Below are 144179 nucleotides of genomic sequence, written 5' to 3' on the forward strand. Positions count from 1 at the left end.
TGAATAAGACGGGGCTTAAATTAGTGTGTGTTAGAGATGATCTAAGTTTTATTAACGAAATTCAGGTCATAACCTTAAATTCATTTGCAACTTATTGTGTCAAAACCCTCTATTGCAAATGTTGTTTTTTTTTCACATGCAACAGTATCTTGTTCGGTCCTAGTGAATCAGCAAAACATATGGTGGAACTCTTTATCAGACTCATTCAATGTTCACCTAGAAGCTGAACTACATGTATTCGGTCTACCAGAAGATGAACATACTTCTTGGACGACCAACACTTATCCTGTCTGAAGGGGAGGAGATTGAGTTTGAAAAATTCAGTGCTCAAATGTTGTCACATCCAGTGCACTCTACAACAAGCTGCAAGCAAGAATTTGTCAACGAAGAGTCCAACCCCCTTGTCTGGCTAACCTTTACTATAAAATCGTGTTCTATAATAAGTGTTATTTTCTGCTTGTTGCATTTTTTGGTATTTTTTCTTTCGTATTTTAATTATTTAAGGGAGCCGACTGGGGTTTATTGTGTGAAAACTACTATAGAGAAACTCTTTAATTTTATTCCATATATACCTTACATTGACTTAAGTATATATGCCAAGTTTAGTGAAAATCTACTGTCTGGTAATTTTGTAGGGACCATCTCAAAATACAGGTACATTTACTATAGGATTATACATGTATAGGGAAATACCATTTTTTCGCACTTCGGAGCAAATTATACAAATGCTACTATAGACTTTTTGCCATATTATATTATTTGATGGGTAATACTATATTGTACATTTTATGCAAGAAACACAAAATTCTACCTTCTGGTTTTCAGAGGGAACATCTCAAAATGCATGATATATTCCTGTTTTTCTGGAGTACAACAAAACATGACCTGTAGATACCACAGATTTACATAAAAAATGATAAAAATGATTGTGAAATTCTCAATTTACTATGCTTAAAATTTCAAGAGCATCTATTTTATAAGTAAATATGCCTTATTTTACTATGCTGCGCGAAGTATTGCGCAATGAAAACCCCAGTCGGCCCCCTTAAAACGCAGAGGGGGGGGGGGTCTCTCTTTATAGCGTGATTAATTTATAATTTATTATGGTGCAATTGCCTTGCTAAAAAATCTCTGTTACAGAGAAAATCAAAGATGAATGAAACGAGTTATATTTGAAATGATAAATTTACTGGAAATTTTAAATTAAAATGTACACATTATGAATATAAAATGGAATCTGTAAAAAAAATGTTCTTGGGGAACTGAAATCTTGCTGACTTCGCCTCGGGAAATAGGCTTGCTCTTAGGAGTACATGTATATCTTAATACTATTGTCGTCTTAAATGATTGATTAAAGGGAACATTAAGTATATTCGAATATGATAATGAAAATATCCGCAAATGCTTTTGTTCAACCTCCTCTTTTTCAAGAAGTGTGATTGCACTGGTCTGTAAAATTATTTCAAAGTCCTTGCAAGTAATCTATACTTCTATTTTAATGATGTGCACTGTTTACGCCTCAAAAACACGTGGAATTTATGGAAATGCTGTTTATAATCTTGTAAGTCGTACCTCAGCGTTGGACGCTACGTCCGTCCTGCAAAATGTAGGTTTTAGACTTGTAAGACAAACCTTACCGTGTGTACCGGCCTTTAGACTTGTAAGACAAACCTTACCGTGTGTACCGGCCCTAACATCGACTACTACCGACACACGTTCCTGGGATAATTTTTTTTTTAAAGAAGACAAATTTGGAGTAATATTAAATTCAAATCCGTAAATAATAACTCCAATTTTTAATTAAAAAGTTTTAAAACTAAAGTTTTACAAATAAAAACATATCAAAGGGAGGTTGTATTGAAATAGGTCGGCCAAATGGCTGGGGGTGGAGTGGGGGGATGTATATCGAGTCATATGTTTTGGAGGGTGCGTATCATTACCGCTACATTTTCAAAATTTTCATCACTGCTGCATACTCATTACCACTACAAAAAAGATAACATAACCGCTACATTACCTCTACATTGCCTCGTTCATTAGCCAGCGGTTTTTTTATGTACATATTGATTAAAAGTACAACAAACACGTGTATAAGACCTTTTTTTCTGCTCACCACGAGGGAAGTGAATATTAGACTTTGAGCAGATTTTTTTTCACTTTTTTTATATAAAATCTATTTTATGTAATAAAACATTTTAGAAATATTAAAACAGAGAAATTGTTCACGGATAAAACACACAGTCTTCACAGAATTGATAGATCTTTGAAGGCCATTTGCTTGACGTAGGCCTACTGCTGTCTGGAAATCTCGTCATTTTCTTTGAATTTCGTTGATGAAAGGTATGAAATATACATGTATCGAAAATTATTAAAATTAAACAGCAATTCACATAACTTGTCGTGTTGACGTGCTACACGCACTTTTGAAGAACTTCTTGAGACTATTGTTACAGATACAGTACACTCCGGATACAAAGTAAAACAGGTGCCAGGGACGAACAATTTTGATCCGTCATTATACCGCATAAACGAAAAAAGTGACTTCTTTGATTTTAGTATCCATGGACATCATATTATATAAATACTGCATGTATATAGTTATATAAATGTTACCCTCTACTACATGAAGTATTTATTATATCATTCTATATTATATTATTCTGAATGTTTTATACAAATACAAATAAAGATGAAGCGCTCGCGCATAGATTGTGTGTGTGTGTGTGGGGGAGGGGGATATCATCCGTCCTCAAGCAATGTTGATTGTTGTTAAATTCTATCTGGAAGGCGCAGTTTCATCATTCAGAGGATAACGGTGTTTTTTAACAAATGTTTCTCGACGAATCAAATTCCAGTAATTTACATGAAAGTATAATACACCAAAGTAACGATGTTGTATTTCAGGGCCCTCAGATACTCACTCTTGCTAAAAACTATAGTAATTATATAGGACAACGCTACTGGACTAACAAGCTCACTTCATAAGGCCACAGTAAATTAATGCTTTGTTTTACGTCTCCGGGCGAGCAGTTTTTTCCTGAATATTAAAATCCAGTAAAACTGAAAACAGAACTTCCCAGAAATACAAATAAATTGAGAAGTAATACTTCCTTTAAAGAGAAGTGACTGATGCTATCAAAACAAAGGATGCATTAATTAGTTTTAAGCTCTACTTTTCGATTTTATGTGATAGAAAGATCTTATGCAATGGTAGTGTCCGTCATTTGTAAGTCTGGACTTTCCACTGTCTGATCTACTTGTATTTTTTCAAATTGCTTCTCCTCTTACAGTTTTGCCCGATTTAAATAAAACTTGGAATACAAGTAGAGTACGCTAAGATACACTCAGTTCTTTGTTTCACTTTTTTATTTCAGTTAATGGTGTTGCCATGGTCACAAAAAAAAAGAATTCCTCTGAAGTTCAAAAATGCAATACGATTGTGATACATATATTATAGGTATAACACCATGATTGCCTGACGTCACGTGCATCAGTCAGTATAAGGATTAATATTTCAAGGATCCGAAACTAAGCGATCATTCTTAATGAACTAGATTTTGTGCAAGCTGATTTACATTGGAATTTGTTACCTGCATTTAAACAAATACAGTTTGCAGGAGAAAGAATCATATACCTGATGCAAAATAATGATGTGTTTAAACCCTTCAGTTTTTTGCATGCACATGTTTATTCTTTGCGTTTCTTTGTACGGACATGTCCGTATAACATTTTTTCTGCGTTTCTAAACTACTGGATCAGTCCGTTTGCCTTCTACGAAAGGGATGACACAATCATTTCGCGCCAAAAGTCACGTAAATTATCTTCGCACCTTTTTCTTGGGTTGTTCTATTGAATGGGTGTGATAACTTCTATGGAAATAAGTAAATTATAAATGTTCATTCTTTTAACACGATTCTTAAGCTCCAGATTTTTTATTAACAGTAAATTTTATCTCATTTTTTAAGAGAACACATTGTACATGTATATGGACAGGCAACACTAAAGCAATGGATTTGCTGATTATTCTTACTATTTATCCTATATGTGGACTAGTCTAATCATAAACAAACTCCCTCCACCTAGTAATGGGACATCCCTTCTTGATTCAGTCTGTTTTCCACCTAGCCTTTCTTTTCAGTATATCATTTATTAATAATGTACGTTACAAGGTTAAGTTTTTAAGAAAGCTTAGAAAGTCAGCGAGTAGCATATTATTTCATGCTTTGTGATGAACAAGCATTTCCTTTTAATACAGTGACAAGAGTGTAGGTCAGTGCCCTTAGAGGAATGGGCTTCACTCCACGACATCATGATCTGCACTGGTTTTCATTTCATAAAAAACAGGTTATTATAATTATGAGAAAGCCTAGGTCCTGAAATCGGTTGAAAAGAAAAACTTAACAATTTCAAAACTGTATATAAAGATGTATTTTAAACTCAATTATAATACATGTACACGTATATGGTAAGAACATCACCGCCTGAGTTTTGTCCGGGGGGGGGGGGGGGGGGGGGTGTTATTAGTATCTTGTTTTGTGCTAGCACCAAAGTGTACAGGTCATTTAGTTTGATTTCTAGAGCAGCATTGAAGCATTTTTGTCTCAAGCACTTCAAGACAACTTTCCCAGTTAAAACTGTTCATAATTTACTTCATCGTCGAGTGTGCATGAGGCGCGCTCTCTAGTAAGAGAGTACATGTAATATGAATTTCTTAAGAATCATCTATTTTTCCCAGAATTATCAGTGGGGGATCCAGGAATTTCATAACGAGAGGGCGCAGTAGAAGACAGGGGGTCTGGGGGCTGTATTGAAACCCCAGTGGGTCCAGGGCAAAGCTCTGATGGGGGTTCGGGGGCGAAGCTCCCGGAAGCTGACGAATTCTTACAAATAAGAGGTGTTTTTTCCTTGATTTTAGCCTAATGAACATATAAGTTCTACATACAAAAAATTCAAACGAGGGGTGGGGTGGGGGGCGCACGCCAGGCGCGCCGGTGCTGGATCCGCCTTTGATTATAATCTACGCTACGCTAATAAATGACCAAATAGTGGCATGTCTTAGATATTCGTTAATCTGTTGTATTTGGTTATGACATTTGAGAAAGTCAATTGTACATCTTGTGTAATGAAGTATCGCAACTATGTCACTCCTTGATGACGGAAAAATCTTGCATATACGTTCCATAGATATTGATTGATTAGTCAGGCAAGCTTTTTGAAAAGCTATTACTTGTACACATTAAAATTGCACTACTCAACGTTGTAGTGGTTATCTACATCGATAAAATTTCTTAGATACCACTGGGTTATGATCTTGATGAATGCATTCTATAGAACACATTGTCAAAGAGGAAGGACAACAATTTAATACCCAGTCTTCAGATAATGCGTTCATTCGTTGAACTTTATGCTTTTTTTTTGAGGGGGCGGGGGGGGGGGGGGGCACTGAAACTCGTGCTTAATTATCTTTTTTTTTTTCTTCAAATTTTCATTTTGAATAAATAATTAATGAATTATTAATAGGGAATAAAATCAAGACACTTCAACTCCTGTAGCATGAAAATTGAATTTAGTGAAAAGAGGTTTTGTGGATTTATGAACTCCGCAATGTGCTCTCCACAGAAGAAAGAAATAATCAAGATAAATTGGTTTCTTAAGTATTTCCAAAATTTCTTTAATGGGGTGTGCTCCAAAGCCCTGATTCAATCACACCTGTATCCAACCTTATTAATAATATATTATTTTTCTTAACCCCTTCCATCAATATCATGCAAAGCGGGAATTATGAAAAAAGGGGAGGATTCTCATATAAGTACCCAAAACGTGGAGCGGGGGAGGGGGTGCATAACATTTTCACTGATTCTTTTGTTGAACGTAGGACGGTAGCAGGGAGAGTGTGGCTAATTTTGGTCAAAATTTGAGGCATGTTACCGGATATTGTTACCGGATATTGCATATGCAAACAAAGAATTTTTTAAGCTTGGTTACAAGTTCTAAAAAACTTTTGACCGACACAATCAAACATACATATATATTTGATAAAATGAATACGAATTTACTTAATTGATTCATTTATGTAATGAGAATATTTTAGCACATTAAAGAATACGGGCTAGGCTAGTGGATCAAATAATAAAATAATAAAATAGACTGAGATTTGAAATATAAATAGTGAATAAAGCCTATCTCTTTACATATTTTCAAATTTGATTTTAAAAAAAAGATGAAAAAGTGATTGCAAAATAAAAAACCACCTGACCAGAAGGCCCACTTTAATCTTAACAAATAATTTCATTAATAAGGCAACTAATTCTGAACAATATTTGCATATATAATATACTGTTACATAGATAGTGTGTCATGTACAACCAAGTACAAATTCAAATTACTTATTAAATAGGTAAAACCCTTTATAAAAACTTCAAAGGGAAAACTGGACCTTTATGACTATAGGCTTAATTCATCTTTTTCCATTAAAATCATTTATTATTTTAAAAAAATCAAACTCGCTGTGTTTCTTCAGAATAGGGTGTACTTTTATGTTCCTAAAATTATAAGAATGAAATCTAATACACTGAAGATGCCAAAGCCAAAATGCTTGCCTGAGTCATTTTGTGTCTATTGCTCTTAAAGAGATTATTTTTAAAGATTTTTCCCCTCCATATTCCCATGAAAAATGTTGACACCTATATACATGTAAAATTTAACCCCTAATTTTAGTCCTTTTCTAATCCAAATGTCCATAATTTAAACAAAATTAAATACCGACACATAGATACATGCAAAATGAAAACCCTACTTTTAGCCCTTTCCTAACCCCAATGTTTATAATTTTAAGAAACTAAATCTATATGATGTTGTAATGTTGGCATATGAATTTGCTTTATAAATGTCACCCTGCTAATTATCACTTATACATATTTTCAGGCAAAACTTTTTAAAACCCCACTGCAGCTCTATCCTCGCCTTATGGGCAATGAAAAAAACTTGAATCTATGCTCATTAAGAAAACTCTTGGATAACATTTGTCTTATATGATCAAGTTGTTCTTAATTGTTCTTAAGGTATTCAATGTATAATGACCATATTCTGTACCTAATAAATGAATGGTCCAGTGTTTTTAATCAAATTAGCATTTTGAAGATGTTATCAAATAAAAGTACACCACCAAAGGAATTTACAAAATTTTGATTATTGTCCAATTAATTGCACCTTGAATATTATATTGAAGTCTATGGGCAGCGCATGTTTTGTTTAGATATTCAAAAAGGTAATTTGAACCTCATACAAATCCCTTGTGAAAATATGCATAAACTCTCTCTTTATTGAAATATGAAATAAAATAAGTCATCTACCACAGATATATTGACAAAATTTAAATTTTCTTCTTTGCATCAAGGGCAGATAACTCTTGAAAATGTTTACGGTGCAAAATGGTCATGCAGTTTCTAATATGTTATCAGTCATGTGAATTTGGTCCATTTTACTTTCATCATTAATATCTAGCAATACATATTTAACTAGTTTAAAATAATTCAAAATTGCTCAATATTCCTTCATTATACATTGAATACCTTAAAATAACAGATTTTTAATGACATTATCCCATTTTTCATATTTCTTCATTATCTCCCCTTGAAAAAAGATGCAGCACCTTTATTTGAATAAGCTTTATTCCTTTTAAGCAGAGATACATTGTACCAAATGTGGTTTACATTGACCAAATGTTAGAAAAAAAAAAGAAAATGTTAAAAGTTAATGGAGGACAAACAGTCAAAACATAAATGTTGCATTGTTGGATACCAGAGACTTCTTTTTATCAGAGTTGTGCAATTGAGCCTTTGGATCAGGTGAGCTAAATTCCATATCCATGTTTAGCTATGGACCTCACTGTTTAAACAGGTGTGCTATATCTTCTTGAAGTAATTTACACCATATACAAATGTTATTTTTAAGGCAACTCACTTCAATTTATTAATACTGGTACAATTTAGAAGATCTGAATTCCACTGGCAACTGTCAAAGGCAATCTAGTCTCACTTATAGATGAATCAGAATGTTTTTAAATGTACTTTTAAAGCTTTAATTCAATTGTCACAGCAGAATTTGTTTAACTTCCAAGAAATATTTTTCGAACTGGCTGGCTCTCTCAGTTGGACATTCAAGCACTCAAAATGGCTGCATGATTATTTTTTCTGATGAACACTAGGAATTTTCTTTTGTCCTGGTTTTCTTCTTTAGCCCACCATCTTGCATGCATCTATATTGAAATTAAATTTAAATGATCATTTAATAATGCATGTTTAAAAAAACACTTCAAATCATCAAATCCTTCCTGCATATATATATATATATATATATATATATATATATATATATAAAACAGTGTATTATTTGAATTTGGAATTATTCGCAAATGTACATGTAATCTGGTTCCCCTTAAAAATTAGAAAGGCTATAATTCTGTCATAAATCAACAAAGTGGAATGAAATGCAAACTTGATCTGTAACTTAATTATCAAGGTACACACACATGTACTAAAAATCAGCTAAATACACATGTACACTGTATCTGCGGGTGTTTAGTATGCTGGCATATTTCTGCCCTCTACAAGCAAGATAAATTATGTTAACATGAAACATAATTATGTAGACATGCGATTTATCTATGTCAACATGCAAAATAATTATTTTAACATGCGAGATAAATATGTAGACATGCGACTTATTTATGTCAACATTCAAGATGATTATGTAGATATGCAACTTATTTATCTCAACATGCAAGATAATAATGTTAACATGCAGCTTATATTTTTCAACATGCGACTTATGTATGTCAACATGCGAGTTATATTTTACATGCAAGATGATTATGTTAACATGCAACTTATTTATGTCAACATGTGACTTATTCATGTCAACATGCAACTTATTTATGTCAACATGCGAGTTATATTTAAACATGCAAAATAATTATGTCAACATATGCATGCAAGATAATAAGTTGCATGTCAACAAACATATCTCACATATTGACATAATAAATTAACTTGCATGTCAACATAATTATCTTGCATGTTGACATAAATAAGTTGCATGTTAACATTAATTATCTTGCATGTTGACATAAATAAGTCGCATGTCTACATAATTATCTTGAATGTTAACATAAATTAGTCGCATGTCAACATAATTCTGTTACATCTTGCTTGTATGATGTCATATAATGGCGTGCATAAGTAAAGTTTAAAATTAGATTCTCTTGAGAAGTTGGAAACTTGCAGGTAACATAATTATTTTGCATGTTGGCATAAATAAGTTGCATATCTACATAATTATGTTGCATGTAAACATAATTTATCTTGCATGTAGGGGGCAGAAATATGCCACCAATGCCCATAGTTTAGAAAAAAAATCCAGAAAACCAAGTGATAAAGACTGACAGACAGACTGAAAGACAGATAAAGGGGAAACCTGTAGTCCCCTTCGGTTTCACTGGTAGGGTACTAAAATAATTACATATGGTGTACATGTACAAATATTTTGGAGACTCTCTGGAACAGTAGTATATTCATTAATTTTAAAATGAACATCATGAAAATATTGATCTTAGTACATGTACATGATGTGTCATAATAGAACATGCTAACTAAATAAATTAAAAGGAAAATCCCACTTTTCAGAGCACGGTTTTAATAAAACAAAAAGTGTGGAAAACCAAATGGGACAGACTGACAGACAGTCAAGGAGAAAATCTATAGTTCTCTCCAGTTTAAATGACATGGGACTATTAAAATAAGAAGTTTACACCCCCTCAAATGTTAAACATATTAAAAGACCCTTCTTTTTTGGATTGAGATTTTTTTTTTTTTTTTTTTTGAAAAGTGATATTCTTACATTTGGTGATCCAAACAGAATTATAAAATTTAAAACTAGATTTACATAAAATTTTAATGAATAATGAGTAGAGAAAACATTTTTTAAACATTAGAAATTTTAATCTATCCATTTTAGCAAATATTTTTCATCACTCGAATCATTCTTGCTATGGCAGATTAAATTTGAAGAAAATAATTATTAGATGTGTAGGTTGCAGGGGCTTTTGAATTAAAAAAATATTGTGTATAGGAAGTCTTAACATACAAATATTAGCTGTACATATATACATTAAATATTATACAATTATTGCTGGTTTTTGAGGTCAATACGATGATTTAGACACCTGAAGAGTACAGTATTCACATAGCCCGAATAATTGTTTTATTATATGATTAAATGACACATACTCATTAAGCAATCCATGCCATCTTACTTGTTCACATCTATTGAAGTACTACCTGAACATAATGAGAGAAACAGGGTTAAAAAACAACCAGTTTTATCACATGTATTTTGGAATTTTTATGCCCCGCCATGAATATGGCCGGGGCATATAGTGTTTGTCATGTCCGTCTTCCGTCCCTCCGTCCTTCCGTCCTTCTGTCCTTCCGTCTGTCCTTCCGTCACACTTTGCGTTTAGCTCTGTTCAAAGCTCAGTTTCAAAGAAACTATGCAAGATATTTTTATCAAACTTCATATGCTGATAGATATTGATGAGAGCTATGCAACTGCATCAACTTTTTTTGTTGACCTTGACCTTTCTTTTGACCTTGACCTCACTTTTCTTAAATTAGTGTTTAGCTCAGTTTTAAAGATACCATTCAAGATAGTGTTATCAAACTTCAAATGCTGATACATACTGATGAGAACTATTCAACTGCATCAACATCTTTTGACCTTGACCTTTCCTTTGACCTTGACCTCACTTTTCTTAAATTAGTGTTTAGCTCAGTTTTAAAGATACCATTCAAGATAGTGTTATCAAACTTCAAATGCTGATACATACTGATGTAAGCTATTCAACTGCATCAACATTTTTTGACCTTGACTTTTCTTTTGACCTTGACCTCACTTTTCTTAAATTAGTGTTTAGCTCAGTTTTAAAGATACCATGCAAGATAGTGTTATCAAACATCAAATGCTGATACATACTGATGAGAACTATTCAACTGCATCAACATGTTTTGACCTTGACCTTTCCTTTGACCTTGACCTCACTTTTTTAAATTAGAGTTTAGCTCAGTTTTAAAGAAACCGTTCATAATATTTTTATCAAACTTCATATGCTGATACATACTGATGTAACCTTTTCAACTGCATCAACAATTTTTGACCTTGACCTTTCCTTTGACCTTGACCTCACTTTTCTTAAATTAGTGTCAAACTTTATATGCTGATACATACTGATGTAAGCTATTCAACTGCATCAATATTTTTTAACCTTGACCTTTCCTTTGACCTTGACCTCACTTTTCTCAATTTGTGTTAAAATATTGCATTACTAATATACCCTCTGCGGGGCATTCATGTCCTATGGACATATTTCTAGTTAATTCTAGTTTAGGGTCAATGTAGAGGAAATAAATGTCAGGCACATATATAGGATTGATTTTGAAAATGGGGGCATTAGAAGGGGAAAAAATGACAACTTACCTGAAAACAAACTTTTGACTAGCTCCCCCCCCCCCCCCCCCCCCCAAAAAGGAAAAGAATTCTCCCAACTCAAAATTTTATTTCGTGGGATATAAAGATCCATAAACGAGGGGAGTGGGGCTTTCATTGAAATTTTTTATACTTAAAATTTAAAATAAAACTTTACATTCTCAAAAGGTGGGGAGAGAGCGGCAGTCCTCCTGCAACCCACCACTCCCACCCCTCACCCAAGAATCTATGTGCCTTTAATGTTATGTTCATATGAGTGGAAGTCAGGTGCAAGTGAAATAACTTTCCAAAACTATTTGCATCAATTTGGAATTTCCCTATCTATTTTTGGTCAAATGTAGAATAAATAATTCCTTATATTGACCTGAAAGGTCACGTGCAGGTCAATATAACGTAGTATTTTTCCAACATTGTTGGATCTCAGCCAATCAGAGAGATGGGAATTATTCAATCATATAATAAATAAATATATATATATATTACCGTATATACTAGCCTATAAGTTGGTTCGCATATAAGTCGGTTGTATTTTTTAAGCTTTTATTAGAGGGATTGACCATGTTGACCGTCTAAAATATCAGTCTTTTTATAACTCGCCTATAAGTCGGACAAAGAGTTTTGGTCCAAATTACAACTCCCAAAAAACCGACTTATAGGCGAGTATATACAGTATATATACACTGTACTGTAGAAAGCCTGTCCACTGCTACAATTCATTCACCATTTTTTAATAAATATGTTGTCAACTTACATGACTTAGTGTCTTCAACTTATCCCTCTTATCAGTTAAACTTACATAATTAACATGATTAGCCATGTTATCTGACACATTTGCTTTCAACAGATTTTATCATAATCTAAAAATATCTCATGATTTTATTGCAATTATAAATTCATAAAATTTATATGTCCTTATTTGTCGCACATAGTCTCTTAATTAGGGGTGTTTGTTATACATGGACCAGTATATGGAGATAACTTTCAACTGAAGTTGGTTACCAGTTAAAGGCAATCTTAATTATCTTTACTTTCTTGGTTGTCAATTTAAAAATCAGAAAAGAATTCAAGTCATCTTAATTTAAGTACGACTTCACTGTACTTTACAAAATGTAAACTTTTTTTTTTGAGATATAGAATTTTGGATTACCATGATTACTGATTCTATAAACATGATAAATTATATTTATATAAACAAACCTTATCATAATGATTGAAGAACACATTTATTCTTATTAATAACAATTTTACAGTGGAAACTTCAAGGAATTTTTTTTTTAATATTCTATAGAACACATAGAACAAAAGTAAAAAAAATTAAGTGATATGCATCAATATATATCATAAACATGATAAAACACAAGTCAAAATATTGTGACAGTCATGATTAAATTTTTTTGCATTTTGATACTCATCCCTACTTTTAATTAAATGAATATTTACTCTACACTTTGTGTAAGTTTTGAATGGGAAAGCATTTATGAGATTAGACTCAAAGCAAAGCTAGTGGGCTAACAACAAAACAAGAGGCCCATGGGCAACAACACTCACCTATCAGTCACTTTGGCCCTGCTGTTCTGCCACAGATTTTTCCCCCAATATACATGTATTCCTAATGGCTATGTAAAATTTTGATCGTCTTTTGTGGCCCAACCCTATATATAGGGGCCATCATTTAATAAAAAATGAATCTACGCTACCAGAGGATGCTTCTTACATTATTATGTTTCATCGTGGCTTTAATGTTCTTGAGAAGAATTAAGCATTTTAAAGATTTATCCAATGTAATCCCTATTGTGGCCCCACCCTACCCCCAGGGGCCATGATCTGAACAATTTAAAACCTACACTACCTAAGAAAGCTTTCACCTATTTTCATCTTTTCTAGTCCAGTATTTCTTGAGAAGAAGATATTTAAAATTTTTCCTATATATTTCAATGTAAAGTTTTGATTCCCTGTTGTGGCCCTATCCTACCCCCAGGGGACATGTTTTGAACAATTTACAATCTACACTACCTCGATCAGGAAGCTTTCAACTAAATTTCATCTTTACTAGTCCAGTAGTCTTGAGAAGAAGAATTTTAAAGATGTTTTTCCTATAATATTTTCAATGTTAAACATCCATTCCCTATTGTGGCCCCACCCTACTCCCGGGGACCATGATCTGAACAATTTATAATCTAATCTTCCTTAAGAAGCATTTATATGAGTATCAGCGTTTCTGCCACAGTGGTTCTTGAGAAGAAGATATCTGAAGATTTTCCCTATATATTTCATTGTAAAATTTTCATCCCCTAATTTGTGGCCCCATCATGCCCTGTGGGGGCAAGATTTGAATAATTTACAATCTACACTACCTCAGGAAGCTCACTGGCTCATTGCTTCTTGAAAGAATATGTTTCAATGGCCCCACCCTATTTTTGCATTTCTTGATTATCTCCCCTTGGAAGGAAACTTGGCCCTTCATTTTAAAATTTAGAATCCCCTTCACCCAGGAATGCTTTGTACCAACTTTGCTTAATATTGGCCCAGTGCTTCTTGAGAAGAAGTTGAAAACATGTGAAAAGTTTACAGATGGACGGACAGACACTGGACAATATGTGATCTAACTTGAACTTTCAGCTCAGGCAGTCTATGCAAAAGTCACTGGACCGTCGGTTTTTACCAGTAAAATTTGGTTCGGGTCGGTAAAAAAATTCAGGATACAGGACCAAATGTCCAATGAAAAAATAAGGCCTAAAAATCTTAATTTACATGTTCATATGGTCTTATTTTCCACACATATCCTTTATTCGATCCATTTAGCAGTAATGCATGATTGATTTTAATCTATATCAACCCTGTCATGATCGGTTATTTCTAATTCGAATTTCCTCTGTCATGGAATATAGATCTATAGATAGGTCATACGTAGATTCTGTTGGGAGAAATTATTTTCATTACTAAACAAGGTTAACTATTATGAGTTACTTCAGGAAATAAATAAATATATTTTAAAGTGCATTTCAAGTTTTAGAAAAAAATCTTTGACACTGTATATTTCCTTTAAATGTGTCAAATAACCAGAAAAAGAGAAAATTGTATGCATTTGTCATATGTACTACCTTTTGAAAAGGAAACATTAATAAGTTTTTCCTTTCAATAAAATCATTTTTTTTAATAATCTCAACTCTGGATCTATTTAATTTAACAGTAAGAACCCCCCCCCCCTTTTCAATCTCTGTATCATAATGATGTATGAATTTAAAGAAAAAGGTCGGTCTGGTAAGTAAATGCTTGGTCTGGTAAAATATATATTTTTACCAGACCGTATGTCCTGTAAAAATTTTAGACTTTCGCATAGACTGCTCAGGTGAGCTAAAACTGGAAAAAGGGTGGGAAGGGGGGTGTTAATTCATACATGCACCTTGTCCATTAGCTTTCACGAAAATTAAAAATATATGTACATGTATTTTTAAAAAAATCAATGTGAGAAGCTACATCAGGGTTTGAAATAATAACAGTCGCCCACTCGCAATTTGCGACTAATGTTCCATATGGGCGACTTAAAATTACGTTCAAGTTGCCCACATGGCGATTAGAAAATTTACGATAATAAATATTTGTTTTTCAATTTTGTCCGAATGTTTTGTTTTTTTCTCTTGAAAAATTTCATAATCAGTAAAGTGCTTTATCAGTCAGGGGTGAGACTGAAATCCGTCATATTTAAAAATGATTAATAATTGTCATTTTTTCTAACTACATAATGTACGTGTTTTTATTATTTTTGTAAATATGACTTGTTTTCATCATATTTCCATTCCCAAGTGAATTTTTCCAACCCACTTACTACAGTAATAAGATATAGTACCCTATCCTGCCATAGACCCATGTGTAGAGAAACATCTTGGCAAACAACTGAAACCAAAATAAATTACTGCGCCCCGTAAAACTAAGGAGATAATTAAGTGCGCCCAGACCTAACAATTTGATAAAAAATGATGAAATACAGTCATATTTATTTTTAAAAGTAACTCTATATTTTAAAATAAACTCCAAATAGTTATGACTGTTTTTCATCATTATTCTACAAAATGATGAATTTTAGTCATTATTAAAACTCAAGTTTATGACTAGAAATCATCATTTTTAAAAATGATGATTTTCAGTCTCACCCCTGACTGTTTATGATTACCCGTAAGAAGTACTTATACATAAAGCGTCTAAGTGATTGTGTCAGGCACAATGTGACATCGACGGGTCAATAAGCCCAAGAAACCAAAAAGTTCTGTTGTTATTTGTGAATGAAAACGTGCCATGTGCTCTATATATGATATTGAATGATCATATCAATCTTCATAAACAGAAGAGTTCCACTTCAAATTTAGATAAGTCGTGCATAATGTTACAACGGATAGAAAAGAAACACAAAACACATGATAAAAAAGAAAAGAAAAATGGGGTTATTGTTTTTTATATTCAATAGAAGGTGTGATAATCTGTGGGTGAATAAATTTTGATGTGGGCCCCAGAATTGAGGTTCAGTAGCCCACATTGCTATCAAAGATTACAAGTTAGTTTAAAACCCTGTACATGTAAAAATTAGTTAAAATTAAATGGTAGTAATTAAAATTGCTAGGTCATTAACAATCAAGATAATTGATATAAATGTTTAATTCACTTACCAACAATGAGATCCAAGTTCAAGGAGCCATATTTCCAATGGTTGATTCTTTGTCATCAAAACTCCTAAAATCCGTCTTAGTCTTAACTCGCACATCTTCCTTAAATTTTTGAGAATCATGATTTTTGTTAATTTTGTCAGTTCAACAGTATTTCCTGACTTAATGGAAGTCTGAAAAAAGTCCTGAGGATTACACTCTACTATTCTTTTTTTTCACACTCCCATGGAATTTATTCTGATTTGTCATATTTGGTTTCTCACAATCCTTAAATCTTTCTATTGTGGCTATACATGCTTCCTTTAAACTTGGTTGATATCATGTGTTCTATGATCCACCACAAGCTGTAGAACAGACGTCCTTCTTCTTACAGGGTTTGTTGATAAGAAATGTTCATAACTAAAAAGATAAAGTGATTCCCATCTATTAGAATGTTGCAGACCTTTAATGAAATATCAAGATTACAAACAGTATTTAAGCTCAAAGGTGCATTGAAACATTACTAATTGTGAGCATTGCAAACATAGATCTCTAAAACATCAGAGGTGGGATGAGTTGTCATGGAGGAATAAGCATCCCCTGTCAACTAGTTACACCTGCTGTGAGCTCCTTGTCATAATAGGGTGAAATGGATAAATCTGTAGACAATTCAGTATGAAAATAATGGCCTAACAATTTCTGTATGAAAAACATCAATCAGTAAACATTTGACTTATCTGTACAGTAGACTGTATTTGTTAACAAGGTCATTGTATCAAACACAGAATTTGCAAAATGTTCAACCTGTATCATCAACTTATTTGCCAATAGCTTGCCTCATTTTAGTAATTGTTTGTACTAGGTACACATGCTCTTGTCCTTTGAATCAAATGGGAGTCATAAACTCCATATGAAGGTGATAATGCTACATAAGTAAGGGAAGTTAATAATAGAAAAATTAAAGATGTGTTTATCATAAAATTTAGTTGTTACTTTGCCATTAATGTCTTTGTCTAGTAAAATATTCAAATATGAAACAGATGTATATGCCTCTGTGGTGTCTTTAATTTTGAGTTCAAAGAGATAATTACATGTGAATGAAAAAAAAAATTAAATATAATGAATAGTGATCAATCTCAAAAAATGTATAAACATTACAAATCTGTGAAGTGCCTTGCAAAAACAAGGACCCCCTGGAAATCCCAGAGGTGGGATCAGGTGTCTAGGAGGAGTAAGCATCCTCTGTTGACCGGTCACACCTGAATAAGTTAATGTAGGAATAAAAATGAATAATTACTGTCCATTGATAAAGCATCATCAATATGTCATTATACATGATATATCTAATCATGTACCGTTAGTATATATAGGACAGGAAATACAAAATATAGTTATTTATAAAACAGTGTACAGTGCTACTGTATATTGTGGTATATTGCCAGCTTTTGTCCAAGGCAGATTTTGGCATTATAGCGAGGGTGGCAATATAACGAATTCTGCCATAAATTACAATTCAGTGGGTAATCAAAGCAAAATAAATAGTTTATGTAATTCATTTCAGTTACAGTCTGTTAATGTCATGCTTGTGCACATACGTATAAGGGAAGCTCTCGTTTCTTTTTGAAAAAGAAGTCATTATTTTTTTAGTTTACAATATTTTTACTGAAAAGAAACAAAATGTCAGAATATTGAACACCTGTCAATTCCCTGCTCTTTCGCCATGCTCTAAGAATATAATAACCTGATAACAAAGATGTCAGTAGCCGTTATAGCCTCTCGGTATTAAAAAAGTTTTGAGAATTATTATTAATCTCATCTGAATCGAAAGTAGATTTTTTTCACAGTCTCAAGAATTTCTGAATCAGTTAAAAAGTTTGGTTGGTAAAGTGTCATGACGAATGGCAAGTCACGTGTCAGAATACGTCAACCTGTTGTAATAAACATGCATTCTTATGTTTGCTGGTACCTGTGTACTTCTCTTCCGATTCTGTTTTGATATTTATCAATCATCCCAATCTGTGCCCAACAATTTATGAAAAATTCAGGGGTAACAGAATCCTTAATATTTTCACGTGCGGAATTATAGTAGTTTAAAAATAGAGGTGGGATTTCCTTTTGATCGATAGAATGGCTTCTTAATCTAAGGGGACACAAATGAATATTTGCATTTATTATGGTTTGGGGCATTATCCATGATAAGCAATAATCGGCGATTTACAATCAAATAGATCGAATATTGATCAATCAATTTTTTTTTCTCGTAATCCAAATTTATACGCTTTCTCTTGCCTGACGTTTCCATTACTGTGATGAAATAATTCTTCTTTCTTATAAAAACACGCCAAAGACAATGCTAATTTTGAGTTTTATTCACCAATTATTTTTAATTTAGCTGAATTCCTTGTCCAGCCCGTTACGCTTCACCGCAACCACTGTCAAAGCACGGGTGTGTTGTCCAAATTACCGACCCGCTCTAGGTAATTGGCATTGTTCTCGAGGGTTTTCCTTATATAATTTGACCTTTTGTTTCCTAAAACCAGTGGCGGATGGCAATAAGCAGGGGTGGCAATATAACGGGTGTATTAACAAAAGGGAGAAATCTATTCTTCGAGAATTCTTGGCAATAAGCGAGGGTGGCAATATAACGGAGGGCAATATACCAAGGTAGCACTGTATTTTCAACTTCAGCTAGGTCATCATATTAAAAAAAAATCATATATTTCCAAACATTGAGGAGTTTCATTGTATTTAATCTTGTAAATAATGTATCTGACCAGCAACATATGGCATGTGGCTTAATTGTGCTATTACGCATGCATCAAAATTTATTTCTAATTATAGCTTTCCTTAGTGTGCACACGGCCTTAATGCAAAGAAATTTGATGCGCAGTAAATTAATTTGAATTAACTTATTTGCATTAAATTGTCCATGTGAATGTGGTTCAAATTTAATCTGTATTAACTTACGTTTAATTCGAATTAAACCCTCCTTGTGAAGACGACATTAAATGTACATATCTCATACTGTACACCCTCATCAAAGCTTCACAACCAGATAATACATATTCTTGTCAGCTGTCAAGATCACATTCGCATGATTAAAATGAAAGTGAATGTGAAGTTGAATACCGATCCCGATTAGAATGAAGACAATTAAAGGACTGTTAAGGACCCTCTATACACTAAATCAAAAATGTTTTTAGTCCAAGATAAATAAATTGAACACTTTATTTGCATGTGTTATCTCACTCAAGTAAACAATGTGTAGAGATTTCTGTTCATCAATACTTTAATGTCTTTGAATATTTTTCTTAGGGTGTAAACATGCCATGTACCCTATGTTGAACATGTTGAAATTCAAGAAAATGAAGTAGATCTGATAAGCTCATTATTTATACCTTTATACAATATGATTTTTTTATTCAATTGTTAAGAATGCTTGTATTAACTAAAATTCAGTAACAGACTGCTAGGATTTCAATTTATCAAATTTGATTTAGACCCCAGGGCGAATTAGTCTCTATCTCCATAAAAATACCATAAAATCAGAGCTCTTTGGTGTGCAGTATATACTAGAGTGTAATTGATTTGTATGAGAAAACTGAAATTAAAATAATCATGGAGGGTAAAAAAATTGGGGGGGGGGGGGTTACAATCTTTCTGATTTCTTCTAATTCCATCAAAAAATATATACAGAGAGCTTAATTTATGCAATCTAAGTAATTATAATACACAGATGATAACATTTCTTGCTCATTTGAAATTACATATACATTTGTAATATTCTTAGCACACCGACTTGTTCACTATCAACAAAATGTTTTCCTTTTAAATTAAATTTTAATAATCTGGTTAAGTGGTACATTCTAACAGATACTCTTTATCAACAAACTTCTCTTAACATAATTGATCACTCAGGTTTACAGCGCCTGCCAGTCAATCGATATCAAACATTAATTAATAGAGTCCGGCCTCTAAAAGATTATGAGGCCCCTTATATTTTTTGTTGTATTGTCAAAATGTCTTTTATTGTCTTATTTAGTATTTTTAATACACTTACAAACAACTTGTTCCTTAGACACTAAATAATGATTAAATAACTTGAGTTTGGTCTGAATTTACTGTGCTTTTCCAGTCACTGCACTTAAAAATACTATTTTTGCAGCATCTACTGTAAGTTTTACTCGCATTAAGGTGTTGATTATATACATGTACTGTAGAAGCACAAATTTTCGTGGGCATAAAATTTTGTTATTTCTTATGTTATCTGAGAAGGTTTTGTAGGCATTAAATTTCATTGTTATGAATGTAACCCTACTCATTATATGGAAATGTAATATTTCATGTGGGATTAACAACGAACAAATGACAAAATAAAGGAATATTTCTGATTTAAAAGCATATATTGTGTGTATATATATACACTGTATAGCCCTGGCCTTGGGGAACTGGAATCTTGCTCCCTCCCTCAATGATATACTTTAACTGTATAATAACATAATTGTATTCTCTGCAGTTGGAAAATCTTTTCATTAATTTTTCTTTTTAAATCCCTCAATAAAAAAAAAATCTCTTCATTTTGAATTTCAGTGGTTGCATTATACCCCAATAAATACATGTATAGTGTGTACCCCTCCTTCTTTGTTTTTTGTTTTTTTTTTCTGAAAATAGAAGTGTGCACACCATAAAAGAGAATTTATAGTAGTTCGTATTTGTCTAATATATTAACACATTACATATGGAATACCCCGATGACAACAATGGCCAATGGTGTAGTATTAATTATCTGTCCTGTTTATTATGGAAAATAGCTAAATAATGAAAATTATCAGTATGACTGTCAGTTGCAAACATCTTTTTTTTCCCATTTAAATAATTTTATTTTACTTTTTATCTGGACTACATGTATCATTGGTGAAGTTCTTTGTCTTTTAAACTGAACCTTTAATTTTTTTTTTTTTATACTGGCACAATTAGCTGATAACATACAGACTTAATTTTAAATTTATTGATCCTCCCAAATATTTTCCGGTCTTGGGCCAACAGACTGTCATTAAGGTAAATAAATATGTAAAACACTGATTCATGTTTGTAGTATATTGAAATAATGCAGGAAAACATGTACAGATCATGTTGATACACAAACACATCATCATGAACTCCGATCATCAGAACTTCAGGTAGTTTTGTTTTTTTTCTGACATGTAGGTTTTCACTATTAAATGAATATTATATAATTGCATTCATACCATAAACTTCTCTCTGCTGTGTTCTGAGAATCCATGAACATTGGTAATTTCTGATCCGAAACCAATGAATCTACCTGAAATGTATTATAATATTATGCAGTTTTAAAACATAAATTCCATGATAAATAAATAGGAAAATATATTCTTTAATTACTGTAACTTAGTAGAAGTCGCATCATTTTCATGAATCATCACAGCTATATATACATAATTTCTCTCAAAACTGTCCCAATGCAATAATGAGTGCATAACAATAGAATGACAAGTATCAATCTTTAAATTCACATACTTTGAAAACTTTGTACATTAAAATTAGGGCATGGCACTGTCTAAATGCACAGCATGTCTTTGACATTAATATCAACTTATATAGCTGTACTATACCCTCAAGTTGCCAGGGCTAGAAGACCACGTTGAAGCAGGGACCTATACATGCTTAACAGTTATATCTATGTCCCTGGGAGAAGTAAACAGCTACCCCCCCCCTTTCATCGTTTAAATTATTTCTAATATTTACGCCTCAGTTGTACATGTGTTTTTTTAGTTGACAGCTTAATATGTAGACAATATTAACAATGCTTTTAGCAGCCCACGTACCTATATATAACCCAGGCAGACTGAACGTTTCCCCGGCCCATAACACATGTTGTGACCGACTCTACTTTCGTTTTTAATATGAAACCTTCGAACTTGACATGACACATAAACAAGACGCGAAACGCAAGAAAACATTTAAAATTTCTAACAATATATTTTGCTACACATTTCAAAAGATCAACGTTGATTCAATAAAAATCGAAATATTAGATGCACGTACATGCAGAAATAGTTTCTCTCCGCGAGTACAACATATGCCAATATGGAATGTGTTTACCTTCCCAGAGACATAGATATAGAGAAGATTTCTTTATGTTTTCACTAACATTAATAATAATAACTTTTAGTTTAATGGTTTTAACCATTTATACTGCAATCAATTGAATCATGCAACGATGCATATTGTAAGAATACAGCATATACATGTATACATATCGTAGGAAAATTATTGAGTAAACAATAATGCCGTAATGTCATAATGGACACATATCTTTACTCATTTATTCATAGGCCATATTTAATACATGTACATAAAATTTATTTATTTACAGATTTTGTACTTACCTTTTACAAAGTTTACTTCGTCCTCATGTACATTCATGACTAAGTGTGAAACGGGTACTGTATTATGATGTCATTTACGACGTCATTTGATGTAGCGAGCATGCGCACTCGCAATGTGTGTAAGTCTCGCCGAGAAGAAAAAATGATGGATCGGTGGTCATCTTATACACACTCATTACACAGATCTCATGCATCCGGTCAAATTAACACTTCATTTTTTTGAAATGGGATGCATCCTAGGACATTTTCTAGTTGATTTATGACAAAATCCAACTGAACACCACCATTTCGTGTTCATTTGGATTTTTCCGTGTTCATTTAAACGTGTGCCGTCTAAAGCACGTGTCCAATTGACAGGGTTTACAAACACACTGTGTGTGTGGGGGGGGGGGGGGGGCTTGTCAGATAATTTTTGAAAGTTGCCCACAGGCACTTGTTTCGATAATAAATTTTTTACACATAGCATAATAATAACACTATGGGTGAAACAATTTATTACAGAAACAAGTGCCTGTGAAGTTGCCCCCCACTTTTGGTCAGTTTATATGTTTTTTGGAGGGGATGTCAGATTTTTGGGGGAAGTCCCCCCATTTTGAAACCGTTGCTAGGGGCATGAAATATATATAGAGAGAGAGAGATTAATTTTAAAAGGTATAGTGAAAGGAAGTCATCTGTCACTTTTCTTCTTGATACCTTCACATTCCATTCTCTTGACAAAATACATCCTTTCCGACGGAAAATGAATAACTAGTGGAACGAGTTGATGATAGAAAGGCCTATAGTCACGTGGATGTCATGTGATCGCCCTGTGAACAATCAAAATGGACGCCCATGATAGAAAATGGGACTAAAATCTGTAATCGGGATTTCCCCCTTAAATATATATCTGAATTTCTAAATTAACTCAAAAAATGGAAAGACGTCCACTGCTTGGTGCCAGTGATGACGACAACTGTTCTGATGACCACGAGGATAGCGTTGAGAAGAATTTAACATTGTCTGAAAAAGAAATTGATGCAATTGTCACTGCAACAACAAAACAGGTTTAGCACTTAACAAAGTTAGTCTGAACTTATCAAAAATACGCCATATATGACTTTAAACTTTTGAGAAATTAGAGCAGAACAATTTTTCTTTCCCATGGTATGGGTATTTTACCACCAGAAGAGGATTAAGCCACCATTTGGTGGGCTGTGTCGAACCTGGAAATTCCTCCCCGACTCTAACCCATGGCCATGCTTTTATATGTTGACATGTCAAAATATGAAAGCAGGGGTTATAGTCAGAGGAATTTAGGAATAATGTTACCTGTAACTTCAACAAGATTCTTTTCTTGTCTAGACTTAGTATGACCTCATTATGTTCTTGTAATTGGACTAGAGTTAATTCAGAAATGCAGAGAGGGTCTTATACACCCCTTAAATGTTGAGTTGTATGGAATTTTAATGGTAAAGAAGCATTAAAATGATTCTGTACCTATAAAAAATTAGCTTATTTCTTTCAATACACAGTATATGTACCAATGTACCAGTTTGTAAGTAAACTTTTTTCCAGAATTTTACAAAGAGTCTTGCCTTATCCATAGCAGCATGTGTGTGTGGATCTTCTTTTATGTTGGGCTACAACACAGGAGTAGTCAATACCCCAGCAGCTGTAAGTTAACAATTTGTAGTATTGTAGTGCATTATTGCTAATAACTATGGCTGTTGAAAGACTGTAGAGGTGGTTTTAGATTACTCTTCCATTGATATTATGATTTACTAACAGTTTCAAATTAGAAATCTTTTACCATTCTTTTGATTTAGATGTCAAAGTAGAACTGTATATCTCTTCCATTTGATGTAGGTATTAAAAGATTTCTACAATGCAAGTTACCACAAGAGGTATGGAAATGATAATATAACAAGTACAACTGAATTCAACTTGACCTCCACTGGGTACCTCTCTCCCACAGAACTCTCAATCCTTTGGGCAACTACTGTGTCTATATTTGCATTTGGAGGGATGATTGGGGGGCTCAGTGCGGGATATTGGTGTAATAAGTATGGAAGGTATAATTTTTTTTTTTAATCCAATTAATGAAAATATTTTGGTGCTTTAAAGTTTAATAAGTATCTTTGCAGCTTTGCAAAAATCTACTTACCAGTAAAAATGTAAGAACTTCTTATATTAATATTTCAGGAAAGGGGCACTGTTGAGAAACAATCTTCTTCACTTGGTGGCTGCAGGGCTGATGTTCTCATTTCGTTATGTTTACTCCTTTGAAATGATGATAGCTGGTCGTTTATTGGTTGGCATATGTGCAGGTATTAGATTGTTTGTGTCTTGACAAAATTAAATCAAATCAAGATTGATTTGAGTAGAATAAGATTTTTTACTTTTTTTCATGTTGTTTGTATGAGCTTTTAGAATTGAGTTTAAGAAATCCACTTTAATAATGTGTAAATGTTTTGTTTTTTTTTTCCAAAAGTTCTATTAGAAGAATAACTTAAATACCTACAACCTATGATGATTTATTTCAATATTCTTTCATATTTAGTTGTTACAACTTCATTGATGATCATTGCAATAACATTTAAAACAAATTTTAAAACTTTATGAAAAATATTTTCAGGGATAAATTCTGGAGCAGCCCCTTTATACCTTTCAGAGATAGCCCCCACTTCTCTGAGGGGGTTTGCTGGGGTCTTCAATCAGCTGGCTATAACCTCAGGGGTACTGGTTGCTCAGATTCTGGGGCTGGATGTTGTCCTGGGGACCAAAGATCTATTTCATTATGTCTTAGGTAATTATTAGAAGTTGCTCTAGTGCAATTTACATGCACTGTTAAACTTTGATATTGGACGAATCTATAAAGATGACTAGAAGATGTATGTTTGAAGCATTATTTCGAAGTAGGTTAATTGGGTAGATTATTTAAGATAATTTATACAGCAATGTATCAATCTTACCAAAGGTGCCACAGTCATTCCAGTAGCCGTAATGTTGTGCTTGTTACCATGGTGCCCAGAATCTCCTCGCTTCCTGATGCTTGTGATGAAAGATGAAGATGAAGCTGAAAAAGGTTTACATAGTGTAAAATGAATAGTTAATATTGTGATTTATTAAGTTAGCCATTTCATCACTGAAATAAGAGACTACTTCAGAACTATGTATATACGTGCATTAACAATTCTGATGCTTTTTTTTGTTATGCTCTCACCTGACTGAAAGCAAGTTTGTGGTTATATAGACAATATAAATCTTTATTGTAACTACAGCTCTGATCTGGCTGAGAGCCACAGATGATGTTGGGGAGGAGTTAGAAGAGATGAGAAGTGAAGGAGAGAAACAAAAAAGAATGCCAAAGGTTAGAATGCAATAACTAATCATAGAAATTCCATTAATTTTATAATGTAGTAGATGTATTAGTGGATGACATTGAGTCCATTAATGATATATTTGTATCACTTTTATCATTAGTGGCTAAATTTTTACTTGCATTGTGTTAGACTTAACTATCAGATGATATTGTTATCCAATAATGATGTAATTCATGTCATTAGCAAAATCTTATAGCAGACACTGTATTTTTTAGTGGATAACATGGTGCTGGATAATAATTGATGAATGCATATAATCCACTAATGATAAATTATAGTATTAGTGGGTTTTTTTTAAATATTTGGTTAATAGCGGTTACTACAAATGTGGTAGTGTGTTATTAATGGCTTCCTACTAGCTTGGGTTGGTGGGTTAACCCTTTAGCTCAATCAGTAGAGCACTGAACTGGCATGCCAAAGGTCTGGGGTTCAATCCCAAGCAGAGGCACATACATGACTCTGTTACATTTGGCCAACGTTGGGACCCGGTTTTCTCTGGCAGATGAAAATGGTTGTCCCAAGAACTTCTCCCCACAGGTAGGGGCACTCCTTAATAGATGAGGACACCTCTTTCTCTGGAAGGTGACAATGTGATAGTGTGTTATTATGGCTTCCTACTAGTTTGGGTTGGTGGGTTATCCCTTTAGTTCAACCAGCAGAGCACTGGACTGGCATGCAATGGTCCAGGGTTCAATCCCAAGCACAGGCACATACATGCACATGTCTCTGTTACAATACCCCTACCCCTTTTCCCCCTTGTTAATTGGGATACACTCACATCAAGTCCGTGTTAAGGTCATCTGTTATGTGAAAATGTTGCTGCAATGTTTTATCTTAATTATTGTAATTTAGTTTGTGAACCAAGCAAATTTAGATTCTACAGTAAAATGAATATGGATATAGCAAATTTACAGATAAAGCAAAGTTTTGGGAAATCCCAAAATTCTTCACAATTCTTTGTAAAATGTTATGGTTAGAATGAACACAGATATGAAAAATTTACAGATATATGTCCCACAGAGGTTAAAATTAATGAAATTTACATCTTTTATAACAAATTTTTGAGATCTCAAAATTCAAAATATTGAACTGACATTATTTTTTGTAAGTATTTATATTTGAAATTCAATTCATCTGAAAATTTTCATGCTCCAAGGTAAGTTTTGTATTTAATACTTCCTGAACATATTTGATAGTCATACTTGAAGGAAAACATGTATATTGTGAATTCGCTATATATATTTTAATGAATCAGAGATATAATGAAGTATAATCACACGTCCCCAGGATGTCGCTATAATCAAGTTTTACTGTAATTTATTAATTTTTTTTTTTTTGTATTATGATTTTCAGTTTACATTTATGGATTTATTCCGTGACAAATTTCTCAGGGATCCACTGACAATCAGTGTAGTTTTACAGCTCACTCAACAGTTCAGTGGCATTAATGCTGTAAGTTTTCATTAATACTGTAAGTTTTCATTGATGCTTTAAGTTTCTGTTGTGAAATATGCATACATATAAACAGTAATTAAGTATTGTTTAAGATATTTTCCAAAGGTATCCATTTATGTTCACAATTGTAAACATGAATGGAAGAAAAGTGATCAAGCATAATTATAATTATAGATAGTTTTCATATGACGTATTTTCTCTCCGAGTTATTTCCCTTGGCCGCCATCTTGGTGGTCAACCTAGTAATTTTTCCTCTTTGTCTTACCAAGTCTAAGAGGGTGTAGCAGAAATATTTGGGGAAAGATCTTTATAGAATAAAAATGATGAAATAAAGGAGGCTTTCACAAATGTATATTTTTCAGAAAAACAATGCTTCCTACCCCACAATGGCCGTATAAAAAGTTAAAGTTGGTTGAATAATGAAGGAATATGAGCATGTTGACCTCCAATATGGCGGCCAACGGGAAATAACTCTTGCTAATTTGGGCCTACTGAAAACTATCTATTGAAAATTTATGGGTCATTTTTCTTCCATTTTTATTTTATTTAATTATGAGGGGCATGTTCTTAGCTATGCTGCTTTTTGCCAATATTTCAATTAGTTCCTACCTTGGATGTCCCAAACACTATTGAAATCTGTTTTATATTATGAAAATGACACATTTGATTTGTTTCTGAAACATCCTTTTGTTTTTCTTAGGTGATATATTACTCCACAGAAATTTTTCAAACAGCTGGGCTAAGCATACATGAAGCAGAATATGCTACCTTAGCAACAGGAGGGGTCAATGTGGCCATGACCTTTGTCTCTGCTTTCATTATGGATAAGGCTGGAAGACGTAGACTTCTATTAATAGGTGTTGGGGGATTATTTATATTCAGTTCCATTTTGGCACTTTCACTTATACTTATCAAAGTAAGTTTTTACTTACCTATACATTTATAACTTATCTTGTAAGAATATAGTAATTTACTATTAAATGCATGAATGTTTATATTTTCAAAGTGTGTATACTAGATACTGGTATTAAACATAGTTTTTAATAATTGTTTACATGAATATGTGTATTTATACAATGTGCATACTCTTTATATTTATGTAAACTTCTACTTGAAGGATGTAGGAATTTCTTGGATGTCCTATGTTGCCATAGTAGCTGTGATATGTTATATTGTCTCCTTTGCTTCTGGACCAGGTCAGTTGAAATGAAATCACCCTCTCTCTCTCTCTCTCTCTCTCTCTCTCTGTTGGAATGTTGGAAGTTTGACTACTGGTGGATCGGATAACTAAGATAAACAGAATTTTGTATGAAGATTATCCCCCTTAACACAAGCTGTTCATTTTGTGAATGAGTAAAAGATCAGATTATAGGTTGATGACCTTCAATTGTTTATAATGCAAGTATCCTGATACTAAATACTTAAGTAGACATCATTATACAGTATTTATGGAACGCCAGGACTGTCTTATATGAGGATTAAACATTATATGCAGTGTTCTCTTCATTATATGTGATACTATTTTAATTATATGAAGTAGATTTTACAGTATATCGTGTGCAACTTCCATTATATACAGTACTTCTTTCATTATATGATGTAGATATGTCATTTTATTATGTACATCTATCATTATATGAGGTGTTTTTATCATTATATGAAGTGCTTTTAACATTATATGCGGTAGATCTAACATTATATGCAGTGAACACACCAATATATTATGTACTTCTCACATTATATACAGTATATTCATCATTATATGTAGTATTTCTTTTATTATGATGATGCTGATCGTTAAATATTATGTCCGGTCCCGTTAGCATTCCGTGCGGTAGATTTTGCATTTCGTTATGATGTAGACACAGTATTATATGCGGTGCTTTCTTCTTTATGTGTATGATCTTTCGGAAGCTACCTTTCGGAACCCCCCTTGTTAGATCTAGAAAGTTCTACCTTTTTTCGTTCTTAGATATGAAAATTCTTAATGATTTTGGGTAATCTTTAATAATTGGTAATCAACCACACGTCAGCCAAAGCATCGCGGAATAATCACATACCACACAATATTTATCCCTATATTAAAGGAATTTCGAAGTCATATCAATACTTCAGTAGTTTACAAAGAGAGAGAGAGAGAGAGAGAGAGAGAGAGATGCACTTATTACAATGTATTACTGAAATAATTTTATTGTTCCATAGTATTAATTGTTAAACTATGGCGTATAAAAAAATTGCTGAAATTGTCTTTAGTTAAATACTATGTGAATGTTATGTAATGTATCAGGAAAAGATAAACGATTTTCAGAACAGAAAATGTTTTGAGTCGTGGGTTGTACTTCAAGATTTTACTTCTAAAAAAATATGTGGTAAAATTACCCAGTAATACAATATATATATATATATATATATATATATATATATATATATATATATATATATATATATATATATATATATATATATATATATATATATATATACATGTAAAGCACCCTCTACGAAATAAAATGAGAGATAAAAGGGTAATTTACATTGTGAAAAATTAGCACATCCCACCCCTAAAAAACAAACAAATAAGTAAACACATGTAGTGTTTTCTATAAGCCGTTGTTAAAGCCCTGCGTACTCGAAGGCGTAGGAATGCAGTTAGTTTTTTCAGGGGCGTCGGCAAAGGGGCGGCGATCGCCGCCCCGATAATTTTGAAAAAACACACACACACACACTCACACACACACACCCAACAAAAAAAAATGAAATGAAAAATGAAAGAAAAATAAATGAGAAAAACAAAATTACAACATTTGTAATGGCAATATCTGTGGTCAATGGAGCGGAGAAGTGTGAAAGCTATTGTTTACACAAACGCAAATTGGGATGTACGTGTACGTGTATAATTATATACCTGTACCTGGCGTTTGTAAACAATAAGCATTGTATCCATCGCTCTACGTGCAAGTTTGCTACAATTCTTCACCGCGTAATTCTTCACCAGGCCGACAGCTAGCAACGTTTTTGGAAATTCTATTTTTGGGGCGTGGGGACTCTCTAAATTGCCGGATTTTTTTTCTTTTCAATTCTTTTGGAATTTACCCGATTTCGACCTGACAGCAACAGAAAGTGTGTATGAAAGGAGGGGACAGCAGCGTCTAAGTTAGTGAATTTCTACATATCCAAACTTAAGCCAAAAAAAACCTATTCTCAGAAAAAGTGGAGAAATTGGTAAAAAAAAAAAAAAAATTAGAGCACCCCTTCCTGACACCTTCCCCTCGCGTGTAACAGGCCTGTTCATTGTCTAATGAATTGGTCTATCGATGTTTGGAAATCTTTGATGAATCGAAGTTGTAAGCTATTAAAATTAAAGCAATATACTAAAATACTGCGTAACAAATACTATTTAAAACAACTTCAGATGATTTTTTTTAATGTCATACACATTTCTGAATTTCAAAAATGTGTGGGGGGGGGGGATTATGAAGGATTAATCACCCTGTTCATTTTAAATTTAATAACTATGCATTCTTTCGCGAGTAACAATAAATATTATACAATAATAGAAAATTATATGTATTTTAATCTTTACCTAATAAACCTTTCAAAGTTCTTTCTATGCCGTTTCGGAAAAAAAAAAAACACTAGCGCCTGGCTAATTAAAAATATTTTGGTTTTTTTAATCTATAGTGCATATTACGAAAGCCTATTAGGATCAAACTACAGTAAAATATTTGAAAGGCGTTATAACGCGAAAAAAGGCGTAATAACACCTTTCCAAAAGGCGTTATAACGCGAAAAAAGGCGTTATTACGCCTTTCCAAAAGGCGTTATTACGCCTTTCCAAAAGGCGTTATTACGCCTTTCCAAAAGGCGTTATTACACCTTTCCAAAAGGCGTTATTACGCCTTTAAAAAAGGCGTTATTACGCCTTTCCAAAAGGCGTTATTACGCCTTTTAAAAAGGCGTTATTACGCCTTTCTTAAAGGCTTTATTACGCCTTTCCAAAAGGCGTTTTTACGCTTTTTCAAAAGGCGTTATTACGCTTTTTAAAGGGGTTATTACGCCTTTTTAAAAGGCATTAATACGCCTTTCAAAAAGGCGTTTTATGCCTGTTGAAGGGCCATTATTATGTCTTTGACAGGCCCGTGCTTTTAAAGGGGGGGGGGGGGGTCCCATAAAATTGACAAGCAAACAAAAAAACAAGAACCCCCCCCCCCCCCCCCCCCCCCCGAAAAAAATAAACTGCCTTTACTTGAGGGGAAACTTTTTCTAATTTTTCGTTAAAACTTTTTTTAAATGCACTGACTTGCCCGAGTTTAACCATACTGCAACAAAATGTTAAGGGACCAAGCAATCAATTAATGATTTTTTATATTTAAACTATAGCAAGACTATTCTCCCAAAAAGTGGGGTGGGGACCCCCCCCCCCCCACTCACATTCGTACTACCGGCCTGTTTGAAAAGGAGTTGTATCCTAAAATGGAAAGGCGTTATTTTAATATAGTAAATATATGAAAGATTGAACCAAAGCCATCTTTATTTATGCAATATTTAGATTATAGTTTTAATATTATAAATTATAGTATTTTCTATATTCCTGCACATCTCGCAGACAGTTGTTTGCATTTTGCATGCATATTAAGGACGTTCGATCCTGAGCTTTTGAGCAGATTTTGGTCTTGAGCTTTATTTCTAAAATTCTGCATTATTTTTAAGTTCTAACATTAAATCTGGATTCTACAATGCAAATTATACTATATCCAATGAAAAAACCGCAATTAAATTCCATTCAAATAGGATTAAGCCAGGAACTATATTTTGTGGCGGAAGGTTTTTTAGAAGAAAATGATCATTTTTTCCCTTTTGAAATATATACAGTACTGTTAAGTTTAGATTCCTATTTTTCCATGCTGGTTGCACACAGAGCTATTTTGTGCATTGAAATGTTTAATGCTGGTTCTAAAATATTAATTAAATCAGTTTTTTGTGATTTCTATCATCATATTGTGACAAATAAAGAAAATATATTCTGAAACTCCAGGAAAAAATTGAGCCAATTTTATCATAAAATTAACAGTTTTTTAGTAATATCTAAAAAATAACATCATAGACCTCCACTTCTGATTTTCTTTTCTGAATATATAAGATAACTCTGATCAATCTACTTAAATTCAGCAAAAGTTTAAGACTTAAGGTTAAGAAAGTTTAAAATATTTTTCTTGCTTGTTAAATTTTTAATGCCCGAAAAATGACATTTGTGAGTGCAGAAAGGTCAAATAATTGATTATGGGAAGCAATTTGAAATTATTTTTTTTTGGTCACAATTTTAATGTGTCTTTTTAAAGAGAGAATAATAGCATACTTTGGCCCATGATTTATTTGGATAAAAAATATTGGAGGGAAAACGTCGAAGATGTTATTTTTGATTAAGACACAAATTCAGTGCAAAAAGGTCATTTTAAATGTACTGTAGCGCCAAAAGAAGCATATTGACTCCCATTTTTTGTTTTGATTTTTAATTAAGCTATGTGTGTAGAAACTAAAAATATACATGTACTTGACAAAAAAAGTTTAAGACTTTAAATATCAGGATCCAACGTCGTTAAGAGAAGTCAACACTCTACTTTTGAAAATCCAGGATATAGGCAGAACCAGCTTTGGGCTTTGCTAGCCACGTATTAAAAATTCATGTCAAATTTGAAATATTTTTCTTTCCTCTAGGTAAAAAACAGGCAAAGTATTTGCATAGGTATAATGAGCAATTAGCCTTCAACAAAATCTCTGAAATCCATACACCTTGGTAGAAGCGTCTGGCATCAGAGAAGGACTAAGTTGGTTTAACACTGAAAATATTTTACACATTTAAAAATCTTTTTTCCTAGAAATCTAATTATAATCAGTCCCCAGGGTGGGCTAAGTAAGTCATGTATTGAAAAAAAGAGGCGTAATAACGCCTTTTTAAAAGGCGTAATAACGCTTTTTGGAAAGGCGTAATAACGCCTTTTAGAAAGGCGTAATAACGCCTTTTAGAAAGGCGTAATAACGCCTTTTTTCGCGTTATAACGCCTTTTAAAAAGGCGTTATAACGCCTTTTAAATTTTTTTTTTACCGTAGTTTGATCCTAATAGGCTTTCGTAGCATATAACTTAATTCACATAGAACATTTTTTTTTTGGTTGCATGTTTAATTGTTCTTTATTAATCAGAAAATAAGAATATCAAGATTTTGGCTGAAGTTTATTTTAGTTGGTTAGGACCCCCCCCTTTCGATCCCGTTCGCCTCCCCAATGTCAAATTCTTGCCGACGCCCCTGTTTTTTTAATTATCTTTTTTGACATTGATTGTCCTATATATGATATGAATCTTTTTGAAAGTCTTATTGTTCACAAAAAAGAAAAAAAATGCCTCAAATTTTTTTCCACTCCCAAAATATTTCTATCAACCCCCCCCCCCCCCCTCGTTACTTCATACCATGAAATAGAATGGATTTTATTTTACTCTATTACCCTATACTTCATATCTTTAAAAAAACATTCTAACCTGTTCACGGAGCATTAATTGTTATATACGCATGCTTTTATTGTACTGAATTCAACAGGAAAGGTCGGAGTTCTCAAGGTACCGAATTTTTAACAGAGAGTTCCGAAAGGTAGCTTCCGAAAGATCATACACATAAAGAAGAAAGCACCGCATATAATACTGTGTCTACATCATAACGAAATGCAAAATCTACCGCACGGAATGCTAACGGGACCGGACATAATATTTAACGATCAGCATCATCATAATAAAAGAAATACTACATATATTGATGAATATACTGTATATAATGTGAGAAGTACATAATATATTGGTGTGTTCACTGCATATAATGTTAGATCTACCGCATATAATGTTAAAAGCACTTCATATAATGATAAAAACACCTCATATAATGATAGATGTACATATTATAATGACATATCTACATCATATAATGAAAGAAGTACTGTATATAATGGAAGTTGCACACGATATACTGTAAAAACTACTTCATATAATTAAAATAATACCACATATAATGAAGAGAACACTGCATATAATGTTTAATCCTCATATAAGACAGTCCCGGCATTCCATAAGTATTAAATATAAATTGTATATAATGATCATACAAGACATCTATATATACATACAAACATTCATATAAATAGTGTAGATTATCCAAACCAGGATACAGAATGCCCATTGTATAAGATTATGAAGTATTCTGTCACCCTTAGCCAGAAAAATTACTCTGTTGCACAGAGTTATTTGACTTGTTTATATTTCGTATCAGAAACTTTAAAATAAGATTTATATTAAGTATTCATTCATACAAGATTATTTATCTGCATCTGTTGACAACATTGTGATGAAATTTCAATTTCAGCAGTAATCGCTAACAAAATAATTTTATTTGGAGATAAGAGTTAAATCATCCCTGCACTATATTTTAACTCATCATTAATCAATGATGTTGATGATTTTTATTCCCCTGTAATCAAAGATTTGGGGACATAAAGTTTTTTCTCTGTTTCGTCTGTCTGTCTGTTTGTCTGCCAAAACTTTAACCTTGCCCATAACTTTTGATTGGCTGGAGATGTATTCCTTGGGATAAGACCTTCCCTTGGTTACCAGCAGTTGTGACCTTTTGTCTTTGACCTTGGAGTATGACTTACTTTAGAAAAATTTTAACCTTGGGCATGACTTTTGAATGGTTGATGATAGAGCTTTCAAATTTCATCGTTTTCCTTGTGACAAGACCTTCCCTTGGGCATCATTTATTTAGACCCTTGACCTTGGAGTTTGACTTATTTTTGAAAAATTTTAACCTTGGCCATAACTTTTGAATGGTTGGTGCTAGGGCTTTCATATTATTGTGACAAGACTTTCCCTTTGGTACCAACAGTTTTGACCTTTTGTATTTGACCTTGGAGTGTACAACATACTTTTGAAAAACTTTAACCTTGGCCATGACTTTTGAATTGTTGGTGCTAGGGCTTTCATACTCAGCATTTGTTTTCCTCGCGACAAGACCTCCCCTTGGGAATCATTTATTTTTGACCATGACCTTGCATGGAGTTTGACTTACTTTTGAAAAACTTTAACCTTGGCCATAACTTTTGAATGGTTGGTGCTTGGGCTTTCATATTTCACAAGTGTATTCCTTGTAACAAGACCTTTCTCTGTTTTCCAATATTTTTATCTCTTGATTTTGGAGTTTGACCTGCATTTGAGAAATTTTAACCTTCGTCTTGATCTGCCGTACGGGGACATCAGTGTCACAAACACATCTTGTTTTTTTCTTTAAATAAATTTATAGTTATGAATATGTACAATCAGACCTATTTTGACAGGTTCTATTCCCTGGTTTATGGTGGCGGAGATTTTTTCTCAGGGTCCGCGATCAGCAGCAGTCTCTGTGTCCACCATGGTTAACTGGTTCTCCAACTTCACAGTTGGACTGGTATTTCCTATATTGAATGTTAGTATTTTCTGCTGTTATCTCCCATCTCCACTAAAATGAATATTATTTCATATGCTTAAATGTAATTGTTATTAATATATTAAGTATATAATTAGCTTAAAAATCTTGTAAATTATAAGGAAAAAGTTTAAGAGTGAAATAATTATACCCCGCTCCAAAGGAGGGGGGGTATACTGTTTTACCCTTGTGTGTCTGTCTGTCTGTCCGTCTGTCTGTCTAGCTGTCCATCTGTCTGTCCGTAACAAATTTTGGTCGCAGTTTTCTCAGCAATTACTCATCGCTGATGCTTGAAATTTTTGCACACTCTTTGTTTGGGCATGCCATATGGTGGGATTCATTTTTGTTAGAATCCAACCTCAACTTCCTGTTTATCCGTGTGTCTGTCCGTACCATACATAACAAATTTTAGTCGCAGTTTTCTCAGCAACTATTCATCGCAGATGCTTGAAATTTAAGCACACTCTTTGTTTAGGCATGCCATATGATGGGATTCATTTTTGTTAGAATCCAACCTCAACTTCCTGTTTATCCATGTGTCTGTCCGTACCATACATAACAAATTTTGGTCACAGTTTTCTCAGCAACTATTCATCGCAGATGCTTGAAATTTAAGCACACTCTTTGTTTAGGCATGCCATATGGTGGGATTTATTTTTGTGAGAATCCGACGTCAACTTCCTGTTTATCCGTTTGTCTGTCCGTACCATACATAACAAATTTTGGTCGCAGTATTCTCAGCAATTACTCATCGCTGATGCTTGAAATTTTAGCACACTCTTTGTTTAGGCATGCCATATGGTGGGATTCATTTTTGTGAGAATCCGACGTCAACTTCCTGTTTATTCATGCGTTTGTCCATACCATACATAACAAATTTTAATCGCAGTTTTCTCGGCAACTATTCATCGCAGATGCTTGAAATTTAAGCACACTCTTTGTTTAGGCATGCCATATGGTGGGATTCATTTTTGTGAGAATCCGACGTCAACTTCTTGTTTATCCATGCGTCTCTCCGTACCATACATTATAAATTTTGGTTGCAGATTTCTCCTTTTTGCAGATGCTTGAAAGTTTATTGCACTCATTGTTTATGCATGTCATATGGTGGGATTCATTTTTGTATGAATCTGATGTCAACTTCTTGTTTATCCCTGTGTCCATCCAAAAAAAAAATTGTGCATTCACATCAGAGCAGGGGTATTATTAGTGAGCATTGGCTCACAGACTTCTTGTTTAAGGTGTCGTTTAAATGTATAATTAGATTAAAAGTAATGGAGGCCAAATTTACTCCCACTTGCTTTTACTGTAATCTTACATTGCCTTTTGTTTGTTTTGTAGGAGTTGCTGATCCATCAATATTCCTTCCTCCCATTTGTGGTGCTACTGTTTGTTTTCTTAATCTTCATTTACAGAAGAGTTCCAGAAACAAAAGGAAAAACAATTGAAGAAATATCATTATTATTTATTAAGCCTGAAATGGTTGAATATGAGAAGATTATTCAAAAGGATTCTGGCCTTCCAGACTATACCAGATTACAAAATAAAGACTCCTCAGATGATTCATAAAACATTTATCATTTTTTAAATCTTGTCAATTTTACACCTTGATAAATATAAGTGAAATTCAGATTTTATATTATTGTAATTATAAATCTTATTATGTTATTAGACAAGAAAACTCTTTTTTTACATTTTGTGACTGTTGATGGATATTTTGTGTTGATCTCAGGTGTACATGCATGTTTTAATGCAGTGTGAAAAAATTTCCATGCATGATTTAAAATTTGTACTCCACTTTATTTAAATCATGTACACTGTAATATGTTTTGGGGGGTTTGAATATATGTGAAAAAATTCCCAATTCCAATGTACAAATCCAAATTTGTTGAACTTCCATTACAAGATACTAACTGCTACCTACGGACAGAGTATCAGTGTATTTTTGTAACTTTATTTTACAATAAAGATGGATTACAGTGAACATTAATGGCATAGAAATGTAATTTTTTTTTTTGGGGGGGGGGGGGGGTAAAGTTGTTTGATTATGTATATCTGTCAAATTCATAAGACTGGATGTTTCAATGCAGAATAATTTTAATATTTTTAACATGAAGAGTAAAAATATTATGAAATGACATATTTTATATGTGATGAATCCAAGAGAGTGTGAATGGAGATTTCTATTCCAATAAAAAAAAAATCTCTTGATTATTTTAATCACTGTTAAATTGCAAGCAAAGATAATGGTTGATAAATGTTTCTTTTGAATTTGAAAAGGAATCTACATTTTACCTAGATCCATGGTCTTGAACATGAAATTAACATCCATAGGACATTTCGTTCTACTGTCACATTGCTTTACACTATTATCCACTTGTGACCTTTTCAAATATGTTTGTTCAATTCTATTGTACTCTACAGCAATACCCATAGGTATTTTTGATATCTGTTATCCATATATGTGTACTTGTACATTGCAATAACGTATTGATGCATTTAACAAATTATTTACCCATCTTTAAAGTTGTGAAATCAGAAAGCCAAAAATTTAGTTATATCACTATTAATATTTAAGGTTCAACATAATAATATACATTCCTCTGTTAACTTGTATAAAAAATTGCTTTAATTTAATGATTTTCTGAAAGAATTCTAATTTCATTAGTAAAATGCACACAATTTCAGCCAACCTTCAGGGCAAAATTTGAAAATTGTCTTTTAAGGAGACAATTGTAGAAAGGATCCAAGTGAGAGTTATGTCCCTTGTCAGAGGATCAATGAACCTTAAGCTTTAAATAAACATTCCAGGGAATTGGTATAGAATGACATTGTTCACCACATTTAGTGCATTTTGTCCTTTTCTACTAAAAATTGCATTTAAAGCTAATGTGATATTCTGCATATGTAGTGTATTTTTGGTGAAAATGTACAATATTTGGGGTTTGATAGGTAGATAAATTGAACATGATTTAAGTTTTTTGGTGGGCATATAGACAGGTTGTCTTTATCTAAAAGTGGCATTATACTCGCAAAATAATTGTTATTTTTCAATTATAAATAACCAGTATTTATTTCATTGATTTATAAACTGTTTCCTTTGGTATGTGTATTGTATTTAAGTTATATTTTGCTCAGAATCATATGAATATAAAGCATTCAATTTGTCTTATATTAGGTATAATTGGTGATTTTGGGGCTTGGATGTTTTGCAAAACTAGTTGCTTGGTCATATATATGCATTGTATTTTGCCATCAGAAGTTTTTCATATGATCCAGAAAATGTGTGATTACAGTACTACTACATGTACTACTAACAATAATCAATTCATAATAAAGCTCTGAACTACAAAGTGAAACATCACCATAAAAAAAAACCTCCCTCCCAAAAGCTGTGGCAAGATTGTGCCACTTTGTTAATATGTTAAAAATGAATCAGCAGTGTTTTTATTTAAAAATGTAGAATATTTTGTGCAATATGTTTTAAATAAAAGTAAACAGAAAATCAAGATGTCTTCAGATGTATATTTCTTGTGAAAGATGATGAAGGAGGAGATAACTTGTGAATAGATTCATACATGCTGAATTGAACCATTATTTACAAATCATAAATTTAATTCAGAGATTCAGAAACAGCTGACGTTACATTGTGTTTGATACTTATATGGATGTTGGTCAGTGTACTCGGACAAACAGGTGATAAGTATATATAATGGGGTCACCTTCTTCCTGGGGATGAAGTGGGTATTGCACGTACTTACATGACTTGTTTACAAGGAGATTTGCTTAAAACTGGGACTCTCGTGACTTCAGATTTGTGGAATTTAATTCATAAATTTCATGTAAACAAGATATTGACTTAGACTGGTCTTTATTCTTATACATGTAAAATGTTTTGTGAAGTTTGTGACATATTGGTATACATCCTTGAGTTACTGAAAGATGTCCACTTTTTAACTTAGCAAATAAATTTAATTCCTACAACAACAACAACAACAACCCTCCCCCGTCCCATCAACATCCCTTCCACACCATCTTTAATATTGTAATTTTATTCTCATACATATAAAATGGGACCTTTGCGGTAATCTGGTAATGGTTGGTTTAGAAAACGGAAGTCGTGTATCGCAGTGGGCGTTAGCACGATAAAGACCCACGAGCCATGCCATACATTGGTCAGGTATAGTTGGCAAGCGAGGTCTTACATGAGTTAAAAATTCTAGAATCATATGCCAATCAATTAAATGGGCAAACATTTATGGCTATAAATACTAGCCGCATAATTACGGTTCACTGAAACTAGTTTTAGCTAAACCATATTTTATTTGAAAATGACAAGCAGAAGTACAGAAAATCAAAAAGGATTCGGAAACAAGTTTTAAAAACTAGATTTGGTTTGCCAAGCTTAGCGACGTATACTAAGGGCCAGTCTGCACTGTGCAATGAAAATGTAAATTTTAGTAGCAGTAAAGATCTAGAACTTTATAGTGTACAACTTTTCTTTTAAATATCTTTATGGAAATTATACAAAATATTATGCAAATAGAAAGAGTTTTATTGCGAAGAATGGTTAACTTTGACTTAGAATTGTTACAAATAATTCTGACACTGTCTTTATTTCCTCTTCCAAAACCAGCGTATCGCGAAGAACCACATTACTTTAGTACTTTTAGCCTATTTCATCTCGTTTTAGTAAATTGCCAAATTTTAGTTTAAGTAGCACAACCAAAAATATGATATTCTAGTTAGAGTTTTCTGGAAATTTGAAACTGGATATGAAACTCTTGTTTTCGAGTTCTTAAATCGCGATTTCGGAAAAAATAAAAACAAACAAACAAACATCATAAGTGTAGTACGTGTTGCAGTAAATTTAGTTTTCTGGGAAAACTTTCTTTAAATTTAATCTTAAGACGAAATTACATTATAATAAACTATAGTTTTTATACAGAAAAAAAACAACAACATGGACAACGATGCTCCCTGCTCCTCTTTCAAAAATGTTGTGCACAAATCCCCAACCCCCTCCAGTGACTACACCTTTATTTAATATTGAAAAAAATATTTTGCACATTTTTGCAAAAATGTGTCATAATGCATATTTAGTCATAAATCTCGAGAAAGAATGGCGGAGTTTTTTTAAAGTAAGTTTTAACAAGCAAGTTATTATAATAATGTAGTTTTAACCAAATGCAAAATGCTTGCTTGGTTTCAAATCTGAACGAAAATTTTAACGAAGAAAAAATATTTTTTAAGTATTGACTGTTGTTTATTTGTTGATAGAAAAGATTGATGCTGTAAGAAATGAGGATGAATTTCTCGCCATTCAGGATGCGTTTGTAACCTGCCCTAACACTTGTCACGTTGTACAGGACGTATCAAAAATTTTTAATTTTAGTTGCATGATAATTCCTTTTTGAACAGTTGAAATTCTTAAAAATACTCCAATCAAGAGAGGAAAAAATGCATTGAAGCTTCATTGAAAATCATAGTACATTAATATGAAAATAATGAAATCAATTATAGGTCTCCCTATTAATGTGAATTTTGATTTCGTCTATCAGTCGTCAATATGACGCACTTTTGATGTAACCTGTATACATGCATATAAATATATGAAGTATTAAGATGTCATGATTGATTGAAATTGTGATCTATAATTAATATGGATACTTTTTTCTTTTCGAGTCTTGCCCTTCTTGTGCAGGTAACTACAGTTCTGATTTGAATTATAACCATCTGTTTTTCACTTTTTTATTGAAAACTTTGCACATTTATGTATCCTTGTTTAATTAAGGTTTAAATATGAATGGATAGTTCAAATCCATTAAATTGATAGTAGTTTTAGAAGGTTTTGAGTGAATGACGACGTTATGACATATTTCATTATTTTGTGTTCGTTTTGATTATTTTGCCTCTGTTTCTGTAACTTATAGTAAATGAAACTAATTTCGACCTATTTTGCCTTGAGAAATTACAGGATACCTTTATACAGATTAACCCACTTACGTGAACTTTACAGTCATAGATTTTAGACATCGCTATGCATGTAATCAGAAATCATTATATTTTATTTTTATTTCAAAAAAAGTACAAATAAATAAACAAATCCTAAACAAGTATGCACATTTTCCTTTTTTTCACTGTTGAATATAAAGTTGTTACCAAAATATATTTAGTACACCGCAATGAATTGTCACAGACCACGGATTATTTATTTAATATCAACTTTGAAATTTAAAAAAATCGGTTTCCAAACGCATTTCAAATATGAATAAATTCTGAATCTGATAAAATGCAAGTGTATCTAATTTGAGGTACAATCCCCCCCCCCCCCCGCCCCAAAAAAATCTACATGCATGGGAGTAAAGTTTATGCATAAACGCAAAATAAAATACAATGTATATGTACCTTGTTGTATTGTTCACAAACATTTCAAGTGACATGTCTTGTAAATTTGTATATAAATCAATGGAGAAAAACCCCAGCCAAAATTGTGGTTATTTTGAAAATTTGTAATATTTAAAGCACCAGATTACCTGGGAAGAAAGGAAGATTACAGATTGCAACTTCGCATAAGTATAATAAATAAGCTTGAGAAATACACTACTGCAGAAATTCATTCAGGTATGAATATTATTTACAACAGGTTCAATGCGATAGTAAAATGTGGATGTCCAGTACGTTTCACTTGTTCATCGAAATGGTGTCATACGGGGGGGGGGGGGGGAGGAGGAGGGGAGGGGTGTTATTCGAGGTCTTTCGATAGTATTTTATTGAAATATTTCTTTACCTACTTGCTCGTATAATACAGGTACCCCAAAGTACATGTACGTTTCGAAATAAGTGATTTTCTTGAGTAAGTAATTTTTTTACGAACCTGAACCAAATTTTACTTACTCACGTCATATTGTCTAAAGTATGTAAAAATACGGGTCATATAACTTCAAATTTTGTTAAATTATTATCAGAAAGAAAAATTACGCTAGAGGGGTTGGGAACTTGGGAGGGGGAGCTAGTCATTTCTCTCTCATTTTTTTTAAATTCAATTAAAGTTTTTTAAGGTCTACCTGATTTCAAACATCGGAACACAAATACTTTAGTAATTTCAAAATTAGAAAAAGAATGTTAAATATAGTCTCCATGAAATGAAATGTGTTAAAGATGATGATTCGTGAACAAGGAGTTCTCGGCACATGCTTGTACACTGTTTACGTTCATCATGCAATGTTTTAATTTTTCTAGCTTCTGAATCTAATGCCCATAAATGGAGATAGTGTAGTGATATTGTTATGAAGAAAAGACAGGAAAATCTTTGATTATAGACAACATACTATAATAATGTCGGATATGCATGTGGTTCTTAAAACAATGTACACGGTATCTGTGTCATGTCTGCTTCACTTACACGTACTTAACACGTGAATCCATTTAACAGCGGCGAAATAAAACAATCATAATATTTTATGGTCTAAAAAGAAAGAAGTTTGACAAAAGCACTATTTCATGACTTAAATTACTAGTATACAGACCACAGGTCTTTACTACTGGAAAGGGGGGGGGGGAGGGGGTAACGGGTAATTTAGCATGGAAATAACACTGACACCAGTTTTTGTTGCAGTAAGATCGAACCCTCCATGTTATGATACTCAAATATTTTTTTTATCCCCACCCCCTAACCTAAATAGGTTTTCAAGTTTAAACAGTATCAGTTTTCATCTTGTAATTTTTATTTTATTTTATTTTGTTTCATTTATTTAATATTAGTATTAATTATTATTATCATTAACTTTTTTTCTCAACCCCCCTCCCTCCTTGAAAAACAATGCCGTGCTTGGACCAGTTTTACTACCAACGATATATAAGATGTCGTCATCATAACCATAGTGTATCTTACTATCTCGAACTGCAATACGTAAAATATGTTACAGCAAACAGGAATCATACGCACACACTATGATGTTGAATGTGGTACGAAATAAGTGATTTACACGTCAAAGGCTAATTCGGTTCCTTTCCTACTGAAGATATTAATACCTCCCAGTCTTTTAAGTAGTGAACATTTTGATTCTTAACATATTATATTACCTATGAGGAATTTGAAATTGATGTACTGGTCTTCGGAGAAGCTATAGATTCGTAGCAAGGCCTACCGTTAGTGACACATACAGTAAAAAAGTTGTAGAGCAACATTAAACCAAAATCATATTATTATGTTCCCCAAACAAAAAACAAGTTTGGAAGGATATTGATTTTACTCTGTTTCTTAACTGGTGCTCCTTTAACAACTTGTCAAAACTGACTTTTATTGCACTTGACCAATGCAATGAGTATTTGAAAGAAAAGAGTTTGTTTGACACGTTTGTTTTTAAATTACATTAATATAAACTTTTGCTTATTTTATATCAAAAGAAAGTCAGGAGGTGAATAAGGGGGGGGGGGGGGGGGGGGGTAAGGAAGAGAGCGTGTTTTGAAGTTTGAGATATAGACACTGCTCATGTATATTGGAGATATAAATTTGCTTAGAAATACCCTTTATGTATCAATAAACATTTCACTACCACCAAAAGATGATTTTTAAAATGATAAATCTTTTTTTTTTTATTTTTTGCTGTAGGTAATAAGTCACGTGACAACATCACCTATTGATAAATTGATCACAAACGCTGCAGTTGAAAGTGAGTAGATTTTGTTTTGTTTTTAAATTGATATTACAAATGAAAAATGTAACCAGAACCTTCTATTTTTGACAACTATGTCAGTAACTGATCACCTACAGTAATATTCTCATTAGTTAATCGTTCATATTTATAAACAAACGGTAAAAATTGACATTTTCCCTCTTGTTTCAGCTACTTCTTTTGACATTGTTGCGAATGCAAGCACAAAGACCCTCCGTTTGGAGCTTGATATTTTAGTCGATCTGGACGACTATGTGGACACACAAAAAAAAATGTGAGTGTTTGTTACAGTAAAGTAGGTCATCACAGTAAAGTAGGTCATCACAATAAAGTAGGTCTTATATATTCAGGGGAACGGAGTCGCTTCTTTTACATTTTTGCCAAAATCTTAAATTGTAAATGAATTGGCGGATATAGAAGAAGAGAGGACATGATATGGTTTAGAATCCAAACTAGACCAAAAAAACATCAAAGATCAATTATACAGGAACTAACAAAAGCGAAACAAAATCATTCCTCAGTACATGCTTAATTAATGTTTCCTAAACATCTTGTTCCACTGTTTTCAGCATTTTAGAAAGTGGAAGAAGAAAGAAAAGGAAAGCGACTAGAAACACGAGAAAACGCTGGCCAAATAAAGTGATTCCTTACATCATCACAAATGATTTCAGTAAGAAGTTCGCAATACTGTACGTGTAAATAAATTTGCATATTCAAAATTTAACGCAATCACTGGGTATGGATTTGTTGGCGAAATCATGAATTAGCGTTATACATGTCCGTGGCGTATATTGTATTCATAAATAATTCCTTAGCGGTATTCATGAATTAGCGCATTGTTGTCTGCGCCAAAGCCGCTAAAATATGAAGCCCGCTTTTTTAAGTACACATACAGCATCTGCATGTAAATATATATTAGATTTTGCATCCTCGAACACCGATAACATAATATTTATTTCTGTAAGAGAGGTTTGTCTTTTAAATTCTTCTGAATAACTTTTACTGGAAAACAAAACATTTTTATATATAAAAGATAAAAAGCTGGTGTATGAAAAAAAAAACAGCTCAAGAAGGTATGGACAATTGTAATTTGCTGGTTAAAATTTCATTCATTTTTCGGCTAGTAATTGCTGCATTCACATATTCATGAAATGAAACAAAATTATGAAATTAAAATCTTGCCTGTAGAAAACACTACACAATAATGAACTTTCTTGTTTTATACATAAAAAGTACCAGTACCTGAATGTTCTTATGAATCTTATTGAATATCTTTAGCAAGTATGAAATGTTGATGCCCTTAATTGTGTTGCCTCCAAGACTTCGATATCTGTAATTTTGTTTTAGGTGCTGCGGATAGGATACAAATTAAAGCTGCCGTGGACGAATGGAACAAATACACATGTCTGACCATCAGGGAAGCCACGCCCTCTGACGTCAACAAAGTCCGATTCCAGAACGGAAATGGGTATATTGAATTCGTAATTTTTAGACAAAGTAAGATGAGAATGCTTATATAAAGTGTTCGATGATAAATATACAGAACTATAAAGGACGAATACTGATACACTTTCTAAAAAAAGTGTTTTGCTACCAAATACAGTGTATGAACCCGGTATACGTGTAATAAATTCTGTACAGGAGTTTTTTAATATTAATTGTCATATTTCAGGTGTTCGTCTTATATTGGTATGGTTAAAGGAGAACAGGAACTAAATCTAGGAAGGAACTGCCGAGTTGTAAGTCATTTGATGTTCTAAGAGGAATATCTGTATGGGGGGGGGGGGGGGGTAAGGTGTTGAGTACTCAATTATTGCTAATTACTGTGGAAGAACACCGAAGCAGTAAAATGATATATTCAATAGTCATATTGTGATGGAAATCCAAGCAGTAAATTATTGTTCTAGAGTATTGTTACTGAAAACAGTGTTTGCTGTTTATTTATTTGATTGTTGAAGGTATTATGAAATATGGAGATAACGAATAGTAATCAAGCTCAAAAGTCCATTGCAACAATACAAATCGGGAGCAGAGCAAACACGGAACTCTAAAAGACATCAGGGGGGATCATGGGCCATGGAGGAGTAATTATCCCCTGTCGACCGGTCACACCCGTCGGGCAAACGGAAAAATCCGTAGACAATTCAGTGTTTAAATAATGGCCTAACAATTAGTATGAAAAACGTAAGTCAGCATTCGACTTAATGATAGATTGTATTTGCTGACAAGATCATTGTATCGACCATAAAACTTGCGAATTGATGACTTTAAACAAGACTTTTGGTATCCTTGTTTCATCAACTTGTTTGTCAATAGCTTGTCTCGTTTTAGAAATTGTTTGTACGTGGAGAATGCTCTTGTGTATCGAATCAATTGTGAGATATAAACCATATATGCAGGTGATAAGGATAAATTGCCACATAAGTAAGGGGAGTTGACGATAGAAAAGTTGAAGTCATCAAGTTTATCATATAGTTTGGTTGTTAAGTTACCACTTTAGTCTTTTTCTAGTAAATTAACGTAGGTCGCGGGTTTGCTGACGTCATTAAAACTGGGTACGCAATTTATATGGTTTGGGCGACTTTCTTGTGCACATTTGATTATGACGTCACACTGAAAAAGAAATTTCAGTACATCATTATCTAGCTGTAACTTTTGTTGGAATTGGTATTTTATTGTTATATTATTTAAGGCACAACTTATCACAAATAATGAAGGCTTTTTACGATTTGAATAGTCGATACAATATTTAGATATAACTTTTGTTGGAAATGGTACTTTAGTGTAGTATTATTTATAGAACAAACTGAAGTTATCAAATATAATGAAGGGTTATTACGATTCGAATCCAACATTGGAAGTATTAGAAAGCGTTTCATTATGTGTTACCAATCGCATCCCGGAGAGCTCGGAAAGGTCTGCGAAATTGCGATTGATTAGATATCACATGGTATCGCGACACGATATGGGCACAAGTTTCAACTGACCTCTTTTCCTTTGAACGTATTTGAATTAACAGTTTGTTTAATTAATAAAGAAATCATTATATAAACAATCGTAAATTCACCTATTACATTAAAAGTTTAATCTTTATTTTTAAAAGGACATTTTAAAAATATATTTAAAGGTTTATCACAAATCAAAAACTGTTAAGGTACTATGAAACATAAACTAATATATTTTTTGAGCGACACTGACCTCCTGTAAGTAAACACAGGCACTTGGGATATGGATTCCCCCTTTCCACTTTTTTTTCTCTTTAAATCTGGGGTCGAGTCACCTTTTCCCTATTTTTGTATTCTAATACCGACAATTAACCCTTAGGCCGTAGAGATGCCCTTAGATGCGGGTGATTTAATCGAAATATTTACTAATCGGGGGCACATGCATGGAAATTAAATGGAAGTATGAAACGGAAGAAGAATGTGTAAAAAAAAAAAATATTGATGTCTGCATATTTCATGTTTTCTTATGCTTTAGATAAAAAATCATGCGAAGTTTAAGTTTAAGAAGTGAGTTAAACGACGAGAAAATCTCTCTTTTTATGTATCAGTCGAAAACGATAAATTTAAAAACAGCTTAAAGAGACAAAGGGGTTACATTATTGATAACATATAGTACATATTAGAATTCAAAAATAGGAAAACGGTGACTCGACCCCAGATTTAAAAAGAAAAAAAATGAAAGGGAGCATTTTTATGTATCAGTTGAAAACGATATATTTAAAAGCAGCTTATAGAGACAAAAGGGTTACATTATTGATAACATATAGTACATATTAGAATTCAAAAATAAGAAAACGGCGACTCGACCCCAGATTTAAAAAAAAATGGAAGGGGGGGGGGGGGCGGTCAATACCCCAAGTGCCTGTGTAAGTAACGGCTAACAATGTTGTTATCTAAGGATTATATTCGCTACTTTGCAACATTGCAACGGATTTTATTCGCTACTTTGCTTTCCATGTCCAACCAGTCGAATTAATGTTATATACATTGAAAGTCTTTTGACCCCCCCCCCCCCCAAAAAAAAACTGCCTGTTGATTACGTCAGATAAAATTAATTTTTAGATTCTCGTCCCATTTACCCCTCTGAAAATGTCTCGTTCGTTTTTGTTTTTTTTTAATTCTTATACGTATAATCATAAAATCAAGTTCAGATTTTTTTGAGTTATCCCCTGTCTGTATGTAAAAATAAATAAAAACATTTTTTCAATATATGCTGAAAATAAAATGTATTTACCCGGGACGATATTTGGCGGAAACTCATTCATTAAAAAGTTATCGTAGCTATGAGCGCATTGGTGAATGTTTTAAATAAAAACATTTCATATGTATACTTGAATAAGAGGATAACCGTTTTCCGCCAGCACGCTGAAAAAATACACAGCCAAATGTAGGATACTTATCTACGAAAAATAAAATAAAATAAAACATAACAAAAAGAAAAGAAACGGTAAGTAAGCAACGCATAAAGAAAATACATTGAAAGAAAGAAACTAAAGGGCTGATTGTCGTTTTACGTCCCTTGAGATAATTTTTACTAATATGAGACGTACAAAGAATATAAGATGAGATACATGTCTAATAATCATTTCATTGCTATTGAATTATTATGTTACGATTCTTGGGTCATATGAAAGCAGATAGAATTGACTTAAAAATATTTTAATTTGTTTTTCTGCTCTGTATACCGGATCGATATTCACGACGTCAAGCGTGACGTCGCGATATTTTATGACGTAGTTCTTAAAAATGTTAAATTTTGCGATATAAAAGCAATTATCTGCATTTAAATTACGAAAAAACAAACCCGAAGACATATTAATTTTTTCACATAGATTTATTTCAAATCAATTCTATTTTAAGATACCAAAGGGGGGGGGGGCAATTTCGTCTGCACCATTTTAAAGTTAATGATATTTTTTGAAAATAAATCTTGCCTGAAAACGAGCCGAAATCGACGTTTTTCCTATATAATTCAATACAATAACGTCGAAAATGTTACTACAACAATGGCATCTTTGGGATTTAATTACATAAAAACGATGCAGACGAATTTTATAAAATTTTCAGAGAATGTAAAACAAAGGTAGAGGAATCATATAACTAATTTTCATGGTATGTTTTCGGACACTTTTAAAAGGCCTGCAAACCCGCGACCTACGTTAAATAACCAAATATGTGACGGGAGTGTCAGACTCTGTGGTATTTTTTTTTTTATTTCAAGTTCACTGGGATAGATCGAGTCGACATATGAATGGAATTAACTATTGTTAATTGATAATTCGTCGATATACATCTAAATGTCAAGTTGAAGACCACAGCAAGTGTCTTCTTCCTCTATTGTTTGCTAAGTAAAGTAAGTTACTTGTCAGTTGACAGATCAGTAAGCTACAGATTATTTACTAAGACAAGTTATTCATCATTAAAAAGTTAATATAAATACATGTAAGTTACTATTGTTTGTCAGTTTACTGATCAGTATGTTACTGACTATTTGCAGAGACGTAATTTATTTATTATTAAAGTTATCACTGTTTGCTAAGTGTAGTAAGTTACTGAATAGATTATTTGCTGAGAGTAAGTTCAGGGTTCTCATTAACGCAAGAATCTGCGTCCTAGACGCAGCAAAATTACTTGGGACGCAAGGTTTTTAAAAACGATGCGTCCGCGGACTCGTGATCGGGCGCGTCCTCGTTAGCGAGAAAATTCGGGTGGTTTCGAAAACGGGGAATTCTGATTTAGGATTTGTCAAAGAAATATTTAATCGAAACCTTCCAGTAACTATCATAAAGTTTATCCAAGAAACAACTTTTCTTTTACTTATTTCTCTTTTTTTTAAACAGGGATTGATCATAAGATAGTTCATGTTTATTAGTCCGTAGTCATAGGCCTAATAGTGTCGTATGCCAAACTCCGACAGCTGTAAACTTTTTTAAAAAAAAAATTGAATCTTGAGTGTTATCTACATGTAGAAACCATAATTACTGCTTGTATACACAATGCGGCTTGATTATCTCGTGAATTTCGCCCAGTGCAACTACCGACAGGATTAGTTACGCCTCATTGAACATGACACCTGTGATTGTATACAGTCAACTTCTGGGTACTAATTGATTATGCAACAGTTAAACACCAAGTTATTTGTATGGCAATTGATTACGCGTGTATTTTAAAATATGGCTTGAATGCATTACCAGTTTATATACTTGAATATGTTAATATTGCGTAAACAAACTGATAAAATGATAAAGATTTTTATTGATGTTTGGATGGAAGGATACTGCAATAATTTAGTTGGGACTCAACATAATTTTTCTGGGACGCATCAAATTTAGCTGGGACGCAACCTTCTCAGAAATCTTGAGTCCTGGGACTCAAGGTAGCAAAATCCTAGTGAGAACCCTGTAAGTTATTCATGGTTATTTACGATTAAGGAGGAAAAGCCCTCTCCTGTGAAATATCATAGATAATGCACTGTTTCCCTTGTAAAGTCCATCTTCAGTAAAGTTTTGACTCAAGCCCTAAAGAATTATAATACAACTTTCAAAATGAATCGTTTGGACAAAATAGAACATGAAAATTGATTTACAATCCTACTTTCCTTGTTTTAAGAAAAGAGTGATTGTCCACGAGCTTGGCCATGCAATCGGATTCCAGCACGAACAATCCAGACCGGACAGGGACGCCTTTGTAGAAATCGTTAAGGAGAACGTCCCGGAAGCGTTGGCTTATAACTTTGACAGACTTCCGGTAACCAAAGTTGATGATTACAACGTGGATTACGATTATAGAAGCATAATGCACTATAGTTCAAAGGTGTGTTTTGTGTGGCGATGATTACTTTCAGAGCATTGATTTCAAATGATGCTATTCATGTTCTTGTTCAAAATATGCTATAAAAATGCGTAAAAATCATTCTTTATAAATAAGTTTCTATATTAATGTCGATAAGGTACTTACTGTGTTTCGATTCTAATATACAGGCTTTCTCGACCAATGGAATGATAACCGTCAGGACTAAAGACCCAGAATACCAGAATATCATTGGGAACGCCCCTGGCCTAAGCTTCCGAGATATCAAACTGGCAAATCGAATGTACCATTGTAATGGTAAAAAAAATATACTTATCATCTCTTAAGAACTACCACAATGTTAGTTAATTGTGGTCCGTGCATTCTGTATTTTCCGAGGTTATGAAAAGCTTAATTGCAAATCAGCAAGTTCTATTGAAATGTTTTTAAGATGCCAATAAATTTGCAAGTAACCTCTAAAGTTCCGGAAATACTTATCTCTTTTGCATATGTGCGAAATATTGTCCTGTTTACACGGAGAGTTTAATTCACAGTAAATTAATGCGAAGTAAAATGATGCGAATCAAACTAAAGCGAATTAAATTGCGTTCACATGACAGCTAATGCGAAGTAAACTAATGCGAATTATAATTTTATTTCTACAACAAGCTGTTACGACGTCATTTACAAATCACGTCATAGTGTGCAGAGCAGATATACGTTTGACATAATGCCATAGTGTCTGTATACATTTTAGTGATTAACGTAATTTTCCTATGTTTTCCACTCAAAAATAGTAGAAGTACCCATATCTGACCACCGACATGTGGCCATTCGGCAAACCTCGGCTGATTCCGTCACCTTCATCAAACCTCGGCTGTACGAGGAAACTTGATATGCGTCTCCGCTTAACATTTGTGATCAGACTGCCTGTTTACCGCTTAGGGAAAACGTAACGCTTTGAAAACGATAATAAACATGCATTTGATATACGATAAAAATTTTCAAAAGCATTTAGGTAACACTAAGAATAACACTTACCAAGAAAAATGCACTTAGTATCTTAACATAATCACATGTTTGTTAACGGATCGAATTCAGCACACTGTGCACGTGTATATGTAGGGCGCAGCCATATTGAGTATAAAGTAGCTCCGGTTCAATGGAGGTTTACATGATACAGCCGAGGTTTGATGAGGTACGAATCGGCCGAGGTGTGCCGAGTGCTTCATCAAACTATAGCTCCGGTTCAATGGAGGTTTACATGATACAGCCGAGGTTTGATGAGGTACGAATCGGCCGAGGTGTGCCGAGTGACATGTGGCATGTGACTTAATTCTGCCCTTACGCATGCGTCAAAATTTAATTCGAATTAGCTTCGCTTAGCGTTCCCACGGAGCTAATGCGAAGTAATTTAATGCGCAGTAAACTAATTCAAATTAAATCTAATTCGCATTAAATTCTCCGTGTGAACGCGGTTCAAATTTAATTCCCAGTAACTTATGTTTAATTCGAATTAACTCTCCGTGTGAACAGGGCAATAATTTAACATCCCATTTAAGAAGGAAAATACGATTTGTAGAGAGTTACGCGCCATTTACACCCATTTATCAACCATTTTACCTTTTACTTTTCATTACTTTTTCCCAGTCAATTGTTCTGTGGTGCAGTGTCCTGGCAGAGGTTTCCAGGCCCGCGACTGTAAGTGTTATTGTCCTTCTGGAGATTCCTCTAACCCACTTAAGGAATGTGACGACACAGACAAAGTCACTGACAAACCAATTGTGACATCAACTCTGGCTCCCACACCGGTCACAGAAACACCTGTCTCCGGTAATTAGTTAAATCCGTAGGAAAATATGCAGAAACTTTTGAAAATATACGTTTTATTTATTTCAAAATAAATTTCTATTCAGTTTTGAATTGTTTTATGAAAAAATATAACCAGTGATTTGAATCCAAAAACTTAATTACAAAGTATATGACCTTTTTCACTTTCTGAAATTTTTTTCAGTATATTTAATTTCGAACAATCAAAACCAAACCATTTTGACTTGAATTTATTGGTTTGCAATATGTATAAGGTCACTCAAAATGCCAAACCGGCATTGTTCAAGAACTTTTTGGAAAGCACTCGTATTGTGATTCAATATGTTAAATCGTAGAATACACTAGCATAAATAAAAACTTTTATAAAACAATTAAAAACAGCTTTGGTGTTTATTCAAATGTAATTTTCATATAACATTTATTTGGTGACAGATAGCTGTAAGAACGGACATAACTATTGTGATTTCTGGGCCAGAAGAGGACACTGCGATTCCTCCCCCGGCTTTATGAATCTCTACTGTAAAAAGGCTTGTGGCAGATGTACAGCAGGTAAATACACCTTTTTCAACAAATTTCAGGTATATATATGCAATGAAAAATTTAACAATTAGTCTTAAAGATGTCATTGAAATTAGTGTGTGTGTATGTTTCGTTTTTCATCTTTCTATCAGCAATGCATTTTGAATTAACAAAGAAAACGTGATTCTAAAATCAGATACAGATTCTTGTGAGGATGTTGGACAACACTGTAATTTCTGGAAGACGCAGGGCTACTGTTCCATGAATATGATGCCGTATATGCAAAGAAGTTGTCGTAAAACTTGTGGATACTGCACATCTGAGGAAGGTTAGTGGTGTCTATTCATGAAATGTCTCATAATTCAGAATTTTTTATTTATTTATTTATTTATTTATTTATTTATTTACTTTTTTTCCCTTTCGTTGGCTGTTTATACTGCGTCTTTAACCGCCTTCTATTATTGCAATTTCAGGTAATGGTGAAGGCGTTGCTGAACCATTAAACGCAGGAACTGATATTACAGCCAAGATGCCTTTTGTCATTATTTTGACTGTTGTGCAAATATTCATAGCTAAAATTCTCTGACACAAAAATGAATGCTCAAAGATTTTTTCCTTTGAAGAAAAAAAGGACAAGTTCTGGTGTTTATTAAAGAAGAGATTGACCACTTCAAAAAATAAAAAAACAAGGTGTGGATGACATTTTAAGACATCCTCCACCTTTCATGCATCCCCAAGTTAACCAGAGTATATGAGATTCTTATATTTTATTTTTGTTTGCATTATTCTATCAGACTGATGTTTTAATGTAGATACGATTTAACATCAGTTATATCCGTCTTCTTCCCAGATGTATTAGTCAGTGGTCATTTGCAGGATGGAAAAAGCAAAGTGTTTGACTTTTGGGTCCTTTCGCTGTTTTTTTTGTAATGTTTTAGATTTGTAAATAATCTCCCGGTGACATAGCTTGTAACACAGAGACAAGAAAAACGCTGAGTTTTGCCATGCTGCTTTCGTTCAGACTAAATCTGTGATAATTTAAAATGTGATTGTTTGAATTTGTTTCCATCAATTAAAAAAATAACAGTTTTCACGTCTGTATTGTTTTTTTTAGGAGCATCGCGCACACACACACACACACACACACAGTGCTGCTGAATTTTAATGCCATGCAGGTAAAATTTTTAAAAATTAGTATTTTATACCGTTTAATATTTATCATAACAATTATATACAAAGGTATAACAATAAGTTTTATAATCATTCGATTTTATTTTGGGACGAAACTGTTTTTCTCGTCGCTGTCGTCTTTGTTCTCTTCATTAGACTCGTCATTCTCTATCTCTCTTGAGTCCTCTTTTTCATGTGAGTCTTCCTTTGATTCTCTGTGGATTTCATAGTGCTCTGATGAGAAGGAATGATCATCTTTGTCGTGAGATGATTCATACTCGTGGTCTCCATGTTCTAATGAATCCTTGTGTTCTTCATGTTCATTCTCTCTGGAGACTTGTTCCTCATGTGAATTATCTTCAATTTCATGCGAAACAGAGCCGTGTGAATTGTCTTGCTCAATTTCATGTGAATCATCTACTTCACTTGATACATATTCATGTGAATTATCTTCGTCTGATGCATGCCCATATGAATTATCTTCTACTTCTGATGAATATTCATGTGAATCATCTTCAACCTTCTCTGACGCGTATTCATGTGAATCATCTTCAAACTCCTCTGATGCATATTCATGTGAATCATCTTCAACCTCCTCTGACGCATATTCATGTGAATTATCTTCTGATGACATATATTCATGTGAATTATCTTCAGAGTCTTCTGATGCATGGTTTATTTCAAGTATTAAGTTCTTATTCATTTCGTTGGAGTCGTATAATTCATGTGAGATATTATCCGACTCTCGCGAATCCTTATCCGTCTCACTCGAATGATCAAACTTTTCTGAAATAGGTACAACATGTATGTGGGGTATATGTCCTCTGTGTGCATCATCATTTACCCTCTCTAGAGAATCATCTGTTTCATCGTATATTTCGTCGCTGTGTTCATAATGATCATCTTCATAGTCGTCATTGATTTCCCGCGAGTCATTTTCCTCGGTCTCCTTTGAATTTTCGAAGGAATCTCTGTGTTCTACTTCTTTAGATTCTGGGTGTTCGAAGGAGTCTTGTCTTTCTTCAGACACATCATCAGATTCGTCGGAATCTACATACGCTTTCACGATGGCATCCTTCTGGTGAACCTTTCTTTGCCTTTTGACCTTGACTTTCTCAGCTCTTGGATGGTGATTGCCTGAAGGGTTTAAACACGGTTCAATTGAAACCTTGGCCTATTTTTTTTATACAAAGACAATAATATTTGCTGATGAAGTTATTTTGTAATGATCGTAAGTAATTAATATACACATGTATATCTTACTTGTTAAATGCCTCACTTCAAACACCCAGGCATCTGTGGTTCGAAATTCTCTGAAACTAACAACGCCATCACCTAAAAAAGAATTTATAATTAATTTTTTTTAAATCTTTATACACTGTACATAGGCCTTTAAGTATTAACACATGTCTGCATTCACACCATTAAGTTTTATATGTAATATTTACATCCACTGAATATTTTCTCCTTTATTTCCAAAGAAAACCATTGCCGTTTATCAGTTCATGAACAACACTAGGCATATCACCTGTACAGATTTCTTGATCAGTGGCTGTTCCATCAATGAAACGTACTATGACGTACATATCAATAATACAATAATTAATCTTTTTAATCCTACTTTAAATGATAATTTATACAAATATAAATATAAACAATAAAATGTCTTTCTTTGGTTGTTAGTACGGGAATTAATGTCGCAGCTATTGCAGAAAAAAATTAACATAACCCGCTTACGCGGGTTATGTATTTTTTCTGCAACAGCTGCGACATTTATTCCCGAACTAACAACCAGAGAAAGCATTTTATTGTTTAAATACCTGTAATATCTTCTTTTTTTTTTAATTTCCTTCCTAACAGCTTTTCCTCGAATATCGATAAATTCTGTTCATAATATTCATGGCAAGCCAACTTACCATTTTTGTCGGCAGCGCGGAATGCAACTTTGACGTGGAGATCACGTGGGTTGTGTCCTAGAGTTCTAGCAAATTCATTGAGAGATATAAGCCCGTCTTCGTTGACGTCGTAGAATGATAGACTTCGAGGTAGTGGGGTTATATGCACGTTTCCATCTGTGTCTGCCTATATAAAAAAAAAAACAAATCAGAAAATTAGAATATTTATTTATATGGTGTAATTTAGAGTCGCATCTAACCAAATTATGTTTATTTATATATTTTGGATTATGGATAGCCATCTACATTTAAATTACTAATTGTAAATGACAGGGAAAACTTTTTATGCTTTCAAGTTTTGAAAATTAAATGGTAGAATATACATAAGCTAAAAAAAAATCAATGAAACATGCAGCAGAATTTTATCTTATAATTTCAGTAAAATACCAGCATTTTTAGTGACTGTTTTCCTGTGTATGCATTGGTGCATACATGTCTCAGGATAAATGCACAAGTAAAATCTGAATCAAATCCGGTGTATTTTCGGCAAACTCGGGGAGTAACCACGTGGCAATGTCCCGAAATTAAATCTCTTAGAGACATTTTTAAATCCCATTTCGAAGCAGAGGCCACAAGAATTTGAAACAAGAAAATGATACACAATTTGCAGACTTTTGGCAACATGGTCTAGATCTTGTAAGAGTGATGAGGTGATTTTGGGGTATATTTATATATATTGGTCTTAAGTGACCGTGGGCGATAGACATTATGTAACTGTCGTGGTCATGAAAGTGCTTGCGCTCCGACACCATCAATTTGCCTTTGTTAAACATGCTTCTGATGACATTTATATGTAATGGGAATGTCCTTTAACTCATTCTTACGTGTCGCGTAATCAGGCACAATTGTCAAAACATTAGGATCCATAACGAAGTTCCTTAATAATCTTTATAGATATTTATTGTACAAATCTTTGTAAGGATTCCATTATAAAGGGGAGAATTTCCTTATTAACATACATAAAGTGTATGATAATTTTATTGCCGTTTATTGGATAAAATAACACTGTACTTTAATATTTATACACTCTGCATACATTTGCATATATAAATTCAGAAAGTGATCGCATTGGTGATCTTGACGAATTTCATTAGTCATAGAGTGGTATTCACTTCACTTTTATTATTTTGAACTTTTCTTACTTTGTCATTGTAAGTAGTTAAAAATGAGACAACACTTTTTTAGAAAGTAAAAAGTTTTTGTGCAAAGTGAAACAAGCGTATTCAGAAGCACTACTCCGTTCAAAGCGGAATATTTTTTATATAATAAAATCAGATATTTATTATTATTATTATTATTATTTTAATTATTTAGTATTAACTTATTATTATTTATTTATTATTTTTATTATTATTTCAATATTTTATTCTATTCTTTTTTTTTTATAATTTTTTTTCTTTATTCTTTTTGTTTTGGTGGGACATCAAAATGCACACTTTTCATCCCCCGACCCCGAAAAATTATATTCGAATTCACCATGAAAACTACTATTCATTTATTTATCTTTTCTTTAATTCTGTTGATAATTTTGAGGTATAATATGGAAAGCTAAATTCAAATATGATTCAAAATATATCGCATATGTGTGCACACTCGTTATTCTTTATGCAGTTACCATACAGATACATATACCATTTTTCAAATATTTCTCTTTTCCATTGTTGCAAATTTTCAAAATCTCTCAAAAAAATTGAGTCCTTCATAATAGATTCATCAACAATTAACATAAATGAGTTACGATATTGTATTTATAAGAATTATTTTACAGTATCCGTAGATTGAAAGACCATATTTATCCACCAATTCAAGTACATTCCACAATATAATATGAAGGAAATCTTTCAACCCCCCCCCCCCAACCCCCCTCGAAGACCAATAAATTACTTTTGTAGTCATTCGAAAAATCAGAGAAGATTTTTCCCGAAAAATTCCAGCAGCCCAATGGTGTCTAAATGCTTTGTAAATTGAATACCAGTAGGATGTAGAACATGACAGCTGACTTGTAGATATATCAATGTGTATCACGATTTTTCACACCTGTATACATTGTTCAATGATTGAGATAGCCCCGATTTTAATCAGAGACGGGTTTATGACCGCGGTTTCTTGGATTTCTAAATTATTTCTAAGTCCTCAGAATCAGAATAAGTAAATTTTATTTTAAAACAAATTTTATTTTTAAAACAACAAACACAAGCGATGTAGAGCCTTTGACCGACAATCCTACTTCCAAAGACTTCCATGTAATAGAGAGCAAACCAATGTTGATATAATTTACCCTAAATCAGAACTCGTTGTGTATTAGCCTTATCATTCTTCACGGAATGTGCTCTTGTATAACAGTTTATAATAGTAGTTAAGTGTCATTTTAGATATTTATTTAAGTATTTGGAAAGGTTCTCAAATAACTATCACCTCAGCTCCGGATTATGAGAATTACACAGTACACGTCTACACATATATACTGCTCTCAAAACTCTACAACGTATCTCACCAAGGTTCACTATTTTGAAAATCAAAATGTACTTCTGGCAAACCAATAAACAGGGTAAAATAATTAAAAAAAAAAAACAGAAAAAAAAGAAACAAATACGATGCCACTTACATTTTGCGTAAAATAATTTCAATTCTGTAATACACTTCACATTTTCAAAACTCATACAGATAGGAAACATTAAAAAGAATGCATACATGTATCTTCTTCTGCAAGTTCATTACCATTCCTATAGATATTACTCTCATTTATACCGATGATGCACAACGGGTGATAACTCTAAGTAAGAGGCCAAACTTGACAATATCACAATAGACGAAAATGAAATTATGGATATTATCGAAATTTTAGATTCTAAAAAAGCCTCCGGTCCCGACAATTTTAGTCATATTTTAATAAAAGAAATAAGTAATGAAATTGCAATCCCTCTAAAAATTCTGTTCAATAAATCTCTGAAAACTGGGAAATTTCCATGTGTTTGGAAACGTGCTAATGTTATTCCTGTCTTTAAAAAGGGAGAGAAATCAAACCCATCAAACTACAGACCAATTTCCTTGTTGAGTTGTATGGGGAAAATCTTTGAAAGAGTAATGTTTAAATACATCTATAACCATTTAGTATCACATAAACTGTTATATAACCTACAAGCTGGATTTATGCGTAGACATTCAACAATCACCCAGTTAAAAGAAATTTATCATATCATTTGTATTGCTTTAGACAATAAAGAAGTCACCTGCTTTGCTTTTTGTGATATCAGTAGGGATGGGTATCGGCAGAAATTTCGTATCGTAATATATCACGATTTTCCCCCCAAAATATCACGATAAATCTTGATATTTTTAAACAAAATTTTTACTATTATTTCAAATGAATTTCCATAATATTTCTTTAAAATATGCTATAAAACACACCTTTACTTTTTAAATTTTTATTTATTTAATATAAAGCATGTTTGGATGCAGTTGTTTAAAGTTGCATTATGAGTCAAAACCATGTATTTCTTTTAAGAAAAGTGTATCAAAAAACAAAAGATTTCTGTGAAATATAAATATAGCGAAGTTTTGACAACTCAACTGCACTGTAAAGCAAGAAAAAAACTGCGAAATATAAGTGCCGGAAAAACAAATGTTGTATCTATCGCTTTGTTTTTATCGTCAATGTGAAAAATGTCAAGGTCACGCGTCCTTTTATTTTTAGCGTGAAAGTTGTAAACAACATTGAATTGGGACAAGCAGAAGTAAGGAATAAGTTATGATCATCTTTTTTGAAGATTGTATCAAAATTCTCAGTCATCCGACATTTATATCTATGAAATTGAATCCATGGTAAATTCTTCCAACTTTTCAGCGCATGCGTACAATAAAGAGGAAGAAGTGAAGCAATATTTTTGTGATGGGTTATACAAAGATTTTTTTTAGTTTTATTTTTCTCCATTAAATTAGATTTTTTAGGTTCTGAAACCTGTAATTTTCTGAAACCTAATACCTTCAAGAACTGAACAAAATTTGCATGTGTCATGCAAAAATTCTACTGTTGTCAATTTTCCCGTTTGTCCGTCACAGTGTCACTTTAATTTAATTGTTTTCAACATTTTTTACACTTCCTGTAATTGCCATTCAACAGTTTGAACAAATAAATGAATAATTTCCGGAATCTATAGTTATGTACCAAATACCGGTATTTTAGTATACGTATCACGATACGTATCACGCAATAAAAAATCGCGATATACCGGTATACCGATAAAATCGCACATCCCTAGATATCAGTAAGGCAATCGATACGGTTTGGTTGAAAGGCTTAAAATACAAATTAGAAAAATTCGGGTTTGTGGGTGAAGTTCTTGCTTGGTTAAATGATTATCTTACTGGTCGATCACAGCAGGTCAAAATCAAATCATCAAGTTCTTCAGTGGGAAGAACGAAAGCAGGAGTTCCCCAAGGTTCTGTTCTTGGGCCTTTACTTTTTTTAGTATATATAAATGACCTACCATGTGGACTCTCAGGTCTCTCTAGACTATTTGCAGATGACACATCTGTGTCAAACACACCTAAAAACTTGAAGGACTTAGAAAAACTTACTAACCATGATCTAGAAAAAATTAACCAATGGTCAAAAAACTGGCTTGTAAAATTTAATTCTGAAAAAACCAAAATATTAATATTTGGCAGTAGTGAAGATGAAGTATCCAAACTAAGCTTTAAGTTTAACAGTCAAGAAATCATTCCATCTTCTACTCCCTGTCATCTTGGACTTACGTTTTCGAATTCTGGGAAATGGACAAACCACATTGATAATATTATTATAAAGGCTTCAAAAGAAATTGCAGTTCTTAGAAAATTGAAATTATCTTTAAATCGTGATTTCTTAACAAAGATGTATACTACATTTATTAGGCCCTTATTTGAATATGCATCAGAAGTATGGGATAATATTTCTGCAGCTGACTGTGAAAGGCTAGAGAAACTTCAATTAGAAGCTGCACATATTGTAACTGGACTTCCTAATTACTCCCCCCGTAACTCTTCATATTATGAAACAGGATGGGAAACACTTGCTTATAGACGAGAAAAGAGAAAGTTATGTCTAATGTTTAAAATAAAACATGGTCTCGCGCCAGACTATTTATCGAATCTATTACCTCCTGAAGTCTCAGAAATAACCCAGTATGATTTACGAAATTGTAATAATATTGTTATACCCAAATGTAGAACGAACTTATTAAAAATTCCTTCTTTCCATCTACAATATCATTATGGAACGCCTTGCCCTCTGAAATCAGAAACCTTGAAACTGTAAATGCTTTCAAAAAATATTTTTCTTTTGGTGAAAAGAAAATAAACTCAATTTTAACTAGAATGAGACACAATTTTAGTCTCCTTAAGTCAGACCTGTTCAAAGTCAGGCTTTCAGATAACATTGTTCTTGTGGATATACCAATGAAAACACTGAACACTTTTTTTTGTATTGTAAGAATTATGCTGAAATAAGATTAGAATTATTTCACACTATAAGAAATAACAAAGGAACAATAGACCTTGACACAATTCTATTTGGGGACTCAAACTTGGGACAACAAAATAATATGAACATAGTTAAAGCCGTACACAAATATATTAAAAAATCGAAAAGATTTTTATGAATACCCAGCGTAACCATTCTGTATCTATTACAACCCCTTTCCTTTCTTTCTTTGCACCCCCCACCCTTTTCATATTTCCTTGCACTTTTTTGTATTGTACATTTGTTGGTTGTACATCACGTGTATATGTATATGTCATTTTGTTTGTGTTGGAGAGGACAATTCTAAGTTGGTAAAACTTGTGTCCAATCCTACTGATTATGTTTCAATAAAATATGTTTAAATACAAAATACTCTAAGTAAACAATCACTCAAAAACTGATGACAACAAAATTAATGATTTTCTTATTTATTTCAAAATATATTAATAGCCATTCACTTATGTACATTTTCTTTAATCTTTCTTAAAAGAATCTCTAATAAATCACACAACATGCTGTGTTCACAACATCACAAAATCTTAATTTCAAAGCACCAACAATGGAGGCAGGGGGGCATGTTGTAAAGAGACATAATTCAATAAAGTTAGGGGGAGGGGCTAAAACTAAGATGCAGAGGTATTCAACTGGATTTTTTTCCAAATCAAAATAATATGTACATCAGATCACAACTATAATTAAAATCAAGATAATGTACATCTGATCATAAACATCTATAATGAAAAATCCAAATAATGTACATACAATAAAAAAAATCCTCTACAATGTACAAACAGCAAGATTCACAACAGGTTACAGGTGTGAGCAACTTCTGACTGTATAAACAGGTAGATATTATAAATAGGCATGTGACTTGAGAATTGACATTGAACTCGAAGCTGGAATGGACAGGTTGAATGGAAGACACAAATAATTGATGCGTAGAAAAATTTAAAAATGCAAACATTAACACACAAAGATGAGGACATGTACCAAAACCCATTTTTACAATAAACTGCACTCTTTAGCAAAAAATATGGGCATGAATGTGATAACATATATGGCACTTTTCATCAATTTACATAAACATAAAATGTTCCCATAAAGTGTAAATGTAGTTATAAGAATTAAGTTACAAAATAACAAGGAAATGAGTGTTATTTTTTCATTAAAATAAATTTTCTGTACTTTATAATGACTATGGGGTAAGTAATCTTTAAAAAAAAAAAATATACTAAAATATTCAATTTGAAAAGTAGAAACATTCCATTTGTCTCAAATGCATAAAACATTAAATTTCTATGGATGGTCCCAAAAGTCTGATTACCATTGGTACCACTTTTTATCATTTTCAGTGGTCTTTTAGTGAGAGACATTTACACCACATGCACTGAACCTTTAAATTAAGAAAAAAAAGTTAGTTTTATTGAATCAAAATATTGCGAAAGTCAATATTATTGTAAATACAGAAAGAACTGTATACAGTAAAGGCATATTCCTGCCCCATTATAGTCCAATTTTGAATATCTCTTGAATGTGCACACTTGCATAGATTGTATTAAAAATATGGATTATAAAATTATATAATGAATTGGAAAAATAATAAATTGTATTTTTGACTCTATGATGTCAAAAACTACTAGTATTGTGATTTCCTATTATTTCTTAAAAAAGACAAAATGCACAGTTTGTTCAATTTTGACTACAGTATTTATGGAATGCAAACTTGCTCAGGTACTTCTATTCTCATATTTCATTGATATTATAATTTTACGCATAATATCAAAAGATCGAGTCCAAGCAGATCTGTGCTTTAATTTTCCAATCAAAATTTTGATAAAAATACTGTTTTTCTTCCAAAATCATTGAGAGTTAGGACATAAATGTTCTGGTACATCGTTTTCATGATGTCTTAACTGACTTATGATGTCATGGTTGATAAAAATATTTATCACTTTGAATTCTGGATATATCTCCCGGATTTAGAATTTTACAACAAAGTTTAATTTTTTAATTTTTGGAGCAGGTGCTGGACAGAACATAGTCCTTTGCCACATTTGAAACTAGGCTACAAGTGATATAACTCTATCATACTAAAAATTGCATGAGAAAAATTTCAATACAGCAAAATTGCTTTCCTTAATAAATATGTCTTACCAGAAATAATTTTACTGCTTCTTAATAGAAGAAACAGAACAATATGCAATAAAATACTAATCCAGTACATGTTTTTAAAACAATCTGTCACAATTTCTGTGCCTCAATAATTTATTCATTTAAATTCTTCAATCACAGAAATTTTCAGTGTAAAATTAGATTTTTCCATTAAGTCAGCAAGTTTCTAAATAAAAATGAGTATTAAATGAAAGGGTGGAAAACTTCACTTCTACACAAAATGCTAAGTAACCAGCTACAAGTACTTTGAGAGAACATGGTTCTACAATCAATAGCTACAAAGTCTTGCACCTCAGAAAAAATGTACAATCTCGGTAAAAATAAATAAAAAAGACACAATAAAAAAAAAATAGGGAAAGTAGTTGACTGATCCCTTAGAACATTAAAGTGACTAAGTAGTAAGTAACTTCTCATGATATAATCTGCAAAAATCAATGCAAATGTATGATGACAATATAATAAAATGTTAGCACAGCTAAAACTTGGGTGTAAATATAAATAGATTTGCAGAAGGACTAGTGTTGAGTTTTTGATACAGTGCCTGAATACAGTAAACTCACCAGTGTAAAAATAAGTACATTTTGGGGTCACTAAAATGTACAAATAAAAAAAATGTAATGAATAAATCAAAAATTTACATGTCTTGACCTATCAAAGTACCATCACATCAAAATAAACATTAATTCCAAGTACACCATACCACATGCATACTGGTACAATGTGCACTTCAAGAGCATCATGCATAAATTAACAAATACTCTAAGATAAATAAGTAGAGAAAAGATATGTACAGTTTTGGACTATTTAAGCTAATTCCTGCTTAGCAAGGGCCAGCTCATCACTATCAATGACTACTCTCAGTTTAATCTGATGGACAGCTAAATCCTCCAGAATATCACTGGTCACCAGAATTGACTCGAACACTCTCAAAAGACTGCCATCTTCCAAGTTAACACACACATCTGTCACCTGTTTAGGAGTCATACAAATATTGCACACAACCAGAGAGTCATCCATGTCAACATGAAGAACCAGAGTTCCCCTCTTCTGTTCAAAGTACTTAATGATGGACATATTCATGGCACTGGTCAGAGATTTATAGAATCTTTTGACAAGTTTCTCAAAAGTTGGTCCTCTGTGTTTCCACTTCAGACAGTGTTCCACAGGTTTTTCAGTCTGAAGAGTAAGATTCAGATTTTCCCTCTTTCGTTTCTGATCAATGTTTACGTGATTTTCTGTGTGGTTTCCTAGATTTTCCTTGTTGGTAGAATCAAACTGTTCAACCTTCTCTGTATTATGGTTGAGTGAATTTTTCCTGTTTTGCACATTTTCTACACTTCCAATCTTATTAAATACATGACTATCCTTCAGTACATTAATGGCTTCTGTGGAAAGTGTGTACGAAATGAAACTTGTTCTACTGCTGGACCTAATGATGGTTGGACCTTCATGTCGTAAATTCTTCGGTAGTTCACTCCCTTTAGGAGGTTTCACAGGAGAAGGTGACCTGGTGACCTCCTTTTTTACTTCATATTTCAGCTTTCTTTTGGCAGGAATAGATTTCTTTTTTGCCTTTGTTCTTCTGCAGAAACACCAACAAGATGGCATCTCTTCGTCACTCTCATCATAAGCATATTCCTTGATCTTCCAGCCCCTTGAGGACCACTCCTCTCCGATCATTGTCATATTCTCATAGGATTTGTGGGCCCTCCTTGGGGTGAGGACAGGAATGACCCCCTCCTTTTTCTTCCTATCCTTTTCTGGGGTATCTCCCATTTTTTCCTCCATGTCATCTCCCTCCTCCCACACAGGGAACAGCCCAAAAATTCTGTCAACCTCCACATTGATTGTGACTTGTCCTATAATCACAAAGAAATTCACAGTTATTAATGTAAAAAATTTAAAGTAAAAAATTAAAATTTTGTTGTTTTTTTTTTTAATTTAAATACTGAACTACAAGTTTAATTACTTCCAAATTCATTTCCATTAATTGCCAACTGAATGATCTGCTATGCAATAAAAAAGCCCTCCCCCTATCTTTCACAATCCATGTCATGACCCTGTAACCTTGGTGACATGACTTTTAAACAAGGTGAATATTTACCTTAAGATCATAGGCAAAATTATCTTAATTCATTCCAATCTGAAGTTTAAGGTATAGCTCAAGTACTTTTTTGTTACAGAAAAACAGGCCAGAGGAAGGGAGGAGGGGATCATTAAATCATCATTTTATCCTAACTTTAAGCCACATTACTGAGGGAGAAATATGTTAACTACAGGTTAATTAAATTAAGATTTGACAGCATCTTCATTCAATTATGTATCAAAAATGTATCAAGGCACCCAAAAAAGGAGAGTTTATTTTACAATTACACAATTATAAAACCTCAAGAATGCTTCTTCTGAAATGATGCTTTTTCTTAAATGAATAAAATGAATATTCGGCTGAAATTCTATGGTACTTTTCAAAGTACAGGAAAATTTTATTATGTGGTTACAATAAACAAGGAACAAAATACACAATAGTTAACTGAATTTAACTTCTACATCTAAATCTTGAATAAGTATGGATGTCATTGATCAGTTGTAGTGTAAAGGTAATCTTGGTTTGTAGGGCAATGATTAGTTTTATCAGACACAATACAAATGACTCATCAGGGGTCATCAATAAATTGGTATAAATCAAATCTTACACCTGTAGCTGATTACACATACAACAAATCTAATTCACTGTATGTATGACCTTTTACTTTAAGACCGGTACAAGATGATAAAAAAAAAGCTCCACATTTTCTTACATGTCCAAGAACGTAAGCTTTTTATGCATATCTATTATAAAGGCAAGCAATCAAACAAATGTATAATCAGACATAAAATCTTGAAGTTTACAAAAACTGATACGGTATTTAAAAAAAATGGTCCTTATTAAGCAGATCCTTAAAATTACACCCATATCAATCATTGCCTAACTATCAATAATGATCATGTAAACATGACTTTCTATACAGGATGTCACAATAATGAATACATAAACAGATTTATGGTGATCATTATAACTGACCCTGTCTGTCCTACACCATCACCTGTAAAAATCAGTGTTCTCAGTCAGACACACTGATCAGTGTCACAACACTACAACATTTAACTATTAAGCTGGCACACAAAATCTTTTGAAGTATTGAAGTTCCTTTATATTTATATAATTGATAAATTTCAAAACATCACTGAGATAAGTGAATATGAGATTTATATCACACATATCAGTATTAAGGTGGATCTACACTTCCTTAACAGTTAACTTCCTTAAGATACCCACCTTTGTATCTGTCCTTGCCAAGGTACCCTGAAATGAAACGTAAACACAATCAATAAATGTACTGCCTTGTGTTGATATAGCTTTTAGTTCACGACCTGTTAGTTTCTTTTGAATATTACATGACAAATTAAAAGCAAACAGGTTTGATAATGCATATTTTAGAAATTCTAAAGAAAATTGCTTTCTTTTCATCATATTTCAGACACTTTTTGTGTAAGTGACAAGAACATTATTTTGAAAGGACTTCGAAAGGCTTTAACTACACACTGTTTAAACAAACATAAAACTCTCTCCTTGTAAAGAGTGTAAAATTTCTTTTCTCATAGTGCCTTTTAGTTAAAGGTTTCAAACTACAGAAACAGTTTCAAAGAACTGAAATACAATCCTACTCCACAGCGAAAATGTTGTTACATGTCAAATTTTTAAGTACACATGTAACTATTCATAATATGAATTCTTATTTATTTGAACTGCTAGCTTTTTTCTACCTGAACCATAAATAGGTTTGATTCTGGAGTCCTCATCTAGGGAACTGGCCAAGTGAAGCTGACCAGATTGCCGTAATGCATTAATAAACAAGGCCACAGCTGAACTCCCTGTTCCCTCCACCAATTGTAACAGGGCTGTGTTTCTCTGTACTTTAGTCTTGCCATTCTCTATTTTCTCTTTCCCCTCCTGGTCCAACACACCATGTTGGATCAGGTAGTCGTAGATAGCTTCAGCATCTAGGGATTCTATTAGATCCTCTCTCTCAGTCAGAGATAATCTTTGCATATTACAATCAGGATGTCTGGGGGATTCTCAGCCTGTGAGCTCACAACTGGCATCCTGTGTCAACCTACAAAATAAAATCTTTATAATATACACATAATTACAAAGTAACAACAAAGATATCTGCAAGTATGCTGTAAAGACTTCAAAGTAATTTATGTATGCCCTATAACCACTTCAAAGAATCTCTCTAGCTGTAAACAGTAACCAATACATGCATTGGCATAAAAAAAGTTTGCAAATATAAAAAGGACCAGCTACTGGCTATTACTAAATCAATCCCTGAAAACTGTTGCATTTACAAAAAGTCATTTACCTTTGTAAGTTCAGATGGAATATTACACGAATATTTCACGTAAGAATATATTCCTTATTCAGATAGCTAAATACTTCTTATATGTAAATTTTGTCCTAATTTTCTATAAATATCTGGGAGAGTTTGGAACATTTAAAATTCTTTGTGATATTAACTATGCTTTACTTACCAACTACAGGATTAAGTACCTGTTCTGATATGTGATCAAGTCTTTAAATTCAGCAAACACACAAATAAAATTAATGTCACAATAATGCCATAATCAAATATATATATATATATATATACAGGTTAGGAATAAGTATGTCCAAACCTGCAGTTAAACACAGGGTACATTTAATCTTGTACAAATGTTTACTTTATCACATGAATGTTATTGTACTTGCAAAGCCATTATGAACTGATAAAGCTTTAATATTGAAAGAAATTAAAGTACAAGTGCCTATCAAAAAGCTTCATCGATCAATGCAGATGCAATTCAAAAATCACACTTTTTCAAACATCATAAAAATTATCCTTTCTCCAGAATTCAAGATAACAACAGTTTATTGCTGGTAATATGAGTTCGAATATGAAAACATACAGGCCTAAACATAAATGTCAAAAATTTTATCCTCGCTGCTTTTATCTAATCCAAACATCCCAGAATCCAGTCTGCAAACAGCAAGGTGTTGCTTATAAAGACAGAAAATTCAGTAATACTATCAGAGCCTAACAAAACTAAAGACTAAAAAAAAAACCACACAAAAACCTGACATAATCCAAGAATCTTGAATGATTTTCTTATAACAATTCATTTGTACATAGATCTATTTGAGCTTTCAGTGTTGTGTACACTATCGGTATAAAGTTCTTTGTCACCGAATGATTTGAATATTATATATAAAGTGCAGGGGTGAATCCAGGATTTTTTTCGGTGGGGTGGGGTGGGGTGGGAGGGGCACATCAACTGTAACAAATGTCAATCAGAATTTTTTAACAAGGAAAAAAAAATCCCAAATCTGAAGGGAAAAAAAAATCATTTTTCGTAAAAGGGGGGGGGGGGGGGGGGGGAGACTTTCTATGTCAATTTTCTTCAGATATTTGACTCTCCTTACCGTTTTCAAAGGCCAAAGGGATCCTTGCTTCTTAGATGTCTAAGGTTATTTTTCCATTACTTTTACATACTGTGAAAATTCCAGGGGGGGGGGGTCAACCCCCCCCCCCCCCCCCATATCCACCCATGCACTATACATAAATTCAACTAAAAACTACTATTTTAACATGTTAAAAATTACAAGAAATGAACAAGCTAAAAACAACTATGGTCACTAGAGGCTAAAAACTGACTGATGGTTAATACATGTAATACAGGGGTACTATTTAGCAAATTTATAAATTGTGGTTATTTTTTCTTCTTTTTTTTACCCTCAAGGTATCACTTACACTTCTGTAAATGTAATGAACTACATGACAGGTAACATATGCTTTTTATCAAATGTTCATAAAGATCTCATTACACAAAATAAACATGAAAACATGTTGATGACAGAGAGAAATCTTTACACCTGCATGAAAACACATGAAAAACTTGTTATGACAACCTAGCTCACATACCATAGCAAAGAGAAATGCCTGGATCTGGGAGCAGAAGGCTTACTTCTACTGGTCTGACAGACAGAAATTCCACAATATACACTCACTGACTCAAATGTGTGATTCCTCCACTGATAAATATTAATATTTGACAGGAACTTATCAACAGATCATTTGCAATCCTCATTCATCAAACCAGAGAGTTGGACCACCATTAATATTCAGATACATGTTTCAACTGTCGATAGAGCATAAACAGCTGCAAAATGGGTTGCATGAGGATGCACATTCTTAGATTTTCTCAATTTACCCTGGTCAATGCACTTGGAACTTTCCTATGACTTATGATAGCAATTTTTCATGTGAAGGCCTACAGAGATGAAAGCAGTCACTTCAAATACATTTTATTGTACTTCTGTGTATATCACTGAGTACACATGCATCAGAAGATAAACAGAATTTACCATAGGTTTTCATTACAAAACAAAAAATCACAGTTGAACTGACACAATAATTCAATACACAATACTCAACAGGGGCTGACAAATAGATTTTTTAAGTACTTGCCTATGGGCGAGTACATGGTCAAAATTCACTTGCCCTACCTGAATTTTTACTTGCCCCACCATAAACTATGAAAATAGGAAGACAAAAAATGATTATTACAAGTGCTCATTTCCACTTAAAACTAAAACTTGTTATTTTTTTTCATGAAAAAGTCACTTGCCCTCGGGCAAGTGGTTAATAAAAATTCACTTGCCCATCCCTAAAATTCACTAGTCCCAGGCGTCGGGCAATGGAATTTGTCTGCCCCTGCTCAATGAGTTTTGAAAACTGTGAAGTTTTATTCCATGACTATAGGATACCGAGAAATAACGTTTGAAAAAGAGAAGTCTACTGCAAGATGGCAATGCAATGAATATATATACCTCCAAAATATATACACAATACAGTTCAAAGGAACCAACCTATTTAATACTGCTTTTCTCTCCATGAAAAGGCATTCATATGAGATAATATTCACAGTTAGGATATAAGGTTGCAGTTAAGCCATCAATTTAAATCTCATTATGACATTTTGACAATACCCTTGGCAGTGGAACAGGAGATTAAAGTAGGTGTCAACATAAAATGTATAAATCCACATCAATGTCAGGAATCTGACCAGCAAATTAGATCAAAGGACAAATACCCCTGGCTATTAGGGGCTTTTTCTGAATAACACACCAATGCACTGAGTGTATTTAATCATAATGAAAGGGGGTATACATCTGTATGCAAGATCATGAAAAATAATTCTCAAGTGGTTTTTAAAATAAGGTTTTTCTGTGTATAAGAACACAAAGTCCATAGTTCCTTGTCATTCATCTGCTGTCAATAAGAAATTAAACACAGATTGTGGCCTATGACTTCCTCCCTTATTTCTGTTATGTGTTCCAAATTGTTTTAAACAAAATTCCTGACATTTAACAAATTGTCGTGTAAGATAACACACCATAACCATCAGCTTGAGAAACATTTGGTATGCATCACTTACACTGCTACACCGAAATGGGCACCATGACTTCTAACCAAGGCGGAATATTTTCCCTGGAAATACATCTTACTATTATCTCTTTGTACAAGAATAATAGAACCTGCATCAGATAAAAGTCTGACAGCAGGCGGGATGAAATATACGGCATGTTTGTAACATGCCTGCAGAAAAAAAAGCGTATCAGTGCAGTATAGATACTGACTACAGCATTGTCTAATCAATACACAAGTCTGATGAGATCACAGGCAAATTAAGGTTTACAAACAAAGTTACATGAACATTAGATTTCCCCCTGGCTTCTGTACAGATAAAAACCCCTCCTTCTGCCTGTGTAGCTGAACTGAACCATGCACCCTGGAGCCAGGAACAGATGCTATCTAAAGGCCAATCACTTTACTACCATCTTCCAACAAAATACTTCAATTTTTCTCAAAATGCCCAACTTTTAGACAGATATTATGACAGATGGGTTCATGTTTATGCATTCATTAACTGTGGTATTTTGAGTGTTTCAAGAAAATAATTAATGTGGTATTTTCCATCATTAGCTGTTACTTCTAACATGTGTCATCATTACCAAAGAAAACTCTTCTTGTTAAGAAGTATTCCACCTGACTTAAATTGATATCTGTTCATTTCACCCTATTGTAACCTCAGAGATAATCTTTTAAAGCTATCTAACCTAGCTTAAATTAAGTTTATCAAATCACATTATCATTAAGAATTACACCCTCCTAAGTTTCTAATCTTCTGTTCCTCCAAAAGAAGATTAATGATTCAAATGAATGAGAGATACAGCTTATCCTTAGGATATTAAATTATTGACAGTTTCACACCTGTTAACCATTTAATGCATTAATCTACTAAATTTAAAGTCTCTTCTTGCCCACAAAAAAATGAAGTTAACCTTGGACACAATTCTTTAGTACATATATTGGTAATCTAAAAGGACCCTACTGCATATCTTTGGTTTGACCACTAAAAAAGAAACTCACCAACTGGAACCTGCACAACTCTTCCATAGCTGTGTTCTATGGAAAATGCTTGCATGTCAATGCCTGGGCTTTCTGCCACTAAATGCAGAATTCAGGCCCATTAAGAAGACATGTAACAAAATCAATACCTGGTCGTATCTCGAGAATGCTGTGCCTGACATTCACGTAAACAAATGTGATTTCAAACACCAAATATTATCTCCATCTATACCACACCACACCGAAAACCAATTCCTTGAAATATTGATAAGGCATTACATAACACAATACTAAAAACTTTAACAGATCTTGGTTTTTTCTTAGCATCTGCGGCATGAAGAAATATTTGCCATCATTAATATTTACAAAAATGATGCAGTGAGTTTCAAAATTCAATGTTGAAATGATAAATCATCATTTTTTCCAACCAAAAATTTGCTTTCAAGCATGTTGCACTTTACAAAAATGAGCAATTTATGTAAATGAACAATTTCTGAACCACATAATAATCGTCCCAAGTTCTTTTTGCGATTTGCAGTTAACAAATATGATAATTTTTATCTTCATTATTGGCAACACAATGTCTTCAATAGATTATCTTAGTATGTCTTACATATTGAAATGCCTTGTATCCCAATCTGAACTAATCAACACCCCCTCCACCCTTTCAAAAAAAATCACAATGCTTAACATGTTGCAAAGGTAAAATGAAACACATCTTTGTCTGTTTTATTTCATTGTGTTGGCATATGTTTTTAACAATGTTTTTCCCCTGTACTGTAGTGGTTCACTCAAAGGATGATCTACAATTTGCAAATTCACAAAACTTATTCTTCTTATCGGGGTTCTTATTAGAGGATACAAGTTTTGCACAATGTATGCCAGAAAATAATCAATCAACATATAAATGAAGTATTTAGTTATTTTCTCTGCAAAGCATTGTCATCTTTCATTTCCGGTTGCTGTACATTTAAAAAGAATTTTAATAGTTTTAATATAAAACTCCTAATATTCTTTATTAAATATTTTGCCCTAAATTAAAGGTACAAAAATGAATACACTTGCATAATTTTATATGAAGTTTTTTTCTGCCTTTCATTTTTTTAAAGACTTTTCTCAGAGGCTAAAAATAGAATCTGAATGTTCCTCATGAAAACTGGGAAAAATAGACATATATATTCATTTTTAGCTAAGAAATAAGTTCGAACATGTGCATACTATTACCTTTTGTCAAACATGACATATAGGCCCAGTGGGCCGGGTGTTTAAGTTAAACTTCCATTTATTTTTGTGTGTATATATGAAACACATGTCACTATAATAAATAAATTACATACTTACTTACTTACATGACTTTGCATAGCACAAATAAACTAAGAGAACTCAAAGGAAACTACCTGCATGTAAACCCACCTTTTTCTAACCATAACCTGCTTTAATAAGCTCACACCTATTGACCTTAACACTGATAAGATCGAGCTCAAACTCTAAGCAATTCCTGCTAAAGCTTCTTGCTGAAGCACAGAGCCTAAGCCCACTACATGTATTTCCTAACGATTCTGGAAATACTTTATGGAAACACTGCATCAAACAGACATATATGGGTGGCAAATTAAATCTCCATCTGATTTTTTAGGAAGATGTATCATTTCAATTTGTGCATGTACTACCTTTGTACATACATTAATCATTTATTGCCGAGAAAATATGTGTGGAGAGCCCCTATTAAAAATATAATATTTTTTTTAATTCAAATGCATTAATCAGACTTTAACCTATTAATATTTTCTGCATTTGTCTTGAGTTGATGTCTCCTACCCTCTTATTTAAAGAGAGGGGTATTCAATTTTATTTTTAATAATTCAAATAGATGACCGTGTTCTGCTGAATTCAGATCTTTTAAAAATTGTATATAAACGCTAACTTAAAGAATATGAAAGCAAATCACATATATCATATGCACTGATTCGATACTAAAATGAGAATCCACAGGAGTTACTAGTCATTGCCTGAGTCAGTGGTGCATTTAGATCGATAACGACGCATCTCTGACAAATAATGCATCTGATGTTGAAATTTGCATATTATAAATTAATTCACCTTTTCCCTAATTTGATTTGTACTTACCTTCCTATTTTAAAACATCGACAGATTCCAGGCATCAGCCTGATCTGGAGGAGATCGTATGTTGACATGTATTTTCGTTCTCATGGCCAATTTTGTTCCAAGGAATATGATTGGTGGAATATTATCTGATCTTGTTAAGTTGTACATAAAATTGCTCGTCTTATAATGGCAAATTTTTAACAAGATTAATTAATATTAGCTCGTTAAAAAAAAAATCCCAATTAAATAACTTATAATTTTTAAAAATAAATCTTTTGTTTACCTAAAATAGTAGACAAAAATTGAAGAGAAAATGTTATTCATTACAAAAACTTTTTTTTTATTTTAATATTTCAATATACATGTATTATGTTTGAAAATGAAAAAACAAGTCACCTGGAATTTCAATAACATTTTTTATTTACAATTCCAGAATTTAGCACAACTTGTTTCACATAGATGATACTGACAGAACAACTCAAATGAAAAAAAAGAAAAAAAAAAAGATGTGTTTGTGAACCCGATTGATGCCCCCATATGGCAGCTATCTTAATTAAGACATTTAAGTGTATATGTGTACCAAGTCATATTGAAATTAAACCAAAACTATAGGAAGAGTAGCCTTTTAAGAATTTCAAAGAAATTTCTATTTTTATTAACCATATCATGGCAAACCGTTTGTCAAAATCAAAAACCGATAAAACTAATTATATATATTTTGGTATTGTCTACTTGTATACTAAGTCAAATTGAAATTGGACAAAACTGTAAGAGTATCATTTTGAAAAATTGTTTGGACAGATGGACAGACAGACAGCTAGACAGATGGATAGACGATGGGCACCTTACTAATCCAAAAGCTCTTCTGCTCTCTGACCAGCAGAGTTAAAAATAACGAACTATGTCATTTACCTAATGGACAGTAGATATCTGGGAATTTGATCATTTTCAGAAAGTATGAAATAATCTCTCATAACAGTTGTCATAAATATACAGTCAAACCTTGTTTTCTCGAACTTGATGGGACCAAGAATATACTTTGAGATATCCGAGGATTCGAGATGTCCAGGGTAATATACTTAAGGAATAATTGGGATTTCCAAATCACTTAGACATATCCATGGTATTGGAGATATCAGCGTTCAGGATACCGAAGTTCAATTGTACTGTTCTATATCCTTCTAAGCAGTGCATTTTGTTGTTATTTCAGTTTTGAGACTTTAGAGTAAGCCTACAAATTACATCAAACTTACATTCAAATTTATGGTAAATCGTATTACCTCTCTATAAATTTTGAATACATTGGGTATAATACCCAACTCAGTATGACACAGCAGCATCTTTCATTTAGTCGCTGTTATAATCAGCTTCAGAAAGGGCCTTCTGATCATGATTAAAAGTCAAGTTTACATACCTAATTAATTAAAAAACCTCTGTAGAATGTAACTATATCATTTGCTTATTACATTAAATGTGAAATATTTGAAAGAAGCCTTCTTACAAAGATTTCCCTTTTAGCTTATTGAAAACTGCAACATTTCTGATACTTTGTTTGCTGCACACAGAGGTAACTTGGTAGTTGTCAATCAATTCATATTATTTTACGATTAATTTCATTAATAAGTATAATTAGATATGTAATTAGAATGTTGATAATAGTGGCATAAGACCTCAATTTTCTCCAAATAACATCTTTTTAAAGAAAGTTATAACAACTTAATAATATAAAAATGCATTTATTGGTAAATAACATCAAGAACTATACAGGGGAATTCTTTTTTGTCTCAAACAGAATCTCAATCTTAACAAATTGTGTTAGGAATGACTTTGCTGAAATTACTGATACATGCACCAAATATCTGATAAACATGTCAACACTATTCATTATACTTTCCCAGATACACATTTCATTTTATTAAGTCATCATGTATAGCACTGAAAGAAAAAGCTGCTGGCACCATTCTCCATGTCTGCTGATCCTGCCAACAGGTTCAAGTCTCAAGAACTTAAATATCACATTTATACATAAACTTGCATCCTCTTTTGGGAGATTTGTACATATGCACCCCATGAAAAAGGTGCCTAAATGAATATCATGATTTTTCACTGTTAAAAGATGATGAAAGTTTTTCTCTATTGATGACTTCTATTATTTTGCTGCGTTCCTCTTTGATAAAGCTGCTGCCAGGTCAGTTTGGAGTGCCTCTTGTTTTTTCATATCTCCTAGGGGAACAAATGAGCGTAGGCCATACACTATGTCGCGTGTTTTTCCAAAGTAAATCTCATTTAATGTGTTTCTAATTTTGTTTTCCATGTCCTGCAATAAAAACAAAATAATGAAATGCACAAAAGCAACAATTTGATACATTTCTTTTATACATAATCAAATAATGGTCTGAGAAATCTCCTCATTTAATACTTTTGGGAAATACTGTTACATCTTCAGGCCATTCCTAGTGTTTTGTTTTTGAGGTATGAAATTTGAGAAAAACACACAAAAATATCCAGACTTATAAAAATTTGTATCAATTTTAAAACTACGGGGATAGACATATAATTTTCATATAAGATTCTTTTATATTTTGAGGTCAAACAATGAAATTAGTATATACTTAGTTATTTTTGTTACAATATTAATAAAATTCTCAAATGATCATAATAAATGTTGTCATTATAGTTGTGGGTTTTTTTTATTGATCTGTGTTTATCTTCCTGATAAAAAGATTTTCATTTTTCGGTGGACACTAAACAGAAAAACAAGAGGCCCATGGGCCACATCGCTCACCTGAGCACATTGGCTAGGCAAAAGCACAATCAGTTCAGTATTGAAAAGACCGGGGGGGGGGGGGGGGGGGGGGGGGGGGGGCTTGAATTTTAAACTACCTGATGATGCTTCCATGTCAATATAACAAATGGCTTTGTTGTACTTGAGAAGATTTTTTAAAAAAAATTCCCATATATTCCTTTGTAAAAATTTGATCCATCATTGTGGCTCCTCCCTATCCCAGGGGTTATCATTTGAACAAACTTGAATCTACACTACCTGAGGATGCTTCCATATCAATATGACTAAACATAGCTTTTCTGTTCTTGAGAAGAAATATTTTTTCTATATGTTCTTATGTAAAACTTTCCATCCCCCATTGGGCCCTATCCTACCCCTGGGGGGGTCATCATTTGAACAAAATTGAATCTACACTACTTGAGGATGCTTCCATATCAATATGACTAAACATAGCTTTTTGTTCTTCAGAAGAAGATATTTTCCTTTATATTTCTATGTAAAACTTTGATCGTCCATTGTGGCCCCGCCCTACCCCTGGGGGTCATGGTTTGAACAAACTTGAATCTACACTACCTGAGGATGCTTCCATATAAATATGACTCATCATGGCTTGCTGTTCTAGAGAAGAAGATTTTTAAAGATTTTTCCTATATATTTCTATGTAAAACTTTGATCCTCCATTGCGGCCCAGCTCTACCCCCGGGGGTCATGGTTTGAACAAACTTGAATCTACACTACCTCAGGATGCTTCCATATAAATATGCCTCATCATGGCTTTGCTGTTCTTGAGAAGAAGATTTTTAAAGATTTTTCCTATATATTTCTATGTAAAACTTTGATCCTCCATTGTGGCCCCGCCCTACCCCTGGGGGTCATGATTTGAACAAACTTGAATCTACACTACCTCAGGATGCTTCCATATAAATATGACTCATCATGGCTTGGCTGTTCTTGAGAAGAAGATTTTTAAAGATTTTTCCTATATATTTCTATGTAAAACTTTGATCCTCCATTGTGGCCCCGCCCTACCCCTGGGGGTCATGATTTGAACAAAATTGAATCTACACTACCTGAGGATGCTTCCATATAAATATGACCAATCATGGCTTGGCTGTTCTTGAGAAGAAGATTTTTAAAGATTTTTCCTATATATTTCTATGTAAAACTTTGATCCTCCATTGCAGCCCCGCCCTACCCCCGGGTGTCACGATTTGAACAAATTTGAATCTACACTAACTCAGGATGCTTCCATATAAATATGACCAATCATGGCTTTGCTGTTCTTGAGAAGAAGATTTTTAAAGATTTTTCCTATATATTTCTATGTAAAACTTTGATCCTCCATTGTGGCCCCGCCCTACCCCTGGGGGTCATGATTTGAACAAACTTGAATCTACACTACCTCAGGATGCTTTCATATAAATATGACTCATCATGGCTTTGCTGTTCTTGAGAAGAAGATTTTTAAAGATTTTTCCTATATATTTCTATGTAAAACTTTGATCCTCCATTGCAGGCCCGCCCTACCCCCGGGGGTCATGATTTGAACAAACTTGAATGTACACTACCTAAGGATGCTTCCACATGAGTTTCATATTTCCTGGCCCTATGGTTCTTGAGAAGAAGATTTTTAAATGATGCCATTATTTTTTCAGTAATTCCTAATTATCTCCCCTTGAAAGAGGGCGTGGCCCTTCATTTGAAAAAAACTTGAATCCCCTTTACCCAAGGATACTTTGTGGTAAGTTTGGTTGAAATTGGCCCAGTGGTTCTTGAGAAGAAGTCGAAAATGTGAAAAGTTTACAGACAGACAGACAGACGGACAGACAGACGGACGCCGGACAAAATGTGATCAGAAAAGCTCACTTGAGCTTTCAGCTCAGGTGAGCTAAAAATTTGGAATGGCTCAAGTGCAAGTAAAAAATTCCAAGAAATGTTTTCATATATTTATATTCTTACTTTATGATATCACTTCACATATTAAACAACTATGTCAATGAAGACAACGTTAATTATGTGCAAAGGGAGATAACTTTGCTATCCTTTTACTGTGCTACTCCAGCAAATTCAGTTAAAATTTGTTCAGATAATGTTTTGAATCTTGATCTGAAAGCAATGTATCTTCTCACCTCTATCATTCTTCCAATATTGACAATATGAGGAGCAGCATCACTGACGGTGGCATCGTGTTCCACCTGACGCGTCAGGCTTCCTCCGAGGTTCATAACTCCCGAGGCATCCTTCGTGGTCTGCAGCCATAACATCACAGTGGATGTTAGTTTATAATGGGCACTTCTCCCACTTGATTTCTCCTGTATAGGAAAAAATATCACAAATTGAAATATCATCCAATTTGAATGAAGTTACCTAAAATCTTTAACAATTTAATACCTTCCATTACCCTCTAGCTAAGTAATTTCACAATGTTCAAACTCAAGAATTCATTTCTATCATTTTAACCATCCTCTTTCTACAAATTGAATACAAAGTCCACACATTGAAAGGTACATTAAGCTGTTGCATTCATGTGTTGAAAGATACCCAAACAGAACATTCAACAGACAACTCAAATACTGATATCTTTTTCTTTCTTTTCTGTAAAGACAAAGAAATCTCCATCGGGACATCTTGCCTTCCACAATCCATACTGAACCTGTGAAGCTTTTGTTACCAACCTGAACTTCAACAACATGAATTGAATCCCAACAGCCCTTAATTTTCTTGGATCCATCTCCTGCTTTTTTGATTAATATAACTCCTGCAAAGCCATGATCTAGATCCCAGAGGTATACTGATGAAACCCCTCCTTCAAAGTACCTGAGACAACCAAAAAAAAAAAATCATCCTGAGTCTTCCTTCAAGTGCCATGTTGTAAATATATTATTATAGCCAAACTTTTTCTAACACCAAGTTGGGGCATTTCAGAAAGTTTGAAATTTAAAATGTATGGCATTAATATATCACATTTTTTACAATTTACAAAAAATGTTTTTAAAAAAAACACTTAACTTATATATCTTAGCTTATAAATCCATATTTCCAGAATAATATATGAATTACATCGTATAGCGGGTTTCTTTAGCGGGTGTAAAATTTGGCGTTTTGCTTGCTCAAAGGTATGCTAATAATTTTGGCGGAACTTTTTTTGGTGGACAGAGTGTTCTGTGACATTGCAAAAGAGAGGAAATTCATCTTTTAGATAAGTTTCAGTACATTTAATATATGTTTGAATACCGACTTAAACAAAAGTTTGAGTAAATAAAACACCAGATGAAAGTTATTTTGCTTATACAATAGACTAATCAAAGTTATTTAAAAGATTTTCCTTGTATTTAGTAGTGATAAAGAAGAGTGCAAATTTGGCGATTAAAATTTTAGCAGCTTCCTACAAAACCACTAAAATAAGCCAAAGTTAGCACCCCGCTGAAAATACCCGCTATACGTTTTTTTTTTTTTTTTTTTTTTTTTTTTCTCAGAAATATGGCAGATGCCTACATTTCCCTATACTGATCAAAGGCAGTGTTGGCATCAATCTCCAGTTTCCGTAACCTGTCTGAAGGCAGGGTACCATCATCCAAAGGTGGATCATAGGAATTACTCCAGGGGGACCTAAAATGAAAATAGAAAAACTGAAAAATAAAAACTAATCTTATAAATGTATATATATATATATATATATATATATATATATATATATATATATATATATATATATATATATATATATATATATATATATATATATATATTGCACGACCTAGAGAAACGCAAACTCTATCAACCCGAAAGCAACTGGGAACCTGCACCGGGCAAATGCGTAGCCCTTGAGTCAATTAATCACTCAATACCGATTTACTTTGTCCATAAAAAAAAAGATCTATATGAAATACTTTACAAAGAACAATTACTCCCAGTTCTGGTCCTTGTTCACAGTTTATAATGTTTGACCTTACCTGTATGAATCTCCATCTCTGTTATAGTCACATAATAAATAATCTTTTCCTAGCTGTTTGTCTCTAGCAATCTTCAGAGGTTGATCAACTGATGAAAGTAAATCTTCACAAAGATTTGGAACCTGTAAGAAATAGAAGATTTGTTGGTAGCAAGAGAAGCAAATGCTGCTTTTTTAGTGAGCTCTACAGAGTATTGCAAGGTAAGGTAGGAGAAAAAAAAAATATTAACAGCTCAAAGAATGTTATGCAAACACAAGGACATGCAATACTTTATAAAGTCTAGGCTTATCAACAACACTCTTCAACTGAATTTAGGACACTCTAAACACTGCAAACTAAAGAATTATAACATTCCATGGTACTTTTATGCAGTTGCAGTGATCTACCCTTTGATTAAAAATTGGACGTAAAAACTAAAACCTAATAATGTACTCAGTTTGAAATCAATTTCAGTAATATAAACTTTACTGGACAAAGATGACTTTATTTTATTTGATAAATAAATTATATTGCTGTTGAAAAGTAAGGCTTAAAAAATTACCAGTATGTTTGTTTCCTTTACATTCCCAAAAAATCAAGGGTCAGTAGGTCGTGATTTTTTTTTAAGCTAATGAATAATGGGATTAAACATACCCTGACTGAATTAACCAAGTGTGATATTTACAGTGGACACCTAACATAGCTGTCTAGCGGCAGAAAACGAACTTCAAAAAGTTGTGGAGAAAAATCTAATTTATCTTGAAGTTACAATAATGATTACCCTTTATATTTAAGGTAAATGTTGACTAGGTTGACATATTTTATATCTCAAATAAAGCTACAATTAACATTTCTTGTATAAATTAAATCAGCTGATCGATCAAACAGATTTGGCAGGAAAAAAAATCCACTCAAGGGTAATTTGAATGGGTCTGTCGGGTAACAGGAAACAAACATAATTTTTTTAGGCCTATTAATGAATTAAATCCTTGTTTAAAAAATGTAACAACAGGAATCAGGAATATTTACGAATTTCCTGCTGCAAACTATCTATGTAATCTCCCAACCGAAAAGTGGACTAAGAGACCCAATTTAATTTTAACACAGTTTTTTGTAAGTCAAGGTCTTACTAGATCAATCAAATCTGTCAGATTCTTTTCTATCTGTTGAGGTGGAAGTCTCCTCATCAAATCTAATGCACAATCCAGCTGCTGTTCGGACTACAAAATATATAATAAATATAAAATGTCAAGTTAACTTATGCTTATTCATGCAAAAATATCATATAATCAGTAACTTTTTAAAATTACTATTTATATGACCAAATATGGGCATACATGATGACCATACAGGAAATAAACTGGAGAACTGAATGACATACTTTAGATTCATAAGAATACCAAGTCTTTATGCAATGCTTACATAAATTATTATGAAAATTGCCAAATTGGATTTTTACCCCCTCAAATCCCCCAACTTCCTATTCTGCTTTCATTATCAAAGAAAAAAGGGCGTTTTATGTCTCTACCATCAACTTTTTGATAACATTACTGATAACACTTTACATCATTGCAAAAATAACATTGTCATCAAAATTGAATTTAATAAAAAATCTTAGATAAAGTTTAAAGAAAACAAACCATGTTGATTCCTGTTAAAGCCGGACAAGTTAAAGTTCAGGAAGAAATCGATTTAAGATCTCCGCAAACTTCCGGAGAGGAGGTTAGAATGTTATACTTTGCATTATCCAATGAAGTGCAGCGTTTCGTCAGCTTCATGACATAAATTTCCCGCTATAAATAAAAATGCGTTTTCTCATGAACACGATTTAACACTATCTGATGAATAAATCTTCATAAAATGAAATTTATTCAAATCTTTTATATAAGATATTAATTGTTTTAAGTGTGAGCATTAGTTAAATAGGAAAAATGCATTTTTAACGTCAAAAATAAAAGTTTTTAAATGATGCTCTGTAATCACGTGACTTCCGGTTTAAGTTGTAAACATGGAGGAACTGAGTAAGCAGTGAGGAATTACAGTGTGATTGAACCGCTCAAAACTTGACCCATTTAATATCAAACTTAAGTATGTGTTTACATTAGTTACTGGTTTAACTGTTTCAATTTATTTAAACACTGCATGTAATCGTCAAGACATTTAAATGCTAGAACTGATGTGGATCAGTACAAGGGCATCAAGTGTTTGAAGATGTCTTTGACAGAAGCTAGACTGAAAATTGACGTACTGTCATTTATTCTACTATTTTAAGTGCATTAGAACAAAGAAAATGTTTTTTATTTTAAAAAATAAGATCTTTAATTGACTTTGGAATGTGTTTAAATTGGCTCTTGATATATACTTTGTAGAGAGTTAATAGGGTGTGGTATGGATTATCAGTCCTGTGTTTACAAAGAATAATGTTGCTATTTTCATAAGTAATATGTCAAATAAAACCGTTAAAATGAGCGCAGTTTCATTTTTATAATAATTTTTAATCAATGACTCAATCAGGGTTTGACATTAACTTTTACGAGTACTAGATCAGTTCGGCTACTTCCCATAATTTTTACTAGCCCTGACTGTAAAATCACCAGCCCTGACCAAACCTGCTAATTTAATTCTTATAATCACTAATTATAATAAGGTAATTTTGAAATCATCTCTAGCGCGTGTCAAGAATTTGATAGACAAGCCAATTGAGTGTTTTCATCAAGACATGAGAATATCGTAAGCTTTAAAGATAATTCAACAAACTTTAGTAAAATTTTTATCTTAAATATTTATTTAATAATTTTATTACAGAATATATTTTTTCAGACTATTTATACAATATTGATACTGAACGATGCTTGTTTCTACCACAACTCGTCTATTACAGCCGTGGCTGTATTTTCATGACCAATCTCTAAACGTGAGAAAAAGTACAGTACAATCTGCTTGCATGAAATGAAATATGGGTGTGATTGACGGGAAAATATATTACTTTTACAAAATTATAAGCTCTTACTATTTTTTAATTAATGTGTGTGTTTGGGGGGGGGGGGAGGAAGGGTCGATGCACACTTCAGGTGCCTGTGTCTAAAATAGTGATTGTGTCATACAGGGATTTTTTTTTCTTTACCATGTTGAATTATCTTTAAAGCTTACGATATTCTCATGTCTTGATGAACACATGTATTTACAATCAGACAAATAAGTAAATTTCTTAAAAAGTTTTTTGAATATTTATTTGGAAGACTGAAATGGAATTTAACAGTTGTTTTATCAACACGACCAACTAGTCTAGTTCATGTACATTTTACATGTCCGGACCACTCATTTACTAGACTGGGTTGGTCAGATGTGCCTTAGTGTCAAACCCTGCCTATAATTTTTTTTTTGCAACTCTCTCTACATCTCAGAAATGTTGCCCTGCATGCTTGTAATGACGTTATAATGTTCATTATATTCCTGTAGCCTGCATTTACTGCATCTTGAAATTCTTTCTTTTTTTTTTTTAATAATATTTATGATTGATAAAGAAATATTCAAATACTATCTACACTCCCTTTGCATTGATATTGAGATGTTTAACTTCTCAGATTTTTCAAAATCATTAATACCTGAGCCATTTAAGTGATGAAAATATGATGTCGCATGCAAAATCATTTAGTGAGGATGCAAGTGATTGATTTGTGGCATGAAAATTGCATCAAATCCTTGTTTATACCGGTAACTTTTTTCAAGCAAGTTGTTGCTATATGCTTAAGCCACCATGTTTCTATGCACTGCAAAGGATTATTGGGAGTTTAGAAGTTTTCACATGGACTCATAAAAATTTCTTTGAACAATGTGTAGATTCAATCCTGAATTTCCTCCATTCTTACAGGTTGTCATTATAGAGCTCACACCATGCTGGAGAACTCGATCTGTAGTATATCCAGCAGTATTAGATTGTGTAAAAATCATGGCATTCAAAAATTATTATTTAGTGTTGTATTTTGAGGGAAAACCCAAAGACCTATAAAATTGAGTTTTGATTTACATGTTACAATCTAATATAAAAATTACACATACCAGAATGATGGTAATTTTATTTTATGAAATTTTATTAAATATAACCAGAATAAACCACATGATATTTGGGCAATCGATCAAGGGCAAAGGAGGATTGAGGATGAATGGAATATCTCTCTTCTGTTTGATATTCTTTTCTCTGTTCCACATGTAATATGTTTATGCTATTGCTCTAGATTTAGATAAACTGTACTTTAGCGTAAACTCCATTTAAGGCCCTCATAAAAAGGTATATAGTTCTTTGTAACCAAAGTTTGGAAATGAATTCAGGTAGACCATCACTGGGGAAAATTTGGGGGGGGGGGGGGGGGTGTAGACTAAGATGTTGATTTTGCAATACATGTTTACCTGTATGTTGTCAAAATCCTGGGTAAGTGGGAAGACACGCATTCTGCATGCCATAGACAACATTGCTAACCTTTCTTTACTGGTACAATATAATTTAACAAAGACAAGATCATTTCTAGTTTTTTATTCACTTGTACCAAATAACAGTACATGTATTGTATTCAATGCAAATAAACTATTCCAAGTAAAATAGTCTTTTTAATGAGGATAATAAGCCTACCTACCTACCCACTATAAAAATTATGGGTTGACAACTGCAAACAGAGTTCTTAAAGCTTTTCCTACTTTAAAAGTATGAATATTTGCAACAATTTGAAAAGGAATTTATTTTTTAAAATGAATTTTAAAGCCAAAATTTCTTTTACTTATTTTCTATCCTTTTTTGTTAAAAAGAAGCAAAAAATCTGGCAGTGCTAAAGCTTGAGCTGTTTCTTTTTGTTTTCTCTCTTTTTCCCCCTCCTTTTTTTTTTTTTTTTTTTTTTTTTTTTTTGAAGAGTATCAGACGGGGAGTCAGCAGTTTTAGGATAAACTATCAATTATACATTCTGCAATCTCCTATATAATATTACAATGTACATGTTTTCAAGAACATTTCATTTAACTGCTCTCATAAGAACTCTTAAGTAATAAAAAATCAATATTGTTCTTTTAGCCTGCAGACAAGATAATTTCACCTTTATTTTGCAGACATCTTGCCAGGATGCCAATACAGGAGAATGAGGATCATGATGCAGTGCGCATGAAAGTTGGATATAATGGGTGAGTGTAAAACTGAACTTTTCATATGAAAAATTGAATTCTTAAAAGGAATATTATTTTATTTCTACTGTCACCTTATATAACAAAAAGGGGGGGGGTATCTTTATCATCTTTATTCTGAATGTCTGAAAACACCCAATAATTTAAAATTTTTTAAAATATTAGCTTGAGTGGACAAACCAATCTTGATTGAAAAGGATTCCAGCTGTTTGATGAGAGATAATTAATATTGAAAAAGCTTCAATATGTAATGTGTATTCTGGACAGTTCCACTCAGAGAGCTGGGGTTGGGAGATACTTGGGGTCATGTTAAAAATCCCCAGTCAGTTTTAGATACAATCAAGTAAAAGTTTTGCTAATATTTCCATTTAAGGAATGGTCATATGTGTTTATTTCTAAATTGTGTGTATATTTTGGATTTGATATGACAGTGAATACAAAGATAAACAACTATGCTAGCAGTGCTTTTTAAAGGTCAAAAGGTCAACTCAGTGAAGTTTTATACAAAATTACAATTAATTTTTTTTCTCTAAGATATAGAAAATAATATGCAATTTACAGAGACATTCTCATCACAAGTATCGGACCAGACATAGCCTATGCAGATTTCTGTCTGGAGATAAAAGACATATGTAAATTTGATGATCAGCAACCATTTACAGTCAAATGGCTGGATGAAGAAGGTGAGCCATTAATTTGGTTGCTTCTTTTTTTTTTTAAGTATGGAAAGAAAATCTTTTATTCAAGTTTTTGTCATTGAAATTGATGCAAAATTCATATATTAATGAGAAATTAAATTTTATTAAGTATTCATTGTCAATAGATTCACATATAGCCTTTATTTTACAGCATTCTGTACATGCTTATGTTTATTTTACAGTCTATTCTATACCTTTAATTTTACAGTGTATTCTATACCTTTATACCTTTATTTTACAGGTGATCCCTGTACCATATCCTCCCAGGTAGAGCTGAATGAGGCTATTCGCCTATACGATCTGAACAAAGACTCAGAACTGACCCTCCATGGTAGGTTGGATTTCACTTATGACACTTACTTAAGCTTGATTGTTAAACAATTATATACACATTACATTATTTGTAATTTTCCTCTTTCATTCTGTCATTTCAGTCTTTCCTAACGTACCGGAGAGACCGGGGATGCCATGCAGAGGAGAAGACAGTAAGTTTTTGATGTGAAGATACAAACATTTTTAATTCATGAATAATTATTATACCCCCGCTCCGAAGGAGAGGGGGGTATACTGTTTTACCCTTGTGTGTCTGTCTGTCTGTCTGTCCATAACAAATTTTAGTTGCAGTTTTCTCAGCAACTACTCATTGCAGATGCTTGAAATTTTAGCACAACCTTTGTTTAGGCATTCCATATGGTGGGATTCATTTTTGTACGAATCTGATGTCAACTTCCTGTTTATCCGTGCCTCTGTCCATAGCATACATAACAAATTTTCGCAGTTTTCTCAGCAACTGCTCATTGCAGATGCTTGAAATTTTAGCAGACCCTTTGTTTAGGCATGCCATATAGTGGGATTCATTTTTGTACAAATCTGATTTCAACTTCCTGTTTATCCGTGCATTTGTTCATACCATACATAACAAATTTTGGTCGCATTTTTTTCAGCAACTACTCATCGCAGATGCTTGAAATGTTAGCACACCCTTTGTTTAGGCATGCCATATGATGGGATTCATATTTGTATGAATCTGATGTCAACTTCCTGTTTATCTGTGCATCTGTCCCTACCATACATAACAAATTTTGGTCACAGTTTTCTCAGCAACTACTCATCGCTGATGCTTGAAACTTTAGCACATTCTTTGTTTAGGCATGCCATATGGTGGGAATCATTTTTGTATGAATCCAATGTCAACTTCCTGTTTATCCGTGCGTCTGTCCGTACCATACATAACAAATTTGGGTGGCAGTTTTCTCAGCAACTACTCATCACAGATGCTTGAAATTTTAACACACTCTTTGTTTAGGCATGTTATATCTTGGGAACCATTTATGTACAAATCTGATGTCAATTTCCTGATTATCACTGTGTCTGTCCATAACTGAACTTATGTATTCACATCAGAGCGGGGTATTATTAGTGAGCACTAGCTCACAGACTTCTTGTTATGAATTATTTGCATTAATTATTCAGCACTCATTTAAATATTGTTAATTTGACCTCTTTACAAAAGGAAATATGTACAGAAAAGGTGCAAGAAGATGGAGAAAATTGTATAGGATTAATGGACATCTCTTTCAAGCAAAACGTTTCTCCAAGGTAATAATTATAGAAAGATAAATTTTTTTAAAAAATTATTTTGAAATAATCCAGTATAATTTGTTTATTTTGAAATAATTCAATTTAATATGTTTTGAGCACTTATTTCCTTTTCTATCCAAAGTTATTCAAGCCAAAACCAGTAAGCTACAGTCTCAACAGAGACTTCTGATCACATACTGTATACAGGGAAGTTTTTGCTCCTGTTTTATTTTGACCCCTTTCTCCCTACTCACAGGTGGGCAAATTTAAAATGGGGCGAATTAGAAAAACACTGTATAATTTCTTAGCAAGAATTGTGATTGGGCAAATTTAAAACGGAGCAAAATTGTTTGCAAGTATGAAACGGCAACAATAACATGGGACAAAAATAACACTGTATACAGTATATTGAATTCTAATTTTCTCTGACAAATCTGTGTTCTTTTCCAGAAAGCTTTCTGCTCCTTTTGCTCTGACAGAATCTGGGGATTAGGACGTCAAGGGTTTAAGTGCATTCAGTGTAAAATAGCTGTCCATAAGAGATGTCATAAGTACCTGAAGGTTGTGTGTGGAGCCCCAGTTATTGTAAGTCACTGTTCTAAACCAACTACAGAGTAAATGGGAGTCTTAATTTGAAACAAGTTAAATATCACATTGTGGTTGTCTCAGGGGCTGACAATTAGTTTTTCAAGTTCTTGCCCATGGGCTAGTACATGGTCAAAATTCACTTGCCCTACCTGAATTTTTACTTGCCCCACCATAAACTATGAAAATAGGAAGACAAAAAATGATTATTACAAGTGCCCATTTCCACTTAAAACTAAGACTTATTATATTTTTTTTCTTGAAAAAGTCACTTGCCCTCGGGCAAGTGGTTAATAAAAATTCACTCGCCCATCCCCAAAATTCACTAGTCCCAAGCATCGGGCAATGGGATTTGTCAGCCACTGTTGCCTGCTATTTTGTGAAAGATATATGGTTTTGTTAAATTACTCGTATTTCGTGAATAAGTTGTATCCTTTAAAAATTAGACTGGAGCTAAACCTGAACCAAGAGAGGATGTCAAACGGAATTTACCAGAACTTCAGAATCTGTCAATGAAAGAGCCTAATGGCCACCCAACACGTAAGTCAGCTCAGAACAGGGATCTACTGTCTCTGTTAATAAGCCATTCACCGTTTCAAAGTTGAATCTTAAGTGGAATATGAAGCGAATTTTTTAAATATAATTTGACATAGAATTAGTACAATATACATTTCTATGTTTTGCTTTCAGTTTCAGAGAATGGAACTTCAATAGAAATTGGAGGGAAGGAGGTAAGTTTGTTGTTGAAAAAGTTAAGAGGGATTTTAGAAAGCTGTTCAAATAATACTCTCATAATCAACAGATTTTTAAGTTTTTGAAATGACCATTGATGTGTTACTTTGCTGACATACATACATATATTAATGTAATTATATAAGGGTTTTTGTGGAGATATATATAAGGAAATGCCTTCTATTCTTGTATATTAAGAGTTTATTGTCATAACAGTTGACAGAAGAGAGTGAAGTTGATACAGAGGTAAAGAGAACATTTATTATCTCCCTTGGACATGTATGTTGTCTGAAGAAATGAAAAAATATCTTGAGATATGAGATAAGAGCAATATAGATAGTCTGCATATTTCTGTCTTGCTGTAATAATGTGGTGTGAAATAGTCTTGCTATTTCAATTATTGTTGGGAAAAGGGATATTAAAAGAGAAAAAAGGGGAAAAGAAAAAGGGAAAAAAAGACATTTATTATATCAACATTTTGAATGATTTAACTGATGTTAGCTTGTTTGTGTGGAATCTTTGTTGTGTATACTTGGTAGATAGTTTTTGGATGATGTATTTATTGAGTTAATCGCCTTGCCCTTCATGTTGGAGGTCAACATTGCAAATTTTTTTTTCTGATGAACCAAATTTAAACGTGTGGCAGAATGGGAAAAAAATCTTTATAATATAAAAATAATGAATTAAGGAGGCTATAATAAACATATATTCTTCAGAAAAACAATATTTCTAACCTCATTTGCCAGTATGACAAGTTTATATTGGTTGAATAATGAAGAAATCTGAGCATGTTGACCTCCAATATGGTGGCCAAAAGGAAATACACCACTGACCATGTAAATTTTGCTAAATTTACATCGATCCAAAACTTTATTATAGTGGTGCCTCTGCTGGCATGCATGCTATTTTGAAAATTTTATTTGAATGTTGAATACAGGTAGAGCTTCATGGACACGTAGCTCAACCATTATAAGGAGAAAATTTTGTCTCTGTTTACATTTTGGGATGTTCAGGATGCTTAAGTTTATTTCCTATGTGGACATTCTTAGGAAGATAAGGCTTAAGTTTATTGCTTTTGTGAGCACTGTCTGGAAGTTAAGGATTAAGTTTATTTCCTACGTGGGCACTCTCATGAAGATAAGGCTTAAGTTCAAACTTTGTCCTCCTCAATAACAGCAGAAGAATATTTTGTGTTAAGACAGTTTTTAGGGATCAGTCACAAGCAGAGGGGATGACAAAAATTTTATTTTAAGCTTCATATTACGAGATAAAAAAAATCAACTTACATCTAACATTGATTTTTTTTTTAATGCCCATGCCATTTAATTACATGTAGTTTTTCCATGAATTGATGTGTTGTTTCTACTCTAGAGCCACAATATTTGATGTATCCATGTAATAAAAAGAAAAATAAATGACTGTTGCATGGTTTACACTGCCTGTTTATCATTGCATTTCTGTCGTCACATCATCTTCAGTCTTAAAAAAACATTTGCTAGTCTTAATGATTTTAAGTCTAATATGTATGATTTTTCAGTATTTTTTTCTTATTTATCATAAAAAAATGTTATTCTTAAGTAATTATTTACCTTTTTTATGGGATCCAAAAAGGAGACATCCCTTTGAGTATACTGGATTTATATAATTCATACAGGATAGAAACTTTATAAAACAAAAGTTTTTTTGTACATGGTAAATCAATGATTTTTTAACAATAACCATTAAATGAGAAATGTAAGAAAACAAGGGAATGTAATTGTGTGTTTTATTATTTTCAATATCCAGGCCCAGCCTGCAGTACAGGTAATTTTGCTGTCGGATGCTGCAGTGAGATATCATAATTATGTCACTTCACTTCATACAGATCCAGAAAAATATTGTGTTTTTATCATTTTGTTTGAAGATCATATGCTGGAAGCAATTTTTATCTCAGTCACTCAGCTGACCACTTGCTTTACATTTTACATATATGCATGAACTTTCCAATTTTTCTGCTCCAGAACTACATTAGTAAAACATCAATGTTAGTGAGACTTGCCTTAAAGCATCCTGAATTGATGGATTTAAGTTTGCTCGAAAAATTATGTACCATGCCCTTTTTCAAAGAGAGATAATTAAGGATAGAGAAAATAGGATGTAGTCATTTGAATATATTTCTCTTATGAGCCAAAGAGTCAGAAATGATTAAAAAAAAATTACGTAAGTACATGGTAGCTTCCTTATTTTGTAAAAAATAATTTTCTTCCTATATGATGGCCCCTTAAGCCAGGATTGAACCATGACATGGGTCCAGATATAGAGAAAAAAAAAATTAAAATTCCAGTTCTCAAAAATTAGAAGGCTACATACTGTCAAGCCTCTTTATAGATTGTTTTGTTCAACTGTGCTCTCTAGGGCAAGCCAAGAGCATGTCATAGGACAAAAATTTTATAATCTATTACAGCAGTAGGTATTAAAAGTTAAACTTACATAAAATTTTGTCAGCTTGACAATTGGTCAGATTGTTAAACAATTATGGAAAGATCCTCATGGAATTTATTTACTTCATGGTGCTTGGGTCAGGTTGGGGCTATATAGATTTCAAAGGAGTAGGTAGAAGGGAAAAAACTATTTGGTATATATGTATGATACTTACCGTAAGTGATTGTAAAGGCCTTTCATCCTTTTGTTATGCATTTGTATCAAAGATGTTGTAGGCCACATTTATTTTTAGTTTTTTTTTTGTGCTTATTGTTGTCAGAAGTATATAAGTTCTTCAATATAGATTTGTACAAATGATGTGAAGCTGCTAAAGGATCAAATTTGTTCATAAATATGTGTATACTTCATTTTTCTGGATCTGCACATTTATCTGTTGCCTTTCATATTACCTGGTACTCATTTTAAAATGCCTAGACAATGAAAACATTTTTATATTTCATAAACAGTGCAATATGAATCAGAGTTTAAAAAGTAAAGTTTTTATATTCTGTGTCAGCAGAATCTCTGCATGAGATGGAGATAACCAGCCATCTTCCTGTGTTCTCATTACACCATGTTTATAACACACCGCTTTACCTGTCCAGGTGCACTATGTGACATTATATAGGCTATGCATGTGAAACAGAGTTCATTATTCAATTGTTAATCATTGTTATCAGTTATTGCATTGCTTTACCTAAGCAGTTTGTAACAAATTTACATAAGGAATTTGTAGCATATATTTCTGTATCAGCGCTTGTAAGGAAACATTTTAAATAAGGTTACATATGTGTCAGTTTCATGCCTCAGAAATCAAAGATTGGAAAGGGCAAATTGTTCTCCTCTAGCGTACATTTTTCAGTCTAAAGGACGGACCTTGGAACTTTGAAAATATTCAAGAATTTATTGATACACTGAAACTTCGTTATCTCAAACTCGACGGGACAGAGGTAAAAACTTTGAGATATCCAAGGATTTGAGAGTTAAATACTTATAGAATATGTGACTGGGACTTCCAAATCCCTTCAACATATCCAATTTGAGATATCAGTGTTCGAGATAGCGAAGTTCAACTGTATATTGTCATTTGTAAAACAATGCTTACTAATACTCAAATATTTTGTTAAAATGAATAAGTACAGGTAATCAAATTCCATCACTTATCAACAGATTTATGTTTGATATTACTAAAAATGTTCATTATATTTCAGACAACAAATGGAACAGACTCGCAGCAAGTGACTCTTGATCAGTTTGAACTTCTGAGAGTTATCGGTCGTGGAAGTTACGCAAAAGTCCTGATGGTAGAACAGAAACGTACAAAACGTGTCTACGCAATGAAAGTCATCAAGAAGGAACTTGTCAATGAGGATGAGGTATGAAAAAGAATAAATGGAAGTCACTGTGTAGTTGAAAAGATTAGAAAAAGTTCAGATCTGGAAGAATTGAATAGACACTGATTGTATCTTTGAAATTGAAATAAATGTTAGATTGAGATGATAAGATGTTTTCAGAAAGTACATGACAGTTAAGGGTAAGATGATTTCTTAAAGAATAATGAAGGAAATTTCAGCTGGTTTAAAACTATTATTTTCAAAAGTTGGAAATCAGACATATTTTAGAAATTGCTGGCAGTAAAACTGTTATATCAGAAGCCTTTTCTGTGTTAAAGGATATAGACTGGGTGCAGACAGAGAAGCATGTTTTTGAGACAGCCACCAATTACCCATTCCTTGTGGGCCTTCATTCCTGTTTCCAAACTCCCAGCAGGTAAAAAAAAATATCAACTACAAATTTTGAACATACGTGTAGTGCTATCCTTTTCTTTAGGAAAGTAAATTTAGAATATTTGGCAAAATGGCAAAATCATTGTTTAACCAGATATTTCAGTTAAGTTATTAATGTTGAATGCAGCCAAAAAGTATGTAAAATTATGTGAATGGTTTACATGGGATATGTTTTTAATGTTATGCAGTCAAGTTAATAAATTTATTTTGTTTGCAGATTGTTTTTTGTAATTGAGTTTGTGAGTGGAGGAGACCTTATGTTTCACATGCAGAGACAGAGGAAGTTACATGAGGAGCATGCTCGGTTCTACTCTGCCGAAATCTGCTTAGCTCTTAATTTCCTTCATGAAAGAGGTTATATCCCTGTGTAGTGACAGAAACTACTCAGATTTTTGTGAAAGTGTATACTTGTAGTTTGATTTTAAGATAAATTTTGTTTTATCAGGCATTGTATACAGAGATCTGAAGCTGGACAATGTGTTGCTGGACCATGAGGGACATGTGAAACTGACAGATTATGGCATGTGTAAGGTAAGCTCTCAGGAGGAAAATGTAGAAGGTGTAAAAAAAATATATATAAATTTAATTAAAACATTTTATTCATGGAAATGAATATGGTTAAGCAATTGGCAAAATCTATAAATGTTCTCTGTACAAAAGGTACAGAGGTTAAATTATTGTACTGAGTAAATTATCTGAAATGGCTGAGAATAACCAGAGGAAATTCAGTTTGAGATTACCTAGAATAAACTGTAATAAATAATGAAGTTAAGGTTCCTTTAGGCATAAAAAGGAAATTTTTAAAGTTGTCTGCAAAATGTTCTCTCCATTTCAAGAAAGAGGAGCTTCCTTGATGTGAAAACTCCTGTAAAATATTTTTTCCAATCATTATTTGATTTTGAAATGTGCAAAACTTGTCAGGTTGGCGAAATGTTCTTGATTAATTCACAACAGATTTCTATGCAATACTTTGATTTCAACAAAATATTATAAATTATTGTCATGTAAGCAGCTTGGATTATATGAAATATCAAGATAAGGATTACGATGAAATGTGAAAATTAAAATTTAATCCTGATACCTAGAAAATGGGATAAAATAGGAGGTGGAGGGTCTGTGCTTAACTTGTATGTTGTATATTTCATAAAAATAAAGGATGGATTGCGACCAGGTGACACTACATCAACATTTTGTGGAACGCCTAATTATATAGCACCAGAAATTTTACAAGGACATGATTATGGTATGTTCTGTGTTTGGCTTAGCCACCTGTAGGTCTGAGCTTGGGTCAGTTCCTCCTTCTATTAAGGGAGGTAACTCCTGGGCTCAGCCTACTGGAGATAGTGGTAGGGGAGATTAATGTGGCTTTTTTTCTGCCTGTTCCCATAGGAGGGCCTGTGGGCTGGAGACAGCACCAGTACATTTTGTGGAACCCCTAATTATATAGCCCCAGAAATCCTCCGTGGGGAGGATTATGGTAAGCTTCTTACTAACACTTAACAATCTTCCAGGGGCCCAGGCAAGGGAAATTTGTTACTCACAGAAAGATATGACTATGAAACTTTTAGAAAAAGAAATCTGGAGAGTGTCCAGTATGAGACTACTTTACCAACAATGAAAAAGGAATTATAGTTTCATTCTCATATGTATTCATGTTAGTGACATTCCATTCCCTCTTGGGACACCCCTGGTTGTTTTTTTTTTCTCTTCTTGCTTTTCTGTAATGTGTTTTCTCACCTTAACAGGAAGGGCTGTGGAGTGGAGACAAAACCAATACGTTTTGTGGAACTCCCAATTATATCGCACCAGAGGTTCTCCGAGGAGAGGACTATGGTATAGATGAAAAATCTGCCGTGCTTGGTCATGAAGTTAGACCAGATTATATTTCAAGTGAAAATTATTATGTCATTTCACAAAAATGACCATTGAGATTGCCAAATATTTTAATTTTTTTTTTCAAAATAAAGAAAAATAAGTGAAAATTTAACAGTACATGTACCTGAAAAATGATCTGGATCATTGCACAGCTTGCGGCATTGAGTTTTATACCCCCATACTATTACAAGGCATGCATCATTTTATGCATAAAAATGTATATTTAAATTGGAAAAGTACTAGATAAGTGTACATGTTGGGTCATATATTTTACTGATTTTATCATTAAAATGCCTACAGATCTTTCAAATTAAACTAAGAAGCTGAAATTCATATACAAGTTTCATATTTTACAATTAAAATCCCAAAAAAATCCATGTATTTAAATGCATCAAAGCCCTATTGATCTATGAACGAATGGGTTGGAATCCATAGTACAATTGTGTTGTTCCGTAAAATCTATTTCTAAAAAACATATCAAAGAATTACTAATTTATTAATAAGAGGCATGCATATTTAATAAACAGTCTGACATGCAATAAAGTGGTACTGGTGTTGGGGGTATGGCATGGATGTATTGTTTATGTTTAAGTTGTGTTCCTTTAAAGTAGAAAGTTGATGAAACATGTTTGAAAGAACCTTGTTTTATGCATTTGTTGTGACAAAGTAAAAATGCATAACAGTAAATGAAATTTATATGATTGTTAATTATAAGGCTTAACATGATCTTTCATGAACAAAAAGCAATGGAGAATAGTTCTGCATTTTGATGCATTTTGTTGATTTGCTACCAAGTGTATATCACTTCAAACATAGAATGTGCAGATCAAAACATAGTACAGTTAAACTTCAGTATCTGTAACATCTGTATCTCAAATACTGTGGATATATCCCTACCACTTTTTCATTAGGCCATGATAAAATAAAATTCCTAGATTCTCATCCCCAAAGTATGAGAATCTAGGATTTTTTTAAAATATGTCCTTATGTACATGTATTTTAATCCTGATATCTCAAATTCTCAGATGATTCAAAGTTTGTTTGTTTGTCCCCCCCCCCCCCCCCTTCCTCGAGTTCAAGGTAATGAAGTTTGACTGTATATGACAAAAGTGCACTTTCATGCTCACATACAATTACAGAGCTAAGATTTCATGCTTAAATCATTCCTGTTGATCCATTTTATATGTACGCTAGTCAGTTCAGAATGATCCTTCCAATTGTTTTCTACTCATTTAGTGTGAACAGGAATATAGCGAATTCACGGATATAGCGAAGTTATTTAAATCCCTGGAGAAATTCTTAACAAATTCTCTGAAAATATTATGGTTATAACGAACTCTGATATAATGGATTTAGCGAACTGATTTTCTGTCCTGTAGAGGTTAAAAATAAAGAAAATTACATCTTTTAAAACAAATTTCAATATCTTGAAAATATTAAACTGACATAACCTATATTTGGTAGTCATATATGAAGGAAAAGATGCATATTGCGAATTCATTATATGTACTTTAATGAATTCGTCATACGGATATAACGAATTATGGATATAACAAAGTAAATTCACAGGTCCCAAGGACTTCGCTATAACCGAGTTTTACTGTATCTTCAATTTTTTTTCCAGTTTATGTACTCGCTGATATGCATTAAAACCTACAGTCAAATTAAACTTCGATATTTTTCCTGACATGTTAAAAAAAAAAAAAAAAAAAAAACATTAAAAGCATAAGTTTCATGTATAAAGGATAAATGATAAGGATTGAATCTGAGAAAGTTGATTCAGTAAAATTGTGATTTATACTTAGATGTTATATTACTTGCCTTGCTACAGATTTTAGTGTTGATTGGTGGGCATTAGGGGTACTGATGTTTGAGATGTTGGCTGGGAGGTCACCGTTTGATGTGGTGGGCGGGGCTGAAAACCCTGACCAAAACTCCGAGGATTACCTATTCCAGAGTAAGACTAAATCTTGTTTTACTTCAACCTTACCATCAATAAATTGATGTGAATGATTTATAGTTAATGTAAATTATACTTTCCCTTTTTTTCACTTCTAAGATTTTAAAATTGCCATTGTTTCTTTCAGTTATCCTGGAGAAAACTATCAGAATCCCCCGCTCACTTTCTGTAAAAGCAGCATCCATCCTCAAAGGATTCCTTAACAAGGTATTTTATGAGGACTTGATCTTATTTTGTTGATACTTTTCTCCACTTCTTGAAGTCATAACTCAGGATCAGTTTAGTACTTAGAGTAACTGAGTTACTCAGTTATTTCAGTTCATCAGAATATGGGGTAGAATAAAGAACAGAACCAGTCAAATGTATCAGTGGAATTGTATAAGTTAGGAATGAGGAATCTCTTAAAATCTGATAGGATACTATTGATCATTCTAATTTTAAATATTGCTTTTTAACTGAAAGTCTTTTGGTTGACTTTAGACATACTGTAAAATTGTACATAAAATGCCACCAATTTAAAGTACATGAACCATTAGCTTCTTTTATTTGTAAGCAGAGAAGTAGTTGAAGGTGAGAACAGAGCTTCATTAAATTTCTTTTTCCATTCATTCATTCTACAGTTTCTAAGTCAGGGGTCATTTGAGATGGCCAGCAGCTCGGTGATATCCAAATCTGACTTGTATTGATTTAATATCCTTGTATCTGACTGGGTTTTTTTTAAATATAAACAGAACCCAACAGAGAGACTTGGATGCCATCATGAGACAGGTTTCAATGACATCCAGTCCCACCCTTTCTTCAGAGCCGTTCAATGGCATGAGCTGGAACAGAAGTTAGTCACTCCACCATACAAGCCAAACCTGAAATCTGATCGAGATCTAGAACACTTTGACCCTGCTTTCACAGATGAACCAGTTCAGCTAACACCAGATGATCCGTGAGTTAAATGTTTCTTACTTATCAGTAAGTTAATCTTTGATTGATAAAGAAAGTGGATTTAAGACTAAGCATATTGAGTTGTTGGAGTTAAGACTAATCATATTGAGTTGTTGGAGTTGAGACTAAGCATATTGAGTTGTTAAGACTAAGCATATTTTAAAAGTTGTCATGAATCATCAGAGTGCCATTCTTTCTGCATACTTTTGCCCGAGTGTCCATTATTTGTTTTATAGACCTTTGGAAATTGTGCAAAGTTATGTTGTAAATATACAGGTGTATATTTCCCATCTCAAGTCGTAGAGTTTAGCTTCATTGTCCCCTACTACCGTATCACAAAAGTGCAGGGACATTAAATCTTGTCCATCTGTTGGTCCAGCTGTCTGTGTGTCTGTTTGTCTGTAAACAATTTATCAAAATGCTACTTCTCTTACACTTTTGGTCCAATTTCAATATAACTTTGTACACAAGTTGACTACACTAAGATACTCAATTCTCTTTATCTGTCTTTGATTTCAATGAACGGGGTTGCCAAGGACTAAAAATAGAAATTTTTGTGAAATTCTTTTTTAAAAAAATACTCTCCCTACAGTTTTAGTTCAATTTCAGTATAACTAGATTCACAAATGGACTACTCTAAGATAAACAATCCTTTTTATAGGTTTTTGATTTTGATGAACAATGTTGCCATGGTTACTAATAATAGAAATTTTTGTGAAATTCTTTCAAAAAGATACTTTTTCTACAGTTCTGATCAGATTCCAGTAAAACTTTTTACACAGGTAGTCTATTCTCAGACAAATAATTCTCTATATCAGTTTTTGATTTCGATGAATGGTGATTGCCATGGTTACCAAAAATAGAAATTTCAAAGAATTTCTTTCAAAATGCTATTCCTCCTACAGTTTTGGTCCGATTTCAATAACACTTCATAGACAAAAAGACTTCACTAAAGTACATAATCCTGTATATTGGTTTTTGATTTTAACAAAATATTGTAGCTTTGATTACTAAAAATAGAAATTTCAAGGAAATTCTTACAAAAGGCTACTCCTACTGCAGTTTTTGTCCAATTGCAATTAAACTTGACTCATAAAGGGACTAATCCAAGCATCATTATTTTATTTATTTCTGTAGCCATAGTTTCAACACCAAGTGCTACTTTTCTCTACCTTTGTTAAGTAAGAAGAGTAGAGCTACAGTCTCTTCAGAGACTTCTAGTTTCACCTCAAACTGCAAATCATCAAATTTTCATGACACATTATTTTGCAAGATAGTAATATTGTACTCATAAGCAAGGTAAAATTTTTGCGAATTCTGGCTATTATATGCGAATATGAATTTTCACATGTGCTTTACATGTGACAAGACTTCTGAATTTACTTATGATTTTTGGCTTCTTGACCTTGAAATTTGGCCTACTTTTCAACAAATTTATCTTTGGCCATAGCTTTTGAATGATAGGAGATATGGCTGTCATATTTTAAATGTGCATTACTTTTCACAAGACCAGACTTTGACTTCAAGACCTTGATCTTTGACCTCCATTTTAACATTGGCTGTAGCTTTTGCACCTGAAAAGACAAGGTTTTCATATTTTACAAGTGTATTACCTGTGGTAAGACCTTTCTGAGTTTACATTTATTTTTATCTCTTGCCTTGAAGTTTGACATACTTTTCGAAATGTTAAACCTTTGCTGTAACTTTTGAATGGAAGAGACAAGACTTTTATACTCTTCTCAAATGTGCATTACCTGTGACAAGATCTCTTCAAGTGTACAATGGTTTTGACCTCATAACATAGTCTACATAGACCTTGAAGTCTTACTTTCAAAAACTTCTGCCTTTCGCATTATTTCTGAACCAGAACTGAACATATATCATGTTCTTCAAAAATATAAAACATTGTTTAGTATGATGGACAGACAAGACAGATACAATATGCAATTGATCATTGTACTCCAACCAATAATACCTTGAAAGCAGAGGACCATAATTCTCTGAATTTTCTTGTTTATATTGGAAAGAGAACTGTACATTTTTCATAACATTACTATAAAAAAAAACATACAAAATTGCTTCAGTTGTCATTGTTTCCTCCTCACAGGAAAGTGATTGATAAGATAGAGCAGTCTGAGTTTGATGGTTTTGAGTATGTGAACCCCCTGTTGATGTCACTCGAGGACTGTGTATAGCAGAGTCATTAGCCACACCCATGAATCAGGGTGACAGGTGCTTTGTATCAAGAGCCGGGAACCAGACAATCTTCTTCATGTACCTCAACCTTGTTGGAAGGAATGGTGAGAAAATGGCATAGATCAGGGTTGTGAAGAGTAAATCACTGATTGTGGATATTGATGCTAATCATTTTGTGATATATGTTTACAGAAAAAAAAACTATTTGCAACTGTACATTTGAATATTTTACCAAAAGATTCAGTATCTTATAAGGACACTGGTTTTTGCTTATTTCTTGTCTTTAAGTGTTTTTTTGGTGAATTGTTTGTTTATAGAAGTCATTGAGATTGTAATATTCTTTGTTATTTAACTGTGGAGGATAGAGAAACAGATACGCTGTATGTATATACTTTTATGTTTGTAGATGCAATGTATTTTCTTTGATAAGAGACCCATGTTGTGAATTGGGTGGAAATTTTTTTTTTTTTTGCAATATTTCTCTGTATCATTTTTGTACAACGAATGAGGTTAATTGTCTACTGAAGCAGAGCATTACTACTACTGTAAATATATATGTACATTTCTAATCAGATCATTATCTATAGATCTTAAAAGTAGACTCATTTTTTCCTTCACAATATCGTTTTTGTCACAATCAGAGTGTGTCAAAATCATAGTGTGTGAAAGGGGGGAGGGGATTAATAGATCTGATATTATAATAATTGAATCATGTCTTTTTCATTATTTTTGATCTTGTGAATTCACACTTTTCACCACCTACAACTATGGTGAAAATACATAATTATTGTATTTAACAATGTATGAAAAGATAAATTTCTTTGTAAAGAGAAGCAGTATTGTATATTGTTTATTTACCAATGTACAGTGTATTTGTGAATGTTTATTTGTTCAAGTTGTTTGATTTCAATTTTTGAAGACCAAGTGCAATGTGATTATTTATGTTAGTCATAAGAAGTGCTGCATTATTGTTTGAGTGATGCTATAACAGCTTTTTTTTTTTTTTTTTTTTTTTTTTTTTTTTTTTTTTTTTTTTTTTAAAAAAAACAATGGATTTCTGTTTGACTACATTACAACAATGCCACTTTGATTTTTTTTTTTATTTATTTAACCTTTTTTTCTGCTGTTTCCTAAACTTGATCAAGGCAGATTTTGGGAAGGAATAATATTATTTAAATTTTCATTTTCGTTAACTTTCTTTTTAATTGTCTAAACTGTTAATCTCACATTTGAGAGAAAGCACAAGATCTACTAAGATATAAATTTCATTGTTACATATCAACTTAATATTATGTCCAATAGTTAATTGTTTACAGTATATCAACTTAACATTATGTCCAATAGTCAATTGTTTACAGTATATCAACTCAACATTATGTCCAATAGTTAATTGTTTACAGTATATCAACTCAACATTATGTCCAATAGTCAGTTGTTTACAGTATATCAACTTAATATTATGTCCAATAGCTATAGGAAATACTGTAGGTCATATTTTATGTACATGTAATATTGGGTCAAGTCATTAATACTAAATCAAAATCTGTAAAATAACATCTACAGTATACAATTATTATTATTATCACTATTATTGTCTTCCATTGAAAAAACCTGTGGATTTTTTAAGGGAGTTTATTTAATTTTATACATGTACTGCCTATCCAACCTATATTTAACAGTCATTTAATTATTTATGTATGTAATTAATGAATTGTTCATACAGTGATTTGACTGTGTTTTACTCGATTTTTTTTTTTTTTAAATAATTTATATTTTTTGTACAGAACATATCCAACATTACGCATTGAGTGTACAATTTAAAATACTTGCGGTTTAATGATTTAAGGATAGATGTGATGACTTAAAGCTCTTTTTGTCCATTAAATTGCAACCATTGGAACAAATTTTTCCATCAAAGATTCATTGATGATCTTTTAATGTACAAACTAGGTTATTTACATACTGTTTGATTAGTTTTGTTTAAAATGACCAACTTTTTACAAATTGGACTCGCAAAGGCATTCCAAATAAGTTTTGCTTTACTTTGATTTGTATGTTATTTTTGTGCAAAGTTACAATTGGTTGTGATATTCCAAGTTTCAAAATACATTGTACATTGTGTGTGTTTTGTCCTTCTGTTTTCAAACAATAAATCATTTATGACCAGGAGTTGTCTTTTGTATGTACAATTTCAAAGGACCATTTAAGTTCAACAGAAGAAAATCAGGAGGATCTAATTTTTTTGGGGGGGGGGGGGGGCACAGATGTATTAAAACAAAAAAAAATGCATATCATTGAAGTTCAGAGATTTACTGGACTTTTTCCCGAGTTTGAAGCATAAAAATTGAGATACATGAACCCTCTAATAAGACAGATCATGCTCACTGGAATAAATATTATTCCTCTGTAATTTGTCAAGTTAAATGGCCATTTCTGTACAACTTTTATACCATAAGGTATGCTGAAATTGTGTGCATTTTAATTACAAATTAGATTTCTTGGAAAATTATTAGCGTTAAAGCCAAATGTTGTATGAGTGAATAGAAGGACGACGATGGACCTAAGTTCAATTATTTTTACTTTATTTTTAATTATTGGTCTGTTTAAAATCCATTTTACTGAAGGAGATTGAAAGATGGTGATTATCTTCAATACAAATCAAACTTGCAGGCAGTTGTCTACAATCTTCTGTATCTTAATCTTTTTCAATGTATTTGTATCACCAAAGTCTCAAGACCATGTTGTCAAGATTAAGAATTGAGCAAGGATACATTCAAAATCGCAGCAGCTGCGTAGAGCTACGACCTTCAAAGATATGCTAGCATAATCGCTACAAAGGGATAAGCGTACATTCATAAAGTGCATTCAATATACCGGGGTAGGTTTAGCAGTTAGCTAGGCTAGTTGAATGTGGTCCTTACTGGACATGTATAATTACCCTTCGATGCAAGATGTTACAAAGATTGGGACATTGAGAAGAAAAAAAGACTTGCTAATTCTGATTTCTCAATGGCATGACTTTTTTTAATTTTCTGTATATTTCCGAAAGGAGTTTATCTCCACTGATTATTGAGTTTGTTACAGGCCTGTAGGAAGCAAGTTCAGTTTTGGGTGACACAACCAAACTTTTTCAGTGGGGGGGGGGGGGGGGGGTACCAAGAAAAAAAATCATGACAAGCCAAAAAAAGTCATCAAACGTTAAGTCTGAGGGTTCTGTAGCATAAAGTAACTATGTTTTCTATAGTATATGATATATTGGCAAAATTATTGGGGGGGGGGGGGGGTTATAATAACATGTGCGATTATATGTATAAGGCATTTAAAATTTTGGTGTGTGTAGTTCAACTTCTCTGAATGTTCAGAGGTTGAGATCGTATACAATGTTCTGATAGCTCTTGTCCTTAAACTGAGTTTTTGTCTTTTATCATCATATCATCTCTGCCTGGACAAAGCGAACTTAATCACTAATATAAACAGCTTGCTTTATTGCGAAATTTATTAAACAAATTACAATAAATAAATAAATACGAAATCATTATGCATACCAATTTTTATTTTCAATATTGAAAAGAAAATTCAATTTTGCCGCCAGAAAGTCTGCACATAAAGCCTACAAAAAGTGTACTCTTGGATTCAAGTTTGTTAGTCTGGAGTCACGAGGATAAACTCTTTGTGGACTCATGTTTCCTCCAAATACAGGCCTCTATACATGTAGTAAGTAGTCAACATGGTAAATTCTCAATGTATCCCATGAACATTATCCTGGATTGACATTCTGTATTTTTATTACGATAAATATTTCACATAGTGTACTCATGGATTGACATTCTGTATTTTTATTACGACTTGTCGGAGTGAAACTGCAGTATAAAATATAAATGGCTTCGAAGAGGCCGAATTTGGACACATTTTGTCACGGTTCCTGAAATGAACTCTCTTCTAAGTTCATATGCCGTTACTACGTATAAGAATTGATGCTAGTTTTGATCCAGCACAACTTCATTTTGTTTTGCAGTTCCCAGATGTTGTATTTCATCATGTTTATTGATGCCGTCATTTTACGAATTCCTTGAGTTCAATAAATTTTCTTCATGTAGTGGGTGAATTTATTTATTTATGAGTTTATCCAAATGGGCCTTTTTGCAATGATAACTTTGTAAAACAGTTAATATTTCTTGATGGATGAAGGTTCAGTATTCAAAGTAACGGATAAGATAAAATAAATATTTTTTTCTGAGAAGTGATCGAATCAGCATACAGCTCAAATCCTTTACAACAGAAATCCCCGACGAAATCCACAGAAGGTGTCGGGGGAGGGTGTGGCCTGGGGTCTGACAGCACTATCAGCGGGTCCCGGTGTTGGCTCTTGCGTTGTCTGAGAAACAACGTCAACGTCAGTACTCTCAACTTCAGCTTCCTCCCTGGCTCTCCGCTCTTTATGATAAAATAAAATATTTATGAATAAGAAAAAAATATACATGTATATTTTTGAAATTACATTATCATCGGTAATTGTTGGCTTTTTTATTTTGAAGACATTAAATTCCGCTACAAATCAAGGTGAATCGAAAAGATTAGATTTCTCATTCATTGAGAGAACCAAATTTCAAACAGATCGATCAAAGAGAAAGAAGGATTTGAGCTCATTTAATCACATATTTTTTTTCTCCATTGTGAGATATTTTATATAATGAAATTTCAAACGCATAATGCAAATACCTTGTATTTTAGATGAAACCCATCTATATGTATACTGAACTGACAAGAAAACCAAATGCACGGTGACAATCATGGTGATCTTTTATCAAAATGATGACAATGGCTTCTTACTGTGACGTCAGAACCTTAACCAGACTTTTTACGTCAGATAACTGTGACGTCATAATAAAAAATCTCCATGATCATCATAAATGTTACATACAAATTTACATACAATGTTCTTATAAATGGACGTATAGATGGGTATTATCGAAAATACAAAGTATTTGAATGACATGTAATGACATTTGTCACTGTGCTACTTTATTGTACGAACCAATCATTTGCACAGTATAATGACCAAATTTCTTCGAAAAAGAGAGAGTGTGTAAATTAATTGAATGTACCCTGCATATGATGTCTACATTTTCAAATTTGTATATTCCTTCATGTGCTTTCATTTCATCTTTTTTTTTTTTTATTTTACTAAAGTGTATCAAGTTTATTCCACTTTAGATAAAAAAAAAGTACAGTTTTGTTTCTTGTCCTCTAATAACTGAAACTGAAAGCATCGCATCAACTGCTGAAAGTGACGTCTTTACCTTATCATCTACTACTCCAGAAATCCGACCAGGTATCGCTGCCATCAGCACTGTCAGACCCTATGTCCTCCTCCCCCCCCCTCCCCCACACCCGCATGATTACTTTTGGGGGCTGTTTTAGGATTGATTTTAGCTTGGATTTCCACGAATTTTGAACTCATTTCTATGGCATAGCAAACGTTGCAATATTCGATCTTTTCCATTTGTATTGTATAATTTTCCGTTTATATTCTTTAATTTTCCATTCGCTTTGTATAATTTTCCATTTGTATTGTATAATGTTTATTTGTATTCTATAATTTTCCATTTGTATTCTATTTCTCATTTGTATTGTATAATTTTTCATTTGTATTAATGTAAAATTTTTATTTGTATTCTATGATTTTTCATTTGTATTGTTTAACTTTTCATTTGTATTGAATAATTTTTATTTGTATTCTATAATTTTCCATTTGTATTCTCTAATTATGTTCCCCAAACGAAGTTTGGGAACATATTGTTTTTACTCTGTTTCTTATTATTATTATTAGGGTCTTCCGACCTTCCTTCGGAAGACCCTACTGTTATTCTACTGTTTCTTATTATTATTTTATTTTTTTTTCCCGCCGATTTTCAGCAGGCGATTTCTCGGAGACCTTTTGTCCGATTGCTATGAAACTTTCAGGGTAGATACAGTGTATTATTGCCTAAAAACGCTTTTTTCAAATTTTCGATATATACCCCCGTTCATGAGTTATTGCCCTTTAATCGATATTTGGATGGTCTCTTGTCCAGTAGAATTCTCAATAACGACACATGATATTTGCATGAAAACTGGAGAACTTGTAACTAATACATTGCAGATGCGCAGAACATTAAAATTGTAGGCTAATTTTTTTAAGTTCGGAAGCTATATGACGGCAAGTTTTAAGAATTATTTTTCCATGAAATTTTGCTGCTTTTTGTTTAATAACTTTTAAACTGATAAAAATTTGGTAAGACATATAGAATAAAAGTTGTGTGTAATTACGAGAGCTTTCAGATAACATCAAGAAAAAGGGGCTGGCCCCTATATTCAGGGGACAGCAGGTCATAAAAGTATTTTTTGGATAGCTAGAAATATTAAAATATTATGAAAAAGTTTGAATGACATAATTTCTAACATATTAAATCTTGTCATGTGGTATAAAGAGAAACAAGCTCCGTGCTATATTTTATTCTATTTTATATAATAATTATTCGAGAATCGTACAGGAACAAGTTGTCTACAAACCAGCCACGCCTTTTAGGGCATCGTAACACATGCTTGTACGGTTTTAGATAGTTGTTGTGTTTTAAATAAATCGTTTTGATTCGATTTCTCTGTTTTCTGTTATTTAAATCGTTTATAAATGCAAGTTATTTACACAAGTAAAGGTAAATCAACATTTACAAATGCATCCGTATAGAAAGAGTCTTAATCGGGGCCTCTTGTTTGTAACCTGGATGTAAACAATCACGAGCGGCATTGTGGGAAGAAGACACAAAGACCCGATATACGAAAAACGTGATTTCATCTGATGCTTTGTTGGAAAATATTTAAAAAAAAGTGTAGTTTAGTATAGCATAATGCTTCATAATCAATAATTTTTAAAAATAAATCATGTTTAACACTCAATCTGATTATTTTATTTTTTGAAAAATCATCAGGTCGAATATCAGGTTTTTAGTATATCAAGTCTTTAGTACGTCCCCGAAAGTAGCCATGCAAGTCGGAATTACAGACAGAAAATGGGAAGAAAATATGTGAAGTTGACAGTTGTACATTTTCTTAACGTACGAGCCGTATGTAGACATGCACGTTTAATCCACATCTACGAAGCACATAAAATCCTTGGTTGCGTACAGGGAGCATTAGTTTTAAAGGGATATATATATTCTTGCGCAAATTGTTTACGAGGAAATTCTGACGATCACATTAACGGCGATGAACAGTCTTGTGTCGGAGTTTTCTGTGATAAATGTAGCGAGTGATGAAACAGTTCACGGTGACATTTTAATATATGATTGGCGTGGACCATGGAAATGAAGGTTAGAATTTTTCTTATCTAAAATTTAACAGCTGCTTACAGCACTGATGTTTACATGTATATGCCAGCAAATGTATAAATGTACGCACAAACACTGATGTATGTTATCTATTTTATGGTTCAGTCTCTGTCTGTTAGCCCTGACATGACTTTGTCAAATCCCCATTGCTTTACCTTATATTTAAATGCATGAGAGCATGTAATTTCACCAAGACTTATTTTTTTTATTGAAACAAAAAAATGCAAAAAATCAACAATACACTATCTAACATACTACATGTATAGACATGTTAATTATTATTATATATTCTTCAACAAGTATGAATAGCTGTTATACCTAGGGCCTTAATTAATATTATAATTTGTTATACCTTTAAAAATTTGTTCTTATATAAATCTATACCAGTGTACACTCAAAATGTCTAACATTTCCAAGGTTTTATGAGCATGCAATCATAAAAAAATCTATGTTGAACCGCAAAGTGAGATATTGAACCTGTCGATGAGATCATTGGAATGCTTACATATTACAGTATGCGCGGGATTAGTTAAATCTCATTTGCATTCGTTGGTGTTCGAAAGTTACGGAATTGACAGAGTTTTCCTCAGTGCTGGTAAAGGAAATTTACATCACGGAAGCCACTACAAAATACATGTATGTCAAACAAAATAAGAAAGTAAAAGATATTGACCGTGTTCTCGGGGTAAAATGCAATTTGCTGACCCTTTGAACCAAACTGTTTCCCTTAGGCATAAGGGCCTCAAGCAAACAGTTTGGTTCTTGGGTCCGACAAAACTCATATTGCCCTCGAACCCAGTTAGTAAATGTGTATTATTATTGGAAAATCTCAAAAATGTCACTCAGTTAAATTGCAAAAGAAATTTGGAAATATATTTATACATAAAAGTTTGAATTATTTCTGTGATAAGACTGCAGGATTGATTTGTGTTTTGTTTATTGCCCCTTCAAATTTTTTTTAGTCATATTATTATGCCACCACTCGCTGGTGGAGGCCTGCAAATATAGACCTGTACTTGACACTTATGGCCTTTGGGAAGTGAGGGATCTTTTTCGTGCCAGCACCTTCTGTGACACAGAACCTCGGTTCATACAGTTTCATCCGAGGAACCTATCTCCACATCCAGCTGTGGGATTCGAACCTGCGACGTAAGGATCAGCTTAAACTTAGAGTGGTATTTGGGTTATACAGTAAAACACGCTTACTGCGAACAGACTTAAATAAGGAATTGAAGCATATATAGTGAAGTGATTTTCATTCCCTGTGAATTTAAAACATACTGAAAACTAAACTGAAAAATGAATACATTTATAATGAATCAAAATTATTTGTCTCTGGCACTTATAAGCATGTTTTACTGTAATGACAAAATAATGGGGATTTGTTTTCACAGTGGCTGTATATTGTGAATAATTTAATAAGTCGATAGCAACTTTTCAGTTTTAAACTAATCTCGTACAAGCAGATGCTTGTCTGTCTCCGTAAACTCCAACGAGCAGGAGTTTATGGAGACAGTCGAGCATCTGCTTGAATGAGACTAGTTTTACACATGCTATCTACATGATCTAAGTGGTAATTTTTTTAAAAAAAATATGTATACTGGTATATTATTTAAAAAGTACATATTATACAAAAAATACCGACTAACCGGTTATGAAAATCATAACCCGTCATCCCATACTAAACCGGTTACTATATTTCTGACTGATTAGATGGTTACCCAGTTGACCATTGCCATCCCAAATAAATTTTTTACATGTGTAAGTTATGTGCATTTCCTTTGTGAAATCATGAAAAAAAAACTCCTAATTAATCCCTATTTATATTATATTTTGTAATTACATTCTCGAAATTGACTGCATGTAAACATCTATTTAATAGAGTACTTTTTACAAATAATACACAGAAAATGTGACAGTATCTTTGAACTCTGTTTGATGGTTTCATTAGGGGTGTCAATGAATATTCGAGTACTCGACTATCATTCAATCATACTGACTATTGACTAAAATTTGTTAAGTCAGTTGTTCGTTTAAAAATTCAATGTAAAAAAAAATTGGATCTGCTCAATTCATTTATTAACGTATCAGTGTTCAAACTCAGGGAAAGGCTTAACCAGTCTCTGTTAATTGTTCAAAGGAATTTTGTTGTTTGACAAACATGCATTGGCATACTTTAAAAGATGTCGGATCCAAATTGTAAAGTTTCAACTTGTGATTTCGTAAGATCTCAGATCTCATATAATGCAACTACCAATTAATGAAGAATAATAAAACTTTATAAATACATGTAAATTGGGGAATGGTTATGAGCATAATTCAAAGGTGTTTCTTTCTGATATTAATATCAATCATTTTTAAATTCTATTGATTGAATGCAAAAAATCTCATAGTTAAAATTTTGTTTTTATAAGAGTTACACTTTAATTGTTTAACAATCACGGGTCACTGACAAGACACATTCAAATGGCTTCAGGTAAGAAATCAATAATGGGTACATGTACTAGCAGTAGGAAAAGAAAGGATAAATACGAGCATTTGATGTTCTGTATATAGATAAAATGTGCAGTCAGTGATTTTTTTAGAGCCGACTTGGGGCCGAAATTCGGCCCCAGTCCCAATTGAAAATATGCCTGTATTTTCCCAAAATGTAATGGAAGTTTTCTCAAAGAAAAACTTACAAAATATGTGATCAAATTTAGTTTGTTTATTGCATGTTTTTCAAGCAGGTTTTGTTGTTCAGGTGGCAGGGGATAGTTTCATACTAAAGACCCGGTCAAATTTCTTAAAGAATTGAGATATCCCCTTTTTGATGTGATATTTATATAGAAAAATGATTAGAATAATTATGGGACACATTTGCAGTGTAGTAGAGTGCTTGCTGAAATAAATGATGTGCAACATGTAGGTGTCACTATGACGCTTATATACATGCAGAGTTGTAAATGCGAACCTAAGACACATGGGCAGTTGCAGAGGAAATTCAGCTGAAAAGCAGTAGGCCTTAGAAGAAGGTGTGTATCTCAGAGGGAAGATGAATGGCCCCATATCAATTGGTGAATTTTCATTAGGGCATGCATTGATTTACAGACTACTGGGTGTTTTATCCTGCTCGCTCGGGCCTGGGTGTGGGTTGTATGGGTGCGACTGAGGCCCAAATCTTGGAAAAACAAGCCAAAATTTGGGGAGACCCCAGGTGTATTTTTGGTACATGTGCACTCTACTAGGCAAATTATATGTAATTTGTTGACATAATTTGTGAGCCATGGGCATATGAAGTGTAATTAATTAGCCCCTGGAAAACTGTCCCCATGTACATGTTTTTATGGATTGCATGTATATGTGTACCCCCTCGGCACAATTGTTTGGCATTTAAAAAATTATCCTCTGCCACCTTCAAGAAAACACAAATTTTCAGAAATATGTAATTTAGTCTAATTCTTCTCTAAATAAGTTTATTGATGTATGCCATTTTCAAAACTCACCATATTTCTTTTATTTGACTCTTATTCATTTAGATATAGAGACCTAAACACAAGGGGGGTAAACCTTTCCCAGCACATTTTCAAAGAGTTTGAAGCATCAGCTTAACAAATCTTGACAGAGTAAGGCAATTTTTGTCTGAGAAAAATTTATTTGTTTGAAAATAATAGTTTGGGCACTGTCACATATATTTTATCAAATTTTGATGCAATATCACTTAGTATTAATTAAAATTAAAGGGGCTCAGTTATTGCGATATCACTGAAATTATAAATTATAAACTTACTCTTTTTTACATGTATTTTCACTAAATATCATTATTTTGAGAAAAGAATGAGTCAGTATGCAAAAATATCAGTTCACAGAACCACATTTATTCAAAGAATTGCTGTGCTTTAATTCTTTTTCAAATTAGACCCATCTTACTATTGATAATTACATAAAAAAAATACCCCCCCTCCCCTTCATTTTCCCCCTCATTTGTCTTCTATAATGTGATAGAACTTAAACTTTTCATTATTTTCATATAATTTATATATTTTTCTTTAAATTATAACAAAACAGATGGTCTTTTTGCATATTTAATGAACAAAATATCAGAAATATGTATATTTTTCATGTAATTATTGGATTCTACTAAACACCTGAAATTTACTCACAAATGCCAAGTAAGGACAGGATGATCACTTTAATTATTCAGGGGAATCAAATGCATGTATTTGATCACTCAGATACATTGAAATTGAATGGAAATATACTCAGGAAAAGGACAGTCGATCAGTAAAATCAGATTTCCACAGTATATGTGACGGTGCACATTTTAATGTTTTTGGAATATTTTCTATAGAATCAGGTATGGTTGGAGGGGTAGGGTAGATAACTGCAACTTTCAGGACACTTCTTCTTGAACCTTTGATGCAAGAGGGGTTTTTGTATATTACAATAAATATCCTGAAAAACAGATTAGGTTTTCTTTTTGCAAACAAGCTATAGATGTATAAATTCAAGCAATTAAGAGGTAAAATGGGATTTCTCAAAACATCAAAAATAGGAGAGTATGTGTTTCATGTGAGTACATTTCATGAAGGCATGCAATTCTTATTGAATTTTTTTATATGTAGCTGCATTTGAAATTGATGAAAGTTACCATTAAACACTGTTTTGATAAGAAATAGATTCTTTTGGATTGTAGGAGTTGGTCATTTTTGAAGTAACACAAAGAATATGGGGTTAAGGTGGTTGACCGACAATTGGTGGGGTCACTTATTTGCCTCTAACTTTTTTATTTTTCATTGAAATAAGACATATTTAGTATATTTTTACTCAGAATTAATTGCACTTTCTAAACATGGAAAGTTATTTTAATTAAAAAGCAAACTTTGAAAGTTAAAGGTGGCAGGGGATAGTTTCGTACTAAAGACCCGGTCAAATTTCTTAAAAAATTGAGATATCCCCTGTTTGATGTGATATTTTATGTAGAAAAATGATTAGAATAATTATGGGACACATTTTCAGTGTAGCAAAGTGCTTTCTGAAAAAAATGATGTGCAACTTGTAGGTGTTACTATGATGCTTATCATATACAGAGTTGTAAATGCGAACCTAAGAGACGTGGTCAGTTGCAGAGGAAATTCAGCTGAAAAGCAGTAGGCCTTAGAAGAAGGTGTGTATCTCAGAGGGAAGATGAATGGCCCCATATCAATTGGTGAATTTTCATTACAGCATGCATTGATTTACAGACTACTGGGTGTTTTATCCTGCTTGCTCCGGCCTGGGGATGGGTTGTATGGGTGCGACTGAGGCCCAAATCTTGGAAAAACAAGCCAAAATTTGGGGAGACCCCAGGTGTATTTTTGGTACATGTGCACTTTACTAGATAATTCATACCACTCTTGTTCTTGATGCAAGTAATTAGATAATCCATACCAAGAATAGTCTTGATTAGTTATAATAATTGTTTGTTAAAGTAATACAAAGACAAAAACAAAGCTTTTTGACAATGCTTTTTAAGTGATTGGGCTTTCTGGGAGATTCCCAATTTAGCCTAATTGATGCTGAAATTCCCAATTCTGAGGGCCCCAGCCCCCAGTCCCAAAGTACTGAAAAAAAAAACACAGGCAGTAAATATTATATTTGAAATCAAATACATTTGATACATATATTTATTACTACGAAAATGTTAATGATTCAATAATTTGTTGTATAATGGTTATAACGTAGTTTAAATATTGTACAGGCTAGCAGTCTCTTAAAGACAAAAAGGAAAATGACATGAAAAATTAATTTAAATTTCAACGAGTACTCGACTTTCATTTGACTAAAGCCTCTGACTCTGATACTTAGCTGTCCGAGTAAAATTAACATCGCTATTTATCATTTATAAGTTGTACAGTTTTTTTAATTTTAAATGAGAAATTTCAATTTCAATTTCTTTTGGATAGGTGTGACTGCCATCTGATAACTGAAATGTGATACCAAGCATGACCATATTTGCCAGAAGAGCATCTGTTTGGAGATGACAAAGAATAAGCAGCATAGTGAAATTTAAACAGTCACACAAGGATAAAAGTCCTTCCATCTAGGATTATGGACACATCAGGCCTTAATACATTAAGAACTTGTAATATATGTATTTTTACAAAAAAAATTTAGAGAGAGCTGCTATTTTGGCATATACAACAACAAATGTTAACATATGTGCATATTTCAAATGACTTCAGTGCTGAGGGCATGTACATGAACGAGGATTGTTAGAAAAGTTTGCGGACACATTGATTTAAGGAAAATTTACTGTGCACTTTGAAAAATGACCTGTCTGAAGGATTAATTTTTTAATAGCTCGGTGCTCTCCAAGACTTTCAATGACATTGCAATTCTCAACTTTGTGTTTTCGCATTGATCATCTATGATTAGCGATGAAACAGTCATAACCCCTCTAATTTAATTCAAAATTTTGCAACATGCCCTCTTTGAATATTGTAGCGACATGTGAAATATCATTAATTTTTTTGCACTACAACAGTGCAATTTTTTATTTAAAGAAATTGGTCTGATTTCAATATAGCTTTGATTACAAATAGACAACTCTAAGATACATAATTCTTTTTATCTTTTTAGCTCTTGTGAGCCAAAGGCTCAAAGAGCTAATGCTATGGCCATTTGTGCGGTGTATGTAAACTTTTTAGCTCACCTGAGCTGAAAGCTTAAGTGAGCTTTTCTGATCACCAGTTGTCCGTTGTCTGTCCATCTGTCTGTCTGTCTGTCCATCCATCTGTAAACTTTTCATATTTTCATCTTCTTCTCAAGAACCACTGAGCCAAATTTAACCAAAGTTGGTACACAGCATCCTTGGGTGAAGGGGAGTTTGTTAAAATGAAGGACCAACCCCCTTTACAAGGGGAGATAATCAAGAGAAGACAAAAATAGGATGGGGTCATTAAAAAATCTTCTCAAGAACCACAGGGCCAGAAAAGCTGAAAGTTATGTGGAAGCATCCTGGGGTAGTGTAGATTCTAAATTCTTCAAATCATGGCCCCCAGGGGTAGGGCGGGGCCACAATAGGGAATCAAAGTTATACATTGAAATATATATGCAAAATCTTTAAAAATCTTCTTCTCAAGAACCACTGGGCCAGAAAAGCTGAAAGTTATGTGGAAGCATCCTGGGGTAGTGTAGATTCTAAATTCTTCAAATCATGGCCCCCGGGGGTAGGGCGGGCAATAATAGGGAATCAAAGTTTAAAATATATAGGCAAAATCTACAAAAATCTTCTTCTCAAGAACCACTGGGCCAGAAAAACTGAAACATATGTGGAATCATCCTGGGGTAGTGTAGATTCTAATTTTTCAAATCATGGCCCCCGGGGGTAGGGTGGGGCCACAATAGGTATTACAAGGGAGGGAGGGTCTGGTGAAGAACAGCAGGGCCAAAGTAACTCAGGTGAGCGTTGTGGCCCATGGGCCTCTTGTTAGAATATGGGCCATAACTCAAGAACCCCTTGGCCAATTATTGTCAAATTTGTCACAGTGTATCCATGGCCCAAGGGCTCCCGTTTATAGTAAACTTAGGGTTGTGACCCTTAAACAAGGGGAGATAATTAGGTAAATAAAACCAAAAGTACTGGTTGCTAAAAAATCGTCTTCTCGAGAACCACTTGGCAGATTATCACCAAACTTTCACAAAAGGATGAGGATATATTGTAGATTAAAATTTGCACAGGGAATCGCTCTGAGACAAAGGGCTTGGTCTCAAGGTCACTTCAAAGTTGACCAAAAATTACATTTATTAAAATGTTGATATTTTGCTTACTATAAGGACTAGGATCATCAAATCTTGTCAGTTGATGCATCTAAGGACCTCGTATCATGTTGACTCAAAAGTAGTTCATGGTTACCTACTTTTTAAATTTTGCAGCTATTCTTTTTCAAAATGATTTAGGGGCATATTTTGAACAGTTTCAGGCCTATTATCATCAAACTTTTTCAGTTGACAAATGACAGAATGAGACCACTATTCTTTAAATTTGCTTGTTGTGTGTTAGGCTCATAATTCACATTATATCTACTGCAATCAACTTCAATGGATTCAAATATTTTTAATGAATTCTTATTAAAAAAAATTACTTGAATATATGTGTAATATACATGTACATGTAAAAGATTATTTTAACATGTTACAAAAATTTAAATATATGTGTCTTTTTCCCTCCTTGTAAAACATTTGAATAAATGAACCCAAGAAGTACAGTAAAACCATTTTTTCTCAATTTCAACTGGACCAAGATTAAACATCAAGATATCCAATGACTCCAGATAACCATGCAGGGTAAAAAACTTAAAGAATAAGGGGTTGGGAGTACCAACTCACTTCACCATATAAATGGTACATGTATTTAGATATCGATATTTTTGAGATAATGAAGTTTAACTTTTAAGTTCAAGGCTTAAAAAGATGTTATGTTAAAATTTTCCACAAGTGACACCATGTCTTACTGAAATCATCCCTGTGCATGTTTTGTAAGAGTATTTTTCTACTTACTGATTGTCAAACAATGGATATCCTCAATCAGTAACACATTGGGATTACTTACTATGTAGTTATGCTGTGTAAATGTTTTGTCAAGCAATTATTATGATAGTGATGTAGCAAAACACTGATGATTCTGTAGTATGACACGTGTTACTAACATGATTGCATCAAAGATGTTAGATGAATAGAAAAGTCTAGAAATTAAAAATCAAAAGTCAAAGTTCAAGAAATGAGGGTCTGGGAGTATTAGTGTTTTGGATACAATTTCAGGAGTACTGTTGGAGAGAGTACAGTTGAATTATATATCCTCATGCTCACTCCAAATTCAGAGTTCCGGAGATGAGGTCTCTTGATATTTGGGTCAAAGAAGAGAGAGAATGTTAGCAAAGTTGACAATATAAACAGAAACATGTAACCTTTAGGTGGAATTTAAACAAATATTTATCCTTTTATTACGACGTCAACTTACAAGCTAAGAAGGAAGACCCACTCGTTGCTTTGCAACGAGCTTTGCTCTAGTTATTATTATTTTTCTTCCTGGGTACTTTTTTGTCCGTGAGTGATCTCCGAAACTACACATCCGATTGAGGTGAAACCTTTTTAGGGTTACTAGGCATGTTATGTAGATTTGCGGAACGAAGGTCATTTTGCGCGCACGCGCATGCACGTGCGTGCGCGTGCAATGCGTAAAATGACCAATATACTTGAAATAGCTGTAACTTTTATATTTTTTGATGAAATGCTTTGATACTCAGAATATAAGGATATATTAAAAGTATGAACAAGATGACATGGTCAACATGCACATGCATGCACGTGCGCGCACGCGCAAAGCGTAAAATGACCAATTTACTTGATATAGTTGTAACTTTGAAACTTTTTGATGAAATGCTTTGATACTCAAAATATTTGTATGTATTTAAAGTGTAGACAAGGCGACATGATCATCATGCACATGCATGCATATGCATGCACGTGCGCGCGCGTGCAATGTGTTAAATGACCAATTTACTTAATATAGCCGTACTTTTTATATTTTTTTATGAAAAGCTTTGATATTAAAAATATACAGATATATTAAAAGTGTAGACAAGATGATGTGGCCATCATGCACATGCATGCACATGCGCGCGCGTGCAATGTGTTTAATGACCAATATACTTAATATAGCCGTAACTTTTATATTTTTTTATGAAAAGCTTTGATACTAAGAATAAACAGACATATCATAAGTGTAGACAAAATGGCACGGTCATTATGAACATGCATACAGGTGCGCGTGCGCGCAATGCTAAGATGACCAATATACTTGATATAGCCGGAACTTATATATTTTTTGATGAAATGTTTTGATACTGAGAATATAAAGATGCATTTATAGTACAGACGGAATGATGTTGTCAACCTGCACATGCATGCACGTGCGCGCGCGTGAAATGCGTTAAATGACCAATATATTTAATTGCCTTATTTAATGAAGCTTACAGGAAATAAGACACCAAAAGGGAGTTGGGGAGCGTTTGGGGAACATCTGTAACGGTCCCCGTTACAATTAATACTAGTTTTTCATTTGTATTGTATAATTTTCAATTTGTATTGTATAAATTTCCATTTATATTCTATAATTTTCCATTTGTATTCTATATTTCTATTTGTATTGTATAATTTTACAATATAAATGGAAAAGCATACTGTAACGCTTCGGATGTCAAACACTCCCGCAAATGCTAGGAATAAAAACCAAGTCGCTAAATAAAGTTTATAATTTATTGAGGTAGTTCAACAGCGAAAATGAGTGACAGTGTGTAAAATTGACATTTCTCAACCCTTGGGACAAAAGACAAAAATCAGTACAACTACTGATACGGACGGATATAAACTGGCACTATTTCCAGTATAACATTTATGTATAAATTCCCCCGACCAAACTAAAACGGAAAGGCTCTCTATAAATGACTAAATTTACAAATAATTATTCCCGCTACTAGTTCAACTACTAGCACGCAGCAGAAATATTTCCTTACTCTTACAGAAAATAGAAATAACTAGTTCTTAACTAGTAATAATAAATGAAACTAGCACAATGACTAGTAATATTAATTTAGCCTAGCACTACTTATGTACTTCAGTCACACAAAAACTGAAATAGTACACACCTTAATCTGGACAAATAATGGCGACCTTTCTTTAGGACACAAAGGAAACGAGAGAGCACCCGATATTCAGCATCTGTGTATTTAAAGAACTTCCAAAACCCGCAATAATTAATAACCAATCATAATTAATAATTCCATCCCGTAATTATTACTCGTCATGCGCGGATCTATTCCCCTGTATAATTTCTCATTTGTATTGTATTGTAACGATCCCTCCCCCACTTTTCATGTGTTATGATGTGTTGAATGTCAAGCATCGTTATGTTATTTAATTACACGTTTGTTGATCGTTTACTTGTACGTACATAGTTGTAAAGTTGTACAGTAATTTATGATTACCTCATGATTACCTTAATTGTCGTGTGATCGATGTTTTTAGCGTTCTCGAGCACACGTGTTTTCCGTAACTTCTGCCGCCGCCATACTTTGTTTACTTGTGTATTTTCCCATGATGCTTCACGGTGTATTGATCTATTTTTTTTTTTTACCGTAGTTATTTTGGCGGAAGATTTGATTGTAGATTCTGTTTAATTAAATGTTAAATGTGCTTTTAAAGTGTAAATTTATATTTTATTAATTTATTTACGTATTGTAATAATTTTACATACGATGTACGAGAGTGAGATTTCATTACGGGATGATAATTATGTATGATTGGCTAATTATTAATTACGGGATGGAATTATTAATTATGATTGGTTATTATAATTAGTGCGGGTTTTGGAAGTTCTATAAATACACAGATGCTGAATATCGGGTGCTCTCTCGTTTCCTTTGTGTCCTAAAGAAAGGTCGCCATTATTTGTCCAGATTAAGATGTGTACTATTTCAGTTTTTGTGTGACTGAAGTACATAAGTAGTGCTAGGCTAAATTAGTATTACTAGTCATTGTGCTAGTTTCATTTATTATTACTAGTTAAGAACTAGTTATTTCTATTTTCTGTAAGAGTAAGGAAATATTTCTGCTGCGTGCTAGTAGTTGAACTAGTAGCGGGAATAATTATTTGTAAATTTAGTCATTTATAGAGAGCCTTTCCGTTTTAGTTTGGTCGGGGGAATTTATACATAAATGTTATACTGGAAATAGTGCCAGTTTATATCCGTCCGTATCAGTAGTGATTTTTGTCTTTTGTCCCAAGGGTTGAGACTTGTCAATTTTACACACTGTTACTCATTTTCGCTGTTGAACTACCTCAATAAATTATAAACTTTATTTAGCGACTTGGTTTTTATTCCTAGCATATGCGGGAGTGTTTGACATCCGAAGCGTTACAATTTTGGCCTCCATGGCGGGATCCGTTTAATGCACGGATCCTGAGTACGAACAACAAAACACTCTTGCTTGCTGAGAATAAAAATTTATTTGCTAAAATAAAATAAATCAGTATGGCAGGTCGAAAAAGTCGGCGGAGGCGTCGTGGTCTTCAAGAATCTAGATCTACTTCACGGGTTTCGTGTTCCTCTGTAGATACTGTAAGACAAAAAGAAAGCGGTTGTGAATTAACGTGTGAAGGAACTGACATGCACAGAACTAAGCCATTTGTTAATTCAAATAAAGATGCCACTCAATCTACAAATTTACATGACTCAAATGCAAGTTTAATGCTTGTGAGCTCTCAGACAGACGTTGTGAGAGATGGAGAATCTACACCTTATATTGGAAACTCAGATACAGTTTCTGTGACTGTGAGTACTACTACAGAGCAGCCACAGATAACAAACAGTGTAGTTACACCTAAAATGGGCAATTTTCACACCTGTGGTCCCATTACTCAGATGCCTTTTGTACCTGTGTGCTCACACTTTACTGAGAGTCTGTGTACAGGTTTTCCTAGACAGCCGACAGCTGTCCCTAGTATGTACATACCTGCAGTCCCCAGTACAGGTACTCTCATGAGCCCCTCCATTACACAGACAGCAAGTCCAGTATCTGGGTTGCCTGTGAACTCTCATGCACACAGTATTTCTTTGAGTTCATGTACATGTACAAACTATCACACAATCTTACCTGTAAACTCTTATGCAGTTCCTTGTACTGCGAGTTTTCAAGGTCCTATTTATGGTCATCACAGCCAGAGTGCCCATATGATTACGCCACTCGCCGCAACTACAACATCAGCTCACAGCATTTGTGCGAGAACTCATTTACCTCTAGGCTTATGTTCAGGTTCTGTGCCTGTAAGCTCTTGTACAGGTACTGTGCCTGTAAGTTCGTGTACATGTACACGTATGGTACCTGTTGGTTTACGTAAAAACTCTGTGCCTTTAACTTCATGTACAGGTTCTGTGCCTGTAAGTCAATGTACAGGTTCAGTGCCTGTTGGTTCATGTACAGGTCCTGTGCCTGTAGGTACATACACTGAATATGTTCCCGTGACCATTAGCGCAAACTTTCCGAGAAACGTAGATCAACTTGCTGCATCCCGTACAGGTTCAGTGCCTGTGATGCAGAATCAGACCCTCTCTGCTCCCAACCAGACGAGAAGTGCAAGAGATCTGTCAAGGATGAGAAGCGAGCAAACTGCACTTCTCCAGCTCACGGAAATGGTAGAGCATTTACAAGAGAAAATTAAACAGCTCACTGAAGGAGATGACCACCAAAGAACCAACCCTGACATCAGACAATCAGAAACAAGTAGTCCATCTCATGAGCTGTTGAGTAGTGACAGGGAAACATCGCAAGAGTCTGACATTGTGTACAGGAAAAGGGCTAAGCATCGAAATGTTAAGATTCCTCCATACATAGGGAAAGAAGATTGGTCTGTCTGGTTCTGTCGCTTTGAAGATGTCGCAGATAGATACAACTGGACAACAGATGACAAACTAGATCAATTACTTCCTAGGTTGCACGAAGATGCTGCTGATTTTGCATATGGCCAATTATCCAAGGAGTCCAGAAGTAGTTATAAGAGACTTACAAAGGAACTGACCAATCGTTTCCGTGCAATTGAGACCAGCCGAACATATCTGTCGAAATTTAATAACAGAGTTCAGAAGCCTGGTGAGCGCATTGAGGATTTTGCTGCTGGTCTAAAACGATTGTACGTCAGGGCCCATCCAGAACGAGACTCAAAAACTAGAGAGGAAGATTTACTCAGAAAATTTTTAGATGGTCTGGCTGATAGAGAAGCCCAATTTCATGTGGAATATGTCAAGGACCCATTAGACATTCATGAAGCAGTGCGACAAGTTATAAATTATGAGGAGGCAGGACGACCTTCAACTTGTAAGAAACATATAAGAGAAGTGAAGACACTGTACAGTGATTCTGAATCTGAAGCCACACCTAAGACAGTCACTACAGCCAAGTCGTTGACAAAGAAACGCATCAGAAATGCCAAATACAGCCAAGGAAATAGTTACAAACAAGGGTCGGGTGGCACTATCGAGGCCATGCAGAAACAAATCGATGAGATGAAGAAAATTCTGAATAACCTGACTAATCAATGTAACACTGGGACACAGCCAAGTAGGCCTATTATTGGTACATGTCAACCAGACATGTCATCAGGTCAAATAGCTCCTCTGGACAGACCACAGAAACATAGCTGTTTTTACTGCAAAGGTGAAGGTCATTTTATACGGGACTGCCCAAAGAGAATTAATGACCTGCGAGTCTCAAAGGCACCTTTAAACAGGCATTAGCCGTTCCTGTGGGTCAAGGACCGGCTACAGAAGAAACTGACAGACAGACGAACAGTTTAGACCCACCAACGGATAGACAACCAGATGATTTTAATGATTTAGAAGATTTTTGTTTTATATCCAAACGAATACCAGCTGTAGATGGAGTGTACATAGAAGGAAAAGTTAATGGTTTAGATGTCCACATTACAACGGATACTGGTGCATCCAATACTGTACTTTCATACAAAGTGTATGAACAACTCAAAGAGACGAACAGACCAAAACTTCAAGGAAAGTCACGCTTGCGAAGAGCTGACGGAAGTACCATTCATGTATATGGGAAAGGAACATTTGAGCTGCAACTTGGTTCCTTGATCCTCAAGAAAAATCTTTTAGTAGCCGATATTCAAGATGAAGTGTTATTAGGAGTTGACATCCTGCAGAATAGTGGTATTGGTCAGGCAGATATTCTCCTGAGTAAAGGACTGATAAGGTTCAAAGGTCATGATATTCCATGCATACAACGTGGTGTGCATAAAGATATTACTCTCCGTTGTGTAGAGAGATGTGATATACCTGGGAATACTGAAGTAATAATACCGGTTTTTATTCAGCGAAAATGTGAGGTTGATGTTGATGATGACCTTATGTTCGAGCCAAGTGGAGATCTGATGGAAAAGACCTCCTTACTGCTAGCCCCAGCAGTTCTTAATATCAGAGGGGAGACGAGTGTTCCATTGAGAGTTATGAATCCTTTTGATAAGGCAAAGACGCTTTATCCAGACACAGTAGTGGGTACTGTTGAGGGATATGGGGAAATCGTAGATGTTATTCAACCGGTTTATGATGACCTAGGAAATCTTCGAAGATCTGATAAACTTTCGCCTGGAGAGAGTAGTTCCATGGCATGTGATGTTCCAGATCATTTACGTGAGCTTTATGAAAGCTCCTCCCAGTCCTTAAATATGTTAGAGAAAGAAGCCTTTCAAAAATTTCTGTTTGACCATCAGGATGCATTCTCAAAAGACGAATGGGACCCAGGACAAACCAATTTATTAGAACATAAAATTAATACAGGTGAGAATAGACCTGTAAAACAGCCACCTCGCAGAGTTCCTATAGCAGTAGCCAATGAGGAGAGAGATGCCATTTTGAACCTCAAAGAGAGGGGCATTATACGGCCTTCTGCACAAATTTTAAGAAAAATGAGATAAATGAATATAGTTCAGTACTGTGATTTTCTGATGTGTACACTTTATTTTGTTTATTTCCTAAACATCAAGAGTTTACCTGATTTACTTGTGTGTGTATGCTGAAACTGGTCTCAACCTATGTGTGGGATGGGGACCCTCATTTAAAAGACAAAGATAATAATACTTAAATGACTACATATAGGACATTACCAATATCTGTTATTGGTTATGATTTACCAACTATGTTGTTGGGCTATTTAGTACATACTCTCAAGTAATTAAGAAGGAGGTCCAGAGGGACAGGCGAGTGATAGAGGAGAACAAGGTCACCATAGCGGACTTCCAGAAGAGATTTGATGATTCGTGTGCTTCTTCTCCGTATATCCACGGCGATCCTGGAGAGAGAGAAGTACAATCCAAACCCTGGAAGAAGTCTCCAAAAAGGGTACAGTCAGTGGTAAAGGTTGTCAGGAAGATTCTACCCAAACCTTCCAGAACTCCCCATTGTTCCCCCTTGGACAACCTCTTCAAACCTGATGTTCCGTCCTTCCACAACAAAAGACAGCACAGGAGATAGATCTAGAATTGAATTAATTGTGAGTAATAAGTATAAGTAATGAACATTATTTAGGGAAATATTCTTGTAGTAAATTTGTTAGAATATAACTGTACATCCATTTTTTTTTTTAAAAGATAACTACCTCTTAAATTACATTATTTAATTAATTGAATTATTTTTATTCATGTACATCTCATCTTAGTACTTACCTTGTTACATGGTGTACTGTGTTCTGCTCATTTTGGCTCCATGAAATTATTGTGTACATTCATATAATCATAATGATTGCATTCAGGATTTTATGTTTGTGTAACTTATTATATTGATTAGGTAATAGGCATGAGGTTGTAATTTAATAGTTTGTAAAGTGGTATGTTTCCTTTATTATTAGAAATCTGCATTTTTTTTTTTAAAGAGTCACATTATTTTTATACACTGGAACAGTAATTTTGGGTGATCTCCCTTTTACATGCACTGTATTCATGGAAGTATGTCTCATAAGCAGTAATATGTTACTAATTATTTTAATTACTTGTTGTATTGGAATTTTATTGATTGTATTATGAGTCCAAAGGGACTTGGACTCTTAGAGAGGGGCAAAATGTAACGATCCCTCCCCCACTTTTCATGTGTTATGATGTGTTGAATGTCAAGCATCGTTATGTTATTTAATTACACGTTTGTTGATCGTTTACTTGTACATACATAGTTGTAAAGTTGTACAGTAATTTATGATTACCTCATGATTACCTTAATTGTCGTGTGATCGATGTTTTTAGCTTTCTCGAGCACACGTGTTTTCCGTAACTTCTGCCGCCGCCATACTTTGTTTACTTGTGTATTTTCCCATGATGCTTCACGGTGTATTGATCTATTTTTTTTTACCGTAGTTATTTTGGCGGAAGATTTGATTGTAGATTCTGTTTAATTAAATGTTAAATGTGCTTTTAAAGTGTAAATCATATTTTATTAATTTACATGTATTTATGTACTGTAATAATTTTACATACGATGTACGAGAGTGAGATTTCATTACGGGATGATAATTATGTATGATTGGCTAATTATTAATTACGGGATGGAATTATTAATTATGATTGGTTATTAATTAGTGCGGGTTTTGGAAGTTCTATAAATACACAGATGCTGAATATCGGGTGCTCTCTCGTTTCCTTTGTGTCCTAGAGAAAGGTCGCCAGTTTTATTTGTCCAGATTAAGGTGTGTACTATTTCAGTATATATGTGACTGAAGTACATATGTAGTGCTAGGCTAAATTAATATTACTAGTCATTGTGCTAGTTATGTTCCCCAAACGAAGTTGGGGAACATATTGTTTTTACTCTGTTTCTTATTATTATTATTATTTTTCTTCTTCTTCTTCTTCCTGGGTACTTTTTTGTCCGCGAGTGTTCTCGGAAACTGCACATCCAATTGAGTTGAAACCTTTTTAGGGTTACTAGGTATGTTATGTAGATTTGTGGAACGAAGGTCATTTTGCGCGCACGTGCACACACGTGCGTGCGCGTGCAATGCGTAAAACGACCAATATACATGATATAGCTGTAACTTTTATATTTTTTGATGAAATGCTTTGATACTCAGAATATAAGGATATATTAAAAGTGTAGACAAGATGACATGGTCAAAATGCACATGCACGCACGTGCGCGCACGCGCAAATCGTAAAATGATCAATTTACTTGATATAGTCGTAACTTTTATATTTTTTGATGAAATGATTTGATACTCAAAATATTTATATATATTAAAAGTGTAGACAAGATAACATGGTCATCATGCACATGCATGCACGTGCGCGCGCGTGCAATGTGTTAAATGACCAATATATTTAATATAGTCGTAATTTTTATATTTTTTGATGAAAAGCTTTGATATTAAGAATATACAGATATATTAAAAGTGTAGACAAGATGATTGGACATCATGCACATGCGCGCGCGTGCAATGTGTTAAATGACCAATATACTTAATATAGCCGTAACTTTTATATTTTTTGATGAAAAGCTTTGATACTAAGAATAAAGAGACATATTATAAGTGTAGACAAAATGGCATGGTCATTATGAACATGCATGCATGTGCGCGTGCGCGCAATGCTAAGATGAACTTATATATTTTTGATAAAATGTTTTGATACTGAGAATATAAAGATACATTAATAGTATAGACGGGATGACATGGTCATACTGCACATGTATGCACGTGCGCGCGCGTGAAATGCAAAAAACGACAAATATACTTCATTGCCTTATTTAATGAAGCTTACAGGAAATAAGACACCAAAAGGGAGTTGGGGAGCGTTTGGGGAACATCTGTAACGGTCCCCGTTACAATTATAACTAGTTTCATTTATTATTACTAGTTAAGAACTAGATATTTCTATTTTCTTTAAGAGTTAGGAAATATTTCTGCTGCGTGCTAGTAGTTGAACTAGTAACAAGAATATTTAATTGTAAATTTAGTCATTTATAGAGAGCCTTTCCGTTTTAGTTTGGTCGGGGGAATTTATACATAAATGTTATACTGGAAATAGTGCCAGTTTATATCCGCCCGTATCAGTAGTGATTTTTGTCTTTTGTCCCAAGGGTTGAGACTTGTCAATTTTACACACTGTTACTCATTTTTGCTGTTGAACTACCTCAATAAATTATAAACTTTATTTAGCGACTTGGTTTTTATTCCTAGCATTTGCGGGAGTGTTTGACATCCGAAGCGTTACACCTTGTTGTGTTTCCATTCTACCCCTGGGAGCCATGATTTGAACAAACTTGAATCTGTGTAACGTAGAATGCATGCATTTCAATATCATCAATAATGGCTTTGCTGTTCTTGAGAAGACGATTTTCAAAGACTTTTTCCAATGCATTCAAAATTGTTCATATAATGATTTGACTGTGTTTTACTTGATTTTTTTTTTTAAAAATAATTTATTATTTTTGTACGGAAACATTACGCAATGTTTGTACACTTTAAAATACTCGCAGTTTAATGATTTACTATTTTGTCCATTTAAAAACTGCAACCATAGGAACAAAGATCGCATATCACTTGACGATCTTTCTTGTTTGTTCGTTCTTTAACGTCCCTCTCGAGAATTTTTCACTCGTATGGAGACCCCACGACTTGCCGGTGGAGGGCTGCAAATTTAGACCTATACTCGGCACACAGGGCCATTGAGCAGTGAGGGATCTTTCTCGTGTCAGCACCCACTGCGACACGGGACCTCGGTTTATACGGTCTCATCCAAAGGACCGGTCTCCACGTCCCGCAGTGGGATTCGAACCCGCGACCTAAGAGGGTCATCTCCTTACATCGCGACTCAAGAGCAAACGCTCCAACCACTGGCGCACGCGGACGACCGATGATCTTCTCATGTACAAACTAGGTTATTTACATATTGTTTGATTAGTTTTGTCTAAAATTACCAACTTTTTACAAAATGGACTCACAAAGGCATTCGAAGTAAGTTTTGTTTTACTTTGATTTGTACTTTATTTTTATGCAAAAGTTACAAAATTGGTTGTGATAGTTTCAAAATACATTGTACATTTTGTGTGGTTTGTCATTCTGTTTTCAGACAATAAATCATTTTTAGTTATCTTTTGTATATACAATTTCAAAGGACCACTTAAGGTCAACAAAAGAAAATGAGTAGGAACATGTTTTTTTTTTTTGTTTTTTTTTTTGGTTTATATACATTTTTTGTCACAGATATATTTAAACAAAATGTGAAAGCCCATTGAGCCCATTGAGCTCATAGGTAAATTTTTTTATATATTTTTCGCGTTATGCAAACTTTCACGTTATAACGCGTAACTTTCACGAATTGACGCGAAACTTTCGCGTTATAACACGAAAATAATGCATTATATCGCAATTTTTTATATTGTAATATATTGTAATATATCATTTTATTTTTATACGTAATATTATGCGGTCGTCCAGTTCTCATACTTGTTAAATCTATGTTCATCATGTGCCTGCCAGAAAAGTTGTTCGTTTACGATTTTATTGAAAATAATATGTCAGCTTATCTTGATACGATTGTAGTAATAGCTATTATCATCATATTTTACCTGTTGTTGCTTCATGTAAAGTCGTAGAATTTATAATATCAGGGATAAGAGGGTGGATTTTACATTTCATGTTTTGGTAGCCATCATACTTTACTCGGATCGTCACTTCCGGTTTAGTGACATATTTACTATAGTAATCTATGATTCAAGTTATGAATATTGGATCAGATTCTACATTTTAATTTGAGTTGTTGTGTATTTTGAGGCTATAAGTAGTCCTTTATTGTCAGCATTAACTTTATTATCAGTCAGCTTAATCGGAACTACATTTGTTTACGCTATCGTTGGTAGTTACGATATTCATACGCTACATTGTTCAGTATCTATTGTACAGCCTAGGGATGTTTTATAAACATTGAAGGTATTAATTTATTCGTCTAGTCAAGTTTATGTTATGTATTCAATTTCCAGTTGTTATTTTTGTTACGATATTGTACGGCAGCTTGTGTGGCAAAAGTAGTTCTGTGTGGGAACTTGTGTGGGAACTCAGCTTCCCGTACAAGCTGTTGATTGGTTGATAGTTTGTACGGCATATTTTCATTGGATAATTCGAGTCATGTGACAGGGGATGGGAGGTTATATAAGCAAGCGCGTACTACGTTACGACAGATTTCAGCTAGTTGTACGGCGGCAACATTTAAAAAGATAAAGAAGAGAGCTAAGATGGTGAGATACTTATAATGTAAATTACACGTAATTAGCCTAGTTAGAAATCTCCTACCACACTGGACGACCTAAACTTGTGTTTCTGAAGAATCAGCCATGTTTTCTTATGTTGTTATTTGTGTATTGCCTATATTGTTATGATAATGAGATGCTGTACGTACAATAAATGATAAGTATGACTGATCATCATCTCAAGTATTATTCCACCAAGTATCTACAGAGAGAGGAGCCTGGTCTATTTTACATGAGAACAAATTAAATTGGTGCATCCTGGTAAATAGATGATTTATTTAGATGATGAAGCAATGACCTGTATACATGCTGAGGATTCGGAAATACTAGCCACCCCTTGGGTAGCTTACAAACTGGTGTCAGAAGTGGGATACTAAATTTTTTTAGTGTCCTGATACGAGCCCATGAGGCGTCCAATGTGGTAGTTTAACAACATTAAAGTCTTAGAAGATAAGATGACATAGATTTAACAATAGATTCATTACTACTTATTTAAGACGACGAAAAAAAGAATTTAAGATGTCAGAATCCGGTGAGTCGGTTGATCATGAAGTCGAGGTACGCGTGCCTGAGTCGGTTACATTTGATGATGGTGGTCAAGGTGACACATATGATGAACGTCAGAAGTCGAGCAATGATGAAAGATTTTCTCCAAAAAGACACGAAGACAATCATGGTCCACCACCAAGCACCTATAGTGGTTTTTCTGGTAAACCTGCCCCTCAGCTGTTTTCAAGCCCTATCCAACCTGTGAATTACATGATGAAGCCAGAGTCCTATGATGGTACTGTAAGCTGGGAAGAGTATATTTCACACTTCAATGACTGTGCAGAACTAAGCCAGTGGACAGAGAGAGATAGAGTACTGTTTCTTGCTGCAAGCTTGAGAGGCCAAGCCAGGACATTTTACATGAGTTTATCTGTGATTGAAAGAAGATCCTTTGACGCCCTTATTAACAAGTTTAGTCAGCGGTTTGGAAATTCCAGACACCAGAACAAATGGTTAGCTAAGCTTGAATCACGCAGACGACAACAGGGTGAGAGTGCTGCTGCTCTAGGTGATGATATCCGACAGATGGTTCAAAAAGCCTACTGTAATTTAGATGAGCAAGCTCAAGAAATCTTAGCTTTAAATCACCTTTACAAGCTGGTAACTGTAGAGATGAAGTGCAGATGTACTGATAAAGATTGTCAGAGCATTTCAGAAGCTGCTGATATAATTGACAGATATGAAGCCATCCTTGGTGAAAACTATGACAAAAAGAAACAACATGCTAGAGCTGTTAAAACAAATGATGAGGAATTTAATGTTCCACAAGCTGTGCCAGTGACGAGTAAGTTAACATCTTCTACTGCGCCTAGAAGCAACTCTCCTGATTCATCTTCACTAATTCAAGAAATCAGTAGCAGATTGGACCGCCTGGAAAGAGCCAACAAGAAGTTTTCCCCTCAACTCTGTTTCCATTGCAGCTCACCTAAACATTTTATCAAAGACTGTCCTTATTTGGACAAACAAAGACCTGGGCAGAGAAGAAATCAAGATGTACTAAGGCGACAAAATTACCAACAGGGAAATGGGAGACCATCAGCCTTGTAGGTCGACAGCTGGTGGAGGAGCCAAGACCTAGTTCTGATGACTCTAGGGGGGTGGTTTTAAATAAAGAGAAAAATATCTCAGATAATGGTTTCCATATTACTGGAACACTGGGTGGAGTGGATGTTAATTTTTTACTATACAGTGGTTCTACTGCGTCACTTTTGTCACATGTGGAATTTCTGAAGATTCCGAAGGAGTCGTGTCCTGATCTTCAACCCTCAAACATGTGTGTGCAAGATTTGAATGGTCATACATTGTCAGTCCATGGTATTGGAAGATTTTACATTTATCTAGAAGATGTTCCACATGCAGTTGACTTGTTGGTGGTTGACATGGATCTTCCTGCTATACTCGGACAAGACTTCCTCTTGCAGTATTGTCATCACATTAACTACAAAACAAAAACACTTCAGACTGAGAAGACAACTGTTCAATGCTGGATTGCCAATGATCAAACAGCTACAAATGTAGAGGTCAAGAAAACAGTTTCCATACCTGCAAATTGTGGTATCTGGGTTCCAGTGGCTTTGACCAGAAATGGTGACCTCACCGACATAGGCTTCCTAGAGCAACTTAACACCTTCAGTGATGACATACAAGTACTGGGTGGTTTGATAGATACCCAGTCTGATCAGATACATGTAAACATTGTAAACTTTGGAGAAGAACCTGTAAAACTTCAAGCCAGAACTACAATTGGTAAATGCAGAAATGCATATTTACTGGATCAGGGTACCATACCACAGAGAGTCTTAGTTCTTAAGGATACCAAGGAAAATACAACTCTTGAAAAAGATTTACCAGAACATCTCCTTGACATGTTTGAAAGAAGTTCCATAAATCTAGACCAAGAACAGAAAGATGCTTTCTTCAAACTACTCTTACAGCACAAAGATGTATTCTCTAAGACACCAGATGATCTTGGCTGCACTGGTATAATAAAACACAAGATAGATACAGAAAATGAGAAGCCTGTGAGACAACCCCTAAGAAGACAACCTATAGCAAAAAGAGATATTGAAAGAAGAGAAGTTCAGAACATGTTAGAGAAAGGTGTTATTGAACCATCCACCAGTGCCTGGGCATCAAATCTAGTTTTAGTAGCAAAGCAAAATGGAGCCACTAGAGCATGTGTCGACTACAGACAGTTGAATGCGAAAACTGTGAAAGATGCCTATCCATTGCCCCGTATAGATGAATGCCTTGATTCTCTGTCTGGTGCCAAATGGTTTTCAACGATGGACCTCAATTCAGGTTTTTGGCAAATAGAAATGTCTGAAAAGGACAAAGAGAAGACTGCATTTTTAACAACACTAGGACTTTTCCAATTTCGAGTCATGCCATTTGGTCTAGTTAATGCCCCGTCTACATTTGAGCGACTTATGGAGAATGTACTGAAAGGTCTACAGTGGACTGAATGCTTGGTCTATATGGATGACATAATTTCCTATAGTTCAACTTATGAAGAAGGCCTTCAGCGCTTAGCCAATATTTTTACGAGACTTCAAGAAGCAAATCTAAAGCTCAAGCCATCAAAATGTATATTTTTCCAAAAACAAGTCAAATTCTTAGGTCACATAGTTTCTTCACAGGGTATCCAGACAGATACTGAGAAAATATCTGCTGTCAAAAACTGGCCAATTCCAAAGAATGAAAGACAAATCCGATCATTCCTTGGACTTTGTTCTTACTACAGAAGATTTGTGAAGAATTTTGCAGAGATAGGAAAGCCCCTCCATGATTTATACAAGAAAAAGACAAAGTTCTTATGGACCCCTGAATGTCAGAATGCATTTGACACCCTCAAAACAGCTCTTACAACTTCACCAATACTTGGGTTCCCATTACCCGGACTACCATTTACACTAGATACCGATGCCAGCAATAAAGCTGTTGGTGCAGTTTTGTCTCAGAGTCAAGAGGGCAAAGAAAGAGTAATTGCCTATATGAGTAAAACAATGAACCGCCATGAGCAATCCTACTGTGTCACACGTAAAGAGTTGTTAGCTGTTGTCACTGCCCTTCGGAAGTTTCATCCCTACCTCTATGGCCAGAAGGTTTTACTTCGCACTGATAATGCTGCTGTCAGCTGGGTCAGAAGCTTGAAGAACCCCACCGGTCAAACAGTACGATGGCTTCAAGAGATCGAAACTTATGACCTTACAGTTACTCACCGCCCAGGGCGAAGTCATCAAAATGCAGACGCCTTGTCGAGAAATCCTTGCAAACCATGTCTAAGACAACAACAAAACAAAGATGACAGTGACAATAGCGATGATGAAAAATCCAATGGAAGTGAAGGTCTTGAATCCATGCCAACTATTAGAGTGACAACCAGAAGTAAAGAAATTGCCCAATGCCAATTCAGAAACCAAGTAATACTAGAGGGATGGGGGGTGGATGAAATTCAACAGATGCAACTGGAAGACCAATCCATGGGCATGCTTTTATTAGCCTTGACAGATGGTTCTGTAAGACCAAAATGGGATGTCATATCACACAATTCTGAGGCATTCAAAACCTTATGGAGACAATGGGATAGACTTAAAGTCATCAATGGTCTGTTATACAGAGAGTTCCAAGATGTGGATACAAACAAGGTCATATTACAATTAGTTGTACCAAAACAGAAGAGATCAGAGGTTATTCATTACTTTCATGATGTTCCCACAGGAGCCCACCTTGGTGCTGAGAAGACCACGTCCCGCATAAAAAATTCATTTTACTGGCCATCAATGTCAAAAGAAATTGCAAGATATTGTAAAAAATGTGATTTATGTGCTGCTCGTAAATCCAGCCAAAGACAAAACAGAGCACCATTAGGACAGTACATGGTTGGAGAACCAATGGAAAGGATAGCTCTAGATATTTTGGGACCTCTTCCCGAGTCTACAAAAGGTAACAGATTCATTCTGGTCATGATTGATTGTTTCACTAAATGGACCGAAGCTATAGCTATCCCAGATCAAGAAGCTGAAACTGTTATTACGACTTTTGTCAATGAAGTAGTGTGTCGGTTTGGTACACCTTTACAAGTCCACTCTGATCAAGGAAGAAATTTTGAGTCAAAAGCTTTTAAAGAAATGTGTGAACTTCTCCATATTGACAAAACTAGGACAAGTAGCATGCGACATCAAGCTAATGGCAGTGTGGAACGCTTCAATCGTACCTTGGCTACTATGTTGACTATGTACTGCGAGCACAACCAGAAAATATGGGACAAGTATCTCCCTCAAGTCATGATGGCATACCGAGCTTCCATACACTCTAGTATCAATACCACACCAAATCTCATGATGTTAGGCAGAAATGTTAATCTTCCCTTAGAAGCAGTTGTTGGCAAACCTCCCAGTCAGACAGATGATGGCATAGAACCAAACGAGTACATAGATGAGCTACAAAGAACTTTGATTGATGTTCATGCCCTGGCCAGGGAACATCTGAAGAAGAGCACAGAATATAATAAACGCCACTATGATCTGAAAGCAAAGAAACAACTGTTAGAAAGAGGTCAACCTGTCTGGTTGTATGATGATACCAGGAAAGTTGGGGTGTGTCCAAAACTAACTTCAAAATGGAAGGGTCCTTACCTCATCACCAAACGAATAGATGATTTGAACTACCTCGTGCAAAGAACACTTCGGAAACCAGCAAAAGTTTATCATGTTGACAGATTAATGCCCTACAAAGGAAAAACCCTCCCTAACTGGTTTAAGAAAATTTTAAATAAAGCATAGAAGTTTCTTCAGATGTTGTTTTGTATTCCTATGTTTCAAGTTACTTTTAAGAAGTCATACTTAGATGTTTATGTAGATGATAGATGTGAGATTGGTGCACCATTGAGGTTGGGATAGAGCTGGCCTGATCACCCAGAACTCTTCTCCCAAAGATGTTGATAGAGATGGTTAACAAGTCGTTTATAAGACAGTATTATAGACGTGGACCTACTACCTGGTACACATCACACGTTGAATCCTATAGATGTTTGATGTCTTGTTCTAACCAGTCTCTTAGAGATTTAGATGTAGATGTTAGTGCATGTGGTAGCTAACTTCAGAAGTAGAAGTGTTGATGTTATGATTTCCTATTTAGTTTAAACAACAAAGAAACTCTTTTAGAAGATAAGACGATGTAAGATGACGCATGAACTCCCCTTTAACAACCATTTACTTTGATTTTAGACTATTGTAATGGAGTGCTGGATATGCCACCTGAATTTTCCCTCCAACAGAGACCTCAAGAACCATATGATGCCTACACATGGAACTATGAGAGTTGTTTGTCCTTGGTGCCCTGACGAAAGAACATATAAAAGAGTCACAGACCTCAGGAGCCACATCAAGTCAACACATCCTCACCAGCTCGCCAAATACCCATCTGACTTGATTTCTGAAAATAATGGTGTGTGGTTCAGCCTGGACCCAGAAGGATATAGTCGCTTGGTCAACGGAACAGAATGGGGGAGTACCTCTGCCACCCATGCTAGAGTTTTAGTCTTGGAATGGCTTTCCACCACAAGAAGAACAACCAGAAAGAAGGATGAGTGGCAGAGAGAATGGGACAAGTTAAAGATCACACACACACAGGCCCCAACCCCAGAAGCTCTATTTCAACCTGACTATGATGAAGAAGCCCTAGACATACATGTACCAACTATATGCTACACGCCCTCTGCCCCTGAGATAGAAGAGATGGAGATACTACACGTCTCCCTGATGTTGGGGAAAATTTGCTTGTTTATAGGCCAGGGCAGACAGATCTTTAAGATGAATATAAGAGATGCCATCCTCACAGACGCTAAAGGAGTAGCCAGTCTCTCAAGGAAGATGTCGGTACAGAAGAGGAATGAAGCCCCTCAGGTTGACCAGACTAAGATGGTGCAATTAAGTTCACCTACCTTCCAGTCCAGATTATTGAAATTTGCTGGCCTTGACAAGAACTACCTTGACATGATATATACAACGAGAGAGGCAGATGACAACAGTCCTCCCGCAAAGAAAATCAGATGTTCAAGCCCAACCCCTGCTCTCACTGCACCAGCCATAGCAGAAACTCCATCTGAGCCAGCCTCGCAGTCAGTGAAAGAATCTTCTTCTAGTAATAAACCCAGAGCAAGTATGTCAGAAAGGGCCCGCAACCTCCTTAAACGTGGATGTTTGCCATTATTTCCTCCAGCAAGAAGGGACTGGGGCACAGAACAGATTACACTGAAGTTGAAAGATCTAAGTATTTTATGGCCTCCAAAGGACTGGCAGGGGATGTCATCTGATAGAAAGCTTTTGTCTTGGGAATTCACTTCCATGACCATTCAACAGAAGATGGACCCAACAAGAAGTTCCAGTATCGAACGTGTGGATTTATTAGACAAGTTCAATTTCCTCGCACTTCCAGGAACAGTAGAGAAGATTGGGAAGAAGGAGGAACAAATTGTTCGAAAGGCTCGATACTACATCTATGAACAACTGAAGACAATAGTTAGCGAAGACAATGGGGATTCGACCTGGGTAAAGATGCTCGAGAGATCTTGTGCTCTTAGGGACCGCTCCACTGATGACCTTCTTGCAATTATAGACTCTAAGAACATTCCCATCAGACTTTAAAATCTGTAAAGACTGTTAATGCTATGTTGAGTTGATGTAAATTTCAAATTCAGGAGAATTTTGTAATTAAGTTGTGGGGAGTGTAATATATTGTAATATATCATTTTATTTTTATACGTAATATTATGCGGTCGTCCAGTTCTCATACTTGTTAAATCTATGTTCATCATGTGCCTGCCAGAAAAGTTGTTCGTTTACGATTTTATTGAAAATAATATGTCAGCTTATCTTGATACGATTGTAGTAATAGCTATTATCATCATATTTTACCTGTTGTTGCTTCATGTAAAGTCGTAGAATTTATAATATCAGGGATAAGAGGGTGGATTTTACATTTCATGTTTTGGTAGCCATCATACTTTACTCGGATCGTCACTTCCGGTTTAGTGACATATTTACTATAGTAATCTATGATTCAAGTTATGAATATTGGATCAGATTCTACATTTTAATTTGAGTTGTTGTGTATTTTGAGGCTATAAGTAGTCCTTTATTGTCAGCATTAACTTTATTATCAGTCAGCTTAATCGGAACTACATTTGTTTACGCTATCGTTGGTAGTTACGATATTCATACGCTACATTGTTCAGTATCTATTGTACAGCCTAGGGATGTTTTATAAACATTGAAGGTATTAATTTATTCGTCTAGTCAAGTTTGTGTTATGTATTCAATTTCCAGTTGTTATTTTTGTTACGATATTGTACGGCAGCTTGTGTGGCAAAAGTAGTTCTGTGTGGGAACTTGTGTGGGAACTCAGCTTCCCGTACAAGCTGTTGATTGGTTGATAGTTTGTACGGCATATTTTCATTGGATAATTCGAGTCATGTGGCAGGGGATGGGAGGTTATATAAGCAAGCGCGTACTACGTTACGACAGATTTCAGCTAGTTGTACGGCGGCAACATTTAAAAAGATAAAGAAGAGAGCTAAGACGGTGAGATACTTATAATGTAAATTACACGTAATTAGCCTAGTTAGAAATCTCCTACCACACTGGACGACCTAAACTTGTGTTTCTGAAGAATCAGCCATGTTTTCTTATGTTGTTATTTGTGTATTGCCTATATTGTTATGATAATGAGATGCTGTACGTACAATAAATGATAAGTATGACTGATCATCATCTCAAGTATTATTCCACCAAGTATCTACAGAGAGAGGAGCCTGGTCTATTTTACATGAGAACAAATTAAATTGGTGCATCCTGGTAAATAGATGATTTATTTAGATGATGAAGCAATGACCTGTATACATGCTGAGGATTCGGAAATACTAGCCACCCCTTGGGTAGCTTACAATATGTAGTTATGTTAATCGGGAACCCTGATCTTGACTTACAGAAAAAAAAACATGAACGCAGACGGGAACTTCTATGAATTTTTAAGTGACATTTCTCCAGAATAAAGTAACTACAATACTTATCAAAGCATAAATCATTTACTTATTTCATGTACATTGGGGATTGTAATGTAATAAGTAATTCAATTGTTTCAGACCAATCCATTTAGTAATTAACTTCTTTGATAATGTTTCATACCCAACTTGAAATATTTTATCTGGTGATTTATTTAATTAACAGTCGTCCAACATCTACTTTTCTATAGAGTTCAGTATTTAGTAAGAGACGCTTAAAGCGAACCTGCTTATAATGTATTGACACTTGCAACAAAGTGATTTCCATTGCCCATCGCATTAAAATATACATATATTATTAATTTAACTTCGTTATTAACGTTTCTTACTGTATTAAATAGCATCTGATTCCTTGTACACATCTAGTATGGGAATTAATGTTGCAGCTGTTGCAGAAAATATGTATAACCCGCGTAAGCGGGGGGGGGGGGGGGGGGGCACCACAAATATTCAGTTGGGGGGGGGCACTATCAAGGAAAAATTTCTTGACAAGCCAAAAAAGGTCATCAGACTTTAATATTGAGGGAACACAATCATAAAGTAGGTATTTTTTCTATAGTGTACGATACATCGGCAAAATTATTGGGGGGGGGGGGGGGGCATGGTTCTTACGGCCATTTGTTACATGCATTGTATAGGGTATTTAAATTTTTTAACATTTGGTCTTGACATTATTCCCCTGACAACAATATATATCAGAGTAAATTTATTTTATAAAATACATGTATATGAATTGAAAAGCGCTAATTTAGTAATTTCGGTTCAGTTCAACCGGTCACGGTAGCCTAATGGTGGGGCGTTCTCTTCGTGATCCGGAGACCGGGTTCGATTCTCGTTAAACCTAAGACGGAAACATGGGTAGTGCCCGGCACTAGAAGTGAAAGTCACGGGTCTTTCGGATGAGACATTAGAAATGGAGGTCCTGTTTCATGGTAGGCGTTGGCTCGATAAAAAATCCTCACTTCTCAATGACCCTGAGTGCCGAGTATAGGTCTAAATTTGAAGCCCTTCACCAGTATATGGTGACGCCTCTATATTGGTGAAAAATTTTCGAATGGGACGTTAAACAATAAACAATCAATCAATCGGTTCAGTTCTTTTGCAATTTAGACAAACTTATCTGCTTTTAAAATTAAGTTAGGAAATTTAGATAAGTACCATGTATACATACTTATTTACTGCTTTAGTGTTGTCATCGTAATTCCTTGTCATCTCGATTCAACATTAATTTGAAGCTGCAGGACTTTTTTTTTTGGGGGGGGGGGGGCTGTTGTTCAGCTTCTCTGAATATTCAATGGTTGACAATGTATACACCTTGTACATATGTTCTTATAGCTCTTGTCCATAAACTGAGTTGATGTCGTCATCTCTGCCTGGACAAGGCGAACTTAATCACTAACATACACTGTCGACTTTATTGCGAAAATCATTAAACAAACTACAATAAATAAATAAATACGAATTCATTATGCATACCAATTTTTATTTACAATAACATTCAGTGTAGTGGAAAGAAATTTCAATTTTGCCGCCAAAAAGCCTTCACATAGAGCATAAAAAAGGTGTACTCATGGATTCATGTTTGTTTTTTGAAAAGAGCAGTCTGGAATCACGAGGAAACTCTGTGTGGCCTCCTGTTTCCTCAAAATACAGGCCTCTATACAGGTAGTGAGTAGTCAACATGGTTAATTCTCAATACATCCAAATACAGGCCTCTATACATGTAGTCAACATGGCAAATTCTCAATGTATCCCATGAAGATTTGTTACAAATCTCTATCCTGGACTGACATTCTGTATTTCTATTACGACTTGTCGGAGTGAAACTGCAGTACAAAATATAAATGGCTCCTAAGAAGCCGCATATGAACACATTTTATCGCACTTCCTGAAATGAACTCTCTTCTATATTATAAGTTCATATGCCATTACTACGTATATAGGAATTGATGCCAATTATGATCCAGCACAACTTCGTTTTGTTTTGCAGTTCCCAGATGTTGTATTTCATCATGTTCATTGATGCCGTCATTTTACGAATTCCTCGAGTTCAATAATTTTTCAATAATTTTCATGCAGTGAGTGAATTTATTACAGAGTTTATTTAAAATAGGCCTTTTTGCGATAACTTTGTAAAACAGTTAATATTTCTTGATGGGTGAATGTTAATATTCAAAGTAACGGATAAAATAAATATTTCTTCCTGAGAAGTGATCGAATCAGCATACAGCTCAAATCCTTTACAACAGAAATCCCCGACGAAATCCACAGAAGGTGTCGGGGGAGGGTGTGGCCTGGGGTCTGACAGAACTATCAGCGGGTCCCGGTGTTGGCTCTTGGGTTGTCTGAGAAACAGCATCAACGTTAGTATTCTCGACTTCAGTTTCCTCCCTGGCTCTCCGCTCTTTGTGATAAAATAAAATATATTTATGAATAAGAAAAAAATACACATGTATATCTTTGAAATTACATTATCATCAGTAATTGTTGGCTTTTTTATTCGAAGACACTAAATTCCGCTACAAATAAAGTTGAAAAGGAAGGACTAGATTTCTCATTCGATGAGAGAGACAAATTTCAAACAGATCGATCAAAGAGAAAGAAAGACTCGAGATCATTTTTTCACAGATTTTTTTTCTCCATTGTGAGATATTTTATATGATGAAATTTCAAACGGATAATACAAATACCTTGTATTTTAGATGAAACCCATCTATATGTATACTGAACGGACAAGAAAACCAAATGCATTGTGACAATCATGGTGATCTTCTATCAAAATGTTGACAATGGCTTCTTATTGTGGCGTCAGAACTTCTTACGTCAGATTATTGTGACGTCATAATAAAACATCTCCATGATCATTATAAATGTTACAATGCTCTTTTAAGAACCAATCATTTTCATAGTATAATGACCAAATTTCTTTGAAACAGAGAGAGTGTGGTTGTAAATTAATTGAATGTACCCTGCATATGATGTCTACATTTTCAAATTTATATATTCTTTCATGTGCTGTCACTTCGTCTTTTTTTTTATTTTACTAAAGTGTATCAAGTTTATACAACTTAGAAAAAAGGGACAGTTTTGTTTCTTGTCTTCTAAGAACGGAAACTGAAAGCATCGCATCAACTGCTGAAAGTGCCTTTACCTTCTCATCTACTGCTCCATAAATTCGACCAGGTGTCGCTGCCATCAGCGTTGTCAGACCCTTAAGTCACGCCCCCCCCCCCCCCCCCCCCTTGCATGATAACTTTTAGAGGGTTGTTTTAGGATTGATTTTAGCTTGGATTTCTACGAATTATGAACTCATTTCCTCTTAACAACAACGTGAGAGAAATAATTCGATTATTTACTTTCTATCATATAGTTGCATATTAAAGGCTTTTTTCATTCCTCCCAAATAACTCATAAATACGGGCATATTTAAAAATATCAATCCGACTCCGTAAAATCCGTCATACCGCTAAAGGAGGTTTGCATTTATAAAACCAGAGTTTTGGAACCAAAGTAAAAAACGAAATAGAGTATGATTGTATTATTTTGCATGGGATCTCATTGCCAGTTACTCCGTACATTCACTCAGTTGTGATAATGTACACAATACTATTCATTTAGGGACCATGAAATACTAGCCGAGTTGCTTTCATTGAATGTCCAAATACTGCTGTTCGCTCGGAAGAGATGCTAAGTGTTTCACATTGATTTGGAAGGAACATTTTTATTCTAAAATATTTTTATAAACAGTACCTAAAAGGACCTGATTCTGTCACTGATATGGGGTAGGTTAAATCCAGCTGAACGATCTATTGAACATAAACAGTCACAGAAAATAGAAATTCTTACCCATACCCGGTACATGTCCACATTCCTTTCGCATGTATATACCATGAATAATTGTTATATACATATTAATTAATGAATGTATCTAATTAATACTCACCCTTTTTAAAAATGAAATTAATAATTATATAAATAGGAAACAGAATGTAAAACTAGTATTTAATTTTACCCGAAAAAGAGATGTTAACAAGAGGTCCATGTACCTGTTTTTCTTGAGAAAAAGATTTCTAAAGATTTTCTTCAAATATTCACATGCTCCCTTATTGTGATTTCATCTTGCCCATGGGGCCATGATTTGAACCAACTTGAACCTGCACAACCGTAGAATGCATGCATTACGGTTATCGTTAATTATGTCTCTGCTGTTATCGAGAAGAAGATTTCAAAGATTTTTTCAAACACATTCAAAATTGTTCATATGATTTGACTGTGTTTTACTTCTTTTTTTTTTAAATAATGTACGGAAACATATCCAACATTACGCACTGAGTGTACAATTTAAAATACTTGCAGTTTAATGATTTACGGATAGATAAATATGATGACTTAAAACTATTTTGTTCATTAAATTGCAACCAAGTGGTCTTCGATGCAGAAAATTGTTCCCATGGCATGGGAACAATTTTCTGCATCGAAGACCACTTGATCTTTAAATGTACAAATTAAGTTATATACATATTTGCAGATGATATAGTAATTTTTTCATCAACACCTGAAGGACTACAGCAAAAGCTAAATTCTTTAGAAAAGTATTGTTACGTTCCGATAAGTTTACCTGTGAAATTCGGATTAACTGTTGTTGACAAGTTCCGAATAAACGGACCCTGAACCCGATGTGTATAAACTACTAAAATATTTGTCAATGAACAATGAACGAAAGAATTGAACAATGATTTATTATTTGAACTTTATCAATTTGATTTATGTATTGTAATTACAAAGCGTTATATTGTATATGTTCTACATAGGTACAACGTTATTAAGTAATTTTAGTGGTCAAAACCCGCTAACTTACAAATTAGATATTGATTGTGACGTTATTCGGGTGTAAGACAGTGGTATGTACAAACAGTACCAAGTCTATGTATACGAAATCAGTAGTGAAGAGTCATTTAGCAGTTTAGAGTAGAAACGTCCTGGATTGACCACTGGTTCGTCATCTTTGTATTAACCAAATAACGTTGTACCAGCCAAGTGAATCATTGTGCATATAACTGAACCATTTGATCGTCTTAATAAATATCATAAACTTTACAACGTGTTATTCATCACGTTTCTAGTGCAGATATTATAGTGAACTAAAATTTGGTCATTTCGCCAATTATTTAGTGGACCAAAAATTGGTCGTTATTCCGATTTTATATAAATTTTGTGGACAACCATTTCAACCTTGACCAGTTACCAGAAACCAACAGCGACCCACGATTAACTGATTAAGTAATAACCTTATACCCTCGGTTTCGTTACAGTATTGTGATGATTGGGGTATGAAAGTAAATTCTAATAAAACGAAAATTATTATATTTAAAGCTGGGAGAACAATCAAACATAAATTTCACTACAAAAATTTCAATATTGAATGTGTATCTAGTTATAAATACCTAGGCATCTATTTCACAGCCTCGGGGACTTTCTCTATGGCAAAAAATGAGTTATACAAAAAGGGACTTAAAGCTTTTTTCAAGTTACGAAAAGACTTCCTTAGCTTAAATCCTGGGATATCCAC

At 33.7% G+C, this 144179-nt stretch overlaps 5 protein-coding genes across 10 annotated transcripts; 2 read left to right on the plus strand and 3 right to left on the minus strand.

The window, feature by feature from the left end:
* Nucleotides 1-23440: 23440 nt before the first annotated feature.
* LOC133206125 (uncharacterized) lies at nucleotides 23441-54609 on the plus strand. The gene is made up of 23 exons (XM_061342056.1): nucleotides 23441-23631; nucleotides 24143-24241; nucleotides 24434-24639; nucleotides 24770-24894; nucleotides 25203-25373; nucleotides 25545-25652; nucleotides 25849-25937; nucleotides 27304-27402; nucleotides 28106-28321; nucleotides 28523-28601; nucleotides 35777-35904; nucleotides 37246-37462; nucleotides 42777-42805; nucleotides 44519-44579; nucleotides 44754-44856; nucleotides 45152-45252; nucleotides 45930-46050; nucleotides 46255-46321; nucleotides 51568-51694; nucleotides 53027-53209; nucleotides 53639-53755; nucleotides 53922-54053; nucleotides 54199-54609. Exons 1-23 carry the CDS (start codon nucleotides 23500-23502, stop codon nucleotides 54309-54311), a joined length of 2823 nt encoding a protein of 940 aa, XP_061198040.1. The 5' UTR covers nucleotides 23441-23499; the 3' UTR covers nucleotides 54312-54609.
* Nucleotides 54610-54995: 386 nt separating this feature from the next.
* Nucleotides 54996-57751, minus strand: LOC133172231 (protein starmaker-like). The gene is made up of 4 exons (XM_061307079.1): nucleotides 57238-57751; nucleotides 56812-56977; nucleotides 56159-56230; nucleotides 54996-56032 (listed from the first exon to the last, which is right to left on the minus strand). Exons 1-4 carry the CDS (start codon nucleotides 57472-57474, stop codon nucleotides 54996-54998), a joined length of 1512 nt encoding a protein of 503 aa, XP_061163063.1. The 5' UTR covers nucleotides 57475-57751.
* Nucleotides 57752-62762: 5011 nt separating this feature from the next.
* On the minus strand, nucleotides 62763-73397 carry LOC133172625 (uncharacterized). The gene is made up of 4 exons (XM_061307556.1): nucleotides 73033-73397; nucleotides 68327-68676; nucleotides 67839-67865; nucleotides 62763-66381 (listed from the first exon to the last, which is right to left on the minus strand). The coding sequence occupies exons 2-4, from the start codon at nucleotides 68610-68612 to the stop codon at nucleotides 65327-65329; spliced, it is 1368 nt and encodes a 455-aa protein (XP_061163540.1). The 5' UTR covers nucleotides 68613-68676; nucleotides 73033-73397; the 3' UTR covers nucleotides 62763-65326.
* Nucleotides 73398-76837: 3440 nt separating this feature from the next.
* Nucleotides 76838-83598, minus strand: LOC133171729 (F-actin-capping protein subunit beta-like). Its single transcript, XM_061306521.1, has 7 exons — nucleotides 83475-83598; nucleotides 82965-83054; nucleotides 81856-81977; nucleotides 81398-81511; nucleotides 80578-80719; nucleotides 80032-80214; nucleotides 76838-77434 (listed from the first exon to the last, which is right to left on the minus strand). The coding sequence occupies exons 1-7, from the start codon at nucleotides 83475-83477 to the stop codon at nucleotides 77267-77269; spliced, it is 822 nt and encodes a 273-aa protein (XP_061162505.1). The 5' UTR covers nucleotides 83478-83598; the 3' UTR covers nucleotides 76838-77266.
* Nucleotides 83599-83824: 226 nt separating this feature from the next.
* Nucleotides 83825-103979, plus strand: LOC133171727 (protein kinase C iota type-like). Of its 6 annotated transcripts, none has more exons than XM_061306515.1 (20): nucleotides 83825-83922; nucleotides 86929-87000; nucleotides 87562-87683; nucleotides 87940-88029; nucleotides 88133-88183; nucleotides 89212-89297; nucleotides 89730-89864; nucleotides 90311-90404; nucleotides 90555-90595; nucleotides 90813-90842; nucleotides 92382-92399; nucleotides 94268-94432; nucleotides 94729-94826; nucleotides 95061-95197; nucleotides 95289-95374; nucleotides 95999-96086; nucleotides 98550-98675; nucleotides 98806-98885; nucleotides 99410-99615; nucleotides 101722-103979. In XM_061306515.1, the coding sequence occupies exons 2-20, from the start codon at nucleotides 86942-86944 to the stop codon at nucleotides 101807-101809; spliced, it is 1800 nt and encodes a 599-aa protein (XP_061162499.1). In that variant the 5' UTR covers nucleotides 83825-83922; nucleotides 86929-86941; the 3' UTR covers nucleotides 101810-103979. The 6 variants fall into 6 exon arrangements, with proteins under 6 accessions (XP_061162499.1, XP_061162500.1, XP_061162501.1 ...); XM_061306516.1 differs by lacking the exon at nucleotides 95999-96086 and adding an exon at nucleotides 96233-96320; XM_061306517.1 differs by lacking the exon at nucleotides 95999-96086 and adding an exon at nucleotides 96589-96676.
* The last annotated feature ends 40200 nt before the right edge of the window (nucleotides 103980-144179 follow it).

Source organism: Saccostrea echinata, unplaced genomic scaffold, assembly GCF_033153115.1.
Source record: "Saccostrea echinata isolate AGI-Se365-2 ecotype Australia unplaced genomic scaffold, CSIRO_AGI_Sech_v1 ptg000054l, whole genome shotgun sequence".
Lineage (NCBI taxonomy): Eukaryota > Metazoa > Mollusca > Bivalvia > Ostreida > Ostreidae > Saccostrea > Saccostrea echinata.

Bases quoted from the DNA above. Each gene is read 5' to 3' on its own strand.
- LOC133206125 (XM_061342056.1), top strand. From the start codon at position 23,500: ATGGAAAGACGTCCACTGCTTGGTGCCAGTGATGACGACAACTGTTCT. The intron at 25,374-25,544 runs GTAATTATTAGA...ATCTTACCAAAG, and splicing joins TCTATTTCATTATGTCTTAG to GTGCCACAGTCATTCCAGTA. The intron at 35,905-37,245 runs GTTAGTATTTTC...TTTGTTTTGTAG, and splicing joins TGGTATTTCCTATATTGAAT to GAGTTGCTGATCCATCAATA.
- LOC133172231 (XM_061307079.1), bottom strand. From the start codon at position 57,474: ATGTTGCCAAAAGTCTGCAAATTGTGTATCATTTTCTTGTTTCAAATT. The intron at 56,978-57,237 runs GTATTTTACTGA...TTTTTTATATAG, and splicing joins AACAGTCACTAAAAATGCTG to GCAGACACAGATGGAAACGT. The intron at 56,231-56,811 runs GTAAGTTGGCTT...ATTCTTTTTTAG, and splicing joins CCGCGCTGCCGACAAAAATG to GTGATGGCGTTGTTAGTTTC.
- LOC133172625 (XM_061307556.1), bottom strand. From the start codon at position 68,612: ATGCAAAGATTATCTCTGACTGAGAGAGAGGATCTAATAGAATCCCTA. The intron at 67,866-68,326 runs GTAGAAAAAAGC...GTTTCATTTCAG, and splicing joins CAAACCTATTTATGGTTCAG to GGTACCTTGGCAAGGACAGA. The intron at 66,382-67,838 runs GTGGGTATCTTA...TTGTGATTATAG, and splicing joins TGGCAAGGACAGATACAAAG to GACAAGTCACAATCAATGTG.
- LOC133171729 (XM_061306521.1), bottom strand. The intron at 81,512-81,855 runs GTAAGGTCAAAC...TTTTCATTTTAG, and splicing joins AGAGATGGAGATTCATACAG to GTCCCCCTGGAGTAATTCCT. The intron at 77,435-80,031 runs GTGAGAAGATAC...TTTTTATTGCAG, and splicing joins ATATTGGAAGAATGATAGAG to GACATGGAAAACAAAATTAG.
- LOC133171727 (XM_061306515.1), top strand. From the start codon at position 86,942: ATGCCAATACAGGAGAATGAGGATCATGATGCAGTGCGCATGAAAGTT. The intron at 98,676-98,805 runs GTAAGACTAAAT...TGTTTCTTTCAG, and splicing joins CGAGGATTACCTATTCCAGA to TTATCCTGGAGAAAACTATC. The intron at 99,616-101,721 runs GTGAGTTAAATG...TCCTCCTCACAG, and splicing joins CAGCTAACACCAGATGATCC to GAAAGTGATTGATAAGATAG.